General features: G+C 40.4%; 1 protein-coding gene and 1 long non-coding RNA gene across 3 annotated transcripts; both read right to left on the bottom strand.

Moving 5' to 3' along the window:
- Positions 1 to 1334: 1334 nt before the first annotated feature.
- On the bottom strand, positions 1335 to 2087 carry LOC120930429. The gene is made up of 3 exons (XR_005747720.1): positions 1873 to 2087; positions 1557 to 1614; positions 1335 to 1431 (listed from the first exon to the last, which is right to left on the bottom strand). It is a non-coding gene; the product is annotated as an uncharacterized LOC120930429 (long non-coding RNA).
- A 23555-nt stretch (positions 2088 to 25642) lies between these two features.
- Positions 25643 to 118518, bottom strand: KITLG (KIT ligand). 2 transcript variants are annotated; one of them, XM_040344163.1, is made up of 10 exons: positions 118271 to 118518; positions 80362 to 80463; positions 60152 to 60211; positions 46089 to 46250; positions 44738 to 44894; positions 44573 to 44638; positions 34308 to 34423; positions 33888 to 33964; positions 32396 to 32456; positions 25643 to 28321 (listed from the first exon to the last, which is right to left on the bottom strand). In XM_040344163.1, exons 1-9 carry the CDS (start codon positions 118283 to 118285, stop codon positions 32417 to 32419), a joined length of 795 nt encoding a protein of 264 aa, XP_040200097.1. In that variant the 5' UTR covers positions 118286 to 118518; the 3' UTR covers positions 25643 to 28321; positions 32396 to 32416. The 2 variants fall into 2 exon arrangements, with proteins under 2 accessions (XP_040200097.1, XP_040200096.1); XM_040344162.1 differs by lacking the exon at positions 118271 to 118518 and adding an exon at positions 118115 to 118249.
- Between the last annotated feature and the right edge of the window lie 25661 nt (positions 118519 to 144179).

Here is a 144179-nt window from a genome sequence, read left to right as displayed (position 1 = left end):
TTGACGTTTTTACGAACGGCGCATGCGCCGTCCGTGTACATATCCCAGTGTGCATTGCTCCCAAGTACGCCGCAACGACGTATTGGTTTCGACGTGAACGTAAATTACGTCCAGCCCTATTCGCGAACGACTTACGCAAACAACGTAAAAAATTCAAAAATCGAAGCGGGAACGACGTCCATACTTAACATTGCGTGCGCCTCATAGAAGCAGGAGCAACGTTACGCCGAAAAAGCCTTATGCAAACGACGTAAAAAACTACCGCCAGGCGCACGTATGTTTGTGAATCGGCGTAACTAGGTAATTTGCATACTCTACGCCGAAAACAACGGAAGCGCCCCCTAGCGGCCAGCACAAAAATTCACACAATTGCACATTCAAGTTACGTCGGCGGAAGCCTATTTTTTCGACGTATCTGCCTTGGAGAATCGGCGTAAAGATACGCCGGCGCAGATTTGAATTTACGGCAGCGTATTTGGAGATACGCCGCCGTATCTTCTTGCTGAATCTAGCCCAAAGTATTTTTGAAGAGTAGGAAATAGGAAAGGGGACTAGTGCAACTTTGGTTGTTGGTTGCTTGTGTCTTGAAAGGAAAGACCATCAGGCTCCCACATATATCATTTACTTTGTAAGTAATATTAGCCCATTCTGAACATCCCCCACTCCTTTATTAGGATCATTTCCATTTTAATGAATAATTATATATTTAAAAGGTTTTTTTTCAGCCTGTCCTTCTCTCAGGGAGAGGTTTGGTGTCGATGGCGGTCCCCATGCACATAACTCCAGTCTTGGATACACATATCTTTTATTTTATGGTATACTGTGTATACTGTAAAAAAAAAAAAAAATATTGCATGTACACATTTATTGGTTGAAGTGTATTGTGACTGTTATTTTTATTTTCACAGAACCTGAGAAAGTGGGGGTGGAGTCAAGTTATGTTGAGTGGAGGGTAATGAATAACCATTTATTGTAAAACATATAGGAAAGATTCCCATGTATTTATGCTATGAAATACATTTGTGAAAATAGTGTTGTCAAGTCTAAATGGGATATTGGAAATATGGTCCAAGATGTGTAGATTCACCCAAAAATAAGGCACCTAATCCCAATTAGATAGATAAAGTTTTTTCAAATGGGAAAGGGAAGGGGATAATTTGCGGTGCGTACTTTAGCAAATTGATAGTGATGAGAAAGCACAATTCTTGTTAGAAAATTACAAAAATGCTTTATTTATTAATACAAAACATACAATACAATAGTTTAAAAGAAAAGTGGACAACCAGTTTGTTGATTTGATTCAGTGGATAACACAGCATCAGTCAGTTGTAAATATGGATGCAACTGGAAAAGGAAATCGCATAGACCCTACATGTTTCGCGGACTTCCGCTTCTTCAGGGGAGGGAGCGATATCCAGTCAAAATATGCAACTGAAAGGTATATATATACACAAGCATTAACCAGTAAAATATAATACACATTCCAATTGCTTAAATCAGGTACAACATATAATGGTAAAAAATGGTTCCAAAGTTTAAAGGCCACACTATCTTACCCACAACTAGCGACAAACACAGAAAACCGCCGAGGTGAAAATGGTCATGTGCATGATCCTGCAAATGAGCAGGAAAAGTTTGAAAATGGTCACAAAAGGACAGTCATATAAGGGTTAACATGTAAGTGAGACAGAGGAAAAAAAAAACAAAAAACAAAAAAACACAACACACCATAGCCAAAGCAATAGGGATGGCTAGGGGGTTAACATATTATTATCTGTGAGATATATATGTATTTAAGACATAATGACCAAAATATTGGTTAACTTAGTTTAGCAGTAATGACTGTGAGACCATAAAGCATAAATGACTTACATATATAACGGTTTATGGGGTTAAAGACCAGGGACATCAATGAGCAATCCAGCTGCAGTGTTAATTCAAGGAAGGAATCATATAGATTTCCCAAAATATCTGTTTAAACGATAACAATTGGCTACAAATTACAAAGGTGTCCCTGCCTCCAAACGGGGCAACCATAGAAAAAGATAAAAATAAAATAAATTGTATAAACATTATCAAAACGGAGCCGAGATTATTTAGAAATTGCAAAAAAAAAAATACACATACCTGTATAAGATCTATATAAGGATCGCAGGCACAATGGGATATGTTTTAATCTTTTTATAATAAATGATTGGATTTTACCAGTATAGTATAGTATATTCTGTACGTTACTAGGCATCTTAAAAGTCCCACAAGTCCCAAAGTTGTAAGAAATTGTTTTGGTGATTAGTGACTTTCGGGACGTTGGTGCCTATCCAGACAATCTTGGCACTAGAGATACAGTGCCTTGAAAAAATATTCATACCCTTGGAAATTTTCCACATTTTGTCATGTTACAACCAAAAACATGAATGTATTTTATTGGGATTTTATTTGATAGATCAACACAACGTGACACATAATTGTAAAGTGTAAGGAAAATGATAAATGTTTTACAAATAAATATCTAACAGAGTGGCGTGCATTTGTATTCAGCCATCTTTACTCAGTTACCCCTAACTAAAATCTAGTGGAACCAATTGACTTCAGAAGTCTCCTGATTAGTAAATAGAGTCCACCTGTGTGTAATTTAATCTCAGTATAAATACAGCTGTTCTGTGAAGCCCTCAGAGGTTTTAAGCGAACCTTAGTGAACAAAAAGCATCATGAAGGAAAAGGAACACATCAGATAGGTCAGAGATAAAGTTGTGGAGAAGTTTAAAGCAGGGTTAGGTTATAAAAAAATATCCCAAGCTTTGAACATCTCACAGAGCACTGTTCAATCCATCATCCAAAAATAGAAAGAGAATGGCACAACTGCAAACCTACCAAGACATGGCTGTCCACCTAAACTGACAGGTGGGGCAAGGAGAGCATTAATCAGAGAAGCAGCCAGTTGGCCCATGGTAACACTGGAGGAGCTGCAAAGATCCACAGCTCAGCTGTCAACAGGACAACTATTAGAAAGGCCTCCAAAAGCAAAAGGAGGCTGACCCACTTCATCTTCCTGGGGGCTAAATTGACAATAGCGAGAGCCTGGAAGCAACCTTACATATCCTGCACCATGGCAAAAAAGAAAATCACTTGGATCATGACCCAGTAGAAGATGGTCAGCATATCACAGGACTCGGTGCAGAGGTTCGAAGCCACATGAAAACTGTGGGCCAATTACGTGCATGTCCCTCTGACACCGTAGTTTGATTGAATGTGTATGGAATGTCTGTCAGGACATCTACTCTTATACTCCTCTACCTCTCTCTTTCTCTACTCCTTTCCTCCCTTTTCCCTGTCTTTACTGTTTTTCTATCGGTGATTGAATACTTATGGTATAGATATGGGATACCTCGTCTTTAGTAGATGAGAGACGCATATCAGTGGACTTTCCATTATAGGGATTTCCGGGCTGCCCATTATTGTCCACCAGTGCCACCTATCAGTGCCTATCAATGCAGCATATTAGTGGCTCCTCATCAGTGCCACCTAATCATTGCCCACCAGTCCCACCTATCAGTGCCCACGAGTGCCGCCTATCAGTGCCCATCAATGCAGCCTCATCGGAGCACATAAGTGAATTAGAAAAATCACGTATTTAGAAAATTTACTGAGAGAAACCAAATCAGACGTCTTTTTTTTCAAAATGTTCTGACTTTAAAAAAAACAAAAAAACAGCAGTGATTAAATACCACCAAACGAAAGCTCTATTTGTGTGAAGAAAGGATAAAAAAATTTTTTTGGGTACAGTGTTGCATGACCGCACGTCTGTCATTCAAAGTGTGACAACGCTGAAAGCTGAAAAATGGCCTGGGCAGGAAGGGGGTGAATGTGCCCTGTATTGAGGTGGTTAATAATGCTTAAAGTAAAACAATAACAATTTAATGTTCATTTAAATATCGTGCCTGGGCGGTCCCCTTAGTCTGTCTGTAAAGTGGTGGATCTGTGTGATGTGTTTCACCGTGCCACAGAAAAATACAATTTCTAAACGAAAAGATTTAATTTAACCACTTAAGCCCAGACCATTTTGTAGCTAAAGGACAAGGCCACTTTTTGTGATTCGGCTCTGAGCCGTTTTAACTGACAATTGCGCGGTCATGCGACGTGGCTGCGAAAAAAATTGGCGTAGAGTGACAATTTTGAAAAAAATGCTATATTTTTTACTTTTTGCTATAATAAATATCCCCCAAAAATATATATATATATAAAAACATGTTTTTTCCTCAGTTTAGGCCGATACGTATTGTACATATTTTTGGTAAAAAAATCGCGATAAGCGTTTATTGATCGGTGTGCGCAAAAGTTATAGCGTCTACAAAATAGGGCATAGTTTTATGGCATTTTTATTAATACTTTTTTTTACTAGTAATGGCTGTGATCAGCAATTTTTATCATGACTGCGACATTATAGCGGACACATCGGACACTTTTGACACATTTTTGGGACCATTGTCATTTTTACAGCGATCAGTGCCATAAAAATGCACTGATTACTGTGAAAATTATACTGGCAGTGAAGGGGTTAACCACTAGCAGGGCACTGTAGGGGTTAAGTGTGCCCTAGTTTGTGATTCTTACTGTAGGGGGGGCGTGGCCTGGCGTGATACGTCACTGATTGTCATTCCCTATGACAGGGAACAGACGATCACTGACACTGCCACTAGGAAGAATGGGGAAAGGTTTGTTTACACTTACCTCTCCCCATTCTTCAGCTCTGTGACCCAATCGCAGGACACCCGCAGCAATGGGGTCCGAGGGTCCCGCGGGCGCGGTCACGTAGCTCAGGACTGGGTCGCGAGCGCGCCACCGGCGGCGCGCATGCAACCCACGGCTAAGATCTTAAAGGGGATGTACCTGTATGCCCTTGTGCCCAGCCATGCCATTCTGCCGAAGTACATAGGCGTGTGGCGGTCCTTGAGTGGTTAAAATTACCTGTGGCTGTGATGTATTGCTGGATCCTGGCAATATAGATAAAAATCAAGGAAAAAATCAGCATGGGTTCTTCCCCCAGTCCATACAAGGCCCTGTATGATTTTAGGGGAAACTCCATGCCAAAATTAAAAAAAAACAGTGTGGGGTCCCCCCAAAATGCATACCAGGCCCTTTGGGTCTGGTATTGATTTTAAGGGAAACTCCATGCCAAAATAAAAATAAAATTGGAGTGGGGTCCCTCCCAAAATCCAAACCAGATCCTTATCTGAGCAAGAGATCGCCCCCCCCCTCCTGAACCATACCAGGCCACATGCCCTCAACATGGGAAGGGTGCTTCGGGGTCCCCACAAGGACCACGTCCCCACAACCATGGCCAGGTGGTTGTGGGGGTGTGCGGGCAGGGGCCTTTTTGGAATCTGGACCTCAGATCCTGCCCCCCCTACCCATTCACCCAAAAAACTGTCAAAAAGAAAAAAAACACAAAAGACAGTTTTTGACAATTCCTTTATTTAAAAAAAGTTTTCCACAATGTACATCCATCGTCAATCCAATGGAACCGAAAAAATAAAATACTTTGCCCACCATGGGAGGGCTCCCGCCAACTGCTGTCTTTTTACTGTGACAGCTGTTATATAGGCAAGGGCGGGGCCACCAGCTGACATAACCAGATGACCCGCCCTTGCCTATATAACAACTGTCACAGCTGTCACAGCCAAGAGAAATTTAAAATATTGGACATGGAGTTCCCCTTAAAATCTATTCCAGACCCAAAGGGCCTGGTATGGATTTTGGGAGGGACCCCACGCTGTTTTTTTAAATTATGGTGTGGAGTTCTCCTTAACCACTTGCTGACTACCTGCCAATTGACGACGGCAGAATGTCACTCCTGCCCAAATTGCCGTAGTTGTACGGCAGGCACTTTAAGGAGTATAGGTGGTGCACGCGCATCCCTAAGGACCCGATGTCCACCGTGCACCCACGGTTGCTCCTGACAGAGCGAGAATAGGGATTTGTGTGTATAAACACACAAATCCCCATTCTGTCAGGGGTGAGGATACTGATCTGTTGTTCCCAATATATAGGAACATCAATCGGTCTCCTCCTTAAAGGAGTTGTAAATAAAAAAACAATTTTATGCTGAAATGACTGTTTACAGGGTATAGAGACATACTAGTTAACCGATTCCTTTTAACCACTTCCGGACTGCCTCCTGCACATATACGTCGGCAGAATGGCACGGCTGGGCACATGTACGTACAGGTACGTCCTGTACTAGTACCCAGCCATGGGTCACGGACTGGAGTGCGGCGATCGGTCCCTGGAGCTGAAGAACGGGGAGAGCCGCGTGTAAACACGGCTTCCCCGTGCCTCACTGTGGCGGCTGCATCGATCGTGTCATCCCTTTTATAGGGAGACACGATCGATGACGTCACACCTACAGCCACACCCCCCTACAGTTGTAAACACACACTAGGTGAAACGAAACTCCTACAGCGCCCCCTGTGGTTAACTCCCAAACTGCAACTGACTTTTTTACAATAAACAATGCAATTTAAATGCATTTTTTGCTGTGAAAATGACAATGGTCCCAAAAATGTGTCAAAATTGTCCGAAGTGTTCGCCATAATGTCGCAGTCATGAAAAAAATCGCTGATCGCCGCCATAAGTAGTAAAAAAAAAAAAATTATAAAAATGCAATAAAACTATCCCCTATTTTGTAAACGCTATAAATTTTGCGCAAACCAACCGATAAACGCTTATTGAGATTTTTTTTACCAAAAATAGGTAGAAGAATACGTATCGGCCTAAACTGAGGAAAAAAAATGTTTTTTTATATATTTTTGGGGGATATTTATTATAGCAAAAAGTAAAAAATATTGCATTTTTTTCAAAATTGTCGCTCTATTTTTGTTTATAGCACAAAAAATAAAAACTGCAGAGGTGATCAAATACCACGAAAAGAAAGCTCTATTTGTGGGAAAAAAAGGACGCCAATTTTGTTTGGGAGCCACGTTGCACGACCGCGCAATTGTCTGTTAAAGCGACGCAGTGCCGAATTGTAAAAACCCCTTGGGTAATTTAGCAGCATATTGGTCCGGTCCTTAAGTGGTTAAAAATGATTAAAATAGATAAAAATCAATCATATAATTTACCTGTAGTTTCTAGTTTCGTTTTGCATGTTGTTTCCTGCCTGAGACCTGAACGTAAACGCCACCTAGCGGCCGGCGGAGTAATTACATTTAAGATCCGACAGTGTAAGTGACTTACACATGTCGGATCTTCAGCGTATCTATGCGAAAATTATTCTAAGAATCAGTCGCATAGATACACTGGCCAAAAAAAGAGATACGATGGAGTATGCTGAGATACTCCATCGTAACTTTACTCAGAATATGGCCCTATAACTTTTGCACAATCTAATCAATATACGCTTATTGTAATTTTTTTTTTTTTTTTTACCAGAAATATGTAGGAGAATATAAAACGGCTTCTTGCGAACACCCATTCGAGTCGATCTTACGTTCGACTTAAACACCGGGCCCATCCCTACTCTCTAGATGTGCAAAGCTGGTAGAGACATACCCAAAAAGCCTTGAAGCTGCAATTGCAGCGAAAGGTGGTTCTACAAATTATTGACTTTGGGGGGCTGAATTACATTACAAAAAATTGAAAACCATTTACCATTTTTCTTCCACTTCACAATTATGTGCCACATTGTGTTGGTCTATCACATACAATCTCAATAAAATACATTTACGTTTTAGGTTGTAACATGACAAAATGTAAAAAAATCAAGGGGTAGGAATACATTTTCAAGGCACTGTAGATCAGAATCTTCCATAAGCTTTTTCAACACCATCTTACCAGGGTACTGTCAATTCAACAAAGTTAGCCAGCTTGGTGGTTGTGGACCACAGGATCATGTCTAGCCAGAATATTGCGACGACAATGTCTGGGGAAACACAGGTCATTTTACTTGCATACTCATTTAATATGTTGATTCTAATTTTGGATGTAGGTCTTGCTTCTAATTTTGTATGTGGGTCTCTGTAGGTGCTACAGGTATGAACAGATGAGTGTATGTTATTAAATGTACTGTGCACTGAATCTACATCTCACCTCTTGGATATTCATTTGTGTCTACACCTGTCCTATTGCCATAGTATTATCCAGCTTAATTCTAACCCCCTCAAGAACTTTCAGCACATTATATTTGCTCGCCATTCCAACTACACTGTTACCACGTCTCTCTTCTCTTCTACCATTCACAACCCTATGCAATGTATTTTCACGCTTTCTGCTTTTTTCAGCACTAAGGTCGATACTTCCTATGACACTTAAAACACAGACCCAGTCTCATGCCACACAACTTTTTTTAGGTGAAAACACAGCTGGGTCCCTCTGTAGAAGGGCCCAGGTGATTTGTGGTCCTTCTCTATCCTGAATACATGGCCCTTATGTTAATTATAGAACACTCCTGATGGTTTACTTAGTTTGTTTTTGAACCTTGTGCAGCACTGCTGGTGATATATCAGCTTTTTCAAATAGGAGACAACAGCATGATACGTTTAAAGCTCTACAATTCAAAAGTCTAGGTGGGAGTATTTTGGTGGCTGTTTGTGAAGTTGCTAAGGACAGAAAACTCTAGTTCTAGTTGCAACATTCTTATCTTTTAGAACAGGGGTCTCCAAACTTTTCAAAAAAAGGGCCAGTTTATTGTCCTTTAGACTTTAGGAGGGCCGGATTGTGGCCAGCAGAGGCTGAAAATGTCCCGGGCCCGGCATCTATGAAAATAAATATGGCCTCAGGGTTGGTGGTCAATAAGAGGAGGAGTAGTGCTCCTATTAGTAGGAGAAATGGTATCCCATCATTGGTATCGGTGGAAGAAATAGTGCCCCATTGTTGGTGTCAGTGGGAGGAATAGCGCCCCAAGGGCCGGATAAAGGCTAGCAAAGGGCCACACCTGGCCCTCGGGCCGCAGTTTGGAGACCCCTGTTTTAGAATAATATACATAGGACATCTGACACTGATACAAGAAGGAATTGTTATAGGAAGGGTCCAATGTATCTTATTTTTTCTAAGCCTTTGTCTGAATGTAAGAAAAAAAAGGAAAAAAAAGAGAACATTTATTGTAAAAAATATAAATATAAAGCTAAGGAGAGAAGAGGAGGGACGAGTTAATTAGGACTGATTAGCGTTAAATAGGTGCCCATTTTATTTATTTATTGTACAGTATTTATTTATTTTACTTCAGTTCTTTAAATGATGTCATATGCAGATCAAAGGTTAGACCTTTGGTCTACATATAAATAGTAAACATGACAATGTACTACAGGCATACCCGACTTTTAAGTACACAATGAGTTTTTTTTACTAAAGCTGGAAAGCGCAAAATCAGGCTCACTTCTGCATAGAAACCAATGAGCTTCTAACCCCATCGTGTTCAATTAAGCCTGGTAATAAAATCTGGAAGCTCATTGGTTTCTGTGCAGAAGTGAGCCTGATTTTGCGCTTTCCAGCTTTAGTAAATAAACCTCATTGTGTACTTAAAAGTGGGGTATGCCTGTAGTAGATTGTTACACTGCATTACAGTGTATCAGTATCATAATATTTGCAAGTGTAAGTTTACACAAGGAGTGGCTGCATTTTGACTTCTGCTATGTAATACAAAGCAATTCCCAGCTGTCATTTTGACAGCTGATAATTGCCAGTAACAGAAGTAGAGGAGTGATGACTGGGAGAGAGCTGATACACCCTAGTATATGTAATTTTCTGGGAGCGGATCTCCTGCGCTTAATTGTGGATAAATTGAGCCCCTCCCATTAGTACAGAAATTGCCATACACCTTTCTTAAAATGACAGCTAAAAGCTAGTGAAGTTTTGGTAAGTGTATCCTATTAATGTCTATCAAGTTTTATTAGCCTTGGTGAATTTGAAGGCATTTACCACCTTCAAGAAAGTAGTAAAGATCAGCATTAAGATATTAGGAAGATATTAGGAAGGGATACGGTTGTTGGCTTTTAACAGGTGAATGAACCTCAGTTCTAATATCCTTGTAATTCATACAGCCTAAAGAGAGAGTAAAAACATCACAGCTTACTTTTCTGTTCAGGTTATGCTTATTGTTTCTGATACTGTACATCCTATAATTTACTGCCGGGATAAACAATCCTTTTCAATATTTTTATTTTTACATTATCACCATTAGACCAAAAGTAGAATAGCAGCTAGTATCAGGTCCCATAGAATTTTGATTTGCATGTTTTTTTTTGTCCACTTATTTTTTTATTGGAAAGAAGTCCTTCCTGATAACAGAGATATAATTGGATATTAGATACACAAGGGCTATTACTTTGGATTACGTCATTTTAGGACAAAGGAAGATTATTGATATGTTAAAATCTTTTCCCGTGGTTAATCTAGAACTGAAACTTTTTTATTAACTGTAAGTCCCACATGGCCTATCCCTTTGACCTTATTATGCCCCACTACAATATATCTGTATTAATATGGTACACTCTTGTATATCCCAAGTTTCAGCATTGACTAAATGTTCAGGCTTAGCCTGTCTGAAATAAAAAATCAAGTCATTGTCTGCTTAGAAAAGGCCATAGTGCATCTGTCTCATTTACCAGTTCAGGGAAAGTTCAGGTTGTGAATATTCTACTTTTCTTAAAAAACAAATGGTTTAATTTCCAATTGATATTATATATCTTTTGCTCCATATTAATAGTAAATAGTTGCGTTGAAGATATAGCTGACCTAGCATGCATGGTTTAGTCACATGATGCATAAATTATGCAGTCTAAACATATGGAGCTAGAAAGATATTGAATTATTTATGGAAACAGTAATTGTTAGGGGCAGCCTTCCATGAAGTGTCTGTCCTATTAACTGTAAAAAAAAAAGAAAAAAAAAAAAGAAAGAAAGAAAATGTATTTATTCAACTCTTCTTCTTAAGCCCCATACACACTATCAGTTTTCCTGCAGGTTTTCTCTTCAGGTTTACCAAAACCATCTAATATGAGGTCAAACCTCAAGAGTTTCAATTTGTATGCAATCAGGCAGGCCCTTGCACTACATGGTTTTGGTAAACCTGAAGAGAAAACCTGCAGGAAAACTGATATACAGTAGCTAGATTCACAGAGAGTTAGGCCGATGTATCAGTAGATACGCCGACCTAACTCGGAATCTGCGCCGTCCTAAGTTTAAGTGTATTCTCAAACTGAGATACACTTAAACCTAGCTAAGATACGACAGCCTGCGCCGTCGTATCTTAGGGTGCAATATTTAGGCTGGTCGGTAGGTGGCGCTTCCGTTGAGTTCGGCGTAGAATATGTAAATCACTAGATACGCCTATTCACGAACGTACGTGCGCCCGTCACAGTAAAGATACGCCGTTTACGTAAGGCGTTTTCAGGTGTAAAGTTATTCCATCAAATAGCTGGACTAGTCAATGTTAAGTATGGCCGTCGTTCCCGCGTCGAAATTTGAAAATTTTACGTTGTTTGCGTAAGTCGTCCGTGAATAGGGCTGGACATAATTTACGTTCAGGTCAAAACCAATACGTCCTTGCGGTGTACTTAGGCGCAATGCACACTGGGATATGTACACGGACGGCGCATGTAAAAAACTTCAATCACGTCAGGTCACCCCTTATTAACATAAAACACGCCCCCTCAGCCTAATTTGAATTAGGCGCGCTTACGCCGACCCCATTCACGCTACGCCGCTGTAAGTTAGGAGGCAAGTACTTTGTGAATACAGTACTTGCCTCTCTGACTTAAGGCGGCGTAGCGTAAATACAATACGCTACGCCGCCTTAAAAATGCGGCGACCTACTTGAATCCAGCTACTTGTACCAGCATCTAAGCAGCTACAACAGCACTGACAACACTGAAGTCGTTTTACTGTAAAATGAACAGTATAGTCACACTATCAATGAAAGTGCCTATCTAGTCCCTGTGCTTGCAGGATGAACAGATCCCAGTCTAACTGATGTGGGCACAAAACAAAAGAACACATGACTAGCACTAAATAGTCCAGGTTAAACTATTAATAATAATAAAAACAAACAACAAAGTGCACCCAATATTGTATAATGTGTGTGTCACTGGCGCAAGAAAGGATTAATATAAGTGATCTGCTGCAGTACCATATGTGCCTCCAAAAGGAGGTAAAAGAAAATATATCAAGAAAGTGTTCCTGCGCCAATCCAATCAAAACGTTTAAATTAGATTCAATATTAGAACCAATTGCAAGTGAACATGCTATGCCGGTAAACTGCCTAGATGTTTACTTGGCTAATATAGCTGTAAGCACCGGCACTTACAGCTATATTAGCCAAGTAAACATCTAGGCAGTGCATACAGAATGGAGAAATAGTAGCCAGTAGCTAATATGGCGGCACAGGTATTTCCGGCGCCAATAGCTAAGATGGCGGCACAGGCATTTCCGGTGCCAAGGAATACATGATTGGCCACACAGACAGTAAGCCAGGATATAAATATTGTAAACAACTAGGTACCCATAGCTTCCTGATGACGCAATAATTGCGAAACGCTTTTAGGCTTCTGGGATACACGCGGAGCGGTAGTGCGTCACGCGTTGTGGCTTGCAGTTGAACCGCAGGGAAACAGAGGCGTGGAACGCAAGCCAATCGAGGAGTAACAACACACGCTGATGAACGGCTGATACGCTCCATACTGCCAAAGGGACCCGGTGCCGGTCTGAGGCACCTTTCTTGTGAGTGTACCATTGTTTTTATTATTGTTTATTAAAACGTTTTTACATACTACAACATGATGAGCCCCTTGTTTTTGAGACACTAAGGAACCTTTGAGAGAGGGAGAAGGAGGACAGATACAGTGGCTATCAGAAAAGTAATAATTTGAGGCCTTCTGTTTTTCTTGGTCTGGTGAGTGTTCAATCTAGCAGTTGGTGATGGTGGCACATGTTCATCGGGTGGAATATGCAGTTGCACCTTTATAATATATTCACCATAAGGAGCACCATAAGCAGCAGATTTTTTTATTGGGACACATTGTGAATTGGACTTTTTCTTTGCTGTTTCATATTGAAAATCTTTTTTTCATATTGGAATTTTTAGGGATTTTTTTGCACATTGCATGTTAATACTTATATGCTATTTTGATATTATATATGGCATTCTGAAAGGATATTTATATTTATACACATATGTTTCTTTCTCGTACATCACGGGACGCAGAGCGGCATATTCATTACTATGTGGGTTATATGGAGTACCTTCAGGTGATGGACACTGGCAATCTCAAACAGGAAGTGCCCCTCCCTATATAACCCCCTCCCATAGGAGGAGTACCTCAGTTTTTTCGCCAGTGTCTTAGGTGTTGGTCATGGAATAGCTTTGCCTCCACATCCTTGGGATCAAGGCGGGCTATCCGGATCTGTCCAAAGGCCTCAGAGCTAAAGTGGACAGTACCCGGGCCCCAAACCGTGGGGTTTTGCCCATAATGCTTCTCTTTTTAGAGAGCTGGACCCTGGGCCCAGGACTTAGAACCTCTGCGGTACCTAAGGTAACCTGTTTGCCAGGGTGCTATATGGGCCCAGGACAGTGGGTTCCTTTTAGGACTCCAGGGCCTGAAGGTCTAGTACGCCACCCACGGAGATGGGGGAAGATTGGACCTCTTGCTGTGCAAAGTCCTGCGGCATGGAGCAGATAAGAAAGGGGGGGCCTGCGGGACTTGGTTCGTCGGCAGGCTCTCTAGGGGGGATCTTTGGGGGATGTGCCTGAGTATGCTCTTGCATTGGCAGTTTGGGCCACTATGTCTATCAAAGAGACAGGATGGTCTATGTATGGGCTCCCATGTGTGATCTCCCTAAAATATGTGTTGCATTGTAATTGTCTGCTGGGCGCTGGGTTGGGAAAGGTGCTGTGTGTGGGCTATGCTTTCCCAGGACTGGGGGGTCAGTGACTCACCTGAGACCTTACCTGTCTGGGTGCCGTGCGGTGCTCGTCCTCCAGCGTGTCAGGAACGCTTCCGGCGTGGCCCCCATCCTCCGCAACACGGGCGCGCGCGCGCGCCCTGCAATATAGGCGCAGGGTGATGATTCGCGCCGTTGTGGAGAAAGGGGGCGGGACATCTTGTCTCATAAAAGGAAGGGGCGGCCCTTCCTCTATGCTGTGTAGCTCAGTTACTTTCTGAGCTTGAAGGAGGAGGACGCAGAGCGGCTGCAGGGCGGTTGAGGGCACCCAGTGGCACAAGGAAGTATTGCAGTTCTGGTAAACAGAACTAGCTGTGTGGTTACTAGCCTAAAAAATTCCTTATACAGCAGATGGATACTTGCAATTTTTTGAGGGAAGACAGCATGTTTTCATAAAAAAAAAAAAAAAAAAAAAAAAAGGTTATTGAAAAAAAAAAAAAAAAAAGAAGGAAACATACTGGTCTTCCCGTTTTGGTTTTTGGACATTAGTTGTTACTACCGTTCCCTAAACCGTACTATTCTTCTCCTAGCTACAACATTCAAAGGTTGTGAGCAGGGGTACCTCGGTATTGTACCATGGCTTCCAAAGGTTCAGGATCAGGGGGTACAAAAGAAAGGGGCTCCCCCTCAGATTCTGATGGTTCAGGTCGGCCTATGCCGGTACTCTCCCCACAGGTTAATACACCATTGGGCACCTTGGTTGAGCCATTAGGGAGATCTGGTGCTGAGGCTACATCAGATCCACCCAACCCTGTGTTTATCACAGAGAGTATGCTAGCCACCTCCTTGGAGGGGCTAGAGAAAAGATTGGCGGCTATGATAGCCAAATCTACACCGGGTAAAAAGCGGATTAGGTCTCCGTCGCCTGAGTGTGGACCCTCAGATGCTGAGGTTCTCTCCCCGGGGGGATTTGAGTTGCAGGAGGATCATTTGGACCGGGACCAAATTGGTTCAGAGGTTGAGGGTTCGGCTAATGAAGAGCCTTGCTCGGCCTCCCAAGCGGAAAGCTTCTGGGTTCAATCCCTGACAGACATGGTCCACTTGGCGTTTAATTTGCCTTTGCCGGAAACTCAGGGTCCGGCCGTATCATCTTTAGGCTCTTTGAAAACGCCTCGGAGTAGCGCTGTTTTTCCAGTCCATCCTCTTTTAGAGGAAGTAATCTTCCAGGATTGGGCACGACCAGACTGAATCTTTTTACCACCTAAAAGATTTTCCGTCGTCTATCCTATGGAAGAAAAATTTGCCAAAAAGTGGGCACTCCCAGTGGTGGATGCCGCCATCTCCTGTGTAAATAAGTCCTTGACTTGCCCGGTAGAAAACATACAAGTGTTTAAAGAACCGGTTGATAAGCGTTTGGAGACACTTTTAAAAGCATCCTTTACTACGGCAGGTGCAGTAATGCAGCCAGCGGTGGCTGCTATTGGAGTTTGTCAGGCACTAACAGACCAGACAAGACAAATGCTTAAGGTTATTCCGGCCCAGCAGGCGGAAGAATTATCTGATATTCCTAGAGCCATGTGCTTCGCGGTGGATGCTATAAAGGACTCCATCCAGCAAGCGTCTCGTCTGTCACTATTTTTAATACATATGAGAAGGCTCTTATGGTTAAAGAACTGGGAGGCTGAGCCCCCATGCAAAAAGCTTCTGGCAGGGTTTCCCTTCCATGGAGAACGACTCTTCGGAGAAGATCTGGATAAATACATTCAGACTATTTCAAGTGGCAAAAGTACCCTTCTACCAGTCAAAAAGAAGGTCCGGGGACCTGCGTTCAAACGGCAGCCTCCCCCTGCTCAGGGGCCCGCCAATTCCAGGCAGTATCGACGGCCTCCTGCGAGATCATACTTTAACAATAAGCCACAGGGACAAGCCTTTGGAGGCAAGAAGCAGTGGTATCGTAAGCCAGCAAAGACAGCCCCTAAGTCTGCCTCATGAAGGGACGCCCCCACCCACGAAGGTGGGGGGAAGGCTGCGTCTTTTTTCCTAACATCCTAGAGAATAAAATGGCGGTCATTGCAATACTTTTTGTCACACCGTATTTGCGCAGCGGTCTTACAAGCGCACTTTTTTTGGAAAAAATACACTTTTTGTAAGTAAATAATAAGACAACAGTAAAGTTAGCCCAACTTTTTTTATATTGTGAAAGATAGTGTTACGCCGAGTCACGCTTCAAAATTGTGCCTGCTCGTGGAATGGCGACAAACTTTTACCCCTAAAAATTTACATAGGGCGATGTTTAAAAAATTCTACAGGTTGCATGTTTTGAGTTATATAGGAGGTCTGGAGCTAGAATTATTGCTCTTGCTCTAACGATCACGGCGATACCTCACATGTGTGGTTTGAACACCGTTTTCATATGCGGGCACTGCTCGCATACACGTTCGCTTCAGTGCGAGCGCGTCGGGACAGGGCGCTTTAAAAAAAATGTTTTCTTTTTTATTTGACTTTATTTTATTTATTTCTTTTATTTATTTTTTTTTAAAAATTGGGTCACTTTTATTCCTATTACGAGGAATGTAAACATCCCTTGTAATAGAAAAAAGCATGGCAGGTCCTCTTAAATATGAGATCTGGGGTCAAAAAGACCTCAGATCTCATATTTATACTTAAATGCAATAAAAAAATAAAACAAAATGTCTCTTTAAGAGCTATGGACGAGATTGACGTTTTGACGTTGCTTCCGCCCTGCTATGGTATGGAGATGGGTGGGGGCCATCTTCCCCTCACCAGACTCCATAACCAGCCATGGACAGGAATTGATTGCCTCCGCCGCTAACGGCTCTGGTAAGTGGTGGAGGGCATAGGAGAGCGGCCGGAGGAAGGGGGGCCCTCTCCCGCTACCGATAACAGTGATCTTACGGCAAATCCACCGCAGAGACCACCATTATCGGAAACCAGTACTTTAAAAGATTGCACCATGGGTAATTAACCCCCAGCGTGCCAGATACAAACAATGGTTTAAAGCTACAATCTACAAGATTTGATAACCTGTAATAGAATTTATAACCTATAATTTTACACATGTGGTTTATATCATCAAATGCCCAAGTGGGCTATTTTATGTTGGTCGCACAAAGAAGACTCCTAAAAAAGGAACATTCCAACATATTCAAAATAATATTAATGGATACTGACAGCAAAGTTTATATAAACATTTTAGAGGAAGTCCATGGAAGAGGCCCACAGAGGGGGATACAACTTTGTTAGGAACCTCTCCAGTAAGGAAACAAATTGGTTTATGACATAAACACCTTAGTACCTACCGGACTAAATACAGAAATAGGTTTAAACTTTTTCATCAGTGATGTAAAGACCACCATTGTAGGGCAGTGGTAAATGATTGCGATTTGGAGCGAAGGGGTTGGGGTTTAAAACACAGGAAGTACAGGTAAATATAATTTTGAGTTAGGGGGTAGTTTATGTATTTGTTTTTGTGCAATGTACGTAATATGGAGAGGAATCTGTTCAATATACACAGTGGATCTCAATTTTAGACTTTTACATGTGAAATGTATTATTATATAAAATTTGTTTATTACATTTTAACATAATTATTTAATATACTTTGATATTTATTATTTAACCACTTAACCCCCGGACCATATTGCTGGTCAAAGACCAGAGTACTTTTTGCGATTCGGCACTGCGTTGCTTTAACTGGCAATTGCGCGGTTGTGCGACGTGGCTCCCAAACAAAATTTGCGTCCTTTTTTCCCCACAAATAGAGCTTTCTTTTGGTGGTATTTGATCACTTCTGCGGTTTCTAGTTTTTGCGCTATAAACAAAAATAGAGCAACAATTTTGAAAAAAAAATATATTTTTTACATTTTGCTGTAATAAATATCCCCAAAAATATATCAAAAAACGTTTTTTTTCCTCAGTTTAGGCCAATACGTATTCTTCTACATATTTTTCGTTAAAAAAAATTGCAATAAGCATTTATTGATTGGTTTGCGCAAAAGTTATAGCGTTTACAAAATAGGGGGTATTTTTATGGCATTGTTATTAATATTTTTGTTTTATTAGTAATGGCGGCGATCAGCGATTTTTTTCGGTACTGCGACATTATGGCGGACACTTCGGACACTTTTGACACATTTTTGGGACCATTGGCATTTTTATAGCGATCAGTGCTATAAAAATGCATTGGAATACTATAAAAATGCCACTAGCAGTGAAGGGGTTAACACTAGTGGGCAGGGAAGGGGTTAAGTATGTCCCTGGGTGTGTTCTTACTGTGGGGGGGTGGCCTCTCTAGGGGAAATCACTGATCTTCTGTTCATACATTGTATGAACAGAAGATCAGCATTTCCCCTGCTGACAGGACCGGGAGCTGTGTGTTTACACACACAGCTCCCGGTCCCCGCTCTGTAAAGAGCGATCGCTTGTGCCCGGCGGCGATCGCGCCCGCCGGGCATGCGCACGGGAGTCGGGGGCGAGCGGGGGGCGCGCGTGCGCCTCCGATGGCGCGCGCGCGCCCCTGGTAGCCTGCGAGAGAGCCGACGTAGAGCTACGAGCAGGAGAGTCAACCTGCCGCCGTAGAATGACGGCGGCAGGTTGGCAAGCAGTTAATGTATATAAGCTACAGTGCCTTGGAAAAGTATTCACACCCCTTGAAAGTTTTTCACATTTTGTCATGTTACAACCAAAAACGTAAATGTATTTTTTCGAGATGTTGTGTGATAGACCAACACAAAGTTGCACATAATTGTGAAATGGCAGGAAAATTATAAATGGTTCTCCGAATTTCTCAAATTTTGTTTTTTACAAATAAATATGTGGCACTGTAAGTATCATGTAGTATAATCAATCACACTCAACAATTCATTGCAACTGCATTATAAACCTTGTTTAGCGCTAGCAGAAAGCTTAAACCTTTGTAACACTAGTCTTCCAAAAATAATAACACAGAGGTATACTGGCAGTGCATAGAATTCTTTATTTATAACAATAAAGTATATGTATACAAAGCAATACCAAATTCAAACCAGTAAAAAATAAATCAGGAAATACATAAATTTTTAAAACAAATATATACATATCACAATATATAAAAGTTTGTCATTTTTTTTCTTTTGGCCTGCAGTCAGAATATAATTATCCAAACCGTAACATCAAATGGTTATACTGCTGATAACTGTATTGGTGCTGTAAACAATCTAATTTTTTTCAAGTGCCACAAAACATTCAATTATGTCACCACTAGAAAAAATGGCAACGTTTTGGATATATATATTATATTATCATACCAGCAGTAAAAAGAAAAATGGCAGAGTCAAGAATATATACTACTATCATACCCAAGTAGACAATTAGCAATGCTTTAGATCGTTTAAAATACATTTTGTTTGTATCTTCAAACATTTAGGAAAGCCATAAGTAAAAACTGTAATAAATGTAAAAGTTAAAAAAGTAAAATGATGTGCAAAGTTTATTGGTGGATTCATCTTTCCTTTAAATGCAGATGTTCACGAAACAAAAGGTTTTGGTGGCCATATCTTACAAACAGATTTTTTTTTTTTTTTGTGGGGCCATTGTGAAGTGTTTTTACCATTATAGGGTTAGATATACTTGACCTTTAGAATTTGATTTGCTGTAAAGATCATAGGATGGATTTACTAAAATGCTAATTTTATGGTGACTCGACTAAACAGTGTTTACTTCAAACACTCATTCAGAAATCGCACAAAAACCCAATAAGAAATCACCCAATAAACATTCCCTGCAAATGATTTGGTGTTTGAAGTATGTCGATTTTTAACTTCTTTAGTAAGTCGTTTCTAAATTGGGATAAGTGTAAAAATCAAATACGGGTCCACTGATTTAAAAAAAAATACAGGAAAGTTGCATAAAGTAAGCATCAGGTAGTACAAGTGTACCCTGGGTTTCAGGACTCCTGAGCAATGCAATGGAAGTCTGGTCACAGCACTTGTTCCCCAGGTCTGTCCCTCTTTTGTCACAACATGCATCGGCACTAACATTTTTGCTGAATAGTGTGCAAAGTTTTTCAAATGAAAAAGTGTCCATTATATCTTATTAGCAGAGTAGTGCAGGGAAGCTAATTCAGGCTAATACCAAATGCAATGACGCTCTAATGTATTTCCCTGAGTCATTTCTCATAGATCACATGACCCACAGCAAAAGATGCATGGGGGAGCCTCACTGCATATACCCAAAGCAACATGTTCTGGAGGATGGGACCAGCACCTCTATTTTTGGTTTGCTCTGAATTTTATTTTATCTTTAGCCGTAAAAAAGAGGGCAGTATACTGGCAGTAAATAAAGGTGCATTAAGTGGTACTCTGGATACCTCCAGTTAGGCCTCGTACACATGATAGGTTAACCAAAGGACAATGGTCTGATGGACCGTTTTCATCGGTCAAAAACGATCGTGTGTGGGCCCCATAGGTTATTTAACCATCAGTTAAAAAAAAGCCAACTTGCTTTAAATTTAACTCCTGAATGGATTCCTAACTGATGGGAAAAAAACGATTGTTAGTAGGCACAACCATCGGTTAAAAATCCACGCATGCTCAGAATCAAGTCGACGCATGCTTGGAAGCATTGAACTTCATTTTTTTCAGCACGTCGTGTTTTACGTCACCACATTCTGACACGATCGTTTTTTTAACCGATGGTGTGTTGGCGCGACGGACCATCAGTCAGCTTCATCGGTTAACCGACGACAACGGTCCATCAGACCGTTCTCACCGGATGGACTGATTGTGTGTACGAGGCTTTATGCTACTTTTCTCATGCTTCTATACACATACGTGACTACTTTAAGCCTTTTAGCAAATCATCCTTTAATGAAGTCATGCTCACTACTCCTGAATACCAGTTAACATGAAAAAGACAATCACAGATTGTTTCAGTGACCCATGCCCTGTCTGCAGTTTCAACATTTGGTTATTTCACATTAGTTTTGGTTATTAATTCAGTCTTGGATATCAATTTAAGTAATTACCTTGTTAGCTGTATTCGCTCTAGTAAATGAAAACCCCCTGACAAGTAGTGACTCTGCCAAATGCACAAATGTTTAATAAAAACGTAGGGCCAGATTCACGTAGATCAGCGGATCTATAGATCCGCTCGTTCTACGTGAATTAAGATCCGCTCCCGCAAGTTTAGGAGGCAAGTGGCTAATTCACAAACCACTTACCTCCAAACTTGCGACGGCGGATCCTAAATCCCCCAGCGGAATTCAAATTCCGCGGCTAGGGGAGTGTCATATTTAAATCAGGCGCGCTCCCGCGCCGATTTAAATACGCATGCGTCGTCCGGGGAATTTCCCGGCGTGCATTGCTCCCACTGACGTCAATAGGACGTCAGTGGTTGCGACGTGATCTAGACTTGCGACGCGCGTGTTCGTGAATCGGCGTACGCAAACGACGTAGGAAATTTCAAAATCGACGCGGGAACGACGGCCATACTTAACAATACTTACCCCTGCTTTTAGCAGGGGTAAGTATACGACGGGTACCGCGCTACGGAAACGACGTAAGAACACCGCGTCGGGTCCGCGTACGGTCGTGAATTTCGCGTATCTCGCTGATTTACATATTATTCAGTGTAAATCAGCGGGAACGCCCCCGGCGCCATTTTTAATTCAAAAAAAAGATCCGACAGTGTAACACAGTGTGACACTGTCGGATCTCAGCCCTATCTATGCGTATCTGATTCTATGAATCAGGCGCATAGATAGGACCAGAAAAAATCCGAGATACGATGGTGTATCTGAGATACACCGTCGTATCTGCTTCGTGAATCTGGGCCGTAATAAACATCTCTTTGATTTCTATTTTTGCATTTTTATGTTTTTCCTTCTCTTGACAATAATTACAACTTTGGCTTGGTATGTGTAAGACAGAACAGTTAATACCAATCAACTTTATTTGCATTGGTATTCATAAAAAAAAAAAAAAAAACAGAAATAGTACTATCAATTAAATCCTAAGTATTTTATCCTTATTTCTGTATTTGAAGTAATCAAGTTCAAGGTGCAATTGTAAAACGAATGCATAATGTGATGTATGTTTTTGGCCAAACACATACGACTCAATTTTTGTAAGTAATTAACATATGTCAGTATTTGTAAGCAATGCAACAATGGTCCAATTGTCTGAATAGTGACATACAACTGTACCCAAGAATACAAATGTGCTTACATGTCATTGGATACCATGGCTGCATTTGTTTTTTCCATTACTTTCACCTGGTGATCCTGCTAGCAACATACTTTCTGTCCTATGTTAAAAATGTTAACTCACGATATTGTATCTATAGTGGAGCAGTATTGTCACCCTACGCTGCTGTGCCTGCCTTGGACTAAAAAACACCACTCCTTCTTATCTCCATAACATTGGAGGAGGCATTCTGTACTTTACAAATGTGTACCTAGCAGGCTTGATAACAAGTCTTTGGATTTCATTGCTTTGTCTCTTTATAAATGCTGCCAGTACAGAATAATTGGTGATCCTGCCATTAATTCCTTGCACACCCAAGTTTTTGTGCACAGGCAGAGAGCAGACAATTGGGAGTACATGGGATTCTGTACTTGTAGTATTTATAAAGAGACAAAACATGGAGGAAATGTATACATAATGGAAAGATGTACCAAAAATTATTTCTTGTAAATAGATACGTCGCACAGAGATTCCCCAACCAGCTGGGAAGTCAATAAGTGATAGTGAAGCACTTCTGACTACAGAAGTTCATTATTGCTTTCAAGGGACAACTCTAGGTTGCCAACTTTGGTACATTAGCTGTTCCTGGACATTCTTAAAAACATTATTTGTAAAGCACAAACATGTTGTTTGCAGAGGTTTGTCCCCCCCCCCGTAACTGCTATAAATGCCACAGGAATTACTTTAGTAGTGACAAAAGATCTATGACTTATCAAACCATTTGAGGTCATTAAGTTTGCTTGATACAGCAGATACTCTAGTACTGTGAAGGAAGAAAATAAAAGCATCCTGGGCATGTAGATCATACGAACACAGATTTAATTGCTCTTTTTGGTGATGAATATGACTATTCTGTCATTTGATTTAATTTGGATATTGATTTGATAGGATGGAATATTCATTCCATGACAACATTTTAAATTGATGAGGTCACTGTATGGTTTTCTTTACTGTTAAAAGAGGATTATGCTTTAAAGTTATACTCCCCTAGATGGCTGCAGCACCAATCCCAGTTGCAGCTGTCCCCCACTGGCTCTAAGACCGAGAACTGCAGATCGCTCAGTCTTCAGCCTGAAGAGAGATGGTGACTGTCATTCACCGTCTTTCTGCTCTGACCCTTCTATACCCACTGGAGCATCAGCGAGTGGAGGGGGCAGCTGGCTCAGCCTCTCAGTAGCTTGCTGAGAGGCTGAGACAGGTGCCAGTCCAGGCATCTGGGTGGATCCTAATCATATGGTTGGGATCTTTTCAGAGCCTAGACCAGTTCTGTGATGTCTTTAGCCCGCTGTTGGCTGAAAACAAGTCACAGGAGTGCAGAACTGGCACCCCTGTGATCTATATGAGAAGCACAGCCAAAATATATTTGGCTATTCTTCTGCTTTATTTGGCTTGGGTCTGAGATATCCAGATTTAACAGATGTGTCAATATGCATGTTTAGCCAAATCTTTGTCTAATGCCCAGGTAGAAAGGTCAGAGACCTTAAGGTTGTATTCCTACGAACTAAGTATGCTAATGCAAGTGTTGCAAATTACTATGTTATGAGTTTTGGGCAGCCCAATTTGAGATGGACATTTAATAGTATACCAGACAGTGTTTATTCCAGCACTTGTTCGGTAATTAGTGCAAATAGCATGTTTCTTTATTAGTCTGCTTGACTTCACACAAAAATCATTAATTAATCTCTGACCAAAGTATGCACTCAAACGTCTTCTTTTTTTAGAAAATCCTGAAAATAAGGTAATCCAAATATATAAAGATGTTCTGTCTCATTATGTAGTAACCAACTGTGGAGGGACATTTATCAAGATTGTTGCAGTTTTTGTGGATATATTTCTGCCAAACCACTTTGAAGTGTTGGATATGTACATCTTATTTAGCAATCTGTTGCATTTTGTGTGGTAGATATGTCACAGATGCTATAAAGTTCTCCAATCAGCCATACTGTGTTTTTTTCTTTGCAGAACCTCATTACAGCAATAGGTTAATGAATCTGCTGTTTAGCTACTATGTAGCAAGGAGGGGGCTCTGCACTCAGGCATGTGCAGATATCCTTGCACTCCAAGTGTCAAGCACCTTGCTGGAAGCAGCACACTAGGTGTCTTTTTTTAATTATTATTATACAGGATTTATATAGCGCCAACAGTTAGTGCAGCACTTAACAAAATTAAGGCAGACATTACAGTTACATTACAATTTAGTACAAGAGGAATCAGGGGACCCTGCTCATTAGAGCTTACAATCTAGGAGGGAGGGTCAATTGATACAAAAGGTAATAGCTATGGGGGATGAGCTGATGGAAGGCAGGATAGGCTACTTTAAAGAGAAAGGTTTTCAGGGATCGTCTAAAGATGGATAGATTAGGGGACAGTTGGACAGATAGTGGTAGGGAGTTCCAAAGGATGGGAGAAGCTCTGGAGAAATCCTTGAGGCAAGCATGGGAGGAGATGGCAAGGAAGCTAGAGAGCAGGAGGTCTAGGGAGGACCGAAGAGAGCGACTTGGTTGGTATTTTGGGACTAGGTTAGTGATTTAGCTGGGGCAGAGTTAAGGATGGCTTTGTAAATAATTTTTAGTACTTTGAATTTTATTTGTTGGGTGACTAGAAGCCAGTAGAGGGATTGGCAGAGAGGCGTAGGGGACACTGAATGGTTGGCAAGGTGAATGAGTCTTGCAGCGGCATTCATTATGGACTGAAGGGGGGATAGTCTATGCAAAGGTAAACCAATGAGGAGGGAGTTGCAGTAGTCGTGGCGAGAGATAACCAGGGAGTGAATTAGAAACTTGGTGGTGTCATTAGTTAAAAAGCGGCATATTCTGGAAATGTTGCGGAGGCTAAGGCGGCATGATTTGGACAGGGATTGGATGTGGGCCTGAAAGGACAGTTCAACGTTTAAGGTTACCCCTAGCACCCTGGCATGTGGGGATGGACTGCTATATGTACCATTGATCTTGACGGAGATGCATGCAGCCAGGGAAGTGTTATGATAGGCTTTGATCTGCTGGCTGTGGATATCTGGTTCAGGATACGGGCTTTGATCTCTGGCTGCATGCAGTCAGAGATCAAAGCCAGGGCAGCTACTTCAGTGGAATATCAGGAGCCATGAGATTGGACAGGTAATGAGCAGGAGCAATTTTCTGCTGCAATCTAACTTGCTTAGAGTAATGTGTAAAATGAATCACACTGCGTCACTAACCTTAAACTGTTGCAGCAATTGCAAATGATCTGTCACAGAGGTGCAAAAAGCACTTGTGTTTAAATAGCACACACATGCTGCAACAGTTTTTAACTACATTGATAAATGTCCCCTTGTGCATTTTGGCAAAGAGTTTTATGACACTGAATATGTTATATCTTATAGTGACCTGTTTTGTTTAAAATGAATGTGGTTCTTCTGCACTTTTCATGTGCTATTTAATATAAAATGTTACCAAATGTTCAGTGGTATAGTTCACCCCCAAATGCATATTTAAGAATCAATATATCCTATTTTTATGTGTCAATGTTATTTAATGAAGTGTATTAAAGTGTATTTAGTGTCTTTGCCTTGATATATTGAACAAATACGCACTGTGCAAATTGCTTGCACAAAAAGCATTATTTGGCATTTCCTCTGCTATAGTAGTTTTAAGCACATAGATGTATTCCCCTTAGTGAAAAGAGTGGTCAGATTGAATGAAAATGGGTTATTTGTCGATTTCCCCCCAATTTTTTACTGACATACACAAGTATAGGGAGATCAATTATGTCTACTATCACTGGTAAGTTATGTCCATTGGAGACTCAAAGGGACAAAGTGGCTATTTAATAAATATGTGGCCACTGTGGGTCCTGTTTGAGTAGTTGTGCCTATTTCTAACAAACAGTTTAGATTAAACACCCTATATTCCTTATGTCTTTGTTGTTGAGCAGTCGCAGTAAGGGGGGAAAAATTATACTATTTGAGACCTGTTGAATACTTCCTTATACCAAGTAGCAACCATTCACAGAATAATCCCAAAGAACTGTATGCCTTGAAGCATGGGCTTTCTGCCAAATTGGATCTGAAGTTCTTTTGTTTTAGCTGGGCAAGCATATTGAACAATAAATATTTAATTTAGATGAAGATCTTTAGCTCAAGTAATTGAAGATTTTAAGTGTATGGAAAAACGTCTACGCTCATTATCAGATGAGGTGGTATCTCCTATTGTTAGTTTGACTTAAAGTGGAACTAAAGTCTTAATTAGAAAAAAAACTGCGAGCAGGCAGGCTCTTTATTTTAGAAGAGACATGCAATATCTTTTCTGCAATAAAATAAACCTACCTGACTGTTCCTGCACAGCTTAGTTTACATTCCGGCACAGTTCATGTGAGCCAGGATGACTGAATTCCTGCACATGTGCAGTGATGTCATTCTGTGCCAGCCAATTAAGTTGGCGAAGACCAACACCCATAAAAAGCCAAGGAGAAGATGCCGGAACCACTAATTGACCTCACACTGTTGAAGCAGTATTGGGACTTTTGTTCTCCTTTAATACTTAATATTATAAACTGAGAATAACCTTTCTTACTGCTCCAAATACCACAAGTTCACTGACATGTGATATACATAGATAAAATGTATAGACCTAGTTTTTTTTATATATATAAAAGCTGACCCTGCTTCAATTATAAAATTAAGAAAAAAATAATATTCAGTTATACACAGTTTATACAATTTTCAATGAATAATGTTAACATGTAAGTTATCAGAAATGAGCCACTTTCATAGAAATGCAGAATCCACACTAGAGGGAAGCCTATGGCCTGTGTGACAAGTACCCAACCATACCACTTGCATAGCAAAAAAGAAAACTGTTTCATTTTGTTAACAGATCTAGAGATGAGAAACATGATTATATACATGGTAACGACAAACAAAAAATCAAGCCCACGCATACATTTCATATATCCAAAAAAAAAAAAAAACACTTTTCACGAATGCAGTGATCTCACATTTAGAAAATATATAATTCATGTTGCTGAAAATAAAATGAACATAAGTTGGAGTATTAGGATTACCATGATTTCTTGACAGTGTCAGCAAATACTGGGTGAAGAATGTGTTAACAGATTCCAACAAAGCACTTCTGTTACTACTGGCATATGCTGTAAGATTAATTATTTATGATATGACATCAGGTTTGTAATAAAGTATTTAAGATCATAATTTCTACTATAGTAAATTGTTGCAATAAATAATTTAAACTTGGATATAAATACAGACCACTTGATTATGCCATTCAAGGCATAACTAAAATTATATTTTTGTCTTACATTCTTCTTGTCACCCTGCCCCACCATTAATTTCCCATGATACTTTACTGAGGGGACATTATTGGTGGAGCATTCTTTGCATGGTTGACTTCAGGACTCTGTAGCTCACTAATGGAGTTTAACAGATCATGCCATTCATTTTCTAGTCATATTATTTATAGTGATTTTATTAATTTATGCCTACCAGGCTCTTTAGCTATCATAATTACCAACGAACGTAAGTGGTATGTACTATAATACTTTATGTACAGAAATGTGCATCCAATATAAAAAAATATATTTATTATGTGAACTTAAAAAAAATTATATATGCATATATCCTGACTCTTGTGCTGGTAGGAGAAGCACTGTTCTTATCTATTAAGGAAATGACCCTATAAATCCCATAGATGAATTGCTATGAAGAGTCTTCACACTACTGTCGTTAGGTGCTGTTATTCCATCATGGCTGATGTAGAGGAACAGTTTCCAAGGTGAAGAAGAATTAGCGGGAGTGTTTGATTCCAAAGATTTTCATTAAATTACAGTATATTTGGTGCTGAAATATGAGGAACCACTGGATTGTTCCAACATTTTTCTTACTTGATAGTCCAAACGGTATTTTTCATTTTCAACTTGACAGGAGAGCCTTTTGATCTCAGAGTTCCCCTTGAGCCTTTACTACTTTTTCGTAGTTATGCTTCAGTAACCTATGATCACAGATGTCCTACAAGCTGAGCACTTATTTTTTAGGAAACAGTGTCCCCTTGCACAAAACAGTCCCATGAAGCACATACTCTTGTAGGCTGTGTTAAATCAGGGCAAAAAATTTAATTCATGTGTATCACAAAGGAGTCCTAATAAGTTTGTTGCAGCTCAAGAATAAAAGAGTCTTTTCAACTGCTCCAGATAAAATGTGAACATAGGTCTGCCACCTGCAAAAGTAAATTAAACACAGATTAAAAATCCAGAAGGAGAAAAAGCTAGGGGTTGCTCATGAACGTAATCAGTAATTATGCCTTTGTGTATTAAGAAATTAGGTTTAATCTGCTGCAAGCTCATGTGATACTGTGAAATTACAATATGTCATTTATTTTATATAGGCTAATTATTCTAAATGTCTGACAGTAGCCCATTGTTTGGCCAAAACACACATTTCATGAAATGAGTCAAATGGATTGTGTAATTATTGGCATACCGGCTGCACAACTGCCAACCTGATAGAGGCATCCAATACAATGCAATTATCTCCTACATGTTGTTGTCTCCAAGGAAGGCTGGGCATATGCATTCTGTATTTAAATATGCAGTATCTCACAAAAATGAGTACACCCCTCACATTTTTGTAAATATTTTATTCTAACTTTTCATGTGACAAGACTGAAGAAATTATACTTTGCTACAATGTAAAGTAGTGAGTGTACAGCTTGTATAACAGTGTAAATGTGTTGTCCCCTCAAATTAAATCAACACAAAGCCATTAATGTCTAAACCGCTGGCAACAAAGTTGAGTACACCCCTAAGTGAAAATGTCCAAATTGGGCCCAATTAGCCACTTTATCTCCCTGTTGTCATGTGACTCATTAGTGTGTGAATGGGGAGCAGGTGTGTTACTTTTGGTGTTATAACTCTCACTTTCTCATACTGGTCACTGGAAGTTCAACATGGCACCTTTTGGCACCTCATGGCAAAGAACTTTCTGAAGGATCTGAAGATTGTCAAGACCCTGAAACTGTGGCATGGTGGTCAAGACCATACAGCAGTTTAACAGGACATGTCCCACTCAGAACAGGCCTCGCCATGGTCGACCAAAGACGTTGAGTGCCCATTCTCAGAATCATATCCAGAGGTTGTCTTTGGGAAATAGACGTATGAGTGCTGTCAGCATTGCTGCAGAAGTTGAAGGGGTGGGGAGGTCAGCCTGTCAGTGCTTAGACCATACACCACACACTGCATCAAATTGGTCTGCATGGCTATTGCCCCAGAAGGAAGTCTATTCTATAGATGATGTAAAAGAAAGCCAGCAAACAGTTTGCTGAAGACAAACAGACTAAGGACATGGATTACTGGAACCATGTCCTGTGGTCTGATGAGACCAAGATAGACGTATTTTGTTCAGATGGTGTCAAACATGTGTCGGGAACCAGGTAAGGAGTACAAAGGCAAATGTGTCTTGCCTACAGTCAATCATGGTGGTGGGAGTGTCATGGTCAGGGGCTGCATGAGTACTGCTGGCACTGGGGAGCTACAGTTTATTAAGGGAACTATGGATGCCAACATGTACTGTGACATACTGAAGCAGAGCATGATCCACTCCCTTCAGAGACTGGGCCGCAGGACATTATTCCAACATGATAACGACTCCAAACACACCTCCAAGATGACCACTGCCTTGCTAAAGAAGCTGAGGGTAAATGTGATGGATTGGCCAAGCATGTCTCCAGATCTAAGCCCTATTGAGCATTTGTGGGGCATCCTCAAACAGAAGGTGGAGGAGCACAAGGTCTCTAACATCCACCAGCTCTGTGATATCATCATCGAGAAGTGGAAGAGGACCCCAGTGGCAAACTGTGAAGCTATGGTGAACTCCATTGCCCAAGAGGGTTAAGGCAGTGCTGGAATATAATGGTGAACACCCAAAATATTGACACTTTGGGCCCAATTTGGACATTTTCACTTAGGGGTGTACCCATTTTTGTTGCCAGCAGTTCATTAATACACTGTTATACAAGCTGTACACTCACTACTTTTCATTGTAGCAAAGTGTAATTTCTTCAGTGTTGACACATGAAAAGATATAATAAAATAATTAAAAAAATGTGAGGGATATACTTACTTTTGTGACATACTGTATATTAAAATAAATTGCTTTATAGGTGGAGAACAGAAATTTAGTGACTTTTTTTTATCATCTATTGAATGCATTGTCCATTTGACTGTGATAGAAATTTCAGATTAATTTTCTGACAGCCCAAACACTCTTGGAGATACAAGCTGAATTACTGTTACCTTTTTTCTATACAGATCAATTAATATTTTTCAGAGCAATTTATGTTATGCCTACTTTATGCCTACTTTTATTAGCATAAAAGACATCCTGCATGGCACTGGGTTGCAATCAGAAATTTTGAAGTCAGATGCAGCATTATATTTCCCAAAGATCCTTTTTAGATGAGATGGAAATAACTTTTCATTTTCTTAGGAGTAATAATATTACTCTAATTGGAAAAAAGAAGATTTGACAAACTTTGTACTATTTATATAAATATCCTGTTAAATTATACTGTGGATCAAACATTTGATTTTAATATACTGGATTATGCCACAGAGACTTCTTAAATTGGGGTTTTGGATTAAATTAACACATTATACATAATCAAGAACAAAACACCAAACATATGAAATGCTGCGGGCAAGCAAGAATAGATTCTTTTATGATCCTCGTCACACATTAAAAGAAGTGGGCTGTCAGTAAGAGACCGCATGAGAAGTGATACAGCTTTAACTAATATCACATCAAAAGTACTTTTAATACATATGCTCATGCATGAAAGCTAGGGGCTTTGGGTAGTACAATATGACCTCTTACATCACAGTATAAAGGAAATTAAATGATTACTATAAAAAAAAAAAAAAAAAACAGTACAAACTGTCAAGTAGTTGTGCCTTGCTAAGCAAATTTTATTTCACTTACTGCAGTATATAGTGCAACAGATGGTTCTTAAAGAGAGCCTATAAGAACAAAAATATCAGAGCTGCCTTTGGTCTAGTCCATAGTGGCTTTACTACCTAGATAATCCCTGGCCTGGACTGAAAATCAAAGGAGCCAGATGAAAAACTGTTGGTCAAACAGTGGCTGCATCCAATCATAAGCATTCACTGTTTGGGTATTCTATATCTATATTCGATATTATATTTTATATCAGATGCAGCCTGCAGCTGAGATTCCTCCATTCATACTGTTTACTGTGAATCAGTAGATTTTTCTTGTTACAGTATATGGCACGTTTAAGGATATGAACCACTCACAGGCCTCCAAGTGTCATCCACAGTGGGATCACTTGTCCAGGATTTAGGTCACATTTGCAAGTAGCATTTTTTATTTTTTTTCCAGTTCATGACAAGAAAATATATTTTAGTATTGTTGGCGTGTCCTGTTTGGTTATGTATGAATTTAAACTAAAACAATTAGATATATAAACATTGCTTACATATCATTTTGCTTTGTCACTTTATTACTATGTATATATATATATGTGTGTATATATATATATATATATATATATATATATATATATATATATATAGACATATATATATATATATAGACATATATATATATATATATATATATATATATATATATATACACATATATATATATATATATATATATATATATATATATATATATATATATATATATATATATATATATATATATATATATATATATATATATATAGATATATATATATATATATATATATATATATATATATATATATATATATATAGATATATAGATATATATAGATATATATAGTTACAGTAATATATGTATATAAAAATATATGCATATAAACAAAAGACACAAAAACAACCAAAGATTTATTTTACAACAAAGTTTTCCTGAAGAAATATTTTATTTGGGAAGCTTTGGATTACAATAAATCAAACAAATGACCATGTTTTGTTCTGATCTAAGTTACTTGAATTCTTGGTCTTAGGAATTGGGGACTGGAGGGATGTTTTTATCTCCATCCATAATTTTTAAATGGAACAGAAAAGCAAACTAACTTTATTAAAACTAGATTTGACTCAGGTCTCGCAAAGCTTTATTTGATCACATTATACAAAAAAGTAAGCTGACTGACAAACAGTCAGTGACCAGTGTTAATATTTTATTTGCTACACTTCTAACTAAAAATAACTACAGTAGTTCTGATATCAGATTAATGTGCAGAAAATCACATATTCTTACAATAATGAAAAAAATATATACTTACTGGGAATTGCTGAAATAATATCTAAATTATTGAAATGTCTTTCGCTGTCTGATGTAGCATGCTAAAAAATAAAACAAAACATTTTTAATACACTAATTCACGTTAAATATACACATTATTGCAGGATTCAAGATATCCTTTTTTACCGAATAATCACTGAATAAAGCCCTTTTCAATGGAAAAAATTGAAGGAGTATTAGATTGAGTTGCATCTGAAAACTTACATTATAGTTCATACAGAAGACAGTCCAAAACATAAAAAACATTTACAGTCTACTATGATATAAGTAGCCGGTATAATATGCATTGGCTTTATGGTGTTATACGTCAATTTACCTTTATAGCTGGGAATGGGATATCCAATTTTTACTGAATTTGAACATTTGTCATTCTGTGTATAATTTTACAGGACCTCTTACCAAAGAAATGCTTCAGAGGTATTGATTACCTCATAAACAATGAAGCTGTTACATTACCAATAAAGTATTCATGCAACATCAGGGCTCATGTAGGAACTGGCATGCCCCCCCTTTATGTCATAATGGGACTGCTTTTTAACCAGCAGTAACATTGCAGGAACACTTAGTGAACAGTCATGAGGCTTCTTGGGTTTAAAGATTTGTTCATTTTTTTTGTACAGCATATTTCATATATGAAAATGTATGCTGCACCATTAAGGCAGCTTTGGGTCAGCCATAGAGGAGCGTAGTCCTGATTAAAGTGATTATAAAGTCTTGTTTTTTAAGAAACAGTATTTGCACAGAGCAGCTCAGATCCTCCTCTTCTTGGGTCCCTCTTCTGTGCTCTTCTTGGGCCCCTCCCTCCTGTTGCAGCTTGCTATGGTGGTCACCTGAACCAAGCTGCAGCTCTGTGTGTGCATTCAGGAACGGAGCTGTGGTTCAGCCCCACCCCCTCCCTCTCAGACAGTTGGGGCACTCGTGGACATCACTGGACATCGCTGGACAGAGATGGGGCTCAGGTAAGTACTATGTAGACTGCTGCACACACAAGACTTTTTATCTTAATGCATAGAATGCATTAAGATAAAAACTCTTCTGACTTTTCAACCCCTTTAACTGGCATGTCTTATGACATTACATTGGTGTTAGCATGTATTGCATCTGGCCTAAATGGTCCAGGTTTCAATACCCAGGACTTTCTTACATAAGGGCCAACCTATAATCATGTATTGATAGTCAACTTTCAAATCTGGCAATACTCTATGACTCTCTGGGGGAATTTACTAAAACTGGAGTAGACAGAACCTAGAGCAGCTGTGCATAGTAACCAATTCACTTCTAACTTCAGCTTATTCAATTAAAAACAAGAAGGAAAATAAAAAAATAGAAGCCGAGGCACAGGCACAGCTGCCCCTCATTCTGCTTGCCCCAACCTTAGTAAATTCCCCTTCTTGCATCTGTGTATCCATCAAGGACCATTTTATACTTAGCAGCAGACAGTATGTAGTCAATTAATGAAGAAATAAACATACTTATTTAATTCGTTAGTGTCTCTTTGATCAGTGTGAATTTCAGATACTTCATTATGTGATCTTCTTTGGTGTTTTAACTGAAAAAAAGAAAGAATAAATGCATGTTACTGTATGTATGCTATTTTTGAGATTAACAACTATCCAATCTGATACTTGACACTAGGCTCGGTTAACAAAGCTTAAATGCTAGAAGGAGAATCCTTATTTAAAAATAAAAAATAAAGATCCTTATGCTTGTGTAAAGCTTTGTGTTTCAAGCCCACTTATGTTGATAATTTTTATGAAAAAAAATGCTTAATTATATGTCACAGTCTAGGCTACTATACTACTCCCAATTCAAACAATAATAATACTAATACTATTACTACCTTTGATATTATTAGAGCCTATTAAATTCTATATTTAGTGAGAACAGCTTACCTTCCAGCACATTACACCAAGAAAAAATCCAGCGATCGTACAGGCCATTGCTATAGATGCTATGCTAGTCCATGGTAAGGTTGAACTGCTGCTAACTTCAGTTTGCTCTGTATATCCTGTAAATAAAAGTAATAATTAGGATTGGTGGTATCCTTAAATATTTCTAGAAAAATGTGAATGAATGAATAGAAAAAAGTCTCATATCGAAGAAGTGTTATTTTTTTCTCCAGCAGCTCATGTGTCAAATGGCAGTGAAATCTACACACAGAAAATGCGCATAGTTATTCAAGGATGAAGCAAGGTGCAAAGAGTATTCTTCCTCTATGAACCAATATGAATTATTTTTTCATCAGTTCGGTCTAAGTTAATGATTTTTGATTTGTTGCTGTACATTTCTGCACAACACCATTTTACTCTAGAACAGGGGTCTCCAAGGTACGGCCCACATCCGGCCCACTAGGACAATTTGTCCGGCCCGCAGCTTCAGTCATCAGACTCACTGCAGGGACGAACTCTGAGTTGCGGGTCTTGCTCTGCCTTCTGACAGGCATTGAGGGGGTGTGCAGTGCAAGTCCTGCGACTTGAGTAAGCCAACAAAGCCTATGTTATTTCAATGAAGACCTGCTTCACCTCCCAGCTCCTGCCCTGCATTTAGATTTAGTGTCATTTTTCACTGTAGCAGCTTGTCTGTGTAAAAATGGGGTGGGACCCGGGAATTGTATGGTCTACAGCTTTATGTTCTTTGTGATATAAAACCAAAAAAATCATCAACTAGTATAAGTAATGAAAGTGTTTTTCCTCTATTGCTTAAAAAAATGAAAACTTTTAATCTTCAACTGTCAGGCAACTGTTTAGGTTTGAATCTAAATGGGGACACTAAAGCAACACAGCAGTGCATTTGCAACACACTTGGATAAATTAAGCCACAATATAAATTGTGCATTCTAAATTAATTCCAATATTAAAACAGGTGGTTTGCTGTAATGTGTTATTAACAAGGTCTATGTGCTATGAAGGTATCGTATGAGAAATATCCAAAAGTAAACATTTGATGTTAAAAATGTTGTGCTTGGCAGTTCATACATTTTGGATAGAATCCAAATGACGTACTTTTCACCTGCTGGAAACATTTGGAGATAAAACAACAGAGCTAGAAGTACAGCTGACACATTCATATTCATAAATTATCAAAATCTGGCCAAATGATCTGAAGTTACAATTAATATATCCATTTACAGCTCTGCACAGTCTTTCTCTGCAATCAGTTAAAATATGTCATGATATCATGTAAAAAATGGAGCAGAATCTAAAACTTGTGCAACTTAATGATACCCTTGTTTATTCGAAGAGTAAACACATAACAGGCAACTGTTATCTAAATTCTGACTGAGACAGAAAATAGACTTGTGTTGACATTCTAAAACATCCAAGGTATTTTTTTAGGCATTTATATCCAAAAATCCACCCAGTACCAATGTAAAAATCCCTGAATCCAAACTTGGAGTTACCCTCATTCAGGTAGGGCTTGCAGAGTCAGCATTGGCCAATTCTGCAGCCGGTGTTCAGTTTAGTTTGATTAAAGAAGAAGAGAAGTAAATATTGTAATGCACAATATTATGTTAAGCCATATGACCTAATTCTCCTCTTGCAGGTGCAGAACCTGTACTAATTGCATCTTTCGGCACGTATGCTCATGAGCCATTGCAGATAAAAACATTGTAAGATTTTTCAGATTAATTTAATTGAACATGGTTGGGTGTTCAAAGTGAACACAAGGCCATTTGATTAAAAGAAAAAAATATACTTTAGTAAACTATTTCCAGAAGGCTGTCTACATTACAGTAAAAGTTAATAGTCTTGCATACCCCCCAGTAGATATATTTTTAGAAATATTCATAGTTTGTATATTTTAATGCTAGGCAACATACAGTATATTATAGATGGTTACATCTTCTTAAAGCTGGGCCTCGATTTGCAGTTTTACATTTTGTGAAATTGCATTATCTATGCAATTCTTTAAGACTTCTAAGTCTTCGCAAATATTATAGCCATTAATTCAACTGCTATTTTGTATGGAGTATCCAGATTGTATAAATAATGATTTACAAGACGTAAGATGTCTAACTTAGAAAATGTATTAACATTACATGTGCGTGCGCCCCCTACCGGGAAGTGCTGGATCTCGTATCAGATACGTAATGAAGCACAGAGAGGCCGCTTTGCTGTCATACTTCTAAGTGAAGTGGTCAGAAAGCAGTTAAATTGGTAAAAAAAAGCTACAGAAATGTATTGAAGAAGCAAAAAATTTATAACAGTTAACCCCTTTGGCGGTATTCCCGAGTCTGACTCAAGGTTAAATTTTTCAGCTGCGATCAGTAACCCCGAGTCAGACTCGGGCTCGCCTCGCTGGATCCACAGGCAGTGTTTACTTACCTTGTTCCTGGATCCAGCGATGCCACCGCGCTGTGTGAGCGAGCGGGTCCTCGCTCGATTCACACAGTGCCTCTGTGTGCCGCCGCTCTCCGTTTCCCTGCGACGTTACAACGCACGGGAGCGGAGAACGGCGCCAAATTCAAAAAGGTAAACAAACACCTTACATACAGTATACTGTAATCTTATAGATTACAGTACGGTATGTAAAAAATACACACCCCCCTTGTCCCTAGTGGTCTGCCCAGTGCCCTACATGTACTTTTATATAATAAAAACTGTTCTTTCTGCCTTGTCCATAGCAACCAAAAGTGTCCCTTTATGTCAAAAATGGTTTTAGAGCAGCTAGAAAACAGCAATAATAATTTATAATCACTTGCAGAATTGTGCGATAGCGATTTGTGGGGAAAAAAATAAAAGTAATGACAGCGACAATTCTGCAACTGAGCAAATTTCAGTGATTTTGAGTTGATTACATTATTGAATAATTTTTATTATAATTATATTATTATTTGTTATAATTATTTATAATTATTTATTATATTATAATTTATAATTTTGTTTTTAAAAAAATTTCATACCCGGGATGCCTACTAGACTCTTGTTTGGACAGATTTAAGTGAGTTATTCCTAAGAATTACAGGCCTACAGTATAAAACGCCAAATTTCTTTGCAAATAATGGTACCGCTTTCAGCACCTTTTTTCTGAAATAATCATTCCGTCAGGGAGGTTAACTGCAAATTTAACTGCTAATTTTATTCTATCATTTGTCCCTTTTATAATAATGGCACTAAAATCATAGGGCCAGATCCTCAAAAGGGATACGCCGGCTTATCTACTGATACGCCGTCGTATCCCTGTTTCTATCTTTGGAACTGATCCACAGAATCAGTTTCCAAGAGATAGACAGAAGATCCGACATGTGTAAGGGACTTACACTGCCGGATCTTAGGATGCAGTACCGCATCCGCCGCTGGGGGCATTTTGCGTCGAAATGCCGCCTCGGGTATGCAAATTAGCACTTACGGAGATCCACAAAGCTTTTCAGCTTTGTTTTTTCTCCGTAAGTTTTAGTTTGCAATCGTAAAATTAGGGCTGCTTTTACAAGGTGTAAACTGTTTACACCTTGTAAAAGCAGACCCTTCTGTCCAGCGACGCTTTTTTTTTTTGTTTTACATTTTTTTTTCCCGCCGTATCTTTTTTTTTCCCCGACGCAACTTTATTGACCCGGCGCAATCCACAAAGCTTGGCGTAACGTAATTTCGCGCTATGCACGTCGGGAAAATGACGTCACGAGCATGCGCAGTACGGCCGGCGCGGGAGCGCGCCTAATTTAAATGGGAATCGCCCCCATTTGAAGAGGAACGCCTTGCGCCGGCGGAATTTAAGTTACACAGCCGAAAATTTCTAGGTAAGTGCTTTGTGGATCGGGCACTTAGGTAGACATTTTAAGGCAGTGTAACTTAAATGGGAATTTTTACGTTACGCCGGCTCTTTGTGGATATGGCCCATAATTCTGGCAGAACGCATTTTTTTTTTTTAGATTTTGCGCTACAATCTCATATGAATTAATGAAAATTTTAAAAGTGTATTTACAAATAATTTAGAAATAAAAAAAAGGATTCACTAAGGGTTAATAAGGGGCTTTTATTTATTTATTTATAGCTGAAAAACAGGACCCAGACTGTCAAACTGATAGATGAGTCCTGATGATTACACTGGAAATATGCAGCTTTCCCTGTATGATTATCAAAGCTATATGACAGCCAGAACTGTGCTCTGATTATCAACAACACACAGTGAGGTTGATTTACTAAAACTAGAGCGTGTAAAATCTGGTACAGCTGAGCATGGTAGCCAATCAACTTTTCAACTTAATTTCAGCTTGTTCAATTAAGCTTTGACAAAAAAAAAAAACTGAAAGCTGGTTTCTATGCAGAGCTGTACCAGATTTTGCACTCTCCAGTTTTAATAAATCAACCACCATGCTATTGATATGGAACAGTCAGCTCTCCAACTGAAAGAAGAGGGGAGTACTGCAGGGTACACAAGGTGAGACACAATCTCCCAGTATGATCTGCAGGACCAAGCTGTCTGTTTGACATCTCAGTCCGGTGCAGTGCAGCACCTAAAGTAGAACTATTGGCAAAACTTTATTTTCCATTTTGGATAGCACAAGGGAGAGTTATAACCCCTGTAAAAAAAATTCCGCTATTTGTGTCTCATTGCAGATATTTCCCTTCACTTCCTGTCTCATAGTCAAATAGGAAGGCAGAGGAAATCCCAGCAATTTAAGGAATTCTTTGGGGAATCAGGTCACCAGAACTAGTGTCCCAATTGGAATATTTTCTTACTTTTCTGGGGACAACCCACGATCTGGGATTTTCTTTTACTTTAACTTTCAATGATAATGGTAAACAGGACAAATAGAGAGGATGAATCTTCCTTAACGGGGGCACAGACAGCATTAAAAACTGACCAACGTTGTAATCCCTCTCCACTAGCTTTTGCCTTTAGTTATACTTAAACATGATTATAAACAGGCAAGCAAGGCCCCTTTCTTAGATGTGGCCACCGAAGGCAGTACTCAAGGCCGGTGCCTCTTCTGCTTATGCCTCGGATTGACCCTGACTACAGAGAAGGAGCAGTGTTGCCAGCTCAAACTGAAATTTTGCATTACTGATATCTAGCAGATCAACAAATACTCTTCTGTGGTAAGAAATCAAAAATAAACTGTGCTTATGATAAACAAAAACAAAAATTGCAGCTACAACAATCAAGTGAGATATCATCACAAAAATGAAATAGGTGAACAAGTATGTTGTGCTTAACCTCCCTGGCGGTATGATTCTGTCTGGAATTACGTACCAAAAGCGGTACATTTATTTTGCAAGGAAATTGGCGTTTTATACTGTAGGCCTGTAATTTTTAGAAATAACTCACTTAAATCTGACCAAGCAAGAGTCTTGTAGGCATCCCGGGTATGATTTTTTTTTTAAAACAAAATTATAAATTATAATATAATAAATAATTATAAATAATTATAACAAATAATAATATAATTATAATAAAAATTATTCAATAATGTAATCAACTCAAAATCACTGAAATTTGCAGTTGCAGAATTGTCGCTGTCATTATTTTTTTTTTTTTATGACGAATTTCCCCGCAAATCGCTATCGCACATTTCTGCAAGTGATTATAATTTATTATCGCTGTTTTCTAGCTGATCTAAAACCATTTTTGACATAAAGGGACACTTTTGGACAATCTACAGTTTTTAGGCAGAAATGACATTTTTTATTATATAAAAGTACATGTAGGACACTGGGCAGACCACTAGGGACAAGGGGGGTGTGTATTTTTTACATACAGTGCTGTAATCTATAAGATTACAGTATACTGTATGTAATGTGTTTGTTTACTTTTTTGAATTTGGCGCCGTTCTCCGTCCCCGTGCGTCGTAACGTCGCAGGGAACGGAGATCAGCGGCACACGGGGACTGTGAATCGAGCGAGGAGGTCCCGCTCGCTCACACAGCGGGTGGCATCGCTGGATCCAGGGACAAGGTGAGTAAACCAAGCCTGTGGATCCAGCGAAAGGTAAGCCCGTCCAGCCCGAGCGTGTCTCGGGTTTGCCGATCCTAACATGTAAAACCAACCCCGAGACACGCTCGGGTTTACCGTCAGGGGGGTTAAATGAAATAAACAAAAAGTAGTATAAACAAGTGAGTCCAAAAGTCCCAAACGTGACACAATAGTGAAAGTTTGAATGTTGTGTCACCAACTTCCTCCACCTTGTGCGACCACCACCAAAAAAATAGGATGTGCTCTTACCGAAGAGCGTTGACCACCTATTACTGGGGGTTCAACATAGGCTTGTATGTTTGGAAAAACTTCACATCTGTAAAGAGGTCCGGCAACAGAAACTTCAAGCCACCATCGGGGAAAACATCAAGTTTCTTTTACTCCAACCGTGACATTAGGTCATATACCCCAAATGAGAGACAAACGCCACAATAGTGTAAAACCTTTTTTACCAGGATTTAATGAAGGTAATGCACTTACATGAAAAGACGATTAAAACAGCATGTACTGGACACAATGGTATCAGAGGTAGATTCTCTAAATGCGATGACAAGAAATTATGCTATCGCTCGACCGGTTTCATCGCTAATCAGACTTCTTCCAGAGCATGCTAAAAGAATACCTAATGTCTTCCCCGATGGTGGCTTGAAGTTTCTGTTGAGTGGACCTCTTTACAGAGGTGGAGTTTTTCCAAACATACAAGCCTATGTTGACCCCCATGTAATAGGTGGTCAACGCTCTTCGGTAAGGGCACATGCTATTTTTTGGGTGGCAGTCGCACAAGGTGGAGGATGTTGGTGACACAACATTGAAGCCTCGTACACACGGCCGAGGAACTCGACGTGCCAAACACATCGAGTTCCTCGGCCAGTTCAGCCCTGAAGCCGCCGAGGAGCTCGGCGGGACGAGAGCTCCCATAGAACAACGAGGAAATAGAGAACATGTTCTCTATTTCCTCGTCGAGCTCCTCGTCGGCTTCCTCGGCCGAAAGTGTACACACGACCAGTTTCCTCGGCAGAATTCAGCCAGAAACTCGGTCGGAAGCTGAATTCTGCCAAGGAAACTGGTCGTGTGTACGGGGCCTTAGACTTTCACTATTGTGTCCCGTTTGTGAATCTTGGACTCACTTGTTTATATCATTCATTTATTGTTTATTTCATTTAAGCGCAACATACTTGTTCAGCTAAGTATTCTTCTGTAGCATTTTTAAAGGAATAAAACTTTTTTGTTTTGGACAGACATGCACTTTAAGTTATGATTTTAGTTTAGGCTCTTGTTTTATCATTTTGATTCTTGAAATAACTTATATGGAAGTGTTCTGGACGATGACGGCAAGTACACGTACTTGTCTATGGAATGATGTCACCAGTCAGCAGGAATGTCTACACTTTGACTTATCTGTTCTTAATACTCCTCTATCCACCCACCCTCTGATCTAAACGTACATTTGTTGGATTGGTGCCTGGCTAAAAATGATTACATTTACTGTATATACACTGTACTATTCCTGTTGAACTGCCTTTGTAAAGTAAGAAACAACAAAAGCTATGTTGAAAAAAAGGCAATCATTTATGCAACATGTGTTTTACTGTGTGACGCTCTAAAAGGACCAGAACCAAAACGAAATACCAAACATAGCAGTTAGATGGGAGATACAACAATGACATTACATTCCATCCTTTCCAACTCCTGTTCAGTGTAAATATTTTATAAACAAGATTAATTGTTTTAAAAGATTGCCAGGTATGATGTAAAGTAAGAAAGAGAAACAAAAGAAAAAAAATACAAACTTTGAAGTATCCGAAGTACACCAAATGTCTCTCTATTTAGAATGTGAAAGGTAGAGTGTATACTGTATAGTACAAGAATATGCAACAATGTAAATATTTGGAGTAGGTTAATCTGATATGGAACACTGCCTATTGAACTGTATAACATTAGAATACTTAATATAAATATCAATAAATTCAAGTGCTTCACAGACATGTTAAAATGGTTTTCTGCAGCAGGTACTTTGTGAAAATGGTGTTGGCAAAAATGATGAAGCTGAACCAGTTTGAAAATAGTTTGCTGGCTGAGTTTAACATAAGAGTCATTGCGAGAGAGATACCTATAACCTTAAAGCGGAAGTATACCGCACCAATTAAAAAAAAAAAAAAAACACCCTGAAAAGTAAAGGCATGATGTGCTAGTATGCATCACATACTAGCACATTATGAAATACTTACCTTAGAACGAAGCCCTGCACCGCCGCGCTGTGAGCTCTGACAGACGCTTTCATCTTCATCTGGTCTTCCTTTTGGGTTTGCGTCCTCCGGCTGTCTGATTGGCCACGACGCAATTACATCAATCCCGCACATGCGCTCGAGAGTCACAGACAGCAGCTCGGAGTTCTAAAGGGACGACACGTGTATACCGTCCATTCAGAGCGCATGTGCATGTGACATCACCAGCTGCATGAAGTGTGAATATCTCCTAAACCATGAAGGTTTAGGAGATATTCATAGTACCTACAGGTATGCCTTATTATAAGCTTACTTGTAGATACAAGCCTACAGAATGGGTTTACATCCACTTTAATCCAGTTTCACAAATATGTTACATCCAAGACATGCTGTCAATGATAACTGTCACAGTTGCTTGTGCTTGCAACCACACCTTTAAGCCATCAAATGGCTGGTGTCATAATTGATCACATGTGCAGCACCATGGCAACTGTAGATCAAACAGAAGCCAAGATGGCAGCCTCCTTAGCTATACAGGATAGGAGGGTTTAGTGTTGCTTTAAAGTGTATGTCACTACTAACTATGGACTTCTCTTATATGCTCCCCTTTGCTTTATTACATTACAGTGAATGCTTTTTTTTTCAAAGTAGAAGGATAGCCAAAGCTTGTTTGGCTGTATTTCTCCTGTGGATCACAGGAGTGCAGTTTGTTTTGCACTCCTGTGACTCGTTTTCAGCAGAACAGAAGTCGGTTCAGAGTCCACGTCATCCCGATAATGGAAGTTGGGATCTGCACTCCTCTCAGGGCGTGGCTACGATGGCGTAACCAGGAAGTGAGAGGAGTGCGTTCCACCGCTGACTCATCGTAAGCAGGAAAGGTATCTCCAGCACTGTGCATTCAGCACAAGCACGGCCCCTGCGTTCGGAGGAGAGCGCTGACTACTCTTTATGTTCTTTTACAAGTTGATACATTGTACGTTATATAGGAAGCGGGTTGTTGGGACACAGGTTTTTTTCTACATTAAAGCAGAATTACACTATGTTAGTGCCTTTGTGTTTTATATGGACCGTGAGTGAAAAATAACCCTTGCCGCTTCTGGAGTGATGGTGGAGGTCTAACAGGAGGATTTTGCATACAATGCTCAGTTTATTCAGTCATCTGGTGAGTGTGAACCACAGAAGGGAAGTGTACCTCACTTTTGTGGTGAAGATTGTGAGCTGGTGTAGAGTGCACCACTATTCCAACCCTAGAAGCACTTACCACTTTCTGAACTGTGATCTGCCAAACCACTTTGGGACTTGTATCATTCACTGATTTTATATATGTGATTTTGGACTTCAACCATCCTTAGCGCTGTTTTATCATTTTTTGATCCAGTTTTGGGTCTATGTGTTTGATACAATTTTATAAGTAAAAAAAAATATGTTTCTGCTATTTCTGTTTTAAATTATTTTATATAAACTGTGATTCTGTACTTGCCAAATATGCTGCAGAAATCTCCCTCCACTGAGTCTGGCTGCACCGCGGTCTCGCTGCCTTTTCCCAGGATCGCGGCGAGCTGCGGGCAGGATTTTTTAGGCGAGGCCATGGCTTCGGCCTAGTCCGCGGTCTTTTCCCGGGATTGCAGCGGACTAGGCTGAAGCCGCTGCCTTGCCTAAAAACTCCTGCTGGCGCGGTGTCCATCAGGAAAAAAAAATACTTAATTCGAATCGTGAATCGATTTTTTTTTTTAAATCGCAGATTTTATTTTTGCCCAAAATCGCCCAGCCCTAGACTCACCCCCCCTCCCTTTCTGGTAAACTCTCCCAAGAATGAGAGAGAGAGCTGTTCATGATGTCATAAGCCTAGGCTTTTTACCAGACAAGAAACAGGAAGTGGGCTGTAAAAGGTATTTACGGGCAGATAAAAAATGTTTTACTATCCAAAGTTAAAACAACAAGGGCAGAGGATTTAAGAGCTGGAAAGTTGAAAAAATTACTGAACAACTACCACATAAAACATAAGTCTAAAAATGTACTTACCAGATCTGCTACCATTTCTTAATTTACTTGATGCATACTGTATGCTTTCTTTTGTAACGGAGTCTCCTACAAATAAGAAAAACTATTTTATATTTTGAACTCATAAAATAGGCAATGTTAACATAGGAGATGCAGTAAACAAAGCCGTGTGATATAAAACGTTACCTGCCATAGGGTCGCTTGTAGGTACCATACACATATCATCAAAGTGTGTATTATTTACTTCTTGGAAAACTGAAATAGTTTTCGTAACCAAATTAAAAAAAATCCTTGGGGATAACATCTCTTTGGAAACGTTTTCTAAATATTCTTGTACAAAGTCCTGTTAAGGTAGAACAAAAAAAAGAAAAAACATCACAAAACTGTACAATAACATTACTAATGGTTCTTTAAAAACGTGTTTTAAATAAAAAAATGTATATAGAAGAACAACTGTTCAACACACAGCCCTGATGCTAGTAAACACTGAAGAACCTTGCTTATGAATTCTCTTTATCCACTTGATGAGTGTCCGAGATTAGGTCTCTGAACGATCTCATTCGGAACGGAAAAACTGAAAATTTAGCTTGGATAAGATAAGAAACGTCTACAGAACAAGTCCAGTTGAATGTAACTACTACTAGCTCTGTCAGTAATTATTTTTTACAGCATTTGTAATTTTTTAGAATGAGTGCAAAATATTTAAGTACAGTGTTCATATAATGCATACAACGTGTCGGGGGGCCATGTTTTTGCTACTGGATAAAGTTGTTTGACCTATTTGCAAACCCATGAAAGAATGCTCTGCTTATTCCAGCAATTATGTGTTGGCCTTCAGCTACATTCTGTTCTCTGTGGGAGGCCCTTTAACATGCTCTTGATTTTTTTGAAGAAAATATATTTTTGTCCTACACTAGAATTATTTATTTTTGACTGAGGCATTTTCACGCTAATGCTGTCCTCTTATTTTAGAACTATTAAAACTACTAAAACAGTTGATAAAAAAAAAATAAAAAAAAAAAAAAGAATAAGCTTTAATGTAATATTTTTTAATTTAAAACCTAGTAAAAAATCTTGAATACAGAATGTGCTTTATTAAATCATACAAAAAACATGTTAAATCATGTTTTGGGCAAGTGGGCTTTCATTTAAAAAAAGCCTTTGGGCAGTTAATTCAATTTAAACATTAGTAAATTAAGATAAGACAATCTTCTTTCATTCTCACTACATCGCTGACACCAATGTAGGCTTTCTGGGGTGTGGTGAAGACTGTGTAGCTGTAGTTCTGTTATTTTTATTCGTTTTTTTTTTATTATTTTTAAGATAACAAGATAACTAATTTGTGTTATCTACTAGCAATAATAGTATATGAACGTGCAAACTAATAATTTGTAATAATGACATTATGCTTTTGTAATAATGAAGTGAAGGATTTACACTTACAAAATGTCACACATGTGTCAAGTTACAAATAACTGATAAATAGTTTTTATTAAAATTGAGAAAACTATTATGAAGGAGTTGATAGATACAATACCTGTTCTTCAGATAACTTGATACATGTCCTGATTTCTCGAAATATAAGTGAAAGTCTGTCTATCATAAGATAATTTTGTGATGTGTTTGAGAGTTTGGATGAAAGTTCTGTAAGCTGCGATGACATTTCATATACCATAACGTATAACCAGCAGTGTTTTGACTAAAAGACACAAAAAACAATGAATGAATACAAACATCAAAATAGTTACATCTCTGTATACTTGTAAAACATGGTCATTTAATAGAAAAACATCTCTAGAGGGGAACCATTTTAACAAGAAAATGACTTAATGCTTTATGTCAGAAATGCCAAATTATATTTCCACACAATTGCCATATGGACTTTTTTTATTTAGTACAGATGTTCATTGTTTTGTGCACAAAAACCATTTTGATGGGAAAGTGGATATCTTTGCATGGCTAAAAATACTTTACACAGTTATACAATTCAAAAGAGCTCTGGAGAGTTATTAAGAAAAAACTAAAAAACTTGAGCCTTTGGGTTCTGGTAAATTAAAGACCTTTAGCATAAGAAACATCTCACACTAAGCTGGCAGAAATTGAAACAAATAATGTACTCTCCACAACCCGATAAAATGTAGTGAATTCAGCATATTATTTTATTCTGATGGGTCTAATATCCATAAGACATCACTTAGCCAAATGGGCTTAAGAGCAAACACTGTGAATGTAACAATGTATCCACAGAGATTGTGTTTTTGTTACTACAAACCATGTGTTTAAATACTAAACAATAAATGGTACAGGGGGACTAAAAGGGTTTTCCTTTTGGATAAAGTAGGTAGAGGTAAGAACCTCTGCCACTAGGGAGTTCCTCTAATACAGGTACTTGTTTCAGTAACAACTGTCTAATAGAGTAATTGCCTTACTTTGGAGAGATTTTTTTCACTTCCTATTGTGTCGATTGGAGAGGAAGTAAGTCGAACACAGATGGCAAAATAAATACATTTTAACCACTCCCTATCCTAATTGAAAATGGGTGGCCTCATGGTTAAACAAAGATACTGTCTATATTTCTCAGCATTGAGGACACCATTGATCCTGACCAAATCTCCAACTCCATTTGGGGTGGGGTGGGGGCCATAGGGGTGGGTGCCATCATCAGTCAAGGTGGATTCACACCATTCCACGTATGCTTTCATGCATTTTTACAAGTGTTATTAACATTTATGCATATTCAGGCACTGCCATTGTCATAAATAGGAACTATAATGCACATAGATGTATAAAATATACACTGTATGGATGTGAACAAGCGCCATTTAAAGAATAAACATAGGAAAATTAAACAGGAATTTTAAGGTGCAAGAAATTACAAATAAATCATATCAAAAAATAAATTTTATTATACAAAATTACATAGAATAAAAGATCCATAATATAATAAATACAGTTTCAAAAATGCATGCAGACAGTTCTCTCAACATGTTTCGCCATTCAATTTGGAGTTTTTTTGTCAAGCACTACTGAAACAAAGAAAAGAAAAATAACACAATATATACACAAAAAAAACATATATGTGTATATGTATGTGTATATATCGTGTTGTTTTTCTTTTCTGTGTTTCAGTATTGCTGGACAAAAAAACTCCTGAAGAAGCCAAATTTAATTGACGAAACATGTTGAGAGAACTGTCTGCATGCATTTTTTTTTTAGATAAATTATTTGTAATTTCTTGCACCTTAAAAATCCCATTTAATTTTCCTATGTTTATTCTTTAATCAAGGGATGTGGTGCCTATTTATAGTTGACAGGTAATTCAATAAAAGCACCATTTAAAGAAATTACTAACTTGTGTACACTTAAAAAGGCATTGATGTGAATGGGCTCACATTTTCACATTTTGGATAAAGCAGAACAGAATATTGGGAACATTTGAATTCCACACAGGCTTTAATTTACAAATATACACTATATTGTCAAAGTATTGAGATGTGTGCCTTTACACGCACATGCACTTTAATGGCATACCAGTCTTAGTTTGTAGGGTTCAATGACTTGACCCACCCTTTGCAGCTATAACAGCTTCAACTCTTTTGGAAAGGCTGTCCACAAGGTTTAAGAATGGGAGAGTTTGTGAGGTCAGGCAGTGATGTTGGACAAGAAAGCCTGGCTCACAGTCTCCACTCTAATTCATCCCAAAGGTGTTCTATCAGGTTGAGGTCACGGATCTGTGCAGATCAGTCAAGTTCCTCCACCCCAAACTCGCTCATCTATGTCTTTATGGATCTTGCTTTGTGCACTGGTGTTCTGTGTTCAAGTATTCTGTCAAGAGCTGCAAGTCTATATTATTAAAGCAGAGTTCCTCCTCTCCACAGCACTGGCATTCTTACTGTGGGCGTCCGGCTGTGTCTGCCGCGCTGCACGCTGTGAATCACAGGGCAATCGTCTGGGACATGTCACAGGTCCCAGAAGATTGCCCGGCCATTCACATTCACGACTGCAGGGAGCCCTGGGAGGAAGTGGGATCTGGATGCCTCCCTCCCTAAAAAAAATTACATGCCAAATGTGGCATGTCAGGGGGTCACCGTCACTTAAAGAGGAAGTTCCATTTTTGGGTGGAACTCCGCTTTAAGCACACTTTATAGAGCACATTCACAAAATCATTTAGTCTAAACTGTCTAAACCGTAAGTAAAACTCCAATTCACTTAAACAAAAAATTTTAACCAAAATGTATTATGCCTGGAAACAATTTTTCTTTTTTTCTAATTAAACATTACTGAATAATAATCTAGATTTCTAAATTGATGCAGTGCACAATTATAAGGCAGGGCAAAATGCTTAAAATGAATGTTAATCAACTGCTGTGTGTAAGTGCCAAGGGCATCTGAACAAATGAAGAACAAATGTCTAATATTTATCAGCAATATTGTACGTGGACTGACCGGAAAGGTACGGTATGTATTGAAGATAACACAAATATCTGAAATTTGTTTAACATTCCATATGACTGTGGACGTGCAGAGTGAAATACACAGATGATTAATGATCTTGTAAGATTGACAGAATTTACAAAGAAACAATCAAATTGTCAGACAAATGTTTTAGGCAAGTGTCAAAAAATGCTATAAATTAAGAACGCTTTCAGAAATAGAAAAGTTAATAGTCTATTTTTATCTATTAATGGAATGGAAAGTAAATGAACAAAAGAGAAATCCAAATCAAATCAATATGCGGTGTGTCACCCATTGCCTTCAAAACAGCATCAAGTCTTCTAGGTAAACTTGCACAAAGTTTTTGAAGGAACTAACCACAGATCTGTGAATGTAGGCTGCCTTATATCCTTCTGTCTCTTCATGTAATCCCAGACAGACTTGTTGATGTTGAAATCAGGGCTCTGTGGTGGCCAAACCATGATTTTCAGGACTCCTTGTTCTTATTTACGCTGAAGACAGTTGTTAATGACATTAGCTGTATGTTTGGGGTTGTTGTTATGCTGCAGAATAAATTTAGGGCAAATCACAAATCTCCCTGATGGTTTGGCATGATGGATAAGTATCTGTCTATCTTTCTCAGCATTGAGGACACCATTGATCCTGACCAAATCTCCAACTCCATTTGCAGAAATGCATCCCCAAACTTGCAAAGAACCTCCGATATGCTTCACTGCTGCCTGCAAACACTCATTATTGTACCACTCTTCAGTGCTTTGGCAAACAAACTGCCTCCTGCCAGAACCAAATATTTCAAATTTTGACTCATCAACCCAGAGCAACTGCTACCATTTTTCTGCACCTCAGTTCCTATGTTTTAGTGCAAACTTGAGTCGCTTAGCCTTGTTTCCATGCCGGAGGTATGACTTTTTGGCAGCAATTCCTCCATAAAGACCACTTCTGGCCAGAGTTCTCCAGACAGTAGATGGGTGTACCTGGGTCCCAAAGGTTTTCAACAGTAATTTGCTATTGGCCAATGTCAAAGGGAAGTAAGCATAATGTATCTTTCATCTGCTGAATTAAGTTTATTTGGCTAATCACTGAGTATACAGTCCTCTACTTTGCCTGCTTCTTCAAAAGAGCTTGAACAGCACATCTTGAAACCCCAATCTGCTTTGAAATCTTTGCCTGGAAGAGATTTTTCTTGTTGTGATTAGTCTTTCCATGGTATATGACCTGTGACATTTAACTGTCTTTCACAACCTCACCTTAGTAGCAGAGTTTTGCTGTTCCTCACCCAGTTTTAAGCCTCCTACACAGTTGTTTCTGTTTCAGTTAATGACTGTTTTTCAACCTACATATGAAATTGATGATCATTACCACTTTCTTAGTATAATTGGTTACTAATTCACCTGACTCCAATCCTACAAATGTCCTGCTTTTGTGCAAGTGTACGAAGTGTGCAAGTGTAAGAATTGATGCTGGTTTGAAGCCAAAGGGTAGTGACATCAAATATTGATTTGATTTAAATTGTTCTTCGTTCACTCACTTTGCATTTTGCAAATTAATAAGCAATGTACAATTAAAATATATAGTTTTGAATGCATTCTTACTTACATTTCTTCACAACTGCTTAAAACTTTTTCACAGTATGGTATAACAGATTTTCCTAAATTAGCAGAACAATGACACTATGAGCACATGGATAAAATGATTGCAAAATCAATGTTATATAGCAACACCCAACCAAGTTCAGAAAGCTTATTTCTGCCACTTGATATTTGAAAAAAATTGCTCTCTGTCTGTCTGTTTAGGTGACTTAAAATAACCTTTCTTTTTAGCACAAATTGCAAACATCCAAATCATATTTAAAATTAATCTCCAGATAGATATAAATCACCATTTAATCTACAGTAGGTGAACCCGATTTTGTGTCAATCTCGCTCTCTTTCTCGGCGAGATTGAGCACCTACGAGCCCCATCGTGGGAGCCAGCGCCGAGCTGGCTTGCCGCGATGGAGACACGTGGGTAGGTATCACATGGGTAGGTACAGAGCATGATGGGACTGTGAGGCCTATATAGGTCCGATGCAAGGCGCGCATCCGTCATTTCAGCGAGGAGGACCGGCGTGTCAACATCGGGAGAAGAAGAGAAGTGAAGAACATGACGTCACAGCGCGGAAGAAGAACTCACAGCACGGAAGAAGACGTACAGCACGGAAGAAGGGACCGGACAGCGAGACGAAGAACCGGGGTGCGACGAGTCAACAGCGGAGAGCGGCGAGACCCCCCGGATAGCGGAGAAGACCCGTCGGGATAGCGGAAGAAGAAGAGCCCCGCCGAAGACGCCGGAGGAAACCCGCCGGGGGGGTGGGGGCTTTTTTAAAAGCCACCCCCCCGGCGGTGGAAGAGAACCAGACGGCGGCCCCCACCCACCCGAAGACGTCAAAGAAGAAGCCTCCCCTGGTAAAAGAGCTAATAAAGAAGACAGGGGAGGCCCCTCCGGAGCAGAAGAATAAAATATTTTAATACACTGTGTGGTTTATTTGTGTTTTTACCACTTTTCTTGCAGGTGAATGGGTAGGGGTACGATGTACCCCATACTCATTCACTTAGGGTGGGGGGCCGGTATCTGGGGGCCCCCTTATTAAAGGGGGCTCCCAGATTCCGATAAGCCTCCCGCCCGCATACCCCGACAACCAACGGCCAGGGTTGTCGGGAAGGGGCCCTGTCCTCATCAACATGGGGACAGGGTGCTCTGAGGTGGGGGGGCCGCAGTGCGCCCCCCTGCCCCAGAGCACCCAACCCCCCCATGTTGAGGGCATGCAGCCTGGTACGGCTCAGGAGGGGGGGGGGGGCGCTCGCTCGTCCCCACTCCCTTCCTGGCTGGCCGGGTAGTGTGCTTTGGATACGGGTCTGGTATGGATTGTAGGGGGACCCCCTACGCCGTTTTTTCGGCGTAGGGGGGCTCTCCTTACAACCCATAACAGACCTAAGGGCCCGGTATGCTCCTGAGGGGGGACCCATGCCGGATTTTTATTTAAAATCCGGCGGGGACTTCCCCTTCAGGATTCATAACAAACGCCGCACACGTGTAGAATTGGCGGGAATCCAAGTCGAATCTCCCGTCGCTTCTATGACGCACTTGCTGGGATGTGCTGTCACTATTCCAGTGAGTGCGAGATCTCGGCACCATGTCGCCGAGTATCAGCGCGACGCTGTCGTGCTAAAAGCACAATATCACAAACACCTACTGTAGTTCTGTGTCCAATACAAATCATTACAAATAATTTTTTTTTTCATGAAATTGCCATAATTTTCTGAGTCTGTCTTGATATCAGCCTTCTGTAGTCTCCTGATAAGTGGGATTCACATTGGAAAAAGGGAGGGTTATCACTCTAAACTATTCAGTCTTTACTGCACTGTACAGTGGTGACACTTATCCTAATCAGAGTACTGGGGGCAGGTTGGTGAGCAAGTTTTAAAGTGGTTCAAAAGCCTAAAAATGTTTAAGCTTAATGCATTCCTTTGCTAATGCAGGGGGAGTGTACCCATGCACATAACTTGCCTAGGTGAATGACGTGCAGTTTGTCTGCTGTGTCTACTGGGATACGTATGTCACATATCACAGGAGGCATAGTCCTTCATTGAGAAAGGAGGAGGGGGATGGGCCTAGCGGCTCATCATCGGGAGAGCCTCTACCTGGAACCGGAAGAGCCAACAGCTTCCTGATGACGTCAAGCAAGTAGATGGATTTTAGCAGGACAAACCTGGATCCGCTGGATGGGTGAGTATCTTAATTGTGTAGGATCCACCAAAAAACATGGTTAAAAAAAATGGGGGTGGGGGGTGTGTATTGATGAATATCCACTTTAAGCTGAAGTAAATTGCTGCAAAAAAATTATGACTAGTCAAACCAATTACTTAACAAAAGATCAACCCCTTTTCTGACCTATTTGAACTAGTTTTATGTGTTTAAAATTTGAATTATTTAAATGTTTTCAATCAGGGACGGGATCAAAATTCTTAAAGAAGGATTTACGTTGAGGTGTTTAGATATTTGTTAAATATGAAGCCTCGTACACACGACCGAGGAACTCGACGGGCGAAACACAACGTTTTCCTCGTCGAGTTCCTTGTTAGGCTGTCGAGGAACTCGACAAGGCAAGTTTCTCCATTCCCGTTGCGGAAATAGAGAACTTGCTCTCTTTTTGGCTCGTCGAGTTTCTCGACAGTTTCCTCGACGAAAATGTACACACGACCGGTTTCCTCTGCAAAAAAATATCTCCCAGCAAGTTTCTTGCTGGTTTTTGCCGAGAAACTCGGTCGTGTGTACGATGCCTAACAGTTAAACGAGCTGGCTCTCATACTGTATATGACTAGAACCACATTTTTACTGTAATTTTTTCAGACTACACCGTACATTTCCAGAGTTGTGATGTATAGTTTAAAAATTGTGGACAAATATGTTTTAAGTATCATTATTTATTTTACAAAACAAACCCATATTGCGAAGAATTGGAATTTCAGGATGTGGGTACAATTGGATAGGAATGTTGCAGTCTTCCATTTTAATTAGTACAACAAGCTGATAAACTGGTATTTCTAGTTAAACTATTTATCATACAGAAATGCAGTCCTTTACTTAGGAATGGGATTAAATTAGTTAAAATTATAGACGATTTCTATTTTAGGAAAGAAATTAGCTCTAGCATAGACAGTATGTGCAGATTTCTACAACTTGGGTGAAGTATTTAGAAAATGCATTAAAGTGTGTTCATATAATTTGTACTGGTGTTTTACTGAAACTGGTATTTATGCAGCCCAGGGACTGATTCAACTAAAATACACAATTTATTAGTCCTAGGTATTAGTATTACCAATAAAGACAAGCAAACCTTTTTATATCTACTGCACACAGATCTCCTGCACACTATTCCATCATGGGGTTTTACAAAAAGAAATTCCAAAAACATTTTTTGCCTTTTTTAATTTTGCATGGTACGAGTAAGGCCTCGTACACACGTCCGAGGAACTCGACAGGCAAAACACATAGTTTTGCTCGTCGAGTTCCTTGTGAAGTCGCCGAGGATGTCGGCGAGCCGAAATTTCCCATTGAACAACGAGGAAATATTCTCTATTTCCTCGCCGAGATCCTCGTCGGCTTCCTCGGCCAAAAGTGTACAGCCGCCCGGGTTTCTCGGCAGAATTCAGCTCCGATCGAGTTTCTGGCTGAATTCTGCCGAGAAACTCGGTCGTGTGTACGGGGCCTAAGAATTTGAGTTTTGGTCATGTTTTCAATGCTGTCTCCCCCAGCTATTTAGACAGCAAATTGTCTGTAGCAAAGCTTTGAATGATGTCCCACTCCTGCAGGCGATGTTTGAAAGAGATGCACGTAAAGTATTTAGCTAAAAAAACACAAAACTATTTGTACAGAGTGAAGAAGGCATATAATTAGTGTGGTCACTTACTTGCCTTTCTTAAAAACAGTCCAATTGTACGCTAGTGACTTTCAAGTTTAACGCACTGTTGCACAATATGCTGGAGGTGTCTATAAAGCAGCAAACACTTGTCTGTACAGCCAAATTATTTTGTTAAATGCTTGCAGTTATAAGAGGAAGCATAAATTGTCATATTCCCTACGTGATTAATCTGTTTACTTATTGATCCTAAGAGTTCATACAAGCAGGTGTTGCTGCAGAATTGTGAATTGTGTACATTGAGCTGTTCATTTCAATACAAGCTAACTGCATCATTGCATTTGTAAGCACACCAATCCAAAGCCACTGTGTAGAAGGCTTAAAGAATAAGACAGCTGCAAAAGAGGGTTTTCTATGGATTAGACTTTTAACCAACTGCTTGGAATTTTTTTATCTGTTTGCTGTTGTTTTTTAGTGACGGTGCAAAGGTAAGCTGGTATTTTACGTCGCTATTTCTTGGGAAGTCCTGTATTCATCAAAGATAAAAAGAGGTTTTCTAAAGGTCTAAACATTTCTACATCAACTTTGCACAGGGTCAAGTTAATGATTAAGGCTTAAAGCGAACCTATGCTTTGCCAATGCGGGGAAAAGCAACAAATTCACTTAATTATCATCCCCTTCATCTTCACATTTGCACCTTTCCTTCTCTCTCCTGCTGCTGAATTAGCCTTCCAGGCGTGAAGAGAAATACCTAAGTACAAATATGGGGAACAGCTGTAGACAGTGCTTGTTGGTTCTCACTGACCACTTAAAGTGTCACTAGACCCAGGACCCTGCATTTACTATATCTGGTCTCCTACAGTACACAGAGCATGCAATTATTTCAGTAAATATAAACTGCTAACTCATCATCAGCATTTATAGCAGTCTTGTGACGTCTATCAATGTCTGGCCAAGCACTGATTAAAGTTGGTAGGAAGAGTTTCCATTCTCCTTTGACTGTCCTATGAGGCTGCATGACCCCTGACCCTCTTTTTGGACAGTGCTGATTGTCCCTGTGTCGATCACATGCACCCCCCCCCCCCAAAAAAAAAGAAAAACTCTCTAGCAATACACACCAAACTGAGCATGTACAGAGTGCCTCCTAGGGCTCTGTGCTATCAGCAGATGGATTGGGATCAGTAAAAGAAGGGGAGGAGCAGAGAAGACAGGATCAAACAGTCGTTTACACAATGAAGAAGATTCACCACTTAGGTTCCACAGTGAGTATAACAAGCATGCTTTACTGCATATACAGATTGATTTTACTGTTGTGGGTTTAGTAACACTTTAAAGCGGTTGTATACCCTTAAAAAAACTGCAAGGCAAAGGCATAATGAGCTAGTATGACTAGCATACTAGCTCATTATCAAATACCTACCTTAGATCGAAGCCCCCTGCAGCAGTCCTCGGACACGTCCTCCATCGCCGCCATGATACCGGAGTGACTTCCGGGTATCGCCGCTCGGGAACTGTGATTGGCCGGAGCGGCGATGACGTCACTCCCACGCATGCGTGCGGAACGGCACGATCCCCACGCATGCGCATATTTCCGGCACTTTCCGGCAGGCTCCCATTCAGGAGCCGCCCCACGCTCAGTGTGCCTGCGCTGTTTCTGCAAATATCTCCTTAACCATGTAGGTTAAGGAGATATTGCAAAGACCTACAGGTAAGCCTTAATGTAGGCTTAACTGTAGGTGCAAGTCTACCATTAGGGTATACAACCACTTTAAGGAACCCAGCACTGCCTTATGAAGAAGGGGAGAAAGGAGAGCCATGACTAAGGACGAAGGTCTGAAACATGTATGGTGTTTTACAGCTTTGTACATGTATTTAATAAAGGAATACTATTTTGGATGTCATCCTGCGTGCCGACCATCCCTTTCCTTAAGAAGGGGAGAAAGTCCCCGCCACTGTTAAAAGTTGCAAGTGGTGACTTTGAACTTAAGACGGCCATAGATGGTTCGAATCTGTGGTTGCAGGAAAGAAAATCACATCATCTATAGCCTGCCTTAAAACATGACTTTCCCCTCACTCCTAATTGCAGGGTAGTACATAAAGCATGACTACTGTAAGCTAGAGAGGGCAGCAGTTATGTAAACCTGTTGCTTTGCCTTGGAAACAGATTTTTAAAGAAATACTGAAAATGGGATATTTTTCCTTTAAAAAAACAAAAACACCATAAAAGAATGTTTGAGAGTGTACCCCTATGTAACATTTTCGTGACAAGAAGGCCAAAAGCTCTGCTGATATTATCTTTTCCATTTGAATTCCAGAGTTTTGCTAACTTTTGACCTTTTGTACCTTCACTAATTCTCCAAAGTGTGTCTATCTTTACATTACATTGCTAAAGAGATCAGTGAAACAGCATGTCACTGAATATTCCCTAGTGGGCTTAACCTACTTCCTTATTACCTTTGAACTCAATATGTATCAAGGGTAAGGTTTCCTTTTGCTACACAGAGAATGAGTATGTGCCTTTCAGATCTTCTACTAGAACTAAAGTAATAAAAGGTGTTGTCTGCATCAAAGACATATGCATTTCTGTCACATTTGCTAAAAATTGTCAGTGCATTATATCAGCTGAACACTGCACATCAAAGACGTACGTACCAGCCAATCAAAAAGGAAACAATGGGGTCTATTTACTAAAGCTGACCATACACTAGTAGATTTTCTAACAAACATTCATAAGAATTCATCAAAGTTTCTCAACATTGCAGTGGAAACCGATCATTGTTTTGACCCCACTAATGATTTGAAATTCGAACATTCCTGAACATTTTCAAACAAAATTCCTCTAGTGTATGGCATGTTTTAACCACTTCAATACTGCACATAGACATATGACGTCCACAAAGGGGATCTCCCATCCCGGGTGGATGTCATATAATATCCTGTACTTTGCGAGGAAAAATCTGAATGATGCCTGCAGCTAGAGGCATGATTCAGATATCATTGTGTTCCGGCGGCGATCCTAAGAACGATCAAAGTGGTGCTTTATCCTGCGCACCATAAGAACGATCATAGTGCCGCTTGATTGTTCTTATAGGCGGCGGGAGGGGACATCCCCCCCGGAGGGGACATCCCCCCCTCCTGCCGCCATCCGGTGCTTCTCCGGGCTCTCCCGTGCCATCAGGGGCCTGGAGAAAGAATCGCCCAGCGCCGGATAGGAAGCATAGAGATGACTGGTGACCAGATGGTCACCAGTCATCTCTATGACCGTCGGAGGCCCGGGCGCGATGTGATGATGTCACGCCTGAGTACCAGGAAAGTAGCAATTGCGGCTAAGCATGAGATCGGTGAATATTTTTTCACAATCTCATGGTTTCCAGCCTGGAGGAGAGATGCGGGGTCTTATTGACCTTGCATCTCTTCTTAAAGAGGACCTGTCACACACCTTTCCTATTACAAGGGATGTTTACATTCCTTGTAATAGGAATAAAAGTGATCAAAATTTTTTTTTTTTAAAGTGTAAAAAATAAATAAAGTAAAATAAAAAAATAAAAATAACATTTAAAACGCCCCTGTCCCCGGGAGCTCGCGCCCAGAAGCGAACACACACGTAAGTCCCGCCCACGTATGTAAACGTCGTTCAAACCACATATGTGAGGTATCGCCGCATGCGTTAGACCGTGTGCAACAATTCTAGCACTAGACTTCCTCTGTAACTCTAAACTGGTAACCCGTAAAAGATTTTTAAGTAACAAAGTTTGGCGCCATGTTGGGTATCTATTTACTCGGCGTAACATCATCTTTCATATTTTACAAAAAAATTGGGCTAACTTTACTGTTTTGTTATTTTTCAATTAATGAAACCATTTTTTTCCCCAAAAAAAGGCGTTTGAAAAATGATTGCGCAAATACGGTGCAAGATAAAAAAGTTGCAATGACCGCCATTTTAATAGCTAAAAAAACATATATAATTTTTGGGGGTTTTAAGTAATTTTCTAGCAAAATAATGATGATTTGTACATGTAGGAGAGAAGTGCCAGAATAGGCCCGGTATGGAGGTGGGTATAAAAGCCCTGTAAGGGGTTAAGGAAACAGCTTTTCATTCAGAAAATGGATTTATGCTTTGCAAGGGAATTTTCCCTAAGCTTAGTGAATGTGGTGAAAATTCGCTTGATAAAGAATACCTAACCACATGCAAGGAGAAGAAAAAGTATTTTTTGCTTGCACATGATTGCATGATGGAAGTCAGCTGAGCTTCACCTCATTCCCTAAGCTCTGGGGAAAATTCCCTTGCAAAGTGAACAGTCTATTTCCCTTTAGTAAATCAACCATCTTGAGTCATACTTTATTTTTAAGCATTAAAAAAAAAAATGCATTGCATATATTTAAACTATCACCTTACAATTCCACTGCAATTTTAGGGTGATGCCAAAACTCTTGTTATTTTGGGGGTTCTGCTGAACCAGGAAAGAAAGACTTTTTTTTTTTTGGCATTGTACAAATCTGCTTAAGAAACAGCAGGTGACATTCTAATCTGCGCACTTTTTTCCATGGAAATTATTCAGAAAGGTCCATTGGATAAGCATAATAAAAATAGCAGAAGGTGCGATCTGAGGGTAGTTAGTAAGGTTAATTTATTATAAAAAAAAAAAAAAAGTTAAATAGTCAACTCACACTCACAGAGCCAGTAAAAATGCGCTTATCATCAAAGTCAGCACATTAGTAAGCCAGATTCTAGTCCAGGATATAACATGCAGGGCTGTCGCTTGTCACCTAGGTACACCCACAGCCTATGTGGGGCTACAGATACTATAGAACGGCAGACCTGGACTATTTGATACAAACTGATTCTTCCACCAATCTGAGTTGCCTACTGTGTGTGTGTTCACTATGCCGTTATATACTACACTTAATTTGGCACGCTCTGGTGTTCCCTTGGCCCAGTGTTTCTCAATTCCAGTCCTCAGGCCCCCCCAACAGGTCAGGTTTTCAGGATTTCCCTCAGATGAAAAGGCTGTGGTGATTACTAAGGCAGTGAAACTGATCAAATCACCTGTGCAAAATAATGGAAATCCTGAAAACCTGACCTGTTGGGGGGGCCTGAGGACTGGAATTGAGAAACACTGCCTTGGCCCAACAGGTACTGTATACCTTGCTGACGGTCCTGCATACATTATCCTGGACTTGAATCTGGCTCACTACTGTGCTTAGACCTACACCACTCATGCCTGACTTTGATGATAAGCAAACTTTTACTGGCTATATGCGAGTTGCCAATTTACTAGTTTACAAATGTACTATACTTACTACACTCAGATCGCGCTCCCTGCTATCTTTATTTATATCTTTATTTGTACTCCTAGAGATTTTTCAGTCTCCTAGAGGTGCTGCACAGAGGGATTGGAGATCAGCAAGATTTTCCACTAGAGTTTTCACTTTTAGGCCTTAACGTCTTTCCTGCTGAACTCTATACACAAGTGTTATAAAGTTTATGGTTATTAGCTCACTTTATATGTTTGTTCTATAACTGGTACCCACTGGATTAAAATGACAGACAGTTAACTAGCATTTTATGAAGGTCAGTATTGGTAGCTTTCATACTACTAAATATTTCTCTTAAACATCTCTCTTCGCATTTATCACACATTCAGATATGATATAATGCAACATTGGCCAATAAAAAAGTGTATTGGAGTTGTATATTATTCACATGTACACACATCCATCTATAAATATAAATACACAAATCTTACCAGGCTACTTCTGGAGATATTATTTACATGCATAATGTAATCACTTGGGAGATTTCCAACCTAAAAATGAGACAGAAAAAATGGGAATTACAATTAATAATGTAATATTATCAATGATAAGAAGAAAATGTTGACAGAAATAAATTCATCCCCCAACCGGTGCTCTCATTTTAAAAATCTTTCAGCTGGACTTTGACGAGCATTTTATGTTGGTGTAAAATTCATCCCTAATAATATGGAGAGTATACATTTACACGTTTGCATTTTTTGCATTTGGGTTTTTACATTTTGGGTTGATGGGAGCAATGTCAGGATCCTGCAGACTCTTACTATATCTGTCTGCCTGTACCTCCTGTGCAGTTACTGGAGAGCAGGAAGAGCAATGAACTACATAACTCACCAGCGTCCTTGCAGTTCATTGAGAGCTCCAAGCTATCTGCCACGTGGCAGTAGTATGTTGTACTTCATTCAATCATAGATCACTATAATTGTATGACATGGCAGTGTGGGCTGAGCCTCACATAACCGCACTTTTTTTAACCACTTCAATAGTATATTGACGTCCAGGAAGTGGTTGTGTTATCCTGACTGGACGTCTATTGACATCCAGCAGGATAACATGCCGGCGCGTGCCCTTGGGGGGCGCGCATCGCGGCGATCGGTGATGCGGGGTGTCATCCGGCGGAGGCTCTTTACCACGTAATCAGCCGTGTCCAATCACGGCTGATCACGATGTAAACAGGAAGAGCCGTTGATCGGCTCTTCCTCACTCGCGTCTGACAGATGCGAGTAGAGGAGAGCCGATCGGTGGCTCTCCTGACAGGGGAGTTAGAGCTGATTGCCCAGCAATGCCATCAGTGCCACACCTCAATGTCCATCAGTTCCACCCCTCAGTGTTCATCAGTGCCACCCCTCAGTGTCCATTAGTGCCACCCCTCAGTGCCCATCCATGCCCAGTGCCCAACTATCAGTGCACATCTGTGCCATCCATAAGTGCCGCCCATGAGTGCCCATCACTGCCGCCTATGAGTGCCCAGTGCCGCCTATGAGTGCCAATCAGTGCCGCCTATGAGTGCCCATCAGTGCCGCCTATGAGTGCCCATCAGTGCCACCTATGAGTGCCCATCAGTGCTGCATACCAGCGCTGCCTGTCAGTGCCCATCAGTGCCGCCTCATCGCTGCCCATCAGTGCCACCTCATCGGTGCTCATCAGTGCCACCTCATCGGTACCCATCAGTGCCGCCGTATCAGTGCCCGTAATTGAAGAAGAAAACTTACTTATTTACAAAAAAATTACAGAAACAAATACAAATTATTATTTTTTGAGAATTTTCGATATTTTTTTAGTTGTTGCGCAAAAAATAAAAATCGCAGAGGTGATCAAATACCACCAAAAGAAAGCTCTATCTGTGGGAACAAAATGATAAAAAAATTGTTTGGGTACAGTGTAGCATGACCGCGCAATTGTCAAAGTGGAACAGCGCTGAAAGCTGAAAATTGGCTTGGGCAGGAAGGTGCGTAAGTGCCTGGTATGGAAGTGGTTGAATTGTGACAGTGGGTGTGGGGATCCTAAAATTGGTGTAATAGGTAACATAGGGTGAACTTAGCCTTTAAAGAACTTAGGTTGGCAATGGAAATGTTGAACACAGATCTCAAGAGTGTTGTCACTTTAAACAAGTAGCAGGCTTTCAAACCTCAAGTCGTGCTAAAGCAGTGTGCTAGAAGCTTGTTTAAAGCCCAACTCTAGGCTGCTTTCAAAAGTACCCATGTAGTGTCAGCATCCGTCAAATATTTAAGTGGTTTAAAAAAAAAAAAAAACATTTTGGGGTAAAATTACAAAATGAACTTGAAAATACAACTAATAAAGTAGAAATAGAGGTAATAAGGGATTAATAATTGAGTGTTTATTACCTCATTGGCACATACAATGCAAGGGGGGGGGGATCCCAGTGCATGGATAAATGCAAAAGCAGCCCAGAGTTGGGCTTTAAAATTATAGTCCAGTATTCTCATTAAGATCTAAGTTTAACAGTAGAGCAGAATGGTAGTTTAAAGGATTCATAAGCTTGTCAAAAGCTCTTCAAATGATTGTCCACAGCTTACTGTGCACCAATGTTTCTCAACTTCAGTCCTCAAGTACCCCCAACAGGATGTTTTCAGGATTTCCCTCAGATGAAACGGCTGTGGTAGTTACTAAGCCATTAAAACTGATCAAATCACCTGTGCAAAATAATGTAAAGTCTGAAAACATGACCTGTTGGGGGTACTTGAGGACTGTAGTACCATTACGATTTTTTTCACTAGGCAATGTTATTTGTAGTTGAAGTGATTGTAAAGGATCTTTTTTTTTTTTTAATAACAAACTTGTTACACTTATCTGCTCTGTGTATTGGTTTTGTACAGAGCAGCCCTGATTCTCCTCTTCTGGGATCCCCTGCCAACACTCCTGGCTCCCCCCCTCTAAGTACCCCCCCAGCAAGCCCCTTGCTAGGGGTGCAGTAGTGGGGGCTCGATCCTGAGCTGCATAATCTGCATTAATTAACACACTAAATTTGGGTTAGCCCCTCCCCCACCACTGGAATTGACAGAAGTAGGAGCCAATGAATCACACTGCTTATACTGAGTCCAATAAGGAGAAAGAGAGAGAGTGTAGGGTTGCCGTTCTTGGGCACAGCGCTGGACTGAGATTGGGCTGGGGGGAGTCTGCATATAGAAGGTGTTTTACCCTAATGCATTAGGGTAAAAAACATGCTTTAGCATAGTTGTCTTTATTACAATCAGGGCTTTTTTTCTGGGGGAACGCGGGGGAACGCAGTTCCGGCACTTCCAGCACTGAATGTATGTAATGGCAAGGGGTGCTGGTGGGGTCTATTGTTGCTGGGTAGATATATTATTGCTGGGTGGATCTGTTATTGCTGGGGGGTCTAGTTTGCCTGGGATGGGGGTCTATTATTGCTGGGTGGACCTATTGCAGCTGGGATAGGGTTTATTGTTGCTGGCTGCAAGGGATCTACTGTACATTACTGCTTTTTTCATTATCATTAACAAATTGCATACAACTTACTTAACACCAGAAAAATAATACTTGGTTCTGTATTTTCTAAAAGGGGTGTTACTGGTAGGTGGATAGTGGGTGGAACCAAGAGACAGTACCTGGAGGTGGGTAGGGGGCAGAAACAAGGGATAGCCTAAAAGAGGGGAGTTTCTGCACCTATGCTCTGAGAAAAAAAGCCCTGATTAGGCCCTGATTAATGCTGTTTTAACTTACTGATGTTAATAAACATTACACACACATTACTAATTACTTTTTTTTATTAATTTTTGCCTCAAATTATATGCTTTTTCTCAATAACAATTGTTTAATTAAACAAAATATGTGTTTTCCATTTTTGTTTCATGTTTTTAATTGTTAACAGCTGTCAATTCTCTTGAAGTTTACATATAATTGTTTCATAGCTATGCAAGCAGAATCCAGGTTAGCCCCCTTTCACACTTGTACAACTTCAAAGTCGCATGATTTTACCGCTATTTGACCGCGATTTTGCCGCGATTCGCGGCTGCAAATTCAATGAATGCCTGTGTAAGTGGCATCAAAATCGGACCAAAGTAGTGCAAGGACTACTTTGAAGTCGGCACTACTTAAAGTCGTGCCAGTATGAATGGTAGTCATTGAAAATAATTGAGAATGACTTGTCATGCGATTTTGCAGTCCAAAATCGTGAGACAAGTCGTATAAGTGTGAAAGGGCCCTTAGGCTGATTATATAATGTTTTTATTCCCATTCTTTCACAGCTATAACAGCTATATAGGCTAAAAACTGGGTAATTTGTATACAATGTGTATTGTTTTTTTCATAAATCATAAAGCTAGTCATTAGAAGGAAAGAAAAAAACATTAGGAGCTGGTCAAACATGCTCAAATGGTCTGTTTGCTGAACAATTATTTTGTTTAGCATATACACGCCTATTGCCTGAATGAGCTAATCAATATTAACCAAAGGACAAAAAAGGACAACTGCAGACATCTAAGACAAAACTTATCTTGAGAGAAACAATAGCGACCAGCCCCCCAAAAAAATGAAAATGGCCAATTGCTTGGCACCCCAACAACAGTTAAAGGGGGAAAAAGTAGTAGTCACTGCCCCCCCCCGGCCCCCATTTTACTTAACTGAGCCCCGAATTTCCAAGGGCACGATCCCATGTAGTTCTCCCCATGCCTGATCGGCTCTTCAATAGATAGATTGATAGCAGCGCAGCCGTTGGCTCCCGCTGCTGTCAATCATATCCAATGACCCGGCCGCCGCTACACTGCTCTTCCCCAGAACTGCCATCTTGCCTCGACACTCCGCAGGGATCCTTGCAAGGTGCGCAGACATGCCATGGAGCTCTGTTAGTATAATGCAGAAACTTTACAGCATTTCTGTGCATGCAAGAGATGTAGACATCCCAGGAGTCCATTTTCAGGATCTCAAGCCTGCACATAAATGCTGCAGTGACTCCTGCAGAGAACCAAGGCATGTCTCTGCACATGCTCAATGTCTGGATACATCACCTATGCATAAGCAAGGTCTGAGGATATGAAGTTTGGAAACAAAAACAGGGTATTTCCTTTTTTTAATTTTTAATTTGGTTTTGTAACTGTGTAACAGGAAAGGATGTGGAGGCAGGAAAGAGAATCATAAAGAAAGGGGAGAAGTTTCCGATTTAATGTCGCACAAGTATAATAAACTTCAAATATCCAGGTTCCATAAACAACAGTGTAGTACTGAATATTGTGAACACCATAAAAAGGTTTATTTTGTACCACCTCTAAAAAGTCAATGTTAAAAAGAAGTGCATTGCCATAATGCATTTGCCCTTAAGCATCCATATAATATGGTGGAATGTGGCAAGTAAAACAAGGCTGTTTTATGGCTCTTAACAGATCTCTCCTTATTTGAGTGCTACAGGTATGGCAACCCCCAGCATTCTACCACCATAGTCATTTGAGGAAGGAAGTGTAGTCGAAACAAATGGTGGAATCCTCCTGCCACAAAATATATCATGTTACAGATGCTTCAACTCACAAAGGTTGCAAAACACTTTCTTAACTGCATTTTTAAAGCAGGCGTCAGGGGTGACATGACAGCTCGGTTAAACTGTTTTCTTTCAACTTATTAGATCACTTGCCCATCACGCATCAGCATATTCCTTAAGTCTGTACAAGTACAACGGAAAATATTTGGAACACGCACTGCTGAACTCGCCCTGAAGTCACAAAGCCAGTAGGTCAAACTGCATAGGTTAAGTGATTCTTATCATATTCTTTTTTTTAATAAGCAAGCTAGTCACACATCTAAACTAACCCGCAGACAGCAAAGACAAGATTGACATCATAGACGCAACCATAGCATAAATATAAAACAATCAGTTGCTGGTCAGAAAGAGTGGTGCCTGCAACACACCCTTTCAAAACACTGGATGTCTGCAGATAGGCATCTGTCTACAGCTCCTCATTCATATCATCAAGACTTCATGGAACCTCATACTGTCACAGTGGAGCTACAGTATTGAACTTTACATTTATCAATCACTAGTTAAAAAGATTGGTGTCTGCAGCACACAGTATTGCACAATATAAGAGGACTCTTCAAAAAGTTTCCGCACTTTTTTAAACTTTTTATAATAAGAAAAAGTGTGGAGACTTTTTGAAGAACCCTGGTATGACAATTCTGGGTCTTCCTGTTTGAAGTTTCAACATCATGCTACCTACAGCACTCTGTTCACGTTAGTGTCATTGTACAGCTCCTGTGACTGCTGTCCTATTCCCTTAAGCCTCGTACACACGCCCGAGAAACTCGACGGGCAAAACACATAGTTTTGCTCGTCGAGTTCCTTGTGAAGCCGCCGAGTATGTCTGCGAGCCAAGTTTCCCCGTTGACTAACGAGGAAATAGAGAACATGTTCTCTATTTGGCCTGACAAGATCCTCGTCGGTTTCCTCGGCCGAAAGTGTACACACGCCCGGGTTTCTCGGCAGAATACGGCCCCGATCGAGTTTCTGGCTGAATTCTGCCGAGAAACTCGGTCGTGTGTACGGGGCCTTAGACTTTTGTCAGTCTGCTGGAATTGTGCTGATTCGATGCCTTTCTGCATACCTACAAGGCCCATATACATCCCTACTTTGTGACTGATATAAAATGTTGTTATACTCATACGAAAATGAATGCCCTCATACGCTTAGAATAGCAGTTCCGTCTGAACATCTGAACATGGTATTCATGGTGTGATTTGATACTAGCTTTTTTTCCATGAACTTCTACAATTTGCAGAACACTAAATTAATGGATTTGGAAGCACTTTTTCGTGGACATCCAGAACTCATCTATACATGTCCTAACAATATAAAGTGGGCGTTTTCACACTATACAAATATATTATAAATTATTACAAAGATGAATGTTAGGAGACTGGTGTTATCCAAGCTTTTAACAATAGGTGTACTACTTGGGAATTGCACAGACTGAGATAGAACTAACTAATCTGACTTTGAGAAGCACTAATCTAATAAAAACATTCTTGTACAAACTGAGTTGCTGTCACTAAACCTTGACCCAGGAGATATTAGCAAGGACACACATCAACAAGATCTGTTAACTCTGCTCTCAGTATTAGGCTTCATGTACACCACAGCTCCTAAATTTGAGTTTAGGAGCTTTTGAATTTTTTTTTGCCAAAGATCCTGCAGGTGACATAAGTATCCTGCTGCTGACCTTAATCCACAACTAAAATAATGGCTCTCTATTATCCATATGGTGGAATAAATCAATAAGAGTTTGTAACTGACTTAGTAGAGTTTACTTTAGAACTTAATGTCAACCAAGCATATAATGAAGCTGTTTTGAGCAACAGTTATTCAACACACTCCATTCATAATGGTTGCAGAAGAGAGCCAAATTTCAGGATTATGGCTTTGGCTTCACTACATTCATTATGAATTTGTGTTTGCAATGCTACATGACTAGGCTATTATTTCAAAGATGCTGGCAAAGCCTGTAGAGGGGATGAAAACAAATGCTTATCAGCACTAATTCCTTAAACAAATGTATTTATGTGGCAATCCAGCAAGTGGCCAGGCCCAATAAAATATTGTATTCCGAGAAATGTTGTGAAATTATTGCACGTGTAAAAATACAACAATGTAGTTTGGATAAAAGTTTTTCCAATAATCTCGATTATCCACACCTTAGTACAACCCTCACAGACAACAGGGTTTTCTGGATTCAGAAAACGCTAATTTTATTTTTCATGACCTTTTAAAAAAAAAAAAAAAAAAAAAACTTTAAGTGCTCATTCGCACTAGTGTGACTTCTGACAAGAGTTGCATGCAAAGAGAAAACACAGTGGGGGTTATTTATAAAAGGCAAATACACTTTGCACTACAAGTGCAAACTACTAGTGCAAAGTGCACTTGAAAATGCACTGAAAGTGCACTTGGAAGTGCAGTCGCTGTAGATCCGAGGGGGACATGCAAGGGGAAAAAAACAGCATTTTAGCTTGCACATGATTGGATGATAAAATCAGCAGAGCTTCCCCTCATTTCAGATCTACCCCTCAGATTTACAGCGACTGCACTTCCAAGTGCACTTCCAGTGCAATTTCCAGTGCATTTTGCAGTTGTAGTTTTCACTTGTAGTGCAAAATGGACTATGTTTTCGTAAATAACCCCCATTATATTCATAGAAAAAGGGGTTGGAACTTTAAATGAGGCTCAAGTGGACATGTGCCTCAATCTCTATTGTACATAAGAAAAAGGGGCTTGGGACTTTTTATGAGGAGTATAGTTGCATAAGAAAAATAGTGTTGGAGAGTGTTCAAATCTTGTACTCTCCCAAGGGGTTGTAGACTGCCTAACCAAAGAGAAGCATGGGATTTAGCAAGGAGGGGGTACAGCCTTCAAACAGCAGAAACCTTTTAAGCTGAAATACTTTGAATTGCCCAAATCTTTGTAGTTAATAATGCCTTCACAAAGCTATAATAGAATGTTATGAACTCTCTCATGCCATGGATAACAATATCAATTCATTCTAAAAATCAACCCAGCTGTTCGCACATCTGTTCTAATAAAAAAGTCATGGACCATGACAAAAATGCCATATTCCTAAGTCTTTATCAGTTTTAGTTTTATTTAGTGAATAGAACACGTGCCAAATTTGTGAAATCAAACATAGGGAATCATCCTACTGTTCTAAAGATAGTTCTCCATATACTACATTTATACATATGATTTGACTTTACCATATCCATAGTTCAAGATCCTCTGGTCCCCTAAACATGTTTGGTATGTTTTTAATTATTGTTTGCCCAACAAAGAAAATATTACTATCAAAAAATCTAAATAGATCTGATCTGTAACCACTTATTTACTATTAGAAACAATTGTATGAGAACACTGTATCAGAACAAAAAATATAACCATACAGGTTATGGTGCTATGAGAGTAATACAATCAAAAATCCCTCACCCTATGCAGTGTGTAGCACAGTAAAGCCTGCTTTAAGTATAAGTAAAGGCAAAACTTGTTTTACTTTTGGATAAAGTAAGGGAGGGTTAAAACCCCTGTAAAAATTATTTTGCCATCTGTGTCTCATTTGAGACATTTCCCTTCACTTCCCGTCCCATAGACAAAACGGGAAGTGGGAGGAAATCCTTTAAAAGTGAGGGAATCCTAGTGTGTCACCAGGATCACCAGAGCCAGTGTCCCCGTAGGAAAATGCCCCCCTTTTCTTCCTGTTTTGATGACAGCCCAAAATTTGGGATTTTCGTTTACTTTCACTTTTGATGATAATGGTAAACAGGACAAATTGAGAGGGTGAATCTCATTAACAGGGGCACAGACATCAACAAAATCCTGAAAGGAAAAAAAGTTACAAGGGGGACTCTTTGTTAATTGGCCTTTAGTTACACTTTAAAACAGAATTGCTTTGTATCCCTCTAGGCCAGTGGTTCTCAAATTTACTAGTGCCGTGACCCCTTGATAAAATTTCCCAAGTTGTGGGGACCCCTAACAGAAAAAAAAAATCATAGCGTGGTATTTATGTAGTAATTTGATCCCCTAACCCACAGACATTTAGTGTTCTCTGAGTCCCTTCCACTATACATTTTAGGATGTACTACTCTTTTTTTGTTCTCCTTTCCTTCACTTTTATCTCTATATCCATTTTTTTCCCCCCATCTCTCTCTCTCTAGCCGTGTTTCTTGTTCTTCCCCTCTTTTCCTCTCCCTTCCATGTATTCTCTCTTTTTATTCCTTCTCTTACTCCTTGTTGGGCAGGGGGGGGGCGGTGCATAGGGTATGGGAAGAGTAGCCGTGCTGGAGGGAGTTCTGATCAGCCAACTTGGGTGCTCTTGATCAAGGTCATCTGCTGATCTGAGAACTGTAGTGGGGACTTTTAATGGCAACTATAATCACAGGCAGTGTTACTCACTGTGTCTCCGGCTTCATGGTGTCTCGCAGGAGTGACCCTCATGCCGAAATCCGGAGATGGAGTCTCCTCCAGCCCCTACCAGTTCACATTCCTCACTAGTCAGCTGACCTCTAGTCTCCGCCCCCATCCATGCCATGAACTGAATGGGTGGCTAGGAAGAGGCTGAGTGGGCGGCCGCAGGCTCCAGGAACAGCCCTGTTGGGCGGCCACGAAAAGGCTGGGAGAGAGGTGTGGGCTTCAGGAACATCCTGGGATTCGGTGACCCCTGGCAAATCGTCATTCGACCCCCGAGGGGGTCCCGACCCCCAGGTTGAGAACCACTGCTCTAGGCAGAGGCATTTGCAGAACAGCTCATGTACAGTAAAAATATAGCTTAACATTATAGAGCCCTTTATTCCAAAGTGTTACAGACTTTTTGGCCATCATCAGTGCAGTTTTTGAAAACCCTCTCTATAGACTCCTTTATTTCAGAATGCTCTTCATTCTGACCCATGTGAAAACTTTGGCTAAGTATAATTCCCATCCACACCCTCTGCAATTCTCAGGAGAAAACTGACAGCAATTATTATGACAATTATGACAAACATGCATTCCTGATTTGATACATCCAAACACACTATTAAAATAGGGTAAGTCTGCATTTGACAGATTATATAAAATATGAATTAAAGGGGCAGGTCTTTTTGATTTAAGTTGGCACTGAAGGCAAAATTAAAATTACATTTATGATGCAGTCTGTCACCAACATTAACAAAGAGTCCCCCTTGTAACTTTTTTGGATTTTTTTTACCTGTTAGACTTCTCTGTTTTTTTTCCCCAATTTTCTTTAATAGGCTAAGCTGTCTAGCAAAAGTGTCAATTTGAAGTTATTCATTTATGTAAAACCTTTATTTCAAGAGTAGAACATTGAAGTTTAGCTTTAATTTGCTAGTGACTTACTGTATGTAAAGTCTGTCGAAAATCTACTAGTTCATCTAATACTGCTGTCCAAGGGTGGTTCTGTTGCTCCTCCATAGATAGAGGAGACACCCTAAGCCAGGAAGTGTGTTACGGCCACATCAGGTAAAAAAAACAACAACCTAAAAACCTAAAACAAATGCATCTACAACATCTATGCTGCAATTAGTAAAAATTGTGTTTTGGGCTTTAATACTGCCTAAAGTTGCCAATTTTTCTGAAGCTTGTTAGTTTCCTCACATAGCTTACTTTCGAGAAGAACTACTACTTTTTAAAGGGTTCTTTGACAGACATGGTCTTATAATGGAAAGTGCAAGAGGAATGTTTACTGGCCCAGGAAATTTGCTTAAGCAGCCAGTGAGCTCAAAAGGAAACACTGTTCTTGTAATTCCTTCTCGGTAGAGGCTGCTTGAACTGAATAAAACATTTGATAGTCTCGCATATCTTAATTTGTAAAAATTAAAAAGGGTCCTTTTTGGGATGAGCCTAAATGTTTTAATGTATCCAACATGTCTTGATTTTATAAATATTGTTTATATGGAATTCAATTACTTGTGGTTTACAAATGTAATTTCATAGCACAGCAAATAGTTAATAAAAGCAGTTTTCATTGTCATAATTGGTTATTATAACAGTTAATGATGCAGTAAAAATAGAGCAATTTGCTCTATGCCAGTTTATTACTTTTAATATTGTGTGATTTTATAAGTATTGTTTACATATAATGAAATTACCTGTGGTTTACAAATGTAATTTCATAGCACATCAACTAGTTAATAGAAGTAGTTTTCGGTGTCATAATTGGTTATTATAACTGTTAATGATGCAGTAAAATGGAGAAAATTGCTTGGTGTGACATCATAAACAATCACACAGCATGCATTTATATAATATTACATGATTGAACGTGAACAACTGCCAGACAGCATAAAGATCCATTCCCACTGGGTCATGTACTGACCTTTTTACTGAACAGAACTTGGTTTAGGTCAAGATTGAAATGGCTATTGTGTTTGAAAACATACATTTGAAATAATTTGTAACAATTCCCATTAGATCTATTTGATTAAAACATCCTGTGCTACTACTCATTTAAACAACTAATTACTGAAAGCATGCATGCCTCTTTCTGCCGCAGAAGGAATATATCATGTATATGTAGCGCCCTGCTCCTGTTGAACAGGCACTGCTTTAAATTTAGTGGGGTCTGAGCTGTTATTTGGCTCAGATAAAAGTGATTAGGGGCAATTTAGCCTCTGTTCCAGCTGTGACTATGCTGGGAGTATCCACAATTGTTCGCCTGGGGGTGTCATTACCACCCCAGGCCAAGGCTGGCAGCAGCAAGGTCAAGGTGTATTGGGTGTTTCCCTTCACAGAATGTTCATGCTATTACATTTGTTTGCCAGTCAATCAACATTTTTTTAAGTAAGAAGACTATATTAAGATGCGTAAGGGTCAATTAAAAATTTTCAGGAATGTCTGTGGTTCGATTTGATATATTTACTGCTACATTTAGGCAAAGGTTGGAATAGGCTGTTTGGTATAAAGATCTATGTGCCAGATTCACAAAGGAGATACGACGGAGTATCTCAGATACTCCGTCGTATCTCTCAGAGTATCTATGCGACTGATTCATAGAATCAGTTACGCATAGATAGCCAGAAGATCCGACAGGTGTAATGGACTTACACTGTTGGATCTTAGGATGCAATACCGCGGCCGCCGCTGGGGGGAGTTTGCGTCGTAAACCAGCGTCGGGTATGCAAATTAGGAGTTACGGCGATCCACGAAGATTTTTCCCGTCGTTACGTCATCGCAAGTGTTAGATTTCCGTCGCAAAGATAGGGCACCTTTAATATGGTGGAAAAGTACTCCACCATGTTAAAGTATGCCCGTCTTTCCCGCGTCGCTTTTGAATTTTTTTTTTAATTTTTTATTTTTCCCGGCGTAAGTGCTTTGTTGACGTCGCGATTCTCAAAACGTCGGCGCGTCGTAATTTCGCGCAAAGCACGTCAGGAAATTTGTGACGGGAGCATGCGCAGTACGTCCACCGCGGGAGCGCGCCTAATTTAAATGGTACCCGCCCCATTTGAATTGGACCGCCTTGCGCCAGACGTGTTTACGATACACCGCCGCAAATTTCCAGGTAAGTGCTTTGTGGATCGGGCACTTAGACTGAAAACTTGCGGCGGTGTAACGTAAACGGTTTACGTTACGCTGCGCCGCGGGTATGTGAATCTGGCCCTATATGCCTGAATACTAAGTACAATTAACATTTTTTTGTAATTGGTACAAATTGTAAAACATTTTAAAATCTACAAATTACACAACATAAACACAACATAAACATATGCAGATCTTGCAAGAAATTTTAGACCTTGAAGATTGCTTAGAAATTATATTTAAGTATTACATTATTTATTAGATATAGATGAATTTTAATGAAGGCAAAAAAACTTTTTCAGCACTTAAAATCATAAGCACATTACAGAATCATTAGACTATATAAAGTGAGGGAAAATAGGCCATAAACGGTTTATGTAAATCATAATAAACTCCAAACCGAATGACCTGGACATATATCAAACACAAATTAACTATTTATCACAAAGCAATACAAATTTATCAGTTACCTCTCTTTAAAAGTACGACTAATGCTACACAAACACACCATCTGGTCAAAGATCAGATTTATAACTAAAATATGCCCAAGCAAAACATGATATGATAGGCCTCTATCTTCTCCTTATCATTAATAACATTCAAAATAGCTATAAATACCTAAACAGACAAGTGATTATAAACATATACCCTAGGCAATACATTTTTTTTGCTGCTTCTATGCCTACATTTATATTTTTCAAAAGGGCCCAATAGTAGTCCATACATTTATCAGCGATGCTGTTAGTAGAGTGAGTTGAGAGTCAGCCCTAAGCAGGCTGATTCACAGATAGTAGATATCCTTCATTTTATCGCATAGACTTGGCATCCCCAGTTTTTAGTTTTTAACTTTTTCTTTATTTAACAAGTAAAACATGCTTGTGAAAACTACAATCTAGTATGCCAATGGCTAAAGCAAGCAGGGTTCCTTGCTACACTGATACCAACCTGCTTGCTCTCCAGCACCTGACTAGTCCTTCAAAAGGAAGTCAAAATACGGTCCCTCCCCTCTTAAAAACAAGCAAACACTGTAACTGGGGATATAGGAATTAACAAAAACAGCATAAGTGCCAGACTGTGAGAATCACATAGAATCTAATAGACCTGTTGCCATTATGAATCTCTACATTTCCTTGCCAAACTTAAACCCTCAACAGATTTTGAGAAGATTTGTCAAGATCCAGATAAAGCTCGAAAACCCTCCTGGATTAGCTTATAAGCACCTTAATAGACTTGTAATGTATTACTTATAATAAAGATTGTTTTCACCTTTGTGAGAGTGTTTTATAAAACTTTTATTTTCTTTGGGGGTGAAGGATAGGTCTTTAAGGGACCTTGAAAACAAAATAAAGTAGGCATAACATTTAATCTTTGCAGTACTTGAGTACTTGTCAGCATTACCAAATAACTTTATTAATTTGAGTAATTATTGACCTATTTGTTTCTATTGACAAAAAATCTCCTAATCTCTGGCTACCAGGAGCACTGTAAGTGTTTTTTTGTCATTGCAGATAATCTAGTGGCTTCAGCCAGACACACCTGTCTGGTAGATTTATAGTGAGATAAGAAGATCAGCAGGACACAACTCTACTAAACAAGCAAATCTTGCATACATAGCGAGAAAATATCACTTCTACCATATAAAAATGTAGTTACAAACTATACATATATACAGTTTTTTTAAACATTAACACAAATTGATAAGTTTATATACATCAAAATGGATTCACATGCACAATGCTAATGAAACTTGGGTAAAAGAGGTGCAGAAAGCACTCAACAACACCAGATTTGTGTTAAGAACAGAGAGACCTTAAAGTGGTTCTGAACCCAATAGTTTATTATATTATTTTACCTTAATACATTCTCTGCATTAAGGTAAAACAAACACTACTTGTTCTAGCCCCTCTGTCACCAAACACTTATCTGAGTCCTTTCACCAATTCAGCGCTATCCTGGCTGAAGCACCAGCTCTTGCTGCTGTCAGTCAAACCCCTGTGATGAGGAAGTGGGTGTGTGGCTCGGGAAAGCGCCTGCATGGGTGCCTCCACAGCACACTGCTTGCTAAGGGAGCACTTGAAGGAAGTAGGAGCAGACAGAGGATTTCCAGAAGAAGAGCAGCTAAGTATAACCTCTTTTTATTTTTACAAAAAAATGCTTTTCATATCACATTAATTTCATCTCTTATTATTCTATTTTGTATTTGTGGTAAATTGTTGTAGATTATGTATAATATTATATATTTGGGCCTATGTGGAGACTGCATGGGTAAGTTGTGAAATATATAAATGGTAAATTATCGAATTACCTATTCACTAAAACTGGCCACAGATGGATCCAAATCTGGCCTGTTCAACAGGGACCGACTGAATAGTGAATCATTTGTGACCGTTCCTGCTTGTCGATTATTAGGGAGTGCCGCTATCAGAATACAATGTCGCGGCGGCGGGGATTCCTCCATCCACCTCACTGTCCACAGACTCAATGGAAAAAAAAGACCCATCTATGACCAGGTTAACTGCTTACCCAAAGTACGGTATATAGACACTGGTATGGCTCCACCACCCTATCCTCTCCTGTATTGGGTAAGAACACTGTGGTGCTATCATCACACATGTTTGTATAGTACAGAGGTGTTAGAGAATGCCATTAATCATGCAGTCCTGAGCGAGCACTAGAATCTGAGTTTTACTGCTTTGTCTATTTTTTTTATTAATAAATAGTTTTGTGCTTCTTTTATATATTTTTGCAAATATACAAGTGGACCCAACTTCTCTAGACTGTGGAAATGATTTCCTAACTCTGGAATGAAATAGAGCCATGTGAATTTTTTTTTCAAACAAGCATACATGAACTACTTAGCAATAAGTGGTAATATGTTTTTGGTGAGCGTGTTTTTTTTAAAATTTAAAATACACATAAAGTTTGATAGCACTTAGAGTGTTTAAACACACATGTATTTTAGAAGGGACAATATACTTGTGTGTTTGGTGAGGGAATTCAATCAATCACAATGATTGATTTTTTTATTGATGGCACCTGGTTTGAAGAAGGTGATTTTTTTTTGACAACTTTTAATACTTACTTTTTATTTATATTATGCACTTAAGCTGGGTTCACACTTGTACGACTAACGCTCCGACATTGGGAGCTCATGTCGCATGACGTGTGCAAATCAATGATTCCCTATGAGAGCCGTCTTAACTGGTCCAACACAAGTCGGTCCAACTTTGAGAATGCTCCCTATACTACTTTGATCCTACTTCAGCCCATTGAATATCACTGAAGTCAGATCAAAGTAGGATCCTTGTCCTAACCATCTGACTTGTGACATCTGATAGTCTTACTATCTCAAAATCGGAGCAAAATCTTATCTTGTTCATTCAAGTCAGATGGAAGTAGGACCGATGTAGGACAGATGTAACAGGGCAAGTAGGATGATAGTCGTACAAAAGTCATGTCGTATCAGTGCACCCCCAGCCTCATGGAAGAAGCACTCTAAGTTTTGTTATATGCTTCCATGAATATGACTAAAAAGTCTCCCATGCTTGGAGGAAAAGTATCTGATGCCAAAGGCAATCCTTGTGTGGCTGGTATACTGTATATCAAACCTTTCATTAGCACCAACATAAACTTAGATCATATACAGGTGGCCAGCTTAACTAATAAAGTTTTCATCAGTTGATCCCTGACCCCTGCCTAGTTCATCAGGATCCTAGAGTGGTGTGAATCTCAGTAGGGGAGAAAATACAATTCCATGTTTGCTTTTTATGTATATGGTCTTGTAAATTGATTTTACGTTAAAAAAACTGAAATGCCTCTAAAAGGTGGACGTTTAACAAGAGCATATCTCACACATTTAAATGGTAATTATTTAAGGTCAAAGAAAATTTAACTAGCTATGTATTTTGAAAAAAAAAAAGTAAAAAAACATATGGTTTATGAATTTCATATAAAAATTCTGGAAGCATATTATATTTGCATCCAAACTAGACATAAGGGTAATATCCTCTGTCTCCAAAATAGGGAAACATGTTGCAAAGTTAGTTTTGAATTATTAATTTTCAATGTGACTGAACCTACCAGACTATACTTTTAACAGATATATTAATTTACTGTGCGCTGAATTTTAGGGTATACACACAGGCATAATCATTTAGTAAAACTGGTATCCTGGCACTCCTAACCATATTCTCTCAGCGAATAATCAGCCATCCTGTTATGCCGCGTACACACGATCAGAATTTCTGACAAGAAAAGTTTGATGTGAGCTTTTGATCAGAAATTCCAACCGTGTGTAGGCCCCATCGGACTTTTTCTGTCGGAATTTCCACCGAAAAAATTTGAGAGCTGGTTCTCAAATTTTCAGACCGGAAATGTTCTTGTCGGATATTCCGATCGTCTGTATGCAATTCCGATGCACAAAAAATATGCATTCTCGGAATCAAGTGGACGCATGCTCGGAATAATTAAACATATTTTTCTTGGCTCGTTGTAGTGTTGTACCTCACTGCGTTCTTGACAAGTTTGAGCCAAAATTCAGTCAGAAAAAAAATCTACGGTTTTCTTGTCGGAATTTCCGATATTGTGTACGGGGCATTAGATTTCTTTACCCATTATCATTTCCTGGGGTTGTTTGGTTGTTGGGTTTGCATCAAATGATTTGTTGATGTGAGCATAATGCATGTTCATCCACCAGTTAATTAATGTGTTTTGCCTACACATATAACTACCATGTATTTCTAGTGGTAGCTACTCTTTGAACACAAACAAATGGGGATTACACATGCCTAATGTTCTTGCAAGCCAGGCTGGTCCGAGATATTTATATCAGAAAATTATTGGAAGGGATACAGTATATCTGGCTGTTCCTTAACAGGTTGCTCTGATGACAGGCCCTGCTGTAACATTCACCCAATAGTGGCAGCTGCAGATATGTGTTACTTTGACCCTTTTTTTAAAAAAGAAGAGATTAGGCAATCCAATGGCAATCTTTTTAACAGATTACATTTTTTTTCTGCAGTGAATGCCTCCGCTCATTGAAGGCACTAGGTACTACGTGGTGAGAAACGGCCAGATGTTTGCAACAGATGAATCAAAGGATCTATGACAATTATCTGCACGTATAAGGCTACTTTAAACTGCAATTTCAACTAACAAATTTCAACACACAACCTCAGATCTAAAAGCCACTTGTAAAGCAATATGTTTCTTACACAGGTCTTTTTGAATAGAATCTTTATAAAAAGACAAAACATATCTGTCCCTACACAATGCTGTGTCTGTGTTGTGTCTTTAGACAGCTGAAGATATACCTGAATAGTCTTTGATGTTTCTGACTACCTAAATCCAAGTAACCTGCTGGGCCCTGGGGATATAACATGGTATCCTTTTATCCAGCTTCTGTAATTCCACTTAACTGGCTTTTACATAAGCAACACAAATGTTTCTGGTATATACTCCATAATTCTCAAGGGATTAAATAAACATTATAAACCTGTATAACAGGAAATATTTAGCCCTTACTGGAGATGACATAAAAAGTTCCCACATGATGCAGGCTAAAAGGAATTCAATACCCTCTGGATGTAATTTGAAGTAGGGGGTTAATAATCTTCATGGATATTATACTATATGATTATAATCAGTCTCAAGATGACACTACCAGACTTAATTATTAAGGCAAGAGCAATGTTCAAAGTGCAGTATGTCATGTCAAGCCATTTGAAATAATCTTTCAATGCCTACACTTCAGTAAACTGAAAGTACATGTAAACCCTAACTGAATGACACTTTTTTTTGTTTGCTAAAGCATTCTATACCAAAAAAATTGCCTTTTTAGCTAAATACAAATTTTTAACTTGTTGCATCCCAATGCTACTGATCACCTGGCAGCATCTTTGCAGCCGATTCCTGTCAAACTACACTCCAGCAATGCCTGATACTGATAACAATAGACTCTTGCCGCGTACACACGATCGGTCCATCCGATGAGAACGGATCGATAGACTGTTTTCATCGGTTAACCGATGAAGCTAACTGATGGTCCGTCGTGCCTACACACCATCGGTTAAAAAACGATCGTGTCAGAACGCGGTGACGTTAAACACAACGACGTGCTGAAAAAAACAAAGTTCAATGCTTCCAAGCATGTGTCGACTTGATTCTGAGCATGTGTGGATTTTTAACCGATGGTTGTGCCTACTAACGATCGTTAAATTTAAAACAAGTTGGCTTTTTTTTAACCGATGGTTATATAACTGATGGCGCCCACACACGATCGGTTTGGACCGATGAAAACGATCCATCAGACCATTCTCATCAGTTTAACCGATCGTGTGTACGTGGCATAAGTCTGCATAATGTATATATAAAAGGGGCATGTCCAATTGAAACCCTTGTGATATAAAAAAAAAGCACAAATGAGAGATAAAGCATTACCCCAAACAGGAAGTGTCTGCTCAAGAAACTTTATTGTATGACAGCAGCTGACACACGGTAACATGTTTCAGCTGTACAAGGCCTTAGTCAAGCATATTCATGGCTGAGTCACCAGGTATTACGGTATGTAATTGAAAGCTGCAGGTTTAAAAATATTAAAAACTACCTTTGAAATTACTGTTAACATGGTAAAGATTCTGTAATATTTAAGTGTTTGAGTTTATATAGACTTTAATGTTCAGCTGCAGGCAGATAGAAAAAAAAAAAACACCAATGAAAGAAGCATTGTCTTTATTTAAAAATAAACTGTATATATTGCCAAACATTTTCTTTTTACTTTTCTGATGGCGTAACGAAGGACAGGAGCTTCTGTGAAGTTTTTATTGCTGCCTGTAAATTGCTGCTGCTCCTTCACTTTCCAGTCACATGTTGGGGGTAGGATAGTGACCTAGCTGTGTTGCTTAACTGCAGTGAATAAAGTCTAGTAACCATGTTGTCTGTGCTGTGTTAAGGGGTTTTGTAAATCTCAGAAATGGCTACCCAAAGTACAAATTCTGTGGCAGGTAAAACAGCTCCCATATAACTAAAACTGTGTATTAGACAGTTTGTCTGGAATTTAGCTTTAAATCGGATTGCCTGTTCTGTGCCTCTGCACGTTACACAACATTATTATTTGAATGCACTTGAAAACATAGGGGAACCCCTAAGAGAACCATACAAGCAATTGCCACACGATAAGAACAAAACATTAGCATCAAAGATGATCACCCAATTAGAGAAACAATTGTAGCAGATGAGTTTAACTACCTAAAAATCTGTATGCTCATTCCTCGCCCATGCACTTTCTTTTGCTCCGTTCTCTGGAAAGAGCATTGATCATACTGTTTTTTCTCTGGAAAAGACATTCCTTTTTACTATGCATATGTCACAACACAAAAGTCTCCTCAACTGGGAAAAAAATAACAGAGCTTTTGGGTGTGGATCAACTGCAACTAGGACAAGGTAGTTAATTTACCTTTTGTGAGAACAGAAAAGCAAACTGCCAGTTGGCAGCCAGCTTCCTACTTTTTACGAGATTCTCTTCTTTATTACAGAGGGAACAACATAAAGCATATTGAACCTTTTTACTGATGACTGTTATAATACAGTTTTGAAAGTAAGAGGGCCGATAAAAAGAATTAGGCTTACCAGTTTGTCAATGTCATTCACAGCATCAGTGACGGGGTTTTTGCATGGACTTCCAAAGCAGATAAAAAGCAGCTGAAGATAAATGCATGTGACAATCCAAGTCTATGAGGAAACACATGAATCTTGGTTAATTGATTGCAGAACATATTTCGACACAGCAATTTTTACAGCATAAATAGTGAAAGGCAATGCACTTCAGTCACCGAGATTAACAGCATACGAAAAACAATTAAGTTAATTTTTACAGTATCCTGTCTGGTTTATTACAAACAATACATTACTTTATAGACACCGCTCACAGAGATCACTTGGGTACAAAGATTATTGGTCATACAAGTTAATTCAGACTTACACTAGAATTTAATAAATAGCAGATTGGACAAGTTGGAGATTTCTATTCTTTCACTTTACAACTTGGTCTGGCCAGAGGTTTCAACAATTTGGCTGTGATATTCTCTATTATAGAATGTGTGAAATAAAAACAAGTAAAGGGTTGCCTAAAGTGAGTCTATCCCCACTGGGTCACTTCTAAACAGAAGACAGTCTGTATAAAAAAATATATTCTTAATTCTCCAGGGACCGTATGTTGGAAAGCCCCTCTACCACTGTAGGTTGCGGTTTCTCCCACTGGTGCGCACCTCAATACAGGAAGTATGAGCCAAGAGTAGGAGGTATTCGACCCACCCAAAGGGTTGCATAAAATAAAGCTTAGGCTTTTCAGCACATTCATCATTGGAAATGTAAGAAAGAGAACTTTCTTTTACAAGCTGCCTTCTGTTTAGAGCCACCAGGGGGCGGTTGCATGGGGGGACCAAGAATAGGTAAATATATGGTGTTGGGGAGGGGGGGGGATAAGTGATCTTTTTCCATTGCCCTGCTTGGGTAAGCAACAGTACCACTTTTAGATGTTACCAATTGCCATGGATTTTTTTTCCCATGAAAACTCTCTCGTTTCAATTGCCAATGCTATTGATGTAGCTGATTTAAAACAGATGTCACAGCAACTCCACTGCCCATAACAATGTGCCAAGATCAGCTATTGAGAATCATTTTCCATCCTTTTCGAAAATGTATGTTTGATATTTGCCAGTTAGTACTTGTTTTGTAATTAAATGAAATCTATAAACTCTTCTGTCTATGGCCTGCCCTTGAAATTGTATGTCTTTACACTACCAATGTGTAGAATCTAAAACATGTCCTGACTTTAGGAAATAACCAGTCATTACTATCCAGTCCATACATCTAATACCACTAATATAGGTAGTCTAATATATAGGTGTTTACAGACATAAAAGTCACACTTTGACCGACGGTGTATTGATCATATGTTTCAATCACTGAGGGCAAGTAGATAATCAGTTAGTTTAATATAAAACATCCTTTATATATTGATAGCTGTCATATGTATAGGTATATTGACTACCACCAACCTCTGTAACCAATGCACAGATCAAAATGTACCGATAGGATTTAGCAAACATTACTAAAATGTGGTCATATACAAATCTAGCAATCTGTGTTAATTTTGAGCCCATAAGTATGAGATAAAATATAAAATAATATAGATCTTTGTAGCAAACACAGCCTCACGCCAGTCTGGTAATAACCTCACACCACTGTGTGGTAAACCTGTAGTAGTAACATATTGGTAAATGAACCAGAAGGATTATGAATGTGCTGGTACTTTAAGCAAAGTACCCCTGAATACCTGTTGTACTGGAAAGTAGAAACACACATGGTGCCTCTGGGGGAGCTTACGGTAAATGACCCACTAAAGTTGGGTCATCTGAGACCCAAATAAAATAGCAAATGTGAGAAGTTGCCCTGGACCCTCTTCATTTACACATAATGCAAGTTGAAGTTTAGGGCAGATTCTGCAATGTCTACAGGTGAATAATAACCATACATACAAATATTACTATTACAAATTACTATTACTGTTACAAATATTACATTTGCATTCATATATAGAGGTTGTAGTGACTAGAAACTGTAGTGGCATGTTCTTGATTAAAAAAATGACAACTTGCTACCTAAACTTAAGTTATTTATGGGGTTGTTACCGTACATTTTTTCATTACTACTGTCTGCTGATCTGGCAAAAAAACGAGTCTTGTTTAATCCACAATCTTCTTGAATGAACTAGATGAAAGAGAATTGAGTGCCTTATCTTCAACGGGAATGTAGACTGTGTTTAAATCATTGCAGCCTGCAGCCATGTAGTGGGATTAAACTAGTATGACATGAAAAAAATATGTGGTCTCTAGTTGGACAGGATATAGAGTGGTATGTCCATCAGTTTAGCAGGAAAGTGTCTACTCAGAAGTTGAAAAAAAACACATAGGGCAAATTCCCCTGCAGATCACTAATGGTATGTTGTTCTCTGAAATATGGTTTTAGCAATTTAATTTTACATCATAATGGCACTTTAAATTGTTAAAACACATGTACTGAAATGGTTACATTTTAACAGCATACATTTGAATAATTTAGACAAATGTCTCTTAATAAATAAATCCGATTGTGTTTTATAGTAAGGAGTAGAGAGTGCAAAGGGAATATTCACTTAGTAAATAAGGTAAAGCTGTTCACTTCAATCATCCAATCAAGTGTAAGCAAAAATCCTGTTTTCTTTCTTTTCTTTCTTTTCTTTTTTTTTTGGGGGGGGGGGGGTTCCCTTGCATGTGATTGGTATTCAAAGCAAACAGGGCATCATCCTGATTACTAAGCTCAGTAAATGTGCACGTTGCTCAGTGATCAGTCTCTATTCCTTCAGTACATCAACCCCAATATGTATATCCTGCAAGTGCACATGTTTTAAAGAGACATGGGTTGATTTACTGATTGATTTACTAAAGGCAAGCATTTGCAAAGTGCGGAGTCTATTTTCCTTTAAAAAATCAACCCCTATATCACCCAATACATTTTTTGAGTGTAAACGAATAAATTGGGTTTACAAATCATTGCTGAATGCAAACACCTGTACTCCTGGGGGCAGAAATATGTACTTCTATGGTATTCGAACTTCTGCAGCCATGTAAATGAACCCTAAACTGACAGGCAAAACCTCAAAGTGCCTGCATGCCACCCACTCTTTCTTCTGCTAGAGGGTAGGGATTCTAGGAATAATAATCAGTTGATATATTTTATATAGTTATTTTAGGTTATATAATAAAAAATTCCCCCAAAGTCAGTTTTCTAGCCATATATTTTGGATTGCAAACTCTAATAAGCAGGGCCCTAAAATTGTATTCTTACTTACTGTCTGCCCTCACTTTGTAAAATGCTACCCAAATTGTTAGCGCCATATAAATCCTGTATAATAATAACCCCAATACCTATAATAAATAGGTATAGGGTGGGGATAGAAACTTTTCGGATGACCATTAGAATTCCTCCAGTTAAATTAGTGCAATTGGTGACATCACAGATGTTAATTCAGAGGTTACTCTACAGATGAGCCTGCATTCTTCGGAAGGCCTAAGGCGTGACTAGCCAGTGCCTTTGGCAGTGGATTTTCAGGTTATCATTTTTTATCACTGGGGAAAGGGCAGGGTGGAGTGTCATATTCTATTATCAGGTCCACTTTAAAGTGATACTAAAGGTTCAGTTTTTTTTAAATAACAAACATGTCATACTTACCTCCACTTTGCAGTTCATTTTGCATATAGTGGACCCGAGCATCCTCTTCTGAGGTCCCACGGCGGCTATTGCGGCTCCTCCCCACATTAGATAACCCCCTCTGGGAAGCTCTCTCCCGAGGGGGTTTCCTTGCGGGCGCTCACCTGTGTCATACACTCGGCGTCCATAGATGCGTCATTGGATTTGATTGACAGCGGCGGGAGCCAGTGGCTGTGCTGCTATCAACCTATCCAATCAATGCCTCCGTGGAGAAGAGGACGCTGGGGATGTGCCAAGCAGGTAAACTGGCACAGGTAAGTAAAACAGGGGGGGCTGGGGGGCGGTGATTGCCAGGTGTTTTTTCACCTTAATGAATAGGATGCATTAAGGTGAAAAAACACAAATCTTAACAACCCCTTTAATTACACCACTGGAACATATTCCCTGAATCTCATTTTTCTAGACAGATGAGAAATGTGCCAGCAATACAAAAAAAAAAACAAGAATGTTTAATATAAGCCAATGACAACTCTATGTGCTCTTGCAATAACACGAAATAACACGCACCTGTAGAATGATAGAATTGCAGTACATTTAAAGCCAAATAATCAAAGTGTAGTTCTAGTTTAAAAACAGTATGAAAATAAGTTATATTAGATTTTCATATACTTTGTCTAAAACTACTACAAATAGTAAAATGCTGTACAAAAATAAATCATGTCTTTCTAAAGTAAACATGAGGCAAATTCATGTTTGCATTAACAGTATCATTTTAAGTCTAAAAGGTATACCAGCCCAGGTTCAATGAAAACATGGAGCATGGTTTCAGTATCATTGCCATTTGATACACAGACTTTAGCGAAGATAAAGACAGCTGGAAGGTTTTCACGTTTGCCTAATGACAGGTAAGCAAAGAATGGGTCATTTTTCACCGATAAACAGTGATTTTTCTTAGGGTCAAAGGCTTCAAGAGGCAGTTAGCTCAGAGACATGATATGATTAATTAGCCATTTTGACATTTTTATTAGAATAGCTAATATACAGGAATAAGCAGAGACAGAATTCCACTTGCTTCACACAAAATAATAATTACTGCTGTTTTTAGTTTGTAAGGCACCATTTCATAGTTATACACAATGAACAAGCAAACCACCAAAGATTAACGCATATGTAAACCCAAGCACAAACTGATATATAGCACAGCTTGGGCACCATACTTATCAGAGGTACCTTAACGTGGCAGTGTGGCTTCCACAAGTATAAATGTTTGCAACTAAAACCTTTTTTTTTAAACTGAGGAGTTAAGTGATTGCAAAGGCTCTTTTTTTTTTTAAATAACAAACATGTTATACTTACCTCCTATGTGCAGTTGGTTTTGCACAGAGCATCCTGATCCTCCTCTCCTCAGGTCCCTATTTGCTGCTCCTAGCCCCTTCCTCGTTTGAGTGCCCCTTAGCCAGCAGCTCGCTACAGGGGGCACCCAAGCCGAGTCAGAGCTCTGTGTATCCATTCTGATACGGACCCCGACCTGCCCCCCCCCCCCATCTCTCCCCTGATTGGCTGAGTGACTGTGATTGATGGCACCACTGCTCTGTTTTAGCCAAACAGGAGAAGTGTTCTGGATTGCTGAGGGGATTGTGGACATCGCTGGAAAGAGATGGGGATCAGGTAGGTAATTAGGGGGGTGCTGAGGGAACTGCTGCACACAGAATGTTTTTAATCTTAATGCATTAAGATAAAAAATCTTTTACCTTTACAACTTATTAAACTGTGCTGACAGCATTGTTTTTTATCTTCAGATTTTATTTTATTTATTTTCACCTGGTAAACCTTTCAGCAACATATTTCATGTTCTAGGGTGTCTAGGGTTTTTCTTTTCTTGTAGATCTTTATTCTGATATGGCAAAACACTATTATTATGTGTATTCTACAATCACTCTTTATGGGCTACTCAAAAAAAAAATGATTGCAAGGGTAGAGGGGGGTTAGAGGAGGAAATTAAACTAATTCTGCAGCACAAGGGACACATCACATTGACATTAAGCAATGTACTAAAGCCTAGTACACAATACTAGCTTTTTTTCATTCAACCCAGCAGGTCTGAAAAAAAAAAAAAAAACACCTGACTGCTCAGGAGGAGCCGCTATGCTAACTATGCGACATTAATACAGCGATCTTCCCTGCTGTGCTATTGTGTTCTGACAGGGGGATGCCCTCTGGGGTACCGATCAGGAGACCTCTTTCGGTTATGCCCCTTCGGCAGTCTTTGCATAACTGTTTTAATTGCATCCTACAGGGTGAAGTCACTCTACAACAAGTTTAACAAGGTACCTCACTGCACTCATACCGCTAAGATGTTACACAAGGGCTTTTAAAAGTTATTATATTGGGCAACATAATGTACAGCACAGAAAGTAAGGCAGCAAACATATTTCTGCCACTCACATCACCATAGACAGGTTGTGACACAATCTTATAACAAAAGCACCACAACTAAAATGGAGACCTTTCAAATATAGATACAAGTGACCATTCTCATACAGTAAAGTCCCCTTGCATGACTGATGTAAGACACAGACTGAAGCCAGTTTAGGAGTAAAAGTCAAAGGAAAACAACTTGTTATCAAGTGTATGTGAATGTCACAAAGTAGCCTCTAAATAAGGTGAAGCTGTGCTCATTGCAGCAATTCAATCACGTGCAAGCAATTTTGCTTGCTTTATCTTGCGTATTCACCATCAACACAGCTTTACCTTATGAACTATGTTAGAAAAAACATCCATCTTGCAAAGAAACCATGCTCTACCCCTTTAGTAAATCAACATTTTTTTTATTTGTCTAACACCAAGTCATCTTTTCCATTAAAACCCCCAACTGGGTTACATTATTTCTATATGGCAAAGATTTATAACAGTAGCTAAGTGTTAGCGACATAGGATTCTATACTAAAGTTTCCATGCTTGGATTCTTTAGGCCCCCTTCACTTTTAGGCACTAATCATGTGACTGTTCTATAACAAACACGGTAATGCAGCGTACACACGGTCGTTTTTTGTGATGAAAAAAACAAAATTTTTAAAAACGTCATTTAACCGTGTGTGGGGAAAACGTTGTTTTATGTCTTCTGAAAAACAACCCAAAAAAAATTCGAACATGCTTCAATTTTTTATGTCGTTTTTCAAAACGTCGTTTTTTGTGTCATTTAAAATGATAGTGTGTGGGTAAAACGACGTTTAAAACAACTTTTTTAAACCCGCGCATGCTCAGAAGCAAGTTATGATGTGAGCTTGAATGGAACAGAGTGCCGTCGTACGTGATGAACGTAACCGCGCTTTGCTAGAGCATTTTGAAAAAACGATGGTGTGTAGGCAACGTCGTTTTTTTAAAATGAAGTTTGAAAAACGCTGCTTTATTTCATCACAAAAAATTACCGTGTGTACGCGGCATAAGAAAGCCATGATAGGATTTTCACATTGCTTCTAAAACATTGGACCAGGTATGGCTATCCTGATAACTTTACTTATAAATTGGTTGTGACTAGTGGAAGTGGAAATAAAGTCCAAAATACTTACCTCTTCTGCAATGGTCTGACAGCTGCAAAATCCCTCAGGCCCTGTACACACGATCGGACAAAACCGATGAAAACGGACTGAAGTTCAGTTTCATCGGTCCAAACCGACCGTGTGTGGGCCCCATCGGTTCGTTATCCTTCCGTAGAAAAATTTACAACTTGCTTTAAAATTGAACCGATGGACGCCTAAACGATCGGTCAAAACCGACGGTTAGTACGCAAAAGCATCGGTTCAAAACCCGCGCATGCTCAGAATCAAGTCGACACATGCTTGGAAGCATTGAACTTAATTTTTCTTAGCACGTCGTTGTGTTTTACGTCACCGCGTTGGACTTGATTGTTTTTTTAACTAATGGTGTGTAGGCACATCAGACCATCAGTCAGCTTCATCGGTTAACTGATGACCGTTCTCATCGGATGGACCGACCATGTGTACGCGGCCTCACCGGTACCAGCATCTTCTCCCCAGCTTCTTTTAGGTGCCGGTCTTTGGCCATCTTGATTGGCTGGTGCAGGATGATATCACTCCTGTGCATGTGCAGGAGTGCAGTCAACTGTGCTCACAATGGGCTTCAACAATGTAGCCACAATTCTTCCATTTGTGTGAATTATTTACCTTGATTGAAGTTGAAGTTCTGCTTTAATTTTTACCACATTTAGAGTCGGTTCACACTAGGGCGACACGACTTCCAGCGCGACTTTCAGAGGCGACTCTGACACGACTTGAGCATGAACCACAGGGCGATCTGGGGCGATTTACAACACAACTTGAAGTCGTCTCCAGGACAGGAGACTTTCCAGTGGCCAATCAAACAACAATCAGCTCTAAGGGAGGGAGGGGGAGGGAGAGGTTTGCCTGAGAAATGTATGTTATCTTCCTGGAAAGTCGCTTCAGTTAAGAAAGTGATCAGACTTGGATCAGACTTGGATCAGACTTCCATTGAAATCAATGGGTACAAATCGCCTACAAGTCGGATTGAAGTAGTACAGGAACTTCTTTTGAAGTCGGAGCGACTCGAGTCGTGTGTATTAAAACCGCTCCCATTCACTTGCATTGTTTTTCTCGACAGAGCGACTTGGGACGACTTGAGGCGACTTCAAGTCGGATCCCAAGTCGCCCCAGTGTGAACCGGCTCTGAGTGTAATTTCTTTTCCCCTGTGTATTGATATTGAAAATGTGTAAGTGAGTGTGGGTGAGTGTAGCGACAATGTTGTCCTGATTTAAATATGGAAGTGGTGGTAATATTTGATCTGAATATTTTAATTGCATAGCTTTTTTTTTTAAATAAAGTAATATTTTACATTTATAATTAAATCCGTGTGAGTCTTCTGCAGACATACTGTAAATGACTCTTTTCACTACTTGTTTTGGTTTATTAGCATCTGGGGAGGAAGGCAGACATTGACCTCTATTGCTTGCAATAAATAAGGCCCTATTGATCTGACACAATATGCATTATATGCTATGAATTCAGAGCATTCCAATTACTACATAGTGATACAACCATTGTAAGTGTATTTGCATCATTGAGCCACATTCATGAAATGCAGACCACACTGCCTGAAACATCTCAGAAGCTTGTAGCCCAGTCAGCAAAAGGTTTAATTATCCATGGTGGTGGACAATAATAAATATGGATATACGGTATGCATGTCCATATGGAACAGACTGCAAAATAATTGGTATTATAGAATTAACCCCCCACCCTCTAGTACTAATACAAAACTTGTATAAACTGAACTTCCACCCCACCCATTTGTTATTCAAGTAAATAACTATAATGCATATACAGTAATTATTGCATATGCATAGAATTATTGAAAGAGTGGTCTAAACTATTATTTCCCCGCAGGCAGTTTGCCTGGGTATGAAAAATAAGAAGCATCTGCACACAAAGGCCAGTAACACCTAATTTATATTGGTTTGGTAAATATACTTTAGCAATAACCAGCTAAAATACAGCTATAACCAGGGCTGTGTGGTGCACACTTCCTGTGTTATCTAGTTCTTATAATGAGCTACAGCACAAACTGCCCCTGTGTTGTACAGCTGGGGGAGGGGGGTGAGTTCAGTAAATGAACAAAAGACAACTGGCAGGACTGACACCATTTCTTGCAATTTCAGCCCAAAAAAAAGTGTTATTGCCCATTGCAGGAAATTAGGAGCTGGGTGCATTTCTGGCATGGGCATGGACATTTTTTCTCTACTTGCAGGGTCTCCGAAGGACAAAAAACACCAGAAATGTGCTTGTATTGCAGAGTTGTGCAATACAAGTTTTTTTTTAATGTTGCCCTGACATAGCTTTAAAGTGATACTAAAGACTTATTTTTGGTTTAAAAATAACAAACATGTCATACTTACCTGCTTTGTGTAGTGGTTTTGATTTTGCGTGAGGAGCCCAGATCCTCCTCTTCTTGTGTGCCCCACTGGCATTCCTGGCCCCTCCCTCTGCCCGCCCCATCTCATATCTCATTGGCTCACTGACTTTGATTGACAGCAGCAGGAGCCAATAGTGCCTGCTGCTGTCTCTCGTTCAATCAGGAGGGAGAGTCTCCGTGGCTCTCGTGCAACATCGCTAGATCGAGCTAGGGCTCAGGCAAGCATTGGGGGGCTGAGGGGGAAGCTGCACAGGAGAGACTTTGAGGGGGAAGCTTGCATGAGAGACTTTGTGGCTCTCGTGCAACATCGCTAGATCGAGCTAGGGCTCAGGTAAGCATTAGGGGCCTGAGGGGGAAGCTGCACACAGAAGGTTTTTTATTCTAATGCATAGAATGCATTAGGATAAAAGACCTTCTGATTTTAGAACCACTTTAAGTATTATGTTTTTGCCAGACAAAAATGTTATAAAACATAGCAGTCTGACACTTAAATAGATATAGAGATTTATAGATATCAGATATATTTTATCTGTACTTAGTGGTAAAATATACAATACAACAGAGGAAGTCGAAAACTCGTCATATTTTAGTGTTAAAGTGATTGTAAAATTATTACTTTTTAAAACATGTTTGTTATAAAAAAGAAAGAAAAAACCTACTCTGTGCAGTGGATTTGTGCAGGGCAGACAGGATCCTCCTCTTCTCGGGTCCCTCTTTGCTGCTCCTGGCCCCTCCCTCCTGTCGAGTCCCCCCACAGCAAGCAACTTGCTATGGGGTCACCCGAGTTGAGCTGCAGCCCTGTGTGTCCATTCAGACACAGAGCTGCAGTTTGGCCCGGGCCCTCTCTCTAATGATTGGCTAACTGACTTTGATTGACAGCAGTGGGAGCCAATGGCACCGCTGATGTGTTTCAGCCAGTTAGGAGGGAGGATCTCGGAAGGCCGAGGGACTCGTGGACATCGCTGGTCATAGATGGGGCTTAGGTATGTATTAGGGGCACTGTGGGGGACTTCTGCACACAGAAGACTTTTTATCTTAATGCACAGAATGCATTAAGCTAAAAAAAACCTTCTGCCTTTACAACCACTTTAATCATAGAAAGAGAAAAACATGTTTGTATGTGTGCCAAGTTCCACTCAGTAGTACAGAGTTCAAAAGTAACTGAAAACTGATGGCAATAATATAAATAATATGTGTAATAAAACATATATTGTGTCAAGCATCATATGCCCTACATATTTACTGGCGAAATCTATATTCTTCAGCGTTTGCTAGCCAAGCAGATTTTATGTTATGAACATTTCAGAGGACAAAGCTTCAGCAGGTTTTTTTTTCACTTCTTTTAAACGTTCATTGTTCTTAGGTTACACATTTTATTGCATTACTTACAGGTGCAACTTAAGAGAGCGTACAATGTTTTAAATAGAGTTACTTCAATCATCACACTTATTCCCAGGATAGCTAATGATGGAGAAAGATATGAGATTTGTAACATGCAATGAGCCAAGGCAGAGCTGCCTATTTAATTGAAGTCAGCTGGAACAAGTCATTACTGCCATTAATGTCAGGGTTTCTCTAGTGGGTATACATTTCCCAGTGTACATATTAAGATTACCACAAACCCACACTTCTTTCCAATTTCTAAGGTTAATTCCTTAGGGGTTTAGCACTCAATCTACTACAATAAAAAAAATCTTCAATTGCATTCGCAGATTCAGATTTTCTTTTGTGGTGTGCGTTACGGCCGTACAAATGGTCGGCAGCATACACACTAATTGCAACAGACCTGCTCTCCCCACAAATCGGACTCCAAGGCCAGAAACTTTTTATGGTGTCCACAATCATAAAACAAGATAAGAACTTAAGTATGTGCCTGAATTTATTTCAATTAGAGTTAGCACTTGAAACGACTATTACGATTCACAAACACCAGACGTGACCAGTCATTCCGCTAAAGAGGTTGGAAATGTCACTTTTTTATTTTAATCATGTTACTGATTAATAGTTTTTTTCACTCCTGACTCTTGGAGACTAAATGGATGGATCTAATGTCACTTTGTGGCTGAGTGTAAGCTGATATATAGCAGTAAGCAGTAAAAAAGGTTTCACTAGTAACAAGCCAATGAGATGAATAATTACTTTCAGCACTGCAAGATGTTTTCTGATGCTTTGTTAATTACAAAAAAAAAAAAAATAAAGGAAAAAAAAAACAAGAAAATGTCTCTACAGCAATAGCAGCACCTGTTAAATCTTATACTGAGATGCACTTCATCTTGTCTAATTCATTTTCAGCCCATTGGCTTAGTGGATGGACTGCAGGGTTTTCCAGAACTCCATATATAATAACTTTATAAAGCTAACCTGATTGATGTGTCTCCACGGACAACCTAATTTGATATACAATGTTCTCAATGATTTTTTGTGACATAAAGGAGTTATTAAAACCTTAAAATAATGACTAATTCCTTATTTGGTGAAGGCAGATTAGACCTAATCAGGCTGGTGATAAACTGCAGACTCAATTACAGAAGGAAGATAAGTGCCTCCGGTAGAAACGAATACATGTCATAACCTATAGAAGGTAATTTACTAGCTGGAGTTCAGCTAAATGTGCACAGTTCATTTGTCATGTATAACAAATGGTCAACTAAAGAACTCCAAGGGAGCTCCTAGCAATATATACAGGTATATGAGAACAATATAACAAAAACATGTCAAAAATTGGATGTGGTCCTTTTTTCAAAAGCAAAGCACTACCGTGGTGCACTGCAACAAACAGGCACCATTCAAGTGTATGAAGTGTTGCCACCTGGTATAAAAAGTTCCATAGTAATAACTACATGACTAAAATACATAAAAAATATATATAGTATGGCATTTTTCCAGAAAGGACGGGTTCATTGTTTGGCAAAGGTGAGAAAACTACCCGTGTCAGTTTTTTTTAATTCTTAGCAAAGCAGGAAAGGCTTTGGACCCGAGCTTCTGATGCTCCATAGGTTCTCATTTCATAGAGTTCCCCACTCTTGTGTCTCATAATCACTATGGAACAAACATGCAGATCTTTGTATCCTTCTTTGAATCCAGGTAAAAAAGTAACAGAATAATAATAAGTAGGGACAACAGTTCAGGATAGATAACAAAGGGGTTCAAAAATGTTTCTGAAAAGGAAGAAGAAGAAGAAGAATGGTGCCATACTTCTGTCTCAGAGATAAGCACAGGTATTACGCTTAAGCCTTGTACACACTATGAGGTTTTTTTTTTCGTTCAACCCAGAGTCTTTTTTTCGTTCAACCCAGCAGGTTAAAAAAAACTGTCAGGTCCAGTCGGAGCTAGTGTACTAAGGATCCAAAATTAGTACAGTGATCACCCCTGCTGAGCTGTTGTGTTCTGACAGGGGGACGGCCAGTCAGAACACAACATTGGCTGAAAGCGTTGATCGGGAAATGGTTGGCTGCTGTTTTTTTGGCTGGCTTCTGTGGGACCAGCTGACATACACATAGGGCGAATGTCAGCCAATTTTTATTGATCCGGCCGATATTGCCTGGCATTCAGCTTTGTGTATGGGGCTTTAGTGGAGAACCTACTAGAGATCATTTTATAGCTATGGTGCAAAAAGAAGACTGGTACATGTAGGTTCTGTTGCATCTCTAGCCAGCCAATTTTTTAAAAAGTTCAGTTTTAATTACCCCAACTGAAAATAATGAATAATTATAACAAAGTGTATGCCCACAAATTGTAATTTGTTTTAGAAGAATACACTGTAAAATTCCAAAAGATGATATCAAGAAAATTGTATCTTAATATTTGGTTGTAAATTAAAGGAGTCAATCTGACACTAAAGTTTTTTTATGCTAAGACAGAGTTAAAAATAAGTTTCAAAGAAAGGTGGACTTAGCCTTGAAAAACAGCAGTGTAATAGTAAGGTTCTGGAAGTATTTAGGTTTAAGAAGGGGTAGAGGGACTGGAGGATTAAGGTAAGGCCGCAAGGATTAGTTTATAGCTCTGCATACACCAGAAAACATACCACACATATGCGTATGGGCAATTGTCAGCCAGACATTTGACACAGATCCAGATACTGTATCTGTTCAACAGAAGCAGCCCAAAAACATAAGATACACGGCCAAAGACCAGCCTATTTGTCCATAGACACGGGACAATTGCTGGCAAATTAGGTAAATATATGATGATGATCACCCAATCTGAAGGATGGCCATGAAAAAGAGTATTGACAATCATTCTTGGCTAATCATTACTTGGGGAACAGGAGACTGCGCAATTGATTTTTTCAAGTTTTTACAATTTCCTCAAAATAATAATTACACTGAAGTGTCCCTGGATGATCCAAATGTTAATGGATGATCTTTAAAAAAAACTATTGTTCAGCAGTCTGATCCTGATTTTCAGAAGCAGCCTGATAAATTAATTAGAAGAAAGCAGACAACAATAAGGCCCAGCCATTAGGACTCACTCTTCATTTTTATGTCAGGAACCTACTAGGAGCTTAGCAACTGTCTGTAAACCAAGGGAAAATAAAATTGAGCCAAGATAATGAAAGCATTTAACAGATGAAACTAATGCTAAAAACTATAATTTATCAAACATACCTAATATGTTAGCTCTTTAGTACAGAGCTTTCCTAGTTTAGAATATGATAAAAGTAAAAATTCACTTTAATTTTAATGTAACAATTTCACCAATGTTTGCGAAAGAATGTAGCTGTTATATAATTTATTCAGTTCTCCTTAGATATCTAGCAAAAAAGTAGAGTAATCACGTCTGTCAAAATCATCTCTAAGGATTTTAGATGCTTCCTTTTCAAGTACAAGTAGAGAATGACTCAAGGGAGAAGGATTTGCTTTCTATCAGCTGAAATCTGTGTGTGGGAGTGTGAGCGTTTTAGCTGCCAACTTATCTTTCATAAGAATGCTATTGCTTACCCTTACACTTGGCAATCGCATGAAAATTGATACGATGTTATTTTTTTTTTTTTCATCAATTGGACATGGCAAATCATACCTACTGGCAATGTACAGGATATGATAGTAAAAGCTAAAAACACTGATCCAATTGAGGAAAAAATACAAAAAGTGTGAGATAAAGAACGGCTTAGCAGCAGTCAGGCTGCTGTTAGAAACGTACCCACCCGAAGGCCAGCATGGGCGCAGCTGAGTGTAGGAGGTATGCAATCATTTATTGTTTTATGCATTTACAACCATTGTGTTTTATAAATAAAAGCAGCCGCCCAAAACACTTTAAAACACTTGGTAAAACAAAGATTAAATAATGTACACATTCGAAGTATATGAATAGGCTAATGATTATAGGATGCATAGCAATTCAGATACCCAGCAGTGCTAAGAAATATAGTTTCAGGAACAAAACTAACATTTCTTAAAGAGGAGGTTCACACAAAAAGTAAACTTCCGCTTTTTGGACCCCCCCCCCCGGTGTCACATTTGGCACCTTTCAGGGGGTGCAGATACCTGTCTGAGACAGGTATTTTCACCACTTCTGGGTTCTGACTCTCGCGGGAGTCTAGGCTCGTGACGTCACCCCCCCTGCTGTCTTCTGAGAAACACTGTTCCCAGGAGAGAGCAGGGACCAGTGACTGCGTGCCGCGATCCTCGCGCATGCGCAGTAGGGAATCGGGCATTAAAGCAGCAAGGCTTCACTTCCTGATTCCCTTACCGAGGATGACGGCGGAAGCAGCCGAGGACCGAGCGATTGCTCAGCCTCGTCTGCTGACATCGAGGGCGCTCTGGACAGGTACGTGTGCAGTATTTGTAGCTGCTGGCTTTTTTTTTTTTTTTAAACGGGTGGACCTCTGCTTTAATAAAAAAAAACAAAATACAATTTTAAAGCCTTTGCACACTGCAGCTCAAAAAAAAAAGAAAAAAGCATGCAATAAGAAAACAAATGCATGTATCGCATCTAATGAATGTTAAGCTACATAATATTCATTATTTTTCTGATTGCTTACATTACATATTGTATTTTAGCCTGAATGTTTTATTTGAATAATCTAAATACATTCCAGGTGCATTAAAACTAAAGGTGTTCAAAGTTTTTCTGTTTGTTTTCTTTGGAAAGCAGCCATAGAATGCGTATAAATGCCTGTCCCCTGCCAACATGCTGTACAGAAGTGGTCTCTCTGCAGAGGTCCAACATGCACCTAGCTGAGTCAGAGCTGGAGCTCTCCAATCAGCTGGAATGAATGTGCTTTATTGATTGTGGGGGGTGAAGCAGACCTCTTAAAAGAGAGTATTTTGCCATGCTTTGTTTCAGAAAAATAAATTTGGTGCAGTTTTATATGGGACAAATATAGAACAAAATCTATTTTTTTTTTACTATTTTGTCCATATATTGCATAGAAAATAGAATATTTTTTACAAGACAATATTTCCAAAGAAATCTTACTGGAGTTGAGCTTCAAGTCATTTTATGTGATCTAGTACCTTTGAACAGTCATTAGGCTGATAACTCTTTTTTCCATAATTCACTAGCTTGTGCTACATACACAGTGATTTTTCTGAATGACAATTAAGGCTCATAATAAAATTTAAAGGGGACCAAACTATGACCTAACAATTCATAGATATATTTCTGCTTATTACATTGTAGTAAAAATAAAAAAGGGCTGCAACAGCATCTCAAATATGCCAAACAAGTTTCAATATACAGTAAAACCTGAGAAGTGGTCAGTAGACCTTTAGTTTTACTTGTAGGCATACCCTACTATAATTTTAATAATCTACATATGACAAATTGCTTCAAAGATACAATCTTTTGGCTGAAGAGCTATTACTCAATCAAGAAACATATGAAAATTATAATAATATTGAAACATATGTCAGACAAAGATAAACCAAATTTACCACCAGCATAAAACTATTTCCAATCAGTTCTAAACAAGATGTTATTTATTTTCCAAAAATTTTAACATGGGTTTAAACTGTCTCTACAATACACATACATGTTTTGCAGCTGTATTATAAACTGAATCTGTACTGGCAATGGCAATGACTGCAATGAAAACTTGAACCCCAAAACAGCCACTTTTCTGGAAAAGGTCAGACTGAATGCAAGCCTCCACCACTAGTTATGCCTACTTTCAGTTTGCTTCCTCGCTTTTCTTTATGCCCCAGAGTGAAACCCTGCTTAAAGCCTTGTACACACGGCCTAAATATAAGGCATTATCAGCTCGTTCAATAGAAAGCTGCTGTATGACTTCTGTCAAAGGGGCATGATCAAAAAAAGTCTGCCGATCGGAATCCGATCAGCGCTCTCAGCCAATGGATGAGAGCATTTACTGGTGTGTTCTTGGGGGCTGTCCCTCTGTCAGAACACAATAGTTCAGCAGGGAGATTGCTGTACTAACATTGGATTGTTAGTGCAAGATCTCTTCCCAAACTCTTTAGTTATTTTTCATTCAGCCCACTGTGTTGAACAAAGAAAAAACTGATAGTGTGTTCCAGGCTTAACACTGACATACATTGGGCTGAGACCTCTATTCTTGCCCCTTTGGAATAACCTGGGTTGGTAGCCAACAAGCACCAGAACTGTCACATCAAAAGAGCTGGAGTGAGTCACATGTTCTCCCATGCCCGAAAGTACTTGGTAAGACACTTACCAGGCAGCAGAGTGGACATGTATCCTTGTTTAGGTAATTGTATATTTAACAGTAGAACATAAAGAAAAAAATTATATCATTTTCTAACGGTAGGCAGGCCCTGCCAATACATACCATCCGTTTATGGAAATGTCTCCCCTACATAACCAGGGAGTTTCAAACTCAACTAATGTTAAATGTCCCCAACATCATCCCACAATACAATGATTTAGAAGTGAGATACAAGGGGTGTGCTGAGCTCCAACCTAAAACCAAAGATTTTTATACGGCACATGGATTGGAAGCACTTGGGACTTATCACATATTGACTATAGGGTTGATTTACTAAAACTGGAGGGTGCAAAATGTGGTGCAGCTGTGTATGGTAGCCAATCAGCTTCTAACTTCAGCTTGTTCAATTAAGTTTTGACAGAAAAAAACTGTAAGCCGATTGGTTTCGGAGCAGAACTGTATCACATTTTGCACTCTCCAGTTTTAGTAAATCATCCCCTAAGTGTACAGGTACATATGTGTATAGGTATCTGCTATTAGTAGGTTATTCCAGATGGTTATCTATTCATATTACATATGGACTAGATACCTTTATTACTAGGCTTAACATTTCCATGTAGAATTATTAGACCTACTCACCACAGTGATTGATACAAAGCAAAATTTAAATTGCTACTTACATGGTCAAGGAGTAATTTTTGATTTGTTATGAATCAACAGCATCCAGACAGGTATTATGAATGGTATTATACTATAACATACATTTCTATTTCTATTTTAACTTCTTTTTTTTAACTATACCTACGGTGTGAGGATAAAAAAATTGGGGCAATCTCTATTGTACTCTGTTGATGCAGTGATCTTCAAACTATGGCCCTCCAGCTGTTGCAGAACTACACATCCCATGAGGCATTGTAAAACTTTGACATTCACAGATGTGATTAGGCATGATGGGAATTGTAGTTCCTGAATAACTATAGGGGCATAGTTTGAAGACTGGTATACAGAAGCTCTCTCTGAATAATGAAGCATACAAAGTGCTTAAAGAAGAATTCCAAGAATGAGTCAGAGAACACTTTTCATTCATTGAGAAAATGCAAAGCAGTCTCTGAATGAACCCAATAGTATACAATGTAAAACATGCTACAGTTAGTGCTGCTAACCAACTCCCAACTCCCATCACATTCTGGGCACAATTGAGACTGCTTCTAGTAAGTAAACTATGGACTTTGAGATATGTGTACACATGCAAGATTACATGTGTGAGACTTATGCCGCGTACACACGATCAGTCCATCCGATGAGAACGGACTGATGGACCGTTTTCATCGGTTAACCGATGAAGCTGACTGATGGTCCGTCATGCCTACACACCATCAGTTAAAAAAACCATTGTGTCAGAACGCGGTGACGTAAAACACAACGACGTGCTGAAAAAAGTTCAATGCTTCCAAGCATGTGTCGACTTGATTCTGAGCATGCGTGGATATTTAACCGATGGTTGTGCCTACTAACGATCGTTTTTTTCCCATCGGTTAGGCATCCATCGGTTAAATTTAAAGCAAGTTGGCTTTTTTTTAACCGATGGTTAAATAACCTATGGGGCCCACACACCATCATTTTTGACTGATGAAAACGGTCCATCAGACCGTTGTCCTCTGTTTAACCTATCGTGTGTACGAGGCCCTAGATACAGGTGCACTATCATTTTTGTGCCTAAAATTCATGGCACCCATGCCTAGTGGGCAAATTTCTGTTTTCAGAAAGCAGTAGGCAGCTGCTCGGCACATGACCCAAAGGCTAGTGGAGATCACTGGATTAACTGTGTCTACTACAGTGATTTTCAGATTTTAGAGGGATTCCACGAGTGTGGTATATAAGTAAGCTACATTGGTCCAAGATGGACCAATGTAACTATGTAAAAAATACCATACATGGAATTCTCCTATAAGGACTTGTAGTGGTTTAAGGCCCCATGCACACGATAAGCAATTACAAACACCTCTAAACTCACGTTTTCAAAGGCTAAAACCGGCGTTTAAAACGCCCGTTTTTGTCGCGAATTGTGCAGCGTTTTGCCGCGATTAGCTGCGTTTTACCGCGTTTGCGGCTGTCAGCGCTTATCTCAAAGACATTGTAGACCTTCCCAAAGTTTAAAACGCAAAAATAAAACGCTTCTGAATCCAAAATTTTGCGGCTGAAAAAACGGACATAAACCCAACTGCTTTAAAACGCCAAAAAAAGTGATTGTGTGCATGGACACATAGTATAACATTAAATGTGTTCAGGGGCAGTTGAAAAAAATGCCCAAATGCCTCTGAGTTCAAGTTTAGCAGCGTCTCGTGTGCATGGGGCCTAGATGTTCCTGAAGGTACATGTTCTGTACACATTCCTATAGAAAAGATAATCAGCAATCTGTAAGATACCATAGATCTGATTTATGTGTGTATCCTTGATCTTATCAACTAAAGACTTTTTATTTAGTGTTTATAACATAGCTCCTAAGTACCATTGTAATACAATATGAGATGTAATGTGTTTCATTTCTAAATTGCCTAGAGAAACACTGCATCCATTTATCATAATCAATTTCTATTTGTGGTGGGAATCTTCACATACATTGGATTTTATCAGGAATAATGACTAGTAATAATGGTCTGGTGTGGCTGTCTACACTTGGGTGGAAATGGCAAACGAAGAACTCTAATTTCTTTTATTGCATTATAGCTGCCTCATTGTGCACTTCAGTTAAGGACATTTGATTCCTTTTCTTCGGCTGGAGCATTATTGCATTCTCTAACCATATCCTTTACCTTTATATCCTGAACAATAAAATGTGGGTTAAGGGAACTAAATTCACAAATGACTTCTACATTGCAAATGATCTGCACATTTTATACCGTTCATAATAATATAACAAGCAATGAAAAGTAATCTTACCCCAAGCAATCATAATGGATCACATATCAAGCTGCAGCTTTGAACAAAGAATTTATTTGGAGAAATGTAAGAGCTTGTGAGCTTAAGCAAAAGTCTGTACTATTCGCATGCAAATACATAATAAGAGATCCTTAAACTTTCTTTCTTAAAGGTGATAAGAATCTTATGCAGATGAGCTGAAAATCCAGACAGCCATGGGATTTTAGGTGTTGGCCCCGCAGAGAACAACGCTTGGGGCAGCCAAGACAAGCATAAATTAAATTTCTGAATTTATGTAACAATTGTTTTTTTCAGGATTCACAAAACTAGTTCTTACGGCAAAAACATACTGTACTGTTGATAATTATGTACATACTTGCCTTAAATTTAATAAAATTCACAAGAAGAGAAAGCAGTGATTGTGATATTGTGTCGTATTTGGATTAGTGCATTTGCAATAAGAAAAGTTTTGGCAGGGATGAATGGAGGGGAGGCAGAAGAGGGCTGTGATACTAGACGCAGTCGGTGCCGCATATCACAGCTGGAAACAATAGCGCCTGCAACAGGTTTATCAACCTGCATTGTTCCCCCAAAGAGAACCAGTCTACAGGCATCATAACCATAGAATTGTAGCCTATTCCATCGACAAAACCCGACTGTATGAGTGGATACCATCTAAATTGTATAAAATGCTTAATCTTTAGCTCAAAAAAAGATAGCCAACAAATTCAACAGGCCTGTGCATGCAGAGTCAGCTTATAGCATTTACTAAACACTTCTACAACCCTAGGAAGTCGGCAGCAGGTCATGTTTTGTGTACATTTTGAGCATGATCATTATCCTGATTGAGGAAGGGTCACAACTTCACAAGAGACTTTTCAAGCGTAGGCATAGCCAAAACTTTTCTTCTACTTTTAGAGAGTAGGAAATAGTTTAGAACCCCCTGTTAGACCCCGTACACACGAGGAGACATGTCCGATGAAAACGATCCGCGGACCGTTTTCATCGGACATGTCTTCTGGGAGCTTTTGGTCTGATGTGTGTACACACCATCAGACCAAAATCCCTGCGGACAGAGAACGCGGTGATGTAGAAGACACCGACGTTCTCAAACACGGAAGTGCAATGCTTCCACGCATGCGTCAAATCAATTTGACGCATGCGCGGGATTTCGGGACGCTGGTTACACGTCATAACCAGCGGACATGTCCGATTAGGTGTACTAACCATCGGAAATGTCCGACGGACATGTTTCCAGTGGACAAGTTTCTTAGCTTGCTAAGAAACTTTTGTTCGCTGGAAACCTGTCCGCTAGGCCATACACACGGTCGGACATGTCCGCGGAAACTGGTCCGCGGACCAGTTTCAGCGGACATGTTCGACAGTGTGTACGCGACCTTAGTTTCTTTTTTGCAACCTGTGTCCCATTAGCGCAATTTTCACTACCTGTCCCAGAGATTCAACAAGAAGTGAGAGGAAATCTCTACAAAGGGAGGGGGGCTCCCTTATTAGACAGTTGTCACTGGAACAAGTGTCCCCATGGAAGGATTTAAGGTGACCAAAATGTCCACTATTGATTATTGTGTTCAGACAGACGCAGCACCTGTGACTTCCTGACCCAATAAGCATTTTAGATGCACTCACTATTCAGATGACAATCCTCCACGTGGCTCAACTGATTTAAAAAAAATACTTTTGGCAAGCTGGGTGGTTCTTGCATGCCCACCCAAGGCTCAGATTTAGGCCAATAAAGCTGCATTTCAAGTCCTCCATGGTCAGCTTTACTCTCACCTATGACAACTATAACATTTTGGATTTACCATCCCATTCGTTTTCAAGGATAATGGTCACCAGGCTAAATAAACAGAGAGAAATTCCAAACAACAATAAAAAAAAAAAAACTTTGTTTAACAAGTTAAACCACCCACACAAAAAAAGGTTTGAGCTATATTTACATATTCAGTGCACTAGCAGTTGATCATGCTATATCCCATATACAATAGTGATAATCACTAGTCATTTATTTTGAACCTATAACAGTGGACAGCAACCCTGTCCTCAGGGCCCACTAACAGGCCAGGTTTTATGCATTACCTTGAGGAGATACATACTAGAATACTGCAATCACTGAGCAGCAAATGATATCATCTGTGATGTATTTCAGTTATCTTGAAAACCTGGCCTGTTAGTGGGCCCCCGAGGACAGGGTAGATGACCACTGCAATAACAGACTGCATAGAGCTTAAACCAGTATCAAGGCCTCACCTATTTGCCTAGTGATGTTAAACATCAAACTTGACAAAAGATTTAGATCTCCCACTAGCAGATGATATCATAATAACTATAATAAACAGTTTATTTTAATAGTCAACATAGCATTAGGCAAGTAATGATCCACATTGCAAATTATAAATGCACATTTGATACAATGGCCATTGAAAAAAAGCCATAGAGCTTTAAAAACGGAAAGCATATCTAAACCCAGAACAAAAATGTAATGTATTGTAGTTTACCAGTCCTTAGATATGGTAGCTGGATTTGTTTTCCTTTTTTTCCAGGGTTTTTACCCCTTGTTTTCACCTGGTGACCCTGCAAATAATACCTTTCACGTACTCCACTGTATCTGTGGAGGGGGCTATGGTTATTACCCATGAATTACAAGTTGCATAGCTCCCAACTGTCCCTGATTTCGAGGGACTGTCCCTGATTTGGAGCAATGTCCCTCTGTCCCTCTTTTGTCCCTCATTTTGGTCTGATCTATTTAGATGTATATAAAATGCACTTTGTATCTATCAAAACGTGTTTTCCAACGCTAAACCTTTCATCTGATTTCTAAATTGTTGCATTTTTAATTCCCAAAAGCCAACATAAATGGTAAAAAAGCACTTGTGGGTTTAACAAATCTTATTTTTTTGTACAATTCTCCTTTAAGGGGGCGTGACAAGGGGTGTGTCCTAAGCCTGCATACTTTTGCTGATAGCTGTCCCTCATTACCATCTCAAAAAGTTGGGAGGTATGCAGGTTGTTTTGGGGTTTAGTTATCCTTAAATGACTTGATATAGCTTTGATCACAGGGACATCATGTAATAGTAGAGACACCAGACATCTACTGTTATGTAGTGTGCTTTTATAACAGTTATCAGATTATCACAATGAAGAACAACAGGAGACATTTTTAAAACTATTTCCTGGACTGTTCTTAAATGGTGTTGGTGACCTCTTCACACCAAACACTTGTGTGTTCTCATTTACTAATGAAATGACCCTTTCCTTTGATTTATACCATGACTCATGCTTCCATTTCATAAAACTGCTTGAACGTGCTTGAACGGCTGACTTTTATAAAATAACTTGATACGAGACACTAAAACATTAGCCATATTAGAAGCAACAAGCAAAAAAAAAAAACCCCTAAATCATCATAAAATATATCATACACAAATACCAGAGTTGCCAGACTACCAGTCCAGACCTGTTTAAGGCTTCAGAGAAATACACACTTTATAGAGTCCAGTACTTAAGGTTGCTAGTTAACTGGATTACAACAGTAAATTCCCTACATGAGAAGTATGCTTTATGGTGGGTCAAAGAGCTTAGAGGTTTTCCCTAGAATACACTAATCTTTCCCTAAGCTTCCATATTGTAAAGAAGATACCTGGGTTATAAGCTGACAGTAAGACTAAACATTTCACATAGGAAATATATGCACGTATCTCCGCATAGCAAAGGTCATGTATGGGAATTCAAAGCTGAACTTTAACTACCGTATTTATCGGCGTATACCGCGCACTTTTTTGCCCTGAAAATCAGGGCAAAATCGTGGGTGCGCGATATACGCCGATACCCGCTTTCCCCCGCCGAGTTTGAATACTGCGCCGGCATATACCGAGCGCAGTACACTCGTGTATAGTCGGGCAGGTTCGGCTCCTCTCGCGCTCACATCCTGGACGTACAGGACGTGAGTGCGAGAGTAGCCGAGCCTGCCCGACTATACACAAGTGTACTGCGCTCGGTATATGCCGGAGCAGTATTCAAACTCTGCGCGGGGATCGAACGGGGAGGACGCAGCAGAAGGACGCCGGACCCGACGAAGAGGACACCCGAAGCCGCAGATGGACGCCAGACCCGACGAGGCCGCCGATGGACGCTGCACAAGACACCAAAACTGTAAGTACTAAAATCTTTTTTTACAGGAATGTCGGGTCCACTTTAGGGGTGTGTGCTATACGCCGGAGCGCGCAATACCCCGATAAATACGGTAGATGCCGACCAGGCGGCAGGTTGGCTCTCCTGCGCGAGAGCCCGTAGCTCTATGTCGGCTCTCGAAGCGGCCACTAGGGGCGCGTGCGCACCCCCCGCTCGCTCCTGACTCCCGCGCGCGTGCCCGGCGGTAGCGATCACCGCCGGGCACCCGCGATCGCTCTTTACACAGCGAGAACCGGGAGCTTTGTGTGTGTAAACACACAGCTCCCGGCCTGTCAGGGGAGAAATGCATAACTTTTGCGCAAACCAATCAATAAACGCTTATTGCGATTTTTTTTTTAATGAAAAATATGTAGAAGAATACGTATCGGCCTAAACTGAGGAAAAAAAACTTTTTTTATATATATTTTTGGGGGATATTTATTATGGTAAAAAGTAAAAAATATATTTTTTTCAAAATTGTCGCTCTATTTTTGTTTATAGCGCAAAAACGAAAAACCGCAGAGGTGATCAAATACCACCAAAAGAAAGTTCTATTTGTAGGAAAAAAAGGACGCCAATTTTGTTTGGGAGCCACGTCGCACGACCGCACAATTGTCCTTTAAAGCGACGCAGTTCCGAATCGCGAAAAGTGCTCTGGTCTTTGACCAGCAATATGGTCCATGTCTTAAGTGTTTAATATGCTTATATTTTGTCTTTGCTGGTTCCTTCTTTTTGCCCTAATGACATTTTTAGCTTTCTATTTTCACATTCCTTTTTTTAGACCTCATCTGTGTTTTACTATGCAGGGAAGTCAGTTCTTGGCTGATGAGAAGAGGTCAGAAAGTTGCTATACATAACTTTCTGAACACACAGGGGTTGATTTACGTAAGGCAAACAGACTGTGCACTTAGCAAAATGCCGTTGCACTCTGCAAGGGCAGTTGCTCCGGAACTTAAAGCGGAGTTCCACCCAAAAACGGAACTTCCGATTTTCGGATTCCTCCACATAAGGTGTCACATTCAGGGGGAAGTAGATACCTGTCTAATACAGGTATTTTGCTCCCACTTCCAGGCATAGATACCCGAGTCAACTGCGGGTATCTATGCCACTTCCGGCGTCTTCTCCGTCCCCCCCGCTGTCTTCTGGGAGACACACAGGTCCCGAAAGACATAATTCACTAGGCACACAACAAAGCAATTATGTAGAAAGGCGAATAATCACTCTAGATCTATTATGCTGTTTTATTAATTAACTCCAGGCACCACAAAAAAAAATACACTTGTGATGGGCTCCCCATACTGCAAGCTTTAAAAGCTCCTTGTATCTAGGGGTGCCTGAATAAGAAGAAATACTAAATATATTTTGCCCTCCAGCATTGGGACAAGTCCACTGTAGCTTCCTCCCCAAGCCACTCATGGCCGTGTTGCATCCTTACCACCACCAAGTACAATGCAGATTTAAAGGATTTATAAACCCAATATTTCATATTCCTGATACACTATATTGTCAAAAGTATTGGGATGCCTGACTTTATACACACATGAATGTTAATGGCATCCCAGTCTTAATCCATAGAGTTCAATATTGATTTGGCCCACATGGATGAGCGAGTTTGGGGTGGAGGAACTTGACACCCTTAACCCGATAGAACACCTTTAGGATGAATTGGAGCGAAGACTGCGAGCCAGGCCTTCTCGTCCACATCAGTTCCTAACCTCATAAGTACACTTCTGGAAGAATGATCAAACATTCCCATAGACACACTCCTAAACCTTGTGGACAACCTTCCCAGAAGAGCTAAAGCTGTTATAGCTGCAAAGGGCGGGCAAACTCAATATTTAGCCCTATGGACTAAGACTGGGATGCCATTAAAGTTCATGTGTGTCTTTTGAGCCATGTACTTGTATGAAAAAGTATTCAGACGTCTTTGTATGTCTTCCTTTGTGTGAACTCCCTGGTGTTCCTGCCAGTCCCTCTGCTTCCCTATTAAATCTGACTACGCAAACAGTTTGCTCTCCTCCAGTGATCAGACTTCTGCTCACAAACCCTGTGCACAGCCTATCAGTGGGAAGATCAGTGTGCTGATGTTTCTCCTCCTTCACCTCTCTGTGCAGGGGATAGGGTAAGTAATTATGTCTGTACCTCTACACCCTAAACCTCATGATCATTTAACCCTTGCAGTGGAGGGGCAGTTTCTTATGTTTCCTGGCGTTGACCTTAAAGTAACTGGTTTATTTAATACCACACTGCAAAACAAAAAAGTGTTCTAGTAACCCTTGGGTACCGAACAGAATTTAACATTAATAAGCCTGCCATTAAATAAACTCTGACCCTTTTTCTAAAGCGATATACCAGCGCTCTTTGCTTTGTCTCAGTACTAAAGCCATAAACCAGTAAAACAACCCATCCTCTAGAATTGTTATATGTAACGCAATGGGCAGTAAAAAAATAAAAATATGCAACAAAACGGGAGTGACCTGTTCATTAAGTACAAATTCACTCATAGACCGAATCTGGCAGCCGGTAATTGTTTATAGAAAATCTTTGCATGATGCCAAGGCATTTTTATTTAGTTGGTAATATAACTCCATCCTGCTACATTCAATTGGTTTCCAGGGCATTGGCAGTCTTCGTATAGGAAAAACTTACATAAGCCGTTGTCAGTCATTGAGCAAGTTCATAATTCTGGGGCTTGATCATAAGTCAGAATCCTACTGGGGAAATTGGCATTTTGTTACTGTTCTGTAGATACACCAGGAAGTGGGGAAATTTCCCTTTTGATATATTTATGTATTTATTTATTACAGGTATTTATTTTGCACCTCGCAGCACTAGGGTCAGGGCCGGACTTACCATTGGCCTTGACTGGGCTCAAGCCCAGGGGCCCCACCCAATAGGGGGCCCCCTTTAAAAAAAAAAAAAAAAAAATATATTTTTTTTTTTTTTTTTTTTTTAGGGGTCCGGAGGTCCCCAGGGGCCCGGAGGCCCCCAGGGCCCCGGACGGCAACCCCCCTTTTTTTTATTTATTTTTTGTAAAAAAATGTTTTTTTTTATATATTTTTTATTTTTATATATATAATATATATATATATTTTTTATTATTATTATTAAAGGGCCCAGGGGTCTCCAGGGCCCCCGGATGGCAACCCACCTTTTTTATTTTTTTATAAAAAAAATTACATTTTTTATATATATATATATATATTTTTTTTATTAAAGGGCTCAGAGGTCCCCAGAGCCCCATGTGGCAACCCCCCCTTTTTTTATTTTTTTTATAAATGTTTATTTTTTTATTTTTGTTTATTTTTTTATTTTTTATTAAAAGGCCCAGAGGTTCCCAGGGGCCCAGAGGTCCCCAGGGCCCCCGGGTTTGGCAACCTCCCTTTTTTTATGTATTTTTTATAAATGTTTTTTTTTTTATTATTAAAGGGCCCAGAGGTTTATTTTTTATTTTTATTAAAAGGCCCAGAGGTCCCCAGGGCCCCGGGTGGCTACATATATTTATATATATTTGTTTTCTTCTTTATTTCTTCTTTTTTTTGTAAAGGCCCCCCCGCTTCTCAATTTGCGGCAGCCCCCACGCTTCTCAATTTCAGGCGGCAGCACCCCCACCCCCCCTAGGTTCTCTGCTTCAGGGGGCCCATGCCTTAAGCTGTGCAAGGGGCCCCAAAATTCCTGATGGCGGCCCTGCGCATACCTCCCAACAAACACGGATTCTGTGGGACTTTCCCGCACAGACAGCTTCTTCCCGCATTCCTGCAAAAGGGATTTTCCCGCACTGCAAGAGGAGGCAGCACGGAAGCAGGAGGAACCGGAGTTACATAGTTACATAGTTAGTCAGGTTGAAAAAAGACACAAGTCCATCCAGTTCAACCACAAAAAACAAAATAAAAAAACACAGTAAAATCCTATACACCCAACTTCATACCCACAGTTGATCCAGAGGAAGGCAAAAAACCCCAGCGGAGCATGATCCAATTTGCTACAGCAGGGGAAAAAATTCCTTCCTGATCCCCCGAGAGGCAATCGGATTTACCCTGGATCAACTTTACCTACAAATCTTAGTACTCAGTTATATTCTGTACATTTAGGAAAGAATCCAGACCTTTCTTAAAGCAATCTACTGATCTGGCCAGAACCACCTCTGGAGGGAGTCTGTTCCACATTTTCACAGCTCTTACTGTGAAAAAACCTTTCCGTATTTGGAGGTGAAATCTCTTTTCCTCTAGACGTAAAGAGTGCCCCCTTGTCCTCAGTGATGACCGTAAAGTGAATAACTCAACACCAAGTTCACTGTATGGACCTCTTATATATTTGTACATGTTGATCATATCCCCCCTAATTCTCCTCTTCTCAAGAGTGAATAGATTTAGTTCTTCTAATCTTTCCTCATAGCTGAGCTCCTCCATGCCTCTTATCAGTTTGGTTGCTCTTCTCTGCACTTTCTCCAGTTCTCCTATATCCTTTTTGAGAACTGGTGCCCAAAACTGAACTGCATATTCCAGATGAGGTCTTACTAATGATTTGTACAGGGGCAAAATTATATCTCTGTCTCTGGAGTCCATACCTCTCTTAATACAAGAAAGGACTTTGCTCGCTTTGGAAACCGCAGCTTGGCATTGCATGCCATTATTGAGCTTATGATCAACTAAAACCCCCAGATCTTTCTCCACTACAGACCCCCCCAGTTGTACTCCCCCTAGTATGTATGATGCATGCATATTCTTAGCCCCCAAGTGCATAACTTTACATTTATCTACATTAAACCTCATCTGCCACTTAGTCGCCCAATCAGACAGAGCATTGAGGTCGGCTTGTAAATTGGAGACATCCTGTAAGGACGTTATTCCACTGCATAGCTTGGTGTCATCTGCAAAGACAGAAATGTTACTTTTGATCTCAGACCCAATATCATTTATAAATATATTGAAAAGTAAGGGTCCCAGCACTGAACCTTGGGGTACACCACTGATAACATTGGACCATTCAGAGTAAGAATCATTAACCACGACTCTCTGAATTCTGGCTTTCAGCCAGTTTTCTATCCATTTACAAACTGATATATCCAATCCTGTAGACCTTACCTTACACATGAGCTGTGTGTGCGGAACTGTATCGAACGCTTTTGCAAAATCCAAATATATCACGTCCACAGCCACGCCTCTGTCCAGGGTTTTACTTACCTCTTCATAAAAGGAAATCAGGTTTGTCTGACAACTTCTGTCTTTCATGAATCCATGTTGACTGCTGCTTAAATAGTTTTTTTCCAGCAAGAACTCATCCATGTGGTCTTTTATTAAACGTTCCAGTATCTTCCCAACTATAGAAGTTAAACTAACAGGTCTATAGTTAGGAGTGGTGTGTGGAGGACTGTGGCTGCTGAAGGGAAGAAAGCCGACAGCCGGGCTAATGACAGTCTGTGGCCCCGGCTGTTGGCACAGGTGAGAGGCACTCCCCCCCCTCAACAACTGCAAAATACTTTAATGCGCTCCCCCCCGTTCAACAACTTCAATCCGCCCCCCCCCCCCGCTCAACAACTTCGATCCCCCCCAATTCTCGGCTCCAGGGGGCCCCTTCAACACTCAAGCCCAGGGGCCCCCACCACCCTAAGTCCTGCCCTGACTAGGGTCATCAGTTCAAATCCTAAATATGACCTTAGCTGTACGGATTTGCTTGGGTTTCCTCCTACACACCAAAAACATTAACATAGGTTAATCCTCTCTTGTTTAATTAAACTGGCCCTCGTATGCATACATGAAAGATAGGGACCTTAGATTGTAAGCTCCTTGAGCGCAGAGACTGATGTGAATGTACAAAATACGTATGTATGTGAGATAGGGACCTTAGATTGTAAACTCCTTGAAGACCGGGACTGATGTGGATGTACATTATGTAAAAATTGCATAAGGTCCCTTTCATACAGCCGTCCTCTGTGAATAGATCCCCTTCTTAGTACAAATGGCACTTTTGCGACATCCGTGTCCATCCTGATTTTTCTGTCCTGATCTTGTAATGAAAGAAAACAGACCTGTGCAATCTCTGTGCAGGCAGATGTGCATACGCTTGCATCAGTGTTCATCTGATCCATCCCATTCGGGGTGGGGACCTTAGATTGTAATTTTGAGTGCAGAGACTGATGTAAATGTACAATATATGTATATATGTGAGATAGGGACCTAATATTGTAAGATCCTTGAGCACAGGGACTGATGTGAATGTGCAATATACGTATGTATGTGAGTTAGAGACCTTAGATTGTAAGCTCCTTGAGGACAGGGACTGATGTGAATGTACAATATACGTATGTATGTGAGTTAGAGACCTTAGATTGTAAGCTCCTTGAGCACAGGGACTGATGTAAATGTACAATATATGTATATATGTGAGTTAGGGACCTTAGATTGTAAGCTCTTTGAGCACATGGACTGATGTGAATGTACAATATACATATGTATGTATGTATGTGAGTTAGGGACCTTAGATTGTAAGCTCCTTGAGCACAGGGACTGATGTTAATGTACAATATACGTATGTATGTGAGTTAGGGACCTTAGATTGTAAGCTCCTTGATCACAAGGACTGATGTTAATGTACAGTATACATATGTATGTGAGTTAGGGACCTTAGATTGTAAGCTCCTAGAGCACAGGGACTGATGTTAATGTACAATATACGTATGTATGTGAGTTAGGGACCTTGAATGGTAAGCTCCTTGAGCACAGGGATCGATGTGAATGTGCAATATACGTATGTATGTGAGTTAGGGGCCTTAGATTGTAAGCTCCTTGAGCACAGGGACTGATGTGAATGTACAATATACATATGTATGTGAGTTAGGGACCTTAGATTGTAAGCTCCTTGAGCACAGGGACTGATGTTAATGTACAATATATGTATGTATGTGAGTTAGGGACCTTAGATTGTAAGCTCCTTGAGCACAGGGACTGATTGAATGTGCAATATACGTAAACTGTTGGAGCTATATAAATACCGGTAATAAATAATCTTTCCATCACAGCATTCTGAGACCTGTAGTTCACCAGACAATGAGGAAACCATACTCTGCTAATCCTTCTATCTCTCAAGGAAGCTCCCCATGGCAATTTTCCAGTTCACTCCATTTATCTTTAACAAGGATACAAATAGGACTTAAGACTTTGATAACTGATAATGCATTTGGCCTCTGCTAAACAGGACTATGAAGTTTAACTCATTCCTTACACAAGGTCACCGACCAGATGTGGGCCAGGAGATGTTATTGGTCATTACAAACCGGAGGTGAAGTGTACCTCTCACCTCTGCCACATTCCAGCTTTGATGACAAACCCTGGAAAAGTTTGATTAGAAACCTTTAATCCTACCCTACTTCAAAGTTATTTTGCTTTAATACTTCTACGATATTAGAGGAATCATGTGACCGCTCTCCTGTGAGGTCAATACATTCAAAGTGGCCGTGTTCTGCACTTCGCTCCTGGATTTGGAGTCTGCAAGGTAGGACGAAGGCAATGTTTGGCTAACCCGGCTTGAATGTTATCAGCTAAAAAATGTAAATAAAATACAGGAAATCTGTAGATATGTGAAACTCTTGTTTATTTAAGGAAATACTTGTTTTACGAGGGTGCCCTTGACGGCCTTTTGTTTCACAGTATTGGCAGATGTGTTGTCATCTCCTTATTGACAGACATTACAGTAAACGCACTAAATCAATGACACTGCAAGACGTCTGCAGGTTCTAAATGGAGACATTGACTTAAAGTGTATTACCAATTATGCAGTAATGCCTCGTACACACGACCGTTTTCCTCGGCAGAAACCAACAAGAAAACTGCCAGCAGAGCTTTTTTTGCCAAGAAAAACGGTCGTGTGTATGGTTTTCGTCGAGAAAACTGTCGTGGATCTCTGCAAGAAAAAAAGAGAACATGCTCTCTTTTTTCTCATTGGGACGCCTCAATTTTCTCGTCATGGTTCTCATCGGGCAGGTTTACGACGAGAAACACGTTTGTGTGAATGCTTAAAAACCTGCGCATGCTCAGAATAAAGTATGAGACGGTAGCGCACCTTCGGTAAAAGTAGCGTTCGTAATGGAGATAGCACATTCGTCACGCTGTAACAGACTGAAAAGCGCAAATCGTCGCTCACCCAACTTTAACTTAACACGCAGTAACATGAGATTAGCAAAAGCAGCCCCAAGGGTGGCGCCAGTGGAATCGAAATTCCCCTTTATAGTGCCGTCGAACGTGTTGAGAACGACGAGATTTTGTCTCGACAGTGTGTATGAAAGGAAAGCTTGACAAGAATCCCGTCAAGCTTGACAAGAAACTCGTCGAGATTCTCGGTCGTGTGTACGAGGCCTTAGATTTGAGAAACCCCCATTAATATTTGCCATGTGTTCACATTCACACAACGTACCCAAATATGTTCCAAAAAATATTTCTTACCTTTCTAGTTGTTTGTTTGATACAGGATTATATATAGACTAAGTCTAAATTGTTCAAATGTTGTCTGGTTCCTCATAAACAGTCTAAAATTTACTTTGTGGGTGGCCCTGCTGCCAGCCACCCACCCACCATCCTGAGATCAAACAATCAAAGTGTGAGACAAACAGTGCCTGTTACCAATCTGCTGCAGCCGCTGTTCAAGAATTCTGACAGTCGCTGGTGCCAGCTGTCAGAGTACAACAGCCACAGCGGGAGATTTGTCCATCCGTGCTGTGTACCGTGGGTGGAGGAATCTATTATTGTTCGTTTAGACCGCAGACTGAATGAAAAAAATCAAATGGTGCACGGTCAGACTGAATGTGCGATTAAGGGACAGACTAAGGCTGGCCATGCACTGAGCGAATTTTCTTGGTTGCAGACCATCAACACCGACAGAGTAGATGTGGGAAACCCTCCTGCCGGACTTTTCTCCCAGTTGGAGGGCGGGAGAGGGCAGGGGAAGTGATCCCCGCTGGGAGAAGACAGTAATTATAGCTAGCGGCTATAGCAGTCGCTAGCAAAAAAAATGCAAGAAATCCCGGCAGGCTGGTTGTACCTAAGTTAATTGATCGATCAACTTGGTACATTCAGCCTGCCCATACATGTTTGAAATCTCAGCCGGTTCCTATTGAACCGTGTATGACCTGCCTAAGAGAATTTTTTTTTAACGTGAATTAATATACAACATACCGCCCTAGCCTTGAGAACTATCATTTTATTTATTTATTACAGGTACTTCAATTTACGTGGTGCTTTACATATATATTGCATGTTCACTTCAGTGCCTGCCCTCAAGGAGCTTACAATCTAAGGTCTCTAACTTGCATTCATTCATAGACATACTAGGGCCAATTTATCCAGGAGCAATTAACCTACCAGCATGACTTTGGAGAGCAGGAGGAAACCGGAGTAACCAGAGAAAGCCCACGCATTTGCCTGCAGCTGATCACATGGTACAAAAACACCATTAGATCTGGTTGCAGTGCATTTCCAAAGTAGTGCATGCAAAACTTTGGTGTGATGCAATGCGATCTGAATCCATTCAACTTGAATGGGCTCAATTCGCACCGAGCTGAATTGCATGTGAACTGCACAGGGTACACGGCTGAGATCTGGTTGCAGCGCATTTCCAAAGTAGTGCATGCACAACTTTGATGCGATGCAGTGCGATCTGAATCCATTCAGCTTGACTGGGCTCAATTCGCACCGCATTGAATCACATGTGAATTGCACAGGATTCACAGTATGAACCTAGCTTTACAACTGACAATGAGATCTGCCAGCACCGTACAGACAGGGTTAATTGTGGTGAACATAACTCCCTCAATCCCTTACACAGAAGGGGAAAGGCACGATTTTAAAAACAAATAAGCAAACAGCCTTTCCTAAATATTTTTTAAATGTGTTAAATGTGTATTTTTTTATTAATTTTTTTTATTTTTTTGGTTGAACTGGATGTGTCTTTTTTCAACCTAACTATGTAACTATGTGTTATGTGAATGTAAATATGTAACAAATATGAAGTATATGTTATTCCAATTTAGATGTAAAAGTGGGAACACCGCGAAAGGGATAGTTTACAATGTAGCTATTGATAGGAAGTCGTGTTTTTTACATTATTGCTTTCCATAATACATAATGTGAATAGCGCAAGTAGAAGATGTAGCTAACATTGATATATTTTATATAACTATGTGTAAATATTATGAAACTATGTATCCAGAATTGGAAGTAATGTGTAGCTTTGTATTGCCCCTCCTTACAAAGATATACAATGTTGAATAATGTTAGTAGTTTTTTTTTTTTTTTGTATCTATAGTGTTGTATGTTTGTTCTCTGTGTGTTTTATGTATTACAGTGGATGGCATTTTTGTGATTTATTTGATCTGCTTTCATTTTATTCCCAATCAGCCCAAACACGCATGGAACTGAGTCCTTGTACAATGCAGGGGAACATCTTGCATACAGATGTATAGACTGCTAACCATGTGCATCGTGTAAAATGCGAGAACTCCTCTCTGAATGAGCCCTTTTACTCTCAGTACTGAGATCTATCCCTTGTAAAAGTCGAAGGAAAACAACTTAGTGATCCAACACATACAATAGCTGCACAGTACTGGGCCTGCCCACACAATCTAATGACTGTACCTATGCCCATGCAATGAAATCTACACATTAGATGCATGAGCATGCCATTTCTGGCCTTGGCTTGCTAAAATGCTATTTGCCTGACACCCATACCGGCCCTACGGCTTCAAAACTTTTCTGATACAAAGCATGCAGGTCAGGAACTCATTCTTCACTTGCAGCCAAAGACTGGAAAAGTACAATAGATAGCCAAGCAATTAGCATTTTTCAGAGCAATGGAACAGCTCACTGAGAAACCAAAAAAACAAGTGACAGTTTATAATGTCAGCATATGATTTCCAAAGAGCAAACTCCTCTGTGGGTGTAAGGGTTTGCTACTGGAGATATCTGTGCATGGCTGCACCCACTGTCATCCAGTGCCAGTCCTGTCCAATGACTGGCATGCACCATGACCATTTACTTTTTTATGAATGCAATATAATCATATTATCAAGGAAGGTTGACGCAGCAATGGAACTCCCTGGAAGTTAGAATTGATTGACCTCTGGGTGTAAAATCACACAGGCTTAACATTCCAGAAAACGACTGTCATAATTACTGAAAGATACAGAGAGAGCCACAAGGCAAACGCAAGTTGCTGACACTTTCAAACGGCGTCTTGTCCCAAAGTGCATTATGGAGGCTGCAGGGCTCCCACAAATCATTTGACCCCGCCAGTGTGCACTGCAAGCCCACCGAATATTACAGCCTATAGCAATCATGCCCCAGGGAACAATGGAAAACACTGCTACCTAAAGCCTGTTATGCAAGAAGGATCTCCAGTAGGAGCAAAGCCAAATATCTCTCAAAAAGTACAATAGCACAATGCAAATAGCAACAAGTCAGGAGAAAATAATCCCTTTTCCTGTACTTCCCCTACCCCTAGCATTTTGTGCTCGGTGCCAGCAATTCTAAGCACCAAGTGCTCTATGCCAGCTCTGTCCCTGGATGGTACCAATCCTATGTGCATAGTATTCTTAGCCAGCTTTGTCCCAGGATGGCATCTATCCTATACATTGAATATTTTATGCCACCTCTGCCCTAGGTTGGTACCAATCCTATGCACTGAATATTCTATGCCAGCTCTGTCCCTGGATGGCATCTATCCTATACATTGAATATTTTATGCCACCTCTGCCCTAGGTTGGTACCAATCCTATGCACTGAATATTCTATGCCAGCTCTGTCCCTGGATGGCATCTATCCTATACATTGAATATTTTATGGCACCTCTGCCCTAGGTTGGTACCAATCCTATGCACTGAGTATTCTATGCCAGCTCTGTCCCTGGATGGTACCAATCCTATGTGCATAGTATTCTATGCCAGCTCTGTCCCAGGATGGTATATATCCTAGGCACCGAATATTTTATGCCACCTCTGCCCTAGGTTGGTACCTATCCTATGCACTGAGTATTCTATTCAAGTTCTGTCTCGGATGGCTCCAATCCTATGTATAGGGTACTCTATGTCAGCTTTGGCTCGGAGGGCATCAATCCTATGTATGGAGTACTCTGTGCTCCCTCTGCCCCTGGATAGCACCAATCCTATGTCTGGAATACTCTATGCTCCCTCTGCCCCTGGATGGCTCCAATCCTATGCACTGAGTACTCTATGCTATTTCTGCCCATGGATAGCACCAATCCTATGTACGGAGTACTCTATGCCTGCTCTGCCCATTACTGGTGCCAATCCTATGCACCCAATACTCTATGCCTGCTCTGCTCCTGATGGCACTAGTTCTATGCACCCAGTACATTATGCCTGCTTTGCCCCTGGATGGCACCAGTTCTATGCACCCAGTACTCTATGCCTGCTCTGCTCCTGGATGGCACCAGTTCTATACACCAAGTACTCCACCCAGTACTCTATGTCAACTCTGCCCCTGGATGGCTCCAGTCCTATGCACCCAGTACTCTATGTCTGCTCTGCTCCAAGATGGTGTCAATTCTATGCACCCAGTATACTATGTCTGCTCTGCCCCTGGTAGGCACCAATTCTATGCACACAATACCCCATACCTGCTCAGCCCCTGGAAGGCACCAATTCTATGCACCCAGTACGCTATGCCTGCTTTGTCCCAAGATGGTTCCAATCCTATGCACCTAGTACTCTATGTCAGCTCTGCCCCTGAATGGCACCAATTCTATGCACCTAGTACTCTATGTCAGTTCTGCCCCTGAATGGCACCAATTATATGCACTCAGTACACTTTACGTGCTCTGCCCCAAAATGGTTCCAATCCTATGCACCTAGTACTCTATGTCAGCTCTGCCCCTGGATGGCACCAATTCTTTGCATGCAGTACTCTATGTCAGCTCTGCCCCTGGATGGCACTAATTCTATGCACTCAGTACTCTATGTCAGCTCTGCCCCTGAATGGTACAAATTCTATGCACTCAGTACTCTATGTGAGCTCTGCCCCTGGATGACACTAATTCTATGCACTCAGTACTCTATGTGTGCTCTGCCCCAAGATGGTACCAATCATATGCACCTAGTACTCTATGTGAGCTCTGCCCCTGGATGACACTAATTCTATGCACTCAGTACACTATGCCTGCTCTGCCCCAGACTGGTACTAATCTTATGTAATCAGCGCACTATGCAAGCTCTGCCCAAGGATTACACCAATTCTAGGCACCCAGTGCTCTATGCCAGCTTTTCTTAAAGCTGCTATTAATCGTATGCACCCAGCGCTCTATGACAGCTCTGCCACAGGCTGGTACCAATTCTAATCACTCAGATCTCTACCTGGGTGGCACCAGAGTTCATTGAGCTGCACAGTCTCTCCCAGTACTGGCTGTCCTGACATGCAGTAACTAAAACCCCTAAAGTAGACCGATATACTTACAGGATACATGTGTGCACAGGGCACACCGCGGGCACTGTCCATATCACACTGCAGAGTGTACGTCCTGTGGTGGAGAGGGCTGCACATATCACTCCATACAACACCTGGATCTGTGACATGTCTGATTTCCTGCCATAGTAATCCCCAGCTACTTACTTTTGTCTTCTTCATAAGGAAAAGATGCCGCAATCCAGACCAGGGAGCTCGGATAAGATCCTTTTAGCTGTTGTGGAGCCCCAGCATATTTCATCTAATCCGTGCATTGGCTTTCTTGTAGTGTGCTGATGAGGAGGACGGAATGACTGAGCTGCTGCCTCTCTACTGCTGGACTGTCCGGGTAATCTCCGAGTAAGCCGCTCTCTAGATCATAGTCAGTGTGTAGGATTGTACACCCTCAGCACTACTTATATGGGACACCGCCCCCTGCTGGAGACACGGCCGAGGTGACACGCCCCCCCACTGCCTTATATGGGACTCCACTCTTCGGGAAATCATCTTCATCAGCACTCCGGTGTATGGGACACACACTATACATATTCTACTATACCTACCTAGTATATACATTTCATACTACACATATCCTACTATCTATACCTACCTAGTATATACATTTCATACTACACATATTCTACTATACCTATTATATACATTTCATACTACACATATCATACTATATCTACCTAGTATATACATTTCATACTACACATATCCTATTATACCTATCATATACATTTCATACTACACATATCCTACTATACCTATTATATACATTTTATACTACACATATCCTACTATACCTACCTATTATATACATTTCATACTACACATATCATACTATATCTACCTAGTATATACATTTCATACTACACATATCCTACTATACCTATCATATACATTTCATACTACACATATCATACTATATCTACCTAGTATATACATTTCATACTACACATATCCTACTATACCTATCATATACATTTCATACTACACATATCCTACTATACCTATTATATACATTTCATACTACACATATCCTACTATACCTACCTATTATAAACATTTCATACTACACATATCCTACTATACCTACCTATTATAAACATTTCATACTACACATATCATACTATACCTATTATATACATTTCATACTACACACATCCTACTATACCTATTGTATACATTTTATACTACACATATCCTACTATACCTATTATATACATTTTATACTACACATATCCTACTATACCTACCTATTATATACATTTCATACTACACATATCATACTATACCTATTATATACATTTCATACTACACATATCCTACTATACCTATTATATACATTTCATATTACACATATCCTACTATACAAATCATAATACACATATCCTACTATACCTATACTATACATATCATACTATACATATCCTACTATAACTATACTATATATATCACACACACACACACACATATCATACCATACCTATACTTTACATAACATACTATACCTATACTATACATATCATACACACATATTGTACTATACCTATACTTTACATATCACACTATACCTATACTACACATATCATATTATACATATACTATACATATCAAACTACACATATTGTACTATAACTATATTACACATCATAGTATACCTATACATATCACACTGCACATACCGTGGGTATAGAAAAGAATGACCCCCTTTAAAAAAATCATGTTTTGTTGCTCTGCAGCCTGAAATGAAGACAGACACGGTTTTTGTTTTATCTGGCTGTATTGACAAGTCAAAGACTTAAAATTAAATATGCCCATTATAGTGCCCCTTAACATAAAATAAGGGGCATGCTGATGGGCACATTTTATGTTAAAGGGGCATGCTGATGGGCACATTTTATGTTAAGGCTCACACTGATGGGCACATATGTTAGTGGGGGCACAGTGATAGGCACATATTATGTTAAAGAGGCACGCTGATAGGCACATATTATGTTAGGGGGGCACGCTGATGGAACACCTGATGTAAGGTGGCACTGTGATGGAGATGCCTGATGTAAAGGGACACTCTGATGGGGACACCTGATGTAAAGGGGCACTCTGATGGGGGAAACTGATGTAAAGAGGCACTCTGATGGGGGCACCTGATGTAAAGGGGCACTCTGATGGGGACACCTAGTGTAAAGGAGCACTCTGATGAGCACACCTGATGTGATGGAGACACCTGATGTAAAGGGTCACTCTGATGACAGCACATAATGAAAGAGGGCACTCTGATGGGGACAAATAATGTAAGGGGGCACACTGATAAGAGACATCAGATGTAAGGGGGCCTTCTGATTGGGGGCACCTGATATAAGAGAGTATTCTGACGGTGGCAACATATTTATGGGGGTAGTCTGATGGGGCCACCCAATGTAAAGAATTACTGTGGTAAGGGGCCCGATGTATTGGGGTCATTTACATTTACAGAGTATTAGCAGAGTGTGTGGACGAAACAGTAAGAAAAGCGCCAGAGAGCGTGGCTTGCGCCAAAAAAAGGAAAGTAGACATGTACAGTCTTTCATGGCACAGACTTGTGATTTGGACCTCACCTAAATTACTATTTATTTGCATGTTTTCCCAAGAAATCTCTGTCCCAGCTGATAAATATAGAATTCAAGAGAAAGGGAACAAAGAGGGTGGGACTTTAAATGGAGTATATGGCAGTTAAACAAACATCTGGAGATTTTGATATTGCTAGTGGTTTTAATATTCTTTTTTAACCACTTCCATACAGGGCACTTATGCACCTGCCCGCCCAAGCCAATTTTCAGCCATGTCGCACTTTGAATGACAATTGCGCGGTCATACAACACTGTACCCAAACAAAATTGGCGTCCTTTTTTCCCCACAAATAGAGCTTTCTTTTGGTGGTATTTGATCACCTCTGCGATTTTTTTTTTTGCGCAACAACTAAAAAAAGACTGAAAATTTTGAAAAAAAATAAAGTTTTTATTTTTTTCTGTTATTTTTTTTGTAAATAAGTACGTTTTCTCTTTCAATTACAGGCACTTATATGGCGGCACTGATGGGCACCGATGAGGTGGCACTGATGGGCACCGATAAGGTAGTACTGATGGGCACCGATGAGGCGGCACTGATGGGCACTCATAGGCGGCACTGATGGGCACTCATAGGCAGCACTGATGGGCACTCATGGGCGGCACTGATGGGCATTCATAGGCGGCACTGAAGGGCACTCATAGGCAGCACTGGGCACTCATAGGCGGCACATATGGGCACTCATGGGCAGCACATATGGGTGGCACTCATGGGTACTTATGGGTGGCACTGATGGGTACTTATGGGTGGCACAGATGGGCACTGATTGGTGGGCACTGGGCACAGATTGGCACTGTGGGGTGGCACTGATGGACACTGTGGGGTGGCACTGCTGGACACTGAGGGGTGGCACTGATGGATCCATGTTGCCAATCAGTGCCCACTTGTGGGCACTGATTGGCATCTTTTTTTTTCTGTCTTTTTTTTTATTTATATTTTTTTTTACTATTTTTTTATTTATTTTTTGCCCATTTTTTTTTTAATTCCCTGGTGGTCTAGTGTGGCGATCCGAGGGTGGGCTGCGCTGATAAACAATCAGCGTGAACCCCCCCTGTCAGGAGAGCCGCCGATCGGCTCTCTTCTACTCGCAATGCAATGCATTGAACCCTAATGTAACACACTAAAGAAATGCAGGACCAACACACATGCATTGCAGCAAACTACACCCTACCAAAAAGCACTCCATGACGCAATGGGGTTGATTTACTAAAGCTGGAGAGTGCAAAATCTGGCGCAGCTCTGAATAGAAACCAAGCAGCTTCCAGTTATTTTGTCAAAGCTTAATTGAACAAGCTGAAGTTAGAAGCATGATTGGCTACCATGCACAGCTGCATCAGCTTTTGCACTCTCGAGTTTTAGTCAAAGAATGAGATCACTGGCAGGCTGTCTAACAAACGGACACACGGAAAAATTCTCCCCAAGCCCATCAGATAAACGAACCTGTAAAGGTATTTTTTGCTGTTACACCTTGTTCACTATTGAACACACTGAACTTTTTGACCTATTAAGAAAAATCACGGGTGGTCTCTGGGTTGTACCCTTTCCCCAAAAGACTCGCTTTATCTCCCCTCTCCGGGAGTCCCCTCCTTTTTTTCCCCAGTGCTGATGGGGAATGACTCCTTGTAAGCTGGGTGGAGTTGGGGCTTCTTCTCGTGGGGGACCTGGAGCGCGTGGAGACACCTCGAAGTCATCTGGGCTTGGTTCATTTTTAGAAGAGCAGCAATTTGTTAAGCCATGAAATACAACTTTCTCGCTACGGAACTGAACATATTCCCCTGAAGAAGACCGTTAACCATTAACTTTTGGTCGAAACGTGTAGGGATTTATATATGTGGAATTTCATATGAATGCATTGTTCTAATTTTGAGTCCTTGTGTCAAATGTTCCTTTATTTATGACATATGTTCTTGATGTTACGACCAGTAATTGCCTTTTATTACTCCCATGTAGTTATGCCCTATGCCCTTGTTTTTGATACTTTGATACACGGAATATATATATATATATATATATATATATATATATATATATATATATATATATATTATACACAACTTGTTACTTGTTTTATACAATACCTTGCTGCTAAAAACCCCATGAGGGTTCTCCCATTCAATTCTACTCCGAAGTGTTACCTATTCTATACAGTTTTAGTCAATGAACCCAGATGCGTGTTTACAAGGGTGCATTAATCACTTGAGCTCCAGAAGGTTTACCCCCCCCCCCTTCATGACCAGGCAAATTTTTGTAATACGGCACTGTGTTACTGTAGGAAAGAGGGATCACCGCTCCAGGTGGATCTCTGCAGACAATTAGAGGAGCCTCTCAGGAGTCCAAGGTGCTGGCAATGCACAAGGCAGACACAAAAAATGGAGATGAATGGACAGCCGCACTCCAGGGGAACTTAAAGAAGTAGTCTTTATTAATAAAAACTGGACATGCAAATCCAAAAAGTACAGTCACAAGAAGGGACATCCGACGCGTTTCGCACACTGTTAGTGCTTAGTCATGTACTTTAACTGACAATTGCTTGGTCGTGCAACACTGTACCCAAATACAATTGTTGTCCTTTTCCCACAAGCTTTTTTTGGTGGTATTTGATCACCTCTGTGGTTTTTATTTTATTACAGGATAAAATCAATGTGATCACAAAAGTTAAAATGACCACAATATATGGAGCGGACTCTCTATAAGCTGACACGTTTTGTCCTACAGGACTTCAACCATATATTGCATCCATTGTAACCTTTTCTTTCAAAATGTTTTATTTTCAGAAAATAAAAAGTACAATTTAGTACATTACGATACATATCGTGATTAACAAAACCAGGTAAATGACAGCTTAAAACAATCTTATTCACAAATAAATAAAGACGAATTAATATAACCATAGATGTGGTCTTAGAATGTTAAATACGTAATAAATAATAAATTACATTTAGGTAAGAGACGTTTCCTTAATTAGGCTAACTGAAGGCTAAAGACACTTTTTTCCTCCTGTTGCCCCTATTGAGTACTAACTGCGCCAGGGGAGGAAACCTATCAACATTCTCACAGTTTTATCGGTCACGTTAAAAGAACGTTGTCCAAAAGGGTATCGGAACATATTTATAATATTACCATTGGTTATAAAGAGCATAGCGTTTCACTCCATTTAAGGGAGAAACACAATAGGAATCCCATTGGGTTGAAATTTTGGGGCGTGGACAGGATTGGCCCCAACTGGAGGGGGGCCAATATGGTCCGCAAAATTTCAAAACGTAAAACGCAGTGGCTATATTTGACCAATACTCAATGGGCTTAATATAGACGTGGACTTGAATTGTTTCATTAGTAACTACTAATCATAATGAGAGATGGGTTAGATTTAAATTTATTTATTTTTCTTCCCTGGCTCACATAACATGGGGAACAAGCACTAATGGGTAACCCACTGTTAGTGATGGACGAACATCTGACGGGACGGTTCGCGAACGCTAACCGCAAACTTTCGCAAATGTCGGCGAACCGCAAGTTCGCGGCGGGCCCCATTGACTTTAATGGCAGGCGAATATTAAAAGCCTGCAGGTCATATTTGCAGCCACAAAATACTTACTAGCTGTGCGCAAATAGTCCTACAACATGGACACTGACCTACCAGAAGTATTAAGTGAAAAACCGGATACATAAGTAAGTGCCGGACATTACAGGCCCCAAAAATTAGCCGACAGGTGTTCACCTGACAGCAAACAACTTTGTATTCTGTGGCTGGAGGTACATTAAGCTATTCACCGGATACAGTAGTAAGTGTGGGCCATTACAGGCCCCAAAAATTTGCCCATGGCCACAGGCGTTCACCTGACAGCAAACAACTTTGTATTCTGTGGCTGGTGGTAGACATTCACCGGATACAGAAGTAAGTGCCGGCCAGTACAGGCCCAAAAAATTATCCCACAGGCATTCACCTGAATTTGAATGAAACATGGTCTACTGGTTACATGTGTTGAATTCCTCCGAGATCCATGCATCATTCATTTTTATGAATGTGAGGTAGTCAACACTGTTGTGAGCTAGACGAGTGCGATTATCGGTCATGACCCCCCCCCGCTGCGCTGAATGTCCTTTCGGACAGGACACTGGAAGAGGGGCAAGCCAACAGTTCCATTGCAAATTGTGCAAGCTCTGGCCAGAGGTCAAGCCTGCTCACCCAGTAGTCCAGAGGTTCATCACTTCTCAGTGCGTCCACAACGGTCGTTAACCCGATGTAGTCGGACACCTGTCGGTCTAGGCGTTGCTCCTCCTCCTCCGCCCCGGCACCATCCTCCTCTGACTCCTCTTCAGACTCCCGTTGTTGACTTGTCTCAGGTGGAGTAGCCCCCCCTGGGAATTCATTCAGCATTGCGCCTTCCTCATCTTCCTGCTCCTGCTCCTCGACGGCTTGATCAATGACACAACGCAATGCACGCTCCAGAAAGAAGGCGTAAGGTACGATGTCACTGATGGCGCCCTGGCTGCGACTGACCAGTTTGGTGATCTCATCAAATGGCCGCAGAAGTCTGCATGAGTCGCTCATGAGCAGCCACTGGCGTGGTGAAAAAAAAAACAACCTCCCCAGAACCTGTCCTGCCGCAGAGTTCGTACAGGTAGTCGTTAACTGCACGTTTCTGCTGGAGCAGCCTATCAAGCATATACAATGTTGAGTTCCATCACGTCGGGCAGTCACAAATAAGACGTCTGACAGGTAGGTTGTGTCGCCGCTGAATGTCAGCAAGGCGAGCCATGGCCGTGTAAGATCTTCTGAAATGGGCCGAGATTTTCCTGGCCTGCCGCAAGACGTCCTGGACCCCAGGGTATTTGGCAATGATTCGCTGCACGACCAAGTTCAGGACGTGTGCCATGCATGGCACGTGTGTAATTTTGCCCTGTTTCAGCTCGCTCAGCAGATTGGCACCGTTGTCGCACACCACTTTACCAACTGTCAAATTAAGCGGTGTTAGCCACTGATCTGCCTGTGAACCCAAAGCTGAAAGGAGTGCAGGACCAGTGTGGCTCTTGTCTTCCAGGCACAACAGACGCAGCACAGCATGGCAACATCTCACCTGGCATGTCGAATAGGTTCTGGGGATCTTGGGCGGCGCATCGGAAGAGACGGTAGAATTGGAAAATGAAGAGTCAGCCGAGGAGGAGAGGGAGGATGGAGTATGAGGAGGAGGAGAAGAAGAGGCAGGCCTGCATGCAATCCGTGGCAGTAAAACCAAATCTACATGGGTGCCACGGGTTACATGCTTGACGGCCGTCAGAAGGTTCACCCAGTGGGCAGTAAAAGTTATATACCTTCCCTGCCCATGTTTGCTAGACCACGTGTCTGTGGTCAGATGTATCTTGGCACCGACACTGTGTGCCAGAGATACATTCACTTGCCGCTGAACATGGCCATATAGCTCTGGGATGCCCTTCTGTGAATTTTTTTTCCTTCCTGGGACCTTCCATTGTGGTGTTCCAATGGCCACAAATTTTCGAAAGGCCTCTGAGTCCACCAGTTTATATAGCAGTAGTTGGCGGGCTATTAGTTCCGACAAGCCAGTGGTCAACCGTTGGGCAAGAGGGTTATCCGGCGTCATCGTTTTTTTACAATCGAACATTTGGGCCACGGAAGCCTGCCTTTTTTCAGAAAAACGTGAGGACGGCACGATGGAAGGTGGAGTGGAGGACAATTGTGAGCATAGAGGAGAAGGAGAAGAGGCTGGACGGTGAGAGCCTGGAGTGTGGCTTTGTGGGTTATTTTTTTTTTTTTTTCAATAAAATTTTTATTAAACATTTTTTTTTTTTAACAAAGACTTTACAACAAAAGACACATTATTACATTTATATATTGACATACATACAACAACGCACACATGGTCTCCTTATAATCCCTTATGTAGGTTAATCTATGGTGGCCCTTGTTCAAAAGTGCATAGTGCCTCATCCTATCCTCCTCTGCTCCATGTGCCTCTCTTTAAGACATTCCCCCTGATTCACTTTAATAGCTCTCTGGGATAAGTACAGGTAGGTACTGATAGGCTCCTTTTTTTTTTAAAGATATTTTTATTAGGTTTAAGACAAACCAACAAACAGAAAAACATACAAAAAAAAACCAGACCAGACAACCTGGTCATAAACTTTAGGCAATACACTCAAACATAGAAAAATAAACTGACACAGTGGTAAAAGGATCAAGTATAATACCTGGATATAGCAAAAGCGGAGGTCCAGAGATTAGAGATCCGTGAGGCACGGCCCATCAATGGTCAAGCAAGAGTAGTACAATCAGTGCTGGGAGAGGGTTAGCGGACTAGCCAACCATCTACCCCAAATTTTGTGGAAGAGAGCGAGCGGGAGAAGAACCGGGGATCGCCGAGATGACAGCGGAGAGCGGAGAAGATGGCAGAAGACCCACCCGGAGAGTGGAAAAGACCCCCGAGCTGACTAATAAATTATTTTAAAACCCTGTGTTGTGTGTTTATTTTTTTGACATTTTTCTTCCAGGTGAATGGGTAGGGGTACGATGTACCCCATATTCATTCACCTAAGGTGGGGGGCGGTATCTGGGGGCTCCCTTATTAAAGGGGGCTCCCATATTCCGATAAGCCCCTCGCCCGCAGACCCCAACAACCAACGGCCAGGGTTGTCGGGAAGAGGCCCTGTCCTTATCAACATGGGAACAGGGTGCTTTGGGGTGGGGGGCCGCAGGGTGCCCACCTGCCCCAGAGCACCCAACCCCCCCATGTTGAGGGCATGCAGCCTGGTACGGCTCAGGAGGGGGGGCGCTCGCTCGTCCCCACTCCTTTCCTGACCGGCCGGGCAGCGTTCTTGGATACGGGTATGGTATGGATTGTGGGGGGACCCCCACGCTGTTTTTTCGGCGTAGGGGGGGGGTCTCCTTGCAATCCATACCAGACCTAGGGGCCTGGTATGCCCCTGGGGGGGGAACCCATGCTGTTTTTTTATTTAAATTTGGCGTGGAGTTCCCCCTCATGATTCATACCAAACGCAGTGGCTAGAATTGGCGGGAATCTAAGTTGGATCCCCGTCGTTTCTATCCCCAAAAAGACTTGCAGCTGTAATTGCAGGGAAAAGTGGTTCTACAAAGTATTGACTCAGGGAGCTGAATACAAATGCACCCCACACTATTCACATATTTTCTTATGAAAAATTTGTAAAACAATTTATAATTTTATTGCCACATCACAAATATGTGCCACTTTGTGTTGGTCTAGCACATAAAATCTCAATAAAATACATTTACGTTTTTGGTTGTAAAATGACAAAATGTGGAAAATTTCAAAGTGTATGAATACTTTTTCAAGGCACTGTACAGTCGACTTCAATGGGGCCCGTCATAAAGTCAGAGTTTGCCAAATTTTAAACAGGATTTGCAGAACTCATACAGTATATTCACCCTTCCCTAAATTCAGTTTCCCAGCCACCAAATATAGGTCATATATCCACAAAGAGCCATATCCAGATCATTTCTATTAAACCATGTTTTATTTATTCTTTGGTCGGATAGCTTTCTTTGAAACACACCTGACTTAAATATCATAGTCCACATAGCTTTCAAATGCCATATATATAATTTAGGCTGGGTTCACACTATTGCGAATTGGATGCGGATTCCTCGCACACTATTCGCAATAGCAGGAGATTTTGACTGGAGTTGGTTCTCTTATCTCCACTGCGACTCTGGTGAAAATTTTCACTGGGGTCCTGTGTGTCTTTTGATCAGTTTCAGGTCCGAATTCAGCCAAAAATTCAGTCTGAAATTGGACCTAAAATGGTGAATGGGGACACACCGGACCTATGCTATGAGCCGCATGCAAAGATAGTGTGAATCCAGCCTTAATCGCATACATTTGTAATAAAAAGGTTTTTCTCATCATAACCATTTTTTTTATATCAGATTTCCATATAGTATTCTTGCAAAAACATAATTGTTTCTATTAATCTAAAGTTCAGAGTAATAAAAGCACTGGACCTTCCAGTAAGTGCCTTATCTTGTAAACATCATCGATCATTCTCTATCATATGAAGTATGATTCTCCTCTCACTTTTGCATAGCAGACATTTCTCTGACATAACTAGGTTAGTCAGTCAAGCTATGAAGTATGATTATGTGAAATTGCCTTATTTCAATTGCATGGCAAGCATCCATTTTGGATCGAAATTCATTTTATTTAACTCGCAACCTGCCGAGATACCTATATGTTGTAAAAGCAGTCTTGAGCTTTGAAGGAAATCTTCCAAATAGAACCCTATAACAAAAGTTATATTGGTGTTTTGGCTGTAATGCAATTATATATTGTCCCTCAGAAAAGTATTGCTTTGTTAAGGAATCTACTGTAATGAGTGATGCATAAGGGCCAAAACACACTGGTGATTCTTCTACTGGTGACATTGATGCCACTAGAGAAGATGAGAGGTCTCTTATGCCCTGTACACACGATCGGTTCATCCGATGAAAACGGTCTGATGGATTTTTTTCATCAGATATCCGATGAAACTGACTTTCATCAGTCTTGCTTACACACCATCAGTTAAAAAAACGATTGTGTCAGAACGCGGTGACGTAAAACACAACGACGTGCTGAGAAAAATGAAGTTCAATGCTTCCAAGCATGCGTCGACTTGATTCTGAGCATGCGTGGATTTTTAACCGATGGACGTGCCCACAGACGATCGTTTTTTTTCTATCGTTTTTTTAACCATCAGATAATTTTAAAACAAGTTCCTAGTTTTTTCACCGATGGATAAAAAACCGATGGGGCCCACACACGATCGGTTCGTCTGATGAAAACGGTCCATCAGACCGTTTTCATCAGACGAACCGATCGTGTGTACGCGGCATTAGTAATTCTGTATCTGGATATTGATGCATCAGGGAAGGAGTTATGTTCGCCTGCACAGTAACATGTTTTGGGTTATGGCAGCCTAAATCAATAAGCTGCTTAATGCACCTAAATAGGTGTATATAAAATTTTTAGCAGTGCACCAGTGCTTTACTGCTCACTGCATCGGCAATATGCATTGGGGTGCCATTCAGGATGTATGACACTGCAGCACACTGACATTTGTAATGCATGCTACTAAAGAAAAGTGTCAATGGGCCCTAAAAGGATAGTTGCATAAAATCCAGAGTAAGTAGTATAATGCAAATCTAGAAGCTGTCATGGTTGATTTCTTAAAGCCTAAGTAGTGTAATATAGGAAGGTTGAAATTTAAGCACCATGCCACTGCTAAGAGGTCCAGATACAACTTTATTCCATCAAAGGTCAAGGGTGCAGCTCAAGAAATGTGTTTCAGGGGTCTATATGTCCCCTTCTTCAGGGCTTGACTGGCCACCAAGTGAACAAGTTATGAACAAGACATACAATGGCATTTATTCCAGTGTGAGTTGAAAGCATAGGCATAATCAGTATTTTGTTTGGCACAGCACTCCAGATTTACTAGATTTTTAACTGGGTAATTTGGACCAAGCTGGTCCAAAATAACCATTTTACTAATAAAGATGCCCACTGTGAGCTCTCTTTAAACTAGCATCAGCTACAAACAGTATACAGCACTGTTTTCCAGCAGCAGGGCAAAGACTTCCCATCTACTTCCTGGAACAAAAATAGTCAGGATCAGCACTGCTCGCCACTCAGAGGAAGCTTTGTATTTTATGAATGAGTATTAGGTTTCCTCTGATTGCTGGAGTTGGAGAAGGCTTCTCATTCATAAAAAGTACCTGGTCAGAACCTGTTATTTAAAACTCAGCAGCTGCAGCATTTGTCGCTGTGAGACTTTTAATTTTCACAATGCTTAAAGCGGATCACTACTACAGTAATTTTTTTCATCTTTCTATCTATAAAATCTTCTACCTTTGTTGTTTTAACTTTGGATAGTAAAACATTTTCTGCCAGTAAATACATTATAGAGCCCACTTCTTCTTTTTTGTCGGGTCATTAGACTAGACTTATGACATCATGCACCGCTCTCTACCCCCTGCCAGGAAGGGAGAGGGTAATGAGTCATAAGAGGGCCAATAAGAGTTGCAGAGCTGCAGAGCTGGAGGTGTGCCTCTGTGTGTCTGTCTGTGTAAATCCAGGAAGTGAACAGGCAGCAGCTTCAGCTGGCCACAGTTAAAATGGATACAGCCAGACTTAGTAGAAGGAGATTTCTGCAGCATATTTGGCAAGTACAGAATCACAGTATATATAAAATAATATGCAAAGTGGTTGGAGGGAAGCTTCAGAATGACACAAGATGTTTTTATTACAAATTGTGTGAGCAGACTGCAGTTCCTCTTTAAGTTCCTCTTTTATGAGAGGTTGTTAAAGGAATGGAAGCCATTATATTTCATTCAGCAAACCTTCCTTTTAATATCTGTTTGCACTGTTGTACTGTGTTATTCATTTCAATAGTTTGCCTAACGCAATAAAAGGCACAGGTGCTATTTTTTATATGATGCCTTGTTGTGGTGAGCTGCAACATCTGAATGGCCTCAAATCTCATCAATGCACGCTAGATTGCTGAGCATGTTCCATGTTCCAGGTGTGAACAGGCCCTTAAAGTTATGTATTCAAAAAATGTAAAGTTAAAAAGACTAAACGTTGGTTCTTATGGTATGTATTCTTAAAGGATAAGTTCACTTTTTAGAAAAAAATAATGAATGCAATTTTTTTGCAGGTAAAAGACATGCATTTATTTATTACATTTTTTGGAGCCTGTAAAGCATTGCACCAGCGATCAGCAGATCACTAGTGCCATGTAGGTCTCCAGCAGATCCCCAGAGTATCTGTGTGCCCATACATCCTGTACGGGCAAGCAGATACAATGACAGAATAGAATAGATAGATGACAGAAAAGAGAATGCACTACAACAGCGCTCCAGAGCACCGTAGCAGTGTTGCCAACCTACCAGATTGAAATATACTGACACGACATCCAGAATTTACTGGCACAGCCAAGTTTTTACTTGCATTTCCAAAAGTTACAAAATTACAGTTTTAAGTACAAATTTCAGTATTTAGGCTACAAATAAGTACAATATGCAATTAGACATGTGATTTAAGGTAGATATTAAGGCAAAAAACATATTTCTTAGGCCCTGTACACACGATCGGTCCATCCGATGAGAACGGACTGAAGGACCGTTTCATCAGTTAACCGATGAAGCAGACTGATGGTCTGATGTGCCTACACACCATCAGTTAAAAAACCGATCGTGTCAGAACGCGGTGACGTAAAACACACGACGTGCTGAAAAAACGAAGTTCAATGCTTCCAAGCATGCGCCGACTTGATTCTGAGCATGCGCGGCCCTTTGACCTTTGCATACTAACGATCGGTTTTGACCCATCGGTCAGGCGTCCATCTGTAAAATTTTAAAGCAAGTTCTATTTTTTTTGACCGAAGGATAACTGACCGATGGCGCCCACACACGATCAGTTTGGACCGATGAAACGGACCTTCAGTTTGATATACAGTAGTAAGTAGGTAGTTCAGGGACAGGACTCAGGAGGGCAAGAAATTAGAACGGGCAGCACACAAACATGAAATTGACTCTCACAGTGACACTGACAGCAGTGTGCAGCAGCAAAGATCCCCAACACAACACGTCCCCTCCGGAGTCACAGTTACAGTCTCTCACCCCATCATGTGGTCCCTCCACTCCAAACAGCACTGACAGTCCTGCTCCTGGCTTGCCTTGCTCCCATCTATCAGATCCGTACACAAAGCTTCGGCCACTCCACTTGGCTCCCTTGCACCATGACATCATACGACACTCTCAGGCACAACCTCCATCAGTCCCGTTCCCTGCTGCCAGTGGCTGAACACACTGAAGAAGGCATTTGGACGGTCTCGAGTGTCGCATACATATTTTTTACTGGCAACCTTTTCCTCTTACTGCCATTTACTGGCAGAAGAAACGTGACCATTTTTTACTGGCTGCCAGTACAAATACTGACGGTTGGCAACACTACACCATAGTAGTTAATTGAACACTATAAGCCGACAGCCGCTCTGCCCGGTATTTTTTAAATTGTGACAGCTAGCGAGGGGGTGTCCCCACTACCGGTAGCTGTAAAATCGGAGATTCGGGAAGGTGCGGGGGCTGGTCAGTTCGTAACATGTCACTTTTTTTTTTTTTTGCTGCTGTCATCTGACCATCTGTGTAGAGAATGCCTCCAGGTAGCCATATTGCATTGGGTTTTCCTGAATTACAGTGCTGCAGATTGAAAAGAAAAGGTAATTTTTTAATAACATTCAATTACAATTAGACTTGTATCACAATTGTATACGTTATATTATTATTTTTTTGTTTGCAAATTTTTTGAACCTGTAATGTTTGATTCTCAGATTACCATAGTCCCCCCTGGTCCTGGGCATTCATGAACGTGTGCACAGTGACACCCACAAACGCATAGAAAAAATAAATCTTATATGGCCAGCCTTACCCTTGCATAGGTTCTCAGCTTTACACAGATACAAAGTTAGTATTCAGCCCCCTGGCTATTTGGTCTGCTTAAATTTTCACCCTACTTCAGCTTAGACTGAACTTTTCCTCAGGCATCGGCCTAGCCATAGTGCCTGTCTGTAAGGACAGACAGGCCTGGACACACGTTCCTTGGTTGTCTGTATACAATCTTTTTACTAAGGAGGTAGCACTGACTGACTAGACTGATTCTCTTTTGTTGGCCAACACCCACCTGTCTCCAATGATTCTTTCACCTGATCTGGGAACCTTTCTTTGTGGAAACAGGCACTATCTGTATCTATAGACAGTGACAGGCTTTCCATCTGTTACAATGCCTAATTATTCCAATGTTGCTGTGATAGTGTTTCACAGGCTCACAAGTGTACTCAGCGCACGTTTGAGCTGCATACCATGTACAGTCTGTTGCTCAGTGTACAAGACTTGAAAAAGCAATTTTCTCAATGTATATCTCACTTTTTGTAATTATTGTGTTTAAAGCCTAAAGACTTCCAAAACGTTTTTTTTTTTGGTTTGTTTTAGAGTTTTGTATGGGTGTGAAAGGGTACGAACATCTGTCAGGATGTTATTGTTCTTTAAAACTCACATTTTTTTCCTTAAAAAAATCATTACCACAAAAAATATAGGGAAATATAAGGAAATCTTCTCAATGGCGAGACAGGCAACATTAAAAACCACCAACAAAGGTCCTAAGCCTTCCTCATTATATTTAAAACAAACACTTTTTTTTACCTGTGTCGCCTTGAGTGCCCCACATTTTGAGGAAAACTGTTGTGTTTAGTACCGGTTAGAGTTGGGTCCCACACTAGATTTGATTTTTGCAATTACTAGTACAATATCATGTGGTGTCAACACAAGACGTTATGACTAAGTGGAATTATACGTCTTTGGAATGATTCAATAGTCCTTCCACTGGCTCTCTTAGCTGATTGCTGTTGGGGATGCCACACTGAGGGATCTTACAGCTATTTCTGGAGGAAGCATCCCATCGCTATCTCTTTTTGGTGTACAACAATCCAACTAATCAGTACAGAGTTTTTTAAAGAATATCATTTTGACCCTCAATTGGTCAACTACTATACATTAATTTAAAGACAATTATTTTTGTGTATTCTGACAGCAGAAAGGTAACAACTGTAAAACAATCAACAGTCAAATATATTCCTACGGACGGTCTAGATCGGGGGTCAGCAACGAGTAGATCGCAGCCAGGTGACTGGTAGATCACGGTCTGAACTTGCTGACCTGCCATTCCAGAGCATCAAACAGAATGCAATGCAGAGGGACTACTTGTAAAGTTGGAGCTGTAGTAGTGAGCAGGATGCCTCCTCTGTAGTGCTGGCTCCTGTCCCATGTGGAGGGATACCAACTGCAACTCCACCTCTTAGTGGTGGTGCCAGCAGCAGGAAAGAGGAGGTATTCAGGTCAATGTGAAGCAATACACTGGACACAATAATATAGGTCACACTGAAGTTCTGCTGTTTACCCACATTGCGGTGTACCTGCAGCCTGCCTGCAGATTTTACGTGCTTAGCCATAGACTTCGATTATATCCTGCAGGTGTTGGTGCACTTTCTGAATGCAGGAGTTTTGGTGCGCTTTGAGAAAGTGCACCACGCCTGCAGGATATAATAGAAGTCTATGGCAAAGTGCAGCTAACCCAGGAAAGTCGCAAATGCACTGTGCAGAAACCGCTGTGCAAGTAAACCGCAGCACATCATTGTGAAAGCAGCCTTATAGGGGGCTCAGAACAGTTAGGGGCAGATTCACGTACATCCGCGTAAAATTGTGCGGGCGTAACGTATCTGATTTACGTTACGCCTCCGCAACTTACACGGGCAAGTGTTATATTCTCAAAGCACTTGCTCCGTAAGTTGCATCGGCGTAGCGTAAATCGGCCGGCGTAAGCCCCTCCTAATTCAAATTTGGATCAGGGGGGCGTGTTTTATGTAAAAGTACTGTGACCCGACGTGATTGACGTTTTTGCGGAACGGCGCATGCGCCGTCCGTGGAATTTCCCAGTGTGCATTGCTCCAAAGTACGCCGCAAGGATGTCATTGGTTTCGACGTGAACGTAAATGACGTCCAGCCCCATTCACGGACGACTTACGCAAACAACGTAACTTTTCCAAATTTTGACGCGGGAATAACGGCCATACTTAACATTGAATGTGTTTTACCCTGGTTCTCCTCCTTCTTGGAAAACCGATCACAAATAGTGAAACTGGGGTCTTTCACTTCTGAAAAACGTACGGTGTCATGCGGAGTCCCTCAGGGATCTCCCTTATCGCCCGTATTGTTTAATATCTATCTTCGCCCCCTCTTTGAAACATCAGTAACCAGAAGTTACTTTACCACTCCTATGCAGACGACACACAACTGTATTTCCGTATCTGCAACAAAAAGGATCATTCTCTTGGACTAGAGAAATGCCTCACTCTAATAGATAACTGGATGACAAACAGTTATCTTAAACTCAATGGTTCGAAAACAGAACTTCTCCTGTTTCACGCTAACCGGAAAAATCACCCCGCGTCAACATGGACTCCCCCACCCATTCTGGGTAAAACTATCACCCCTAGCACCAAAGTCAAAAGTCTCGGAGTCATTTTCGATACCTACATGACAATGGATGCACAAATAGGGTCAGTAGTCAGCGGATCCCACCATCTGCTGCGCCTACTACGCAGACTCACGCCCTTTATCCCGAAAGAGGACATTGCAGTCGTGGTGGGAACAATCATCAATTCCAGACTCGACTACGCAAATGCCCTCTATCTAGGACTCCCCAAATACCAAATCACTCGTCTGCAAGTCGTTCAAAATACGGCCGCTCGACTAGTGACTGGAAAAAAACCATGGGAATCAATCTCACCTTCACTGAGATCCCTTCATTGGTTGCCGGTAAAAGACAGAATCACTTTCAAGGCACTCTGCCTAATACATAAGTGTATTCAAGGCAACGCCCCCCAATATCTATGCGAAAAAATAAAAGCCCATAACCCCAATCGCATTCTGCGATCCACCAATCAAAACCTCCTCCAGATACCCAAGGCCAGATACAAGTCCAAAGGAGATCGAAGATTTGCAGTCCAAGGACCTCGCCTGTGGAATGCACTACCAACCACCATCCGACTGGAGTCGGACCACTTGGCCTTCAGGAGAGATTAAAACCCATCTCTTCTGAGGTCAAGGGGTTCCTTACCCATGAAATAGTTACAGCGCCCAGAGGCGATTCGGTTCGCATGTGTTGCGCTTTACAAGTCTCTCTCTCTCTCTCTCTCTCTCTTGGCTGCGCCTCATATAGCAGGGGCAACTTTACGCCGGGAAAAGCCTAACGTAAACGTCATAACTGCGTCGGCCGCGCGTACGTTCAGGAATTTGCGTATCTAGCTAATTTGCATACTCGACGTAGAATTCGAAGGAAGCGCCACCTAGCGGTCAACCAAAAAATGCAGTTAAGATCCGACGGCGTAAGAGACTTTTGCCTGTCGGATCTAATGGATATCTATGCGTAACTGATTCTAAGAATCAGGCGCATAGATAAGACGGCGCAACGCAGAGATACGACGGCGTATCTGGAGATATGCCGTCGTATCTCGGTTGTGAATCTGGGCCTTAGTGTTCATTTAAAAAAAAATATTTGGTTGCCTACCCCTGGTCTAACTACTAAAATAATGATAATAAAATAAAAATTCACTTAGAGACTGAGAGGTCCCAGGCTTGGAATCCATGTGGCAACCTTTGAAAGAATAACTACAAATAGGTTTACCCACTTAAGTGAAAAAAATGATCTTACAGTTGCAAGAATATTAAAGAGAAAGTAAACCCTGATGGGTTTTACGTCCTCTTTATCTTCCTGCAGAGTTAAAGCATAATGGGCTACTATGCAACGCATAGTAGCCTATTATGTTTTACTTACCTGAAACCGAAGCCTGCGATGTCACCGCTGTCCCCACTGGCAGCGAGCATCCATCTTCACCCCTCTTCCTTCCAGGGCCGCGAACTCTGGCTCTGTAAGTGGTAGCAGTCGCTTGACGCGCAGGAGCCGCCAGTCAGGGCATGACCCTTTTAGAAGTGGCACGATCTGCCCTTTCATTCGCCGTAGACATCGGCGCACGGCTGTATTGTAAATATCTCCTAAATCGTAGATGTTTAGGAGATATTTACAGCACCTACAGGTAAGCCTTAATATAGGCTTACCTGTAGGTAAAAGTGGTTATACAGGGTGTACAGCCACTTTAAGGTAATCACTGGCCCTTTAATCCTTTAATAAACAATGGCTTCCTTTATTAGATTTGGATTTGTTTGGACTCTAGAATAATTGTGCTAACATGAGACATTCTATTTTATGTTCATTTTATAACAGTTACAGTTTATTGCTTTTTCTATCTTGTTGTATTTTACTTAATTTATGAGCTCTACTAAATAGAAAAGAATGTAAAACACACATTTATTATATTATTTTGTTTGTTTCAATTTTTTGTATGAATGTTTTAATTGTTAAAATACTTATGCTGTTTTTAATTGTTAAAACGCTTATGCTGTTTTAATTGTTAAAACACTTAACAATTTAACAAGATGTTCGCTTCAGCCATAATATTCTTAAAGCGGAGTTCCACCCACATTTTTCACTCCTCACCATGCAGCACTAATGTGTGCATTCTTAAAGGGTCAATAAAGGAAAAAATGTTTTTTCTTTAAAATAACAAACATGTTATACTTACCTCCACTGTGCAGTTCATTTTGCACAGAGTGGCCCCGATCCACGTCTTCTGGGGTCCCTCGGCAGCTGTCTCTGGTCCTCCCCACAAAAACTCATGACATTCATGCAAGAGAGCTTGCATGGTAATGAGTCCTTGCGATAGCCACTCACTGTATAACTCGGCCCGCCCCTCGGCGCTCCGCGTCACTGGATGCGCTGCTCTCAATCCATCCGCTCTAGCCAATAAGCGGCCAGGCTGAGTGGCAAAGAGGATCTCGGGACAGAGCGTGGGACTTTCGAGGGGTCAGGTAAGTAGAAAAAGGGGCTCGGGGGGGGGGGGGGGCGTCATCATCAGATGTTTTTTCACCTTAATGCATAGATTGCATTAAGGTGACATTTTTTTCCCCTTACACCTCCTTTAAAATGAATTGGCAATTTATTATTATTTATTTTTTTGTCCACTTACCTGTTTTTTGCTTAGATCTAATTTCACTTCCACCTCTAGGGGGCCGTGACTGCAGATGTAATTTCCAGTTTCGTATTGGCTCCTGGGAGATCTTGGCCAGCTTAGCATGGCGTCTATGGAAATTCTTTGCCAGTTTGGCATCTCACGGCTCCAGTAGCATTTAACATTGGCGTCAATGAAAAATCTTTTGTCAGCTTGGCATGGCTGTGCCATGCCAAAATGACCAAAATTTCACCGCACTGCACATGCGTGAGATCGGCAGGTGCATGCTGTGTAGCCAGCATGCACGGAATCCAGAAAGAAGGATTCAGATGCCCACACTGGAGATGGCCGCCCTGTGCAGAAACATCACAAAGTAAGAAAGCAATGCTGCACAGATTTTACAGCATACCTTTATTAGATTACATGGGGCATAAGTATTCTAGGGGTATTTTTATCTTAAAAGTCATATTTCGGCAGAACTCTGCTTTAATAGTTGTGTTAATACATGATTTCATGCCGTTATAGTTTCTTCAACACAACACATTTCCTATAAAGCTAATCTTCTTTCCAGTATAAGTAAAGATCCAATATTCAGCAGTTCCACAAGTGAGCATCATATAGTATGGACAATGGCAGACATTTTTTTTTTTTTACAAAAAGGGTTTTCTAGTGTAAAACAATTCTGTGAAACACCTTTAGGGTGAAGGACTGTTGCAGAAGTTAAACACATTTTAGCAGTCCTAGCTATTCAAACAACTACAACTTCTAGTATATTAAATATCATTTTTTAAATATTTGATTTAGATGTCAATATATTTTCCATTTATTTATTCATTGAAATGTCATTCCATCTATGGGCATCATTTGCAATCTTGTGAATAAATGGCCTGTATCTAAACTGATATACAGCGTGTTTGGAATCTTACTATTATGCCATGTACACACCATCACTTTATGTGATGAAAAAAAACGACGTTTTGAAAAACGTCAATTAAAATGACCATGTGTGGGGGAAAACGTTGTTTTATGTCTTTTTTTTTGTCTTTTTTGTGTCGTTTTTCAAAACGTTGTTTTTTGTGTCAATTAAAATGATAGTGTGTGGGCAAAACGACGTTTAAAACAACGTTTTTAAACCCGCACATGCTCAGAAGCAAGTAATGAAGCTAGCTTCAATGGAAAAGAGTGGTGAACGTAACCGCGCTTTGCTAGAGCATTTTGAAAAAACGATGGTGTGTAGGCAACGTCGTTTTTGAAAATGAAGTTTCAAAAACGTCGTTTTTTTTTCATCACATAAAGTGATGGTGTGTACGCGGCATAAGTTTGTTGATGCCCATCTTCTTATAAAGAAAAAAATCTCAACAAAATTCAGATATTGTATAAAAAAAGTTGGCTTGTTTTGTCTGAACAGGCTCTGCAGGATTCAATCTGGCCGGTCTGGTAGTGCAGGGATTTTGACAGAATTTTTTCTTGAACCTGAGCCCTTCAGTGCAAGGTGGTGAGAGGAACAATTAAGGCATGTGAATTTAGCCTTCCCTAAACCAGCCATTCTATTAGTCATTTACATAATGCTGAAGGCAAAAGTCAAATATGGGCCAGCGGAAGTTCCATTACAGGCAGTCCCCGGGTTACAAACAAGATGGGGACTGTAGGTTTGTTCTTAAGTTGAGTCTGTTTGTAAGACAGAACAGGTACATTTTTTAAGTGTAACTCCAGCCCAAAAAAAAAACATTTTTAAGCATTTTGGATAGCATAGGGAAGGCCCCTGTTCAAAAGATTTCCCCTCACTTTCTGTCCCAGTTGACAATTGGATTTTGAAAAATTTTGGTTGTTAGGGAAACATGGACTGGTGATAAAGCATCAGTGGAGACACATTTTCCCCATATTAACTCTTAGGCTGCATTCACACCTCCGCGGCGTATTTTGCCACGAATAGTGTAACTTTTTTTTTTTTTTTTTTACAAATCCTTCCCATTGCTTTGTATTGCCGAACGCCAATGCCGCCTGAAAAAAAGGGTCCGGGACTTTTTTTCAGGCGGCAGGCGTACGGCGTCTATGAGATGTGAACCATCTCATAGACAGCAATGGGAATTCTCCCCTCCAGCGGCACGAGCGTCCGGCGTTGGGCGTTTTGTCGCGGAGGTGTGAATGGGGCCTAACAGGAGTGAATTTCCCTTCCTAGGGGTAGATTTCCTCTCACTTACTGTTGTCTCCCTCCGTTTGTAAGTAGGAGTCGTTTGTAAGTCGGATGTTTGTAAGTAGGGGACCCCCTGTAGTTAACACACAGCAACAACAGGGACATAAAGGGATCTCCATCATATATAAAAACCTAGTTGAACTCCTGTACTGAATGCACCCTCTAAACATCACCTCAACAATAGATTTTCTTAGAATGCAACTTTTCTTTGAATTAGAAAAGCATCCAGCAGTAGCCTAAAGATGTGGAATATCCTGTCTAGTCAGTATTAAATGCCAGTGACTCTATTGTAATGTTTTTACATGACAGCAGCTTATTGGGAGGAGCATACATTTCAATCTATGGCATCCTAGCTGATTAGTAACTGTACTGTCTTTTGGACACACTGCTGTTATAAAGTATCTGTAAGATGACATAGTCAGTAATGCTGCTATGATAGGTCCACTGCTGTAATGTGGATGGAAGTCTGGTCCTTTCAGGAGAAAACTGACCATCTGCAGCTTGATTAGCTTGGTATAGTGCAGTGTGACTAGACTATTTCTGCTCAGTCTGCCTTTGAGCAATTACACGTAAAAAAAAAAAATGTACTAAGGCCAAAAAATAAGGACATACTAACCAGCATTAAAACAGGCTAGGGTATGTCCCCTGCACCCTGCAGTGACTTCTCTCTTTCTCACTGTCCCATAGCCAAACAGAAAATGGGAGGAAATTCCTGCAAATGAAGGGAATCTCTTAGTCACCAGAACTAGTGTCCCCATTGAAAGATTTTCCCTCTATTACTTTTCTGGGGACATCCCAAAATGTGTGATTTTCTTTACTTTAGCTTTCAGTGATAATGGTAAACAGGACAAATAGAGTGGGTGAATCTCCTAAATGGGGGCAAAGAAAGCAATAAAAACAAACAGAAGTACTAATCTCTCTTCACTCCATCCAAAATGTTTTGCCTTTAGTTATACTTTAAAGTGATTTTTTTTTTTTTTTAAACCAAAACAACAAACATGTTGTACTTACCTGCTCTGTGCAATAGTTTTGCACAGAGCAGCTTAGATCCTCCTTTTCTGGTGCGCTCCAGGTCCCTCCTCTTTGGCAAGTGCCCCAGGGAAAGACACCCAGGTGTACTCGCTCCCGAGCCATCCAGTCTGTGTCTATTGACAGGCGACTTGGCCCTGCCCCCCCCTCATCATAGCATTTGATTGACAGCAGTGAGAGCCAATGGCTGCCACTGCTATTAATCAACCCATTGAGGAGGGAGACAGCGGCATGCATGTCTCTGGATTGGATCGGGCTCAGGTAAGTATAAAGGGGGGGGCTGTGGGGGCATCCTGCAACAGAGAAGGTTTTTTACCTTAATGCATAGAATACATTAGGGTAAAAAATCTTGAGGCTTTAGAACTACTTTAAGGAAAACCCATTAGAATTTGTCATGTGTAGACACATCATATTTGCCTAGGGCTTTGGTAACCAACACGTGGCTGGCAGGCCAAATGCAGCCCACTGGCCATCTGCATGCAGCTTGTAGGCTACTGGGAACCATAAAGAAAGCAGAGCAGCAGAAGGGAGCCGGGTGCTGGAACATGCTGGAACACAAATTTTCTAGCACCCAGCACTGAATGAGAGAGACTGTACTGTTATCTCTGCCCACAGTACATGCAAAATTCCTGCTTGGGAAGAGAGATAGAGCAGAGCAGAAACATGTGATAGGTAAGTGATGGGTTAGCTTTCATTGCCAAAATACAGGGGAATGAGGGGGTTAACTTTAACTGCCAGCCCGCAGTACAGGGGGAGGAGGAGGCTTAACTTTCACTGTCAGTCCAAAATACAGGGGAATGAGGGGGTTAACTTTCACTGCCAGTCCACAATACAGGGGAAGAGGGGGGTTAACTTTCACTGCCAGCCCACAATACCTGGGGAGAAGGGGGTTACCTTTCACTAGACATGTGCACAACAACAAAAAATATTTTTTTTTTGTTTAGTTTCGTCTCGTTCCGTAGATTCGTAAAGATTCGTAATTTCAGGTAGGGGTTCGCAATGTTACGGTGGCGCAGCGTATCGTATTTACGCTATGCCGCCGTAAGTTATAGAGGCAAGTGCTGTATTCACAAAGCACTTGCCTTTTAAGTTACGGCGGCGTAGCGTAAATGGGGCCGGCGTAAGCGCGCGTAATTCAAATGTGAATGAGGGGGAGTGTTTTATGTAAATTCTTGGTGACCCGACGTGATTGACGTTTTTCCCGAACGGCGCATGCGCCGTCCGTGGAATTTCCCAGTGTGCATTGCTCCAAAGTACCCTGCAAGGATGTCATTGGTTTCGACGTGAACGTAAATTACGTCCAGCCCTATTCGCGAACGACTTATGCAAACGACGTAAAAAATTCAAATTTCGACGCGGGAACCATGGCCATACTTAACATTGTGTGCGCCGTCTAATAGTAGGAGTAACCTTACGCCGAAAAAAACTAACGTAAACAACGTAAAAAAATAGCGCCGGGCGTACGTAAATTTGTGAATCAGCGTATCTAGGTCATTTGCATATTCTACGCCGAAAACAACGGAATCGCCACCTAGCGGCTAGCGTAAATATGCACCCTAAGATATACAACAGTGTAAGAGACTTACACCAGTCGCATCTTAGGCTAATGTCGGCGTATCTTGCTTTCTGAATACAGAAAGAAGATACGCAGGCGCAGATTTGAATTTACGCGGCATATCTATAGAAACGCCGGCGTAAATTCTCTCTGAATCTAGCCCTTTGACTTTAGAAAGCAGAATACTATACAGCAAGTTACGCATGAGCATGGTTCTAGAATAAATTTAAAGCACTGGTCAAATGTAGCCAGTCATTCTCAATTTGTTGTATTTTGTACAGAACTGACTGGGTATCTTTAGCTGGCTTAAATTTGCCTGGATTCCAGGGCTGGATCTAGGAAAATTCTGCAGTGGTCTTTGCATCCCCAGATTTCAATGGTGCCCCCAAACCCAGTGATATTGGTACATTGCACACAGATTAATGCATCATATTTTGTCAGTAAATCTTTAATCTCCCTGTTATTGCCGGTCCTGGGAGTTTCTGGCTGGGGCACTGTGCTGTACCGATCTTCTTACTCAATATCTTATGCCGCATACAGACGGTCGTTTTTGTGATGAAAAAAAACGTTGTTTTTAAAAACGTAATATAAAATGACCGTGTGTGGGGAAAACGTTGTTTTATGTCTTCTGAAAAACGACAATTTTTTTTTCGAGCATGCTTGAATTTTTTATGTCGTTTTTCAAAACGTTGTTTTTTGTGTCACAAAAAATGACCGTGTGAAGCTAAAACGATGTTTAAAACAACGTTTTTAAACCCGCGCATGTTTAGAAGCAAGTTAGGAAGCGAGTTTGAATGGAACAGAGTGCCGTCGTACGTGCTGAACGTAACCGCGCTTTGCTAGAGCTTTTGGAAAAAACGATGGTGTGTATGCTACGTCGTTTTTGAAAATGAAGTTTGAAAAACGTCGTTTTTTTTCATCACAAAAAACAACGTTTTTTACATCACAAAAAACGTCCGTCTGTACGCGGCATAACTCACAAGAATCCTGTGAGAGAGATAATGGGGCACACAGGATCAACAGTGCCCAGCATATTG

The sequence above is a fragment of the Rana temporaria genome, chromosome 3, assembly GCF_905171775.1.
Source record: "Rana temporaria chromosome 3, aRanTem1.1, whole genome shotgun sequence".
Lineage (NCBI taxonomy): Eukaryota > Metazoa > Chordata > Amphibia > Anura > Ranidae > Rana > Rana temporaria.
The sequence above is the reverse complement of the archived record's forward strand: the minus strand, read 5'-3'. Positions and strand labels throughout refer to the sequence as shown.

Coding starts and splice junctions, on each gene's coding strand:
- KITLG (XM_040344162.1), bottom strand. CDS start 118,201: ATGTGCAGCCCTCTCCACCACAGGACGTACACTCTGCAGTGTGATATG. Junction 80,464..118,114: donor CCTGTGCACACATGTATCCT/GTAAGTATATCG, acceptor GTTTCCTCATAG/ACTTGGATTGTCACATGCAT. Junction 46,251..60,151: donor ATATCTCCAGAAGTAGCCTG/GTAAGATTTGTG, acceptor TGTGTCTTTTAG/TCAAAACACTGCTGGTTATA.